Here is a 138761-nt window from a genome sequence, read left to right as displayed (position 1 = left end):
ATGTCCAAATTTTGACAATCTGAATCTAACCGTTCAAATATTCCTACAGCTCATACAATGATTATTATAGAAAGTCTCCGCAGCAAGATGGAGTTTATTTATAGTACAAAATTGGAAACTAGAAAATGGTAAAGAAAAACAGTGAGGTGTGGGGGCTCGGCTTTCAAGCAGTGCACGAAAGCAGTTGGGCAGGAGGAGCCTCAGAGGGAGGCAAGCATGACTCGCGACTCTTACCAGTTTGGTGATCGGACCCTTCCCTTTACTTTTGGGAGGAAAAAAACAAACCCAATGAGAAAAAAATAATATAATAATATATTAAAGCTTTCTTTCTTTGACACTTCTCTCTTTCTCCGCCTAAATCTAATAGTCGACCACCAGCAGAAGCGGAGGAGGCCCAGTCTGTCTGTTTTATTACTCTCTCTCTCTCTCTCTCTCTCTCTCTCTCTCTCTGAAAGAATCAAGCAAGCTTCCCTTTTGCTCCCTCAGTTGCTCTCCCCACAAGCATCAACTGATATGCTGTGAGCTGCGCGCTTTCTACAGCGCCTCTCCTTTTCCGTTGCCAAACCAAAGCCGCCTCCTCCTCCTCCTCCGTTACTCTGATCCTTCAATTCAGGTAATCATTTTTACCCTTCTCTCTCTCTCTCTCTCTCACAGACACACTTTTCCTTTTCCGTTGATGGGCTATGCGTTGTAGACTAGACTTGCTTTCTGCATCTGGGTGTGTCTGTGCTTTTGGATCTATCTTGGTTTTGGCTGAAGGGTTCGGTTTTGTGAGATTATAGATCTGGGCTCTATGTAATTGTCCCCTCATGATTCATCAACTTAATTTACTTGCTGCTTATGCTAATATTTTCCATTTCTAACGAAACGCCTACTACTATTTCTCTATAAAACTAGACACTAGAAAGAAACTGCATTATCTGGTTACCTGAATTTACTTGCTGCTTATGCTAATATCATTCAATTCTTCAGTTTCTTTCTCAATTTCCTTAATTGTAATTTTTGTTCTGCCTCTTCCTTGTATATGTATTGGAGGGTGGGTAAAGCGTAAAAGGGTAAAGGGGGTGGCTAATGCACTCTATCTGATCATTAATATCTGTGTGAATCAACATCATCTGATCCTCCATTGTCAGGGGTGCCTCTGCAATCTGCATGTCCTTCTCTGCTTGATTATATGCTTTACCAATTGTGTGATCTACTTCCTGAGGTCATTTGAAGGAGCTGGTTGTCTAATGATTGCAGTCAATGTCTTTCTTTTCAATTCCGATTTGAAAGGATACACAAGGTATACATGTATCGCATCTGAAGGGACTATGTGGGCTGCTAATGGAGCTTACAATGTTGCCCAGAGTGGGGGAGGGCAATGAAATTTTTCAGTTTGCTTGATAACCCCCATTACCTCTGAAATCCGATGGCCTCAAAATCTGGTACCAGAGCTTCCTCAAGAATGCAACAGAAAGCAGCTGGTGGGCAGACGGTAGAAACTAATGATCTCAGGCAATTGCTCCCGGAGCAATTACCAAAATCTGTACAAAACTCATCAAAGCAGGTTGCAGTAGACGCTTCTGATAATAAAAGGTCAACAAATTCTAATGAACAAGGATCTGCGGATTCCTTGATTAGTAAATTGAATTCAATTTCATTGTCAATGTCATCCAACCTTGAAAAGGCAACAAGGGAAATAGATTCTACTGCAAATGAGACTAGAGGCTCACTTGAAAGTTCTGTTGATCAAGAAAAGAAGACATCAGAGTATGGAAGTGTGAAGGACAGTTCAGTTTCGGCCAAAGTGAGCGATGGAACAAGCAGCCTTGCCAAGACCAGTGGAAGTGCTAAGATTAGTGATCGAGTTGATTTTGTTGAGAGTGGCAAGAGCAGTATGTGTAGAGGAAGCACTGGCAGTGATGTGAGTGATGAGAGCACCTGTAGCAGCTTTAGTAGCAGCATCAGCAAACCTCACAAAGCAAATGACTTGAGATGGGAAGCTATTCAAGCTGTCCGAACTAGAGATGGGGCTCTGGGTCTGGGTCATTTCAGACTGCTGAAGAGGTTAGGCTGTGGGGATATTGGAAGTGTCTATCTGTCAGAGCTGAGTGGAACAAAATGTTATTTTGCAATGAAAGTTATGGACAAAGGGTCTCTAGCAAGTCGTAAAAAGCTTCTTCGGGCTCAGACAGAAAGAGAGATACTGCAATCTCTGGATCACCCCTTCCTTCCAACATTATATACCCACTTTGAGACAGACAAGTTTTCATGCTTGGTAATAGAGTTCTGTCCTGGAGGAGACTTGCACACTCTCAGGCAGAGGCAGCCAGGGAAACATTTTTCTGAGCAGGCAGTAAAGTATGTTCATTTAAATTGCACACATTTATGTGGTTCTCTTCATTTTGCTTCACAAGAATCTTTTGTTTCATCTTCATATCATCCCAGATTATTTTGGTAAACTAGATTGTGTGGTTTTGTTTTGAAAATTGAAATGAGAGTTTTCAGATAATGTCCTATATTTAAGCTTTGTGTCAGGCCTATGTAGATTATATAGAGTCTGTCTGCAGCAAGTCAATCCTCAATGAGGATGTGGTTTTACCTTTTAGCCATAGGTGATTAACCAAACATTGTATACTGAAAATGCTCCAAGTTAAACACTTATAGAAAATGCTCTTGGTTATCATGTAAAGGCATTAAATGAAGCAAGACTATAATTGATATTGAGCTACTGATAGGCTATGGCCTTTGCCATTTGCTTTTCTATCTTAAAAGATATTTCTTTGTACATTCATGTGGCAATTTGGGGGCGGCGGGGGGGGATGACTTATATTATGTTAAAAAATTAAGGGTTTCAGTGCTGATGTGTTTTGATGTAATCAGTCTAAATGTATCTTGGTTTCTGCAAACAATTGCTTCAATCAATTTGAGCAATGATCTTGTGGTCGCCAGGACTAAAATAGTACATGTGCATAGCTTTTGATTGTAACAAGTTGATTTTCATTTGGAGCTTGCAGATTCTATGTTGCTGAGGTCCTGCTATCTCTGGAATACCTCCACATGCTTGGGATTGTCTACCGTGACCTTAAGCCAGAAAATGTGCTAGTGAGGGAAGATGGTCATATAATGCTCTCTGACTTTGATCTTTCCCTCCGTTGTGCTGTTAGTCCAACTCTTGTCAAAACATCATCAATGGAGTTTGAACCCTTGCGCAAGAACCCTGTGTATTGTGTCCAGCCAGCTTGCATTGAGCCACCTTCCTGTATCCAACCATCCTGTGTAGCTCCTACAACATGCTTTGGACCACGTCTGTTTTCTAGCAAGTCCAAGAAGGACAAAAAATCTAAAAACGAAATAGGAAACCAAGTTAGACCATTACCTGAGCTGATTGCTGAGCCAACTGATGCCAGGTCTATGTCATTTGTTGGAACCCATGAATATTTGGCACCTGAGATCATCAAGGGGGAAGGTCATGGAAGTGCTGTTGATTGGTGGACTTTTGGAATCTTTTTATATGAGCTGTTGTTTGGTAAAACTCCATTTAAAGGTTCCGGGAATCGTGCAACATTGTTCAATGTTGTGGGTCAACCTCTCCGGTTTCCAGAATCACCAGTTGTCAGTTTTGCAGCAAGGGATCTCATAAGGGGATTGCTTGTTAAGGAACCGCAGCACAGATTGGCATATAAACGAGGGGCAACTGAGATTAAGCAACATCCCTTCTTTGAAGGTGTAAATTGGGCATTGATACGTTGTGCTACCCCACCGGATATCCCAAAGCCTGTTGAGATTGAGCGGATACCAGCCCCAACAGCATCATCAAGCGAGAAGGAGAAGGCTCCTCCCACCCCCACAATCGCTTCTCCCGTTCAAAAGGGTTCTGATAATTATCTGGAGTTCGATTTCTTTTAGCAATAGTTGTTTATCGACTGCAAATGGTTTCTGTTAGCGAGTTGCAACATTTATCATCAATTCAATGAGTTTTGTAACAGCTTTTGTTATGACAATTATTTGTAGGGCTCGTTGGGAAGTGCTTTTAAAATGGTCGAAAAATTTTTTGGTGAAATTGATTTTGGGTTTCAATAGTATTTGAAGTGTCATTTGAAAGAAGCACCAGATATGTGGTTTTTGCGGGAAGCATTTAAGTACTTTTTCTAGATCCACTTAGATTTTTAGTTTTCATAACGTTTTCACCGAAAGCGTTTTTAGTTATTTTAAAAAGTACCCTCAAATGAGCCCGTAATTTACGCTGTAATTAGTATAGGGCTGTTACCTTTGTAATCCCTGTATAAATATCGTTCTACTGTACATTTTCATAATTAAGGAAAATCCTTTTCTACATGGTATTAGACTTCTTCGGCCTAGGTTGGATCTTAATTAACTAGAATGCTAGGTAAACTAACTTTTTAGACTAGATTTGTAAATCATGTGACGTGTCACCAATAAAAAATAAGGAAAATTAACAAAAAGTTCAATTTTTTTTTTTAGTTTTAATGAAAAATGACAAATAAATGTGTAGTGAATAGTACCAGCAAAAGGTAAAAATGTGATTTTTTTTTGTTAAAAATGAAAAGTACAGAGAGTGTTTTATTAAAACTTCCTAAAAAATAAGCACGTTAATCAATATTTATATAATAATTCAATCATCCATAATCAAGTTATGTTTTACAAAATTTGGTCTGAATAGTTGGTCTTACACCTCTTCTCTTCCGCTTCCTCAATCTGGGCTATTCTACTGCTTGATGTGTTGCACTTCATGTAGTCCTTTCTGTACTCATCATTGTCGTCATCTTCATCATGCTGTGGCTGCAGATCATCGCGGTATCCGCTACTAGTGCTTCCGGCGCCACCAGTACTGGTACTACATTCACGATCGGCTTTGGACGTCTACGACATTTTGATATCACTGCTTTTCAGCCAACTAGGTGTTGCTAATCTTTCAATATAATTTGGTGCTAACTTTATAAGCTGCACAACGACTAGTTAAATGTATTTTGATATGCGCAGGGCTTCATTTGTAATTCTACCTGCTTTCGTTTGGTTCTCTCCCTTTAGTCCTTACATATATAATATATGTATATAATACTTATATAATTACATTGCATATGTAACAGCTCATATCCATCATTTTGTAGTACATATGTACAAAGCATTTAATGTTCCAAGCTGCGTTTCTGATACACTAAAAAAATCTTTCTAACGAAGCAAAAGCCTATAGTTATTTATGGAATAGTCGGACTTTAAATCTTACATATATACCTATTTTGAACATCTCCCAAAACTAAGAGAAGACCTTGCTAATTAATAATAATACATATTAGTTTCCCCACTGTATTAGGGTAGGGTTACAAACAACGACAATCCCAGGCTACTATTTATGATATCACTCCATGAACAAGAGAGAGATGAAGAACTGTGAGCTCTGCCGGCTTTCGGAGAGAATCTTCTGTTAGAAAATATTAGTATTTTGGTTTATTTGAATATTTAGTTTTATGGGCTTAGCCCGTTAGAATTAGGTTTTGTTAGAGATTAGGGTTAGTTTATTATAAATATGGTGCTTTGTTATTCATTAGAGAAAAGTCATTCACAATGTAGTCTTTTAGGGTTTTGTAGCCGTTTCGTCATTCTCGTTTATTTAATAATATTCTATTTGTAATCTTGTTCGTTGCGCACTTTGATATTCAACTTAGTATCAGAGCAGGTTTGATCCTTCGGGATTTAATCTGTGCTTGATTCGTATCAATTTGTTTGTCTGTCTTGTTCGTTGTTTAGATTGTCATTGGTCTACTTTGTTAAAAAAAAAAAAAAAAAGGTTGAATCTGCCATCACCTCCGCTGCGCTTACCCCATCTGGATCTGCAGAACCATGTGCTTGAACCGCACCTGCACTTGAAGTCGATGCCCTGTCACCGCTTGACCATTGCACCCGACCATCACCATCCCGCTGCACCATAGCACCGCTTGAATTCGCACCTGCTCGAACCGCTGCAATCATTGCAGCCAAGTCCAATGAACAGGACCACTGTTGCACCACTACACTTGCAGCTTGACGCGCTTTTGCGACCCCGTTCGAACCCGCAGGCATCCGCATCCACACCCAGATTTGTAGTCACCACCCACTGCACTTTCTCTGCCTCACCCACCCTCTGCACGCCTGCACAGACCCGATCACTCGCACTGCAATCTGCCCAGACAACCGCACCATCTGCACCGTGAACCCAGAAGAAAAGGAAAGAAAAAAAAAGAAAGACTGATGTTGTTGGTTCGCACAGAAGAAAAAAAAAAGGAAGAAGGAAGAAAAAAAAAATTGTTTGGATTTTTTTGTTTTGCTGTTAGTTTAAGGCCCATATGGGCAAAAGAAAAAAAATATTTGGTTGGATTTTTTGTTTGTTTGTTTGGCATCTGCATCTGCATCGGCACTGGAATTTGGAGTTTTACATCCACATCGTCTGTTGGCAAACTCATGTCGTGTACCACCATGAGTTTGACGGGGGGTGTTAGAAAATATTAGTATTTTGGTTTATTTGAATGTTTAGTTTTATGGGCTTAGCCCGTTAGAATTAGGTTTTGCTAGAGATTAGAGTTAGTTTATTATAAATAGGATGCTTTGTTATTCATTAGAGATAAGTCATTCACAATGAAGTTTCTTAGGGTTTTGTAGCCGTTTCGGCATTCTCGTTTATTTAATAATATTCTATTTGTAATCTTGTTCGTTACGCACTCTGATATTCAACTTCTTCTGCGCATAGGAACATGTGATGGTGTGCTGGGACTGCGATGCCAAGGTCCACGACGCCAATTTTCTAGTGGCTCACCACTCCCGGAGCCTCCTCTACCACAGATGCCAATCTCCGACGCCGTGAAATGTCTCCGATGAAAAGCTCGGTTACATTTTTCGGTTTACGAGAGCTGCGTTTTTTTAGATGCCCCCCACCCCACGCGGCTATGTTAGCTTGCATCAACCCCCTCAGACGCTCGGGCAATGGGCTCGTGCTTGAGCTTTCCCACGGGCTCCTCTTTAGCTCAATAGCCCGAATGGGCTGGCGTCATTTTGACAGGCAATTGGATTGCAATTGCAGCCAGTCCACAGGTCAAATGTCCACGCTGGAGTTGCTCTAACAAAAATATACCAAGGTTAAGACCCTCTAACTCCGGACCCACCTATACTAATTACTAATCTTAAGGTGTAGTCAAATTAGGATTTGATAGCATTTTAATGGTTTTAAAATTTGGGTGTATTCAATTAGGATTTTAAAAGATTTTGAAATCAGAGTGTAGTCAAATTAGGATTTTATAGGATTTTAAAGAATACATCGAAATCCAGGGATAGTCAATTAGGATTTTGAATGAGTTTGTAGATGTCTATGTGTAATGAAATTGCCAAGGAATTGCTAGGATTTTGATGAGTGATGGATTTTAATGGATTTAAGGGTGTGTGGTATAAATACCAAATGCTATCAAGAATCTAACCCTTACCCCTCAGATTTATTTTCACGCCAGAGGACCAATCTTCTCCATTTGAGAGGACATGATGTGAACTTAGCCGCCTTGGACTTCCATGGCTGATCGTGAAATCTTTGCAGGCATGAGAAGATGTCACAGCACCACCAACATTTTTTTTCTTTCTTCACCAACTGCCCAAACATCTCATGTAAATTCCCTTGCTAATGCTTCCTTTCCCTTCAACTACTTCCTATCTTTGTTGTACTTTTATTTGCAGAAGACACCTTGTTCAATTCTGCTTTGGTGCCCTTGAAATGTCACCATTCATTATTAAAACCAATCAACGTCACTCTCGAAACACACATTCTTTGGCTTGTGTTGGATCAATTCCTCCAACCTATATACATTCTAAACGTTATTAGTTTGTGCTATTACTATGGTATGAAAATATGCAATTAACTAGTCCTTGGATTGAGGACTGTGATTTCAGACGGTGTAGTAGAATACACATAACAATTAGGGTTTCAATTGCAGAGAGTTGGAGAGGTTAATCTCAGCCACATGATTTTATTAAAAATGATCCCACGGCTTTGTGTGTGATTTCTGAATTGTTTTAAAATCCTAGGGAATTTAAGAAAGAATCCATACAAATCTATAATAGAAATTTGCATAAATTTGTCAAAATCCATATGGAATTGTAAATGAATTGTAGAGTTTATTAAAATCCTTTAAAATATGTTACCTAAAAAAATCCATTAAAATCCAAATTGACTACACCTCCCTCCCTTAAACTTTTCTTTTGGATACAAATTACTATTTTTTAAAAGAAAAATAAAATTTTTAACAAAAAAATGTAATTTATACTAATAGAAGGAGTAAACTTAGCGGACAGCAAAAAGAAAAAAGGAATTAAACACAAGAAAAAACGCAGCCGGATTTTGTTGTGTGGACTGAGACTGGGGGTCGACGTGGAGGAGGGAGGGTTCCAAACTTGCAATCCTATTGGTCGATCGGTTTGGGAGGAATCTTTCGGACCAAACTTGCAATACTATTGGTCGATCGGTTTGGGAGGAATCTTTCGGACCTGGCTTCTATGCCCTCTCACTTCTCATACATTCTTATCCTTTTTTATTTTGTGCAGTTATGGTTAAATCACGTTAATATTTTATATTACTATTATTTTTTGTCTTATTATCTTTATAAAAAAGAATGAAAATGTATATAAAGTAGGAGAATAGAGAAGCCGGTCCTCAGCTGGGATACCTGTGCTTGTCTGTCTCTTGGGCACAAGTATTATTTTGGCACACATTGCTTTGCCTCCCTTTTTTTTATTTTTCTTTTTCCTTTTCTTTTAAGTTGATTTTTGATACCAAAGTAAAGTAGTGCTGGTGCTAGTGCATCGGGATCCTCATTCTCCATGGAATTGACAACAATTCATATCCGACGGCACTAAAGAGATCTAGGAATGTGCGATGCCATGGGACGGGACCAATATTTTATGAACCCGACTTATTTACCCTCCTAATTCTCATACATTCTCATCTTCTTTTATTTGTGTTATCACGATTAAGTCACGTTAATATTTTATATCGTTATTATTTTTTATCTTATTATCTCTATAAAAAAATCAATATAAAATTTTGATGTGGTTTAACTATTACCGCACAAAATAGAAGAAGATGAGAATATATGAGAACTGGATAAGAGATGGATGAGCTTAGTCTCGTAATAAACTAGCATAATGTGGTTTAAATTTACCTTTAACAAGAATCGAATCTAAAATCTCTCATTTATAAGTAAAGAGGAATACCACTAAATTGTAGTACTAAATAACAGAAAAATAGTAATTAACAGAGAAGAAATCAACACTCTCTTTTTTATTTTGTAAATTTAACCCATTAATTTTAGCAATTAAAAGAGAAGAAATCAACACTCAATTTTATTTTGTTAACATTAACCCATTAATTTTATTTTAATTATTTAATCTAACTATTACAAGCCTATTTAAGTCCAAACAGGATTCTCTTCGGATTCTTTTGATGAGAATCTTAAAAATTCGTGAATCATGTCCGTTTATCGTATATTGTGCAGTCAGATTTTATCATGTACTGTTTGTGTTTAATTTTAAATAAAAATATTTAAAATGATTTATGATCGTATAATGTATGATGAACGAATACGATTCACAGATCCTCATGATTCTCACATGAATATGATTCACATATCTTCAAGATTCTCACAAAGAGAATATGGTGAGGATCCGAATTCATTTAAGTCTACTTAGGCTCTGTGTTGTACACTCACTCCATTCCCAATTTTCCCCAGAGAGAGAGACTTGAAGTGAATAGATTGATTGGGTAGGACTAAAAATATTTAAAATGATTTATGATCGTATAATGTATGATGAACGAATACGATTCACAGATCCTCATGATTCTCACACGAATATGATTAACATATCTTCAAGATTCTCACAAAGAGAATATGGTGAGGATCCGAATTCATTTAAGTCTACTTAGGCTCTGTGTTGTACACTCACTCCATTCCCAATTTTCCCTAGAGAGAGAGAGAGAGAGAGAGAGACTTGAAGTGAATAGATTGATTGGGTAGGACAGGTAACGTAACGTTTTTGAATTTGTGAGGAAAGTGTCGCCGTACGGAGAAACAGGGAAGGGAAGAATGATGCATGAATGACTCGATTGTCTCTGCCATTGTTGGAGAGATTTTTCAATATGATATGAATACGAAATAGTATATCACGTGTCATTATATAAATAGTAAAATATATATGTTAAAAAATTAATAATTTAAATATTAAAATTTCTTACTATTTATATAATAATATATGATATACGATTTATATTTCAGTTACAATAAAAAATTTCATCATTTGTTGAATCTCTCTCTCTCTCCTCCCTCTTCTCTTTAACTAGGAATGACTCATGACATTGTTGACCAAAAATGAATGACATGGGGAGGAGTTAGTATTCGTTGTCTCTTCCTAATAAAATAAAATATATATAGTTATCTAACAAAAACAATGGCTTCCCTTTTTCCTTCCCACTCTCACTAAAAAAGACTAAAAAATACATCAATTTAACTAAATTTATTTGAAAGTTGTTGTTGAGGATTTCAAAAAAATATTTTTACACTTTAAATAAATATATATATATATATATATATAAGATTAGATCAATTTTTTTCAATCAAATTTACAAATTAAATTAAATTAGTTAAAAATTTAGTGTTCATAACATTAATCATACATATATATATATAAGAAGATTGTATTTTTTTTTTCACTTGTAAGTGAGAAGTCTTACATTCAATTCTCGTCAAAGACGAATTTGAACCACATTATTGCTAGCCTATTGTAAGACTAAATCCACAATTTTTCTTAGTATAGATAATATTGTTTGTTAAGACCATCTCCAACCCTTGGGCTAAAAGCCAAATTTTTTAGCCCGGAAAATTTGGCTTTTAGCCCAGAAACATCTTTTCTGCTCCAACCCTGCTGCCCTAAAATTTTAGCCCAGAATTATTAAAGAATGAACTTAGGCTAATTTTTTTTTTTAAATCAATTTAAAAAAAAAAATATGTAGATTATTGTAAATGAATTTTATGAACATTTTAATCTAAAAAATTTAAATTCCGATAAACATTTGGCATTTAGCCTAAAATTTTAACATGGGTTGGAGAATGTTTTGGGGGGGTAATTTGGCTTTTAGCCCAGATTTGGAGATGGTCTAAATAGAAATTATATTAAAATAAGATGACGTTATAGGGATCACATTTAGCAAACTACATCTAAATCATTTTTTTAATAAAGTAAAAGGTCAATTTAGCAAACTACAGTCAGATTATTTTTTTAATAAAGTTAAAGTGCACAATATAAGTAGGTACAATAATAAATAATAATAAATACCCTTTTGGTTTCCTTTTCTTTTTGTTTTGTCTTTGCCTTTGGTAATAGTAAGGGAACAACATATGATTTCTTAAAAGATGAGTAAGAGTGTCTATTTAAAATTCTTTGTTATCGATTTGAAGAACTAATGTTTATATTATAAATTTCTATATAAATATTATTTTTACAAAAAAATTAATTAAAATTAAAATCGTTTAGTTGTTGAATTGTATAAAACAAATGAATATAATTAATAATTACGAATTGTTTATGTATTTGATATAATAAATTGGTTAAACAACTTTAATTTAAAATTCATTTTTTGCAAAAATAGTTTTTCTATAACATAAACGATTCTAATTATTAGTACAAATTTCTATAATGCGAACGTAGAAAAAATTTAAGTATGATGGGGCCAACATTATTCATAGTAAGGTGGAGGGGAGGGCTCCCTTGCAAGCAGCAACAGAAGAAAACAAAGACTCACTGTCCTCAGAGAGTTAAAGGACACAGGACACGGGCACGGCAGCAGCAGCAGCACAAGAAGAGAAATGGGGATCGTTTCTCAGGAAGCGATCAAGCAGTTCCAAGCTCTGATGGATCAAGGTCTGCTTCCTCTCTCTCTCTCTCTCCATCCTCTTTCTTCCCTTTGGGTGTTTTATTTATTTTTATTTTCACCGTTTCTGATATTTCTAGTGTTTTTTTATTGGGTGGAATTTGGGGAAATGGCAGTTGATGAGCCTCTCAAGAGAACGTTTCAGGTTGGCATTTTCCCCTCTCCGATCTTTCTTCTGTTCTCTTGTCACTTGTCAGCTTAAACTCAGCTCAACTCACTACTCTTCTTCTGCTGCTGCTGCTGCCGACTTTCTACTTTTCTTTCGTTTTACTTAATTTATTTGTTTTTAATTGACCTTCTTTTTGAACTTTTTGGGTTTGGAGATGCTGCTAATGCTAATCCCATTAGTGGTATACACTTCCATCTTGTGAATCGTGTGATGGTTAATCTACCCAATACCACTAGAATCAATCTCATCTCATCATCCCATTGCTAACGTAATCTTTCATCTTGTTTTTTGTTCTTCTGGATAATTTCTAATTTCCAATTGCCCATTGGCATTTTTTGCCACTCAAATCATGTTACTGGCGTTTAATAAGCATCCCCAAAAAATAAAAATAAAATCTTATTCTTTGATTTTAACATGAACATCAAGTAGGGGACAAGTCAAAGACACTTGAGTATATAAATTTCTTGTCTTGCCATTTAGTGAATCATGACACTTGATGCAGGTAGTCTTTCCCAGCAAATGCTTCATTTGAATTTTGACCTTTACTGGATAATAATCACTCGTGTTTTCCTTCTCCATCTTTTATTTTTTTATTTTTGACTTGTATGGATGATCATTGTAATTGTTTCTTGGTTTATAGAATGTTCATCAAGGCTATCTAGTTGAGACTTTCGGCCGTTTTCTCAAAGCAAGGGATTCCAACGTTGCCAAAGCCCATAAAATGGTAACACTGCATCTTGTCTCTTTCGCCTCCAAATGATTCAAATGAATCATATCCATTGTCGGCTCTCTTCTTTTGTTTTTGTTTCTATTGATGAAATCCAATGGTACGTTCGTGATGTTCCAGTTGGTCGATTGTTTAAACTGGAGGGTACAAAACGATATCGACAATATTTTGGCCGTAAGTTTACCCTATTCTCCTACTTGTCTAGCGTTTTCCTTTGATTGCCAAATTACCAATCTAATGTATAACCATGGTGGCCTACCCGTGCTGACATATCCTGAATCTTATTCCTCTGTGCAGAAGCCCATAGTTCCAACTGAACTATACAGAGGAGTGCGAGATTCACAGCTCATAGGTCTTTCGGGTTACTCAAGAGAGGTGCTCATTCTTTCTTAAAAACTTATCTCTTTTGTGGCGTTTACACTGTCATGTCTCTTCTACGAATGGTTTTTCTCTTGAAATTTGTGTGTGCATCAGCCTGTAACATGTTTATTCATTCTCCTTTGCTCTTCAGGGCTTGCCCATCTTTGCCATTGGTGTTGGACTAAGTACATTTGACAAAGCATCAGTAAGTATTAGATGAAAATGAAAGACCATATTGTCTTACAATTGACAACAATTCTTGAATTTGAATTACCTACATCTGCCACTTTATCTTGGTGCTGGGGGTCCTTGAGAAATATTTTTTCTTCTTGATTGCAGGTTCACTACTATGTTCAGTCACACATTCAAATTAATGAATATCGAGATCGTGTAATTTTGGTGAGTATCAGATCTTGAATCTCTAAGGTTTCTTGAGTCTTTCTTCTGACCTGTGTTTTTGGCTGTAGCCTTCTGCATCGAAGAAGTATGGTAAGCATATTACCACCTGCATCAAGGTTTTAGATATGACTGGTTTGAAGCTCTCAGCACTAAGCCAAATAAAGGTACATAAAACTTGATAACGTAGATTCTTTTTGTTTGTTTGTTTTCATTACAGTTTAAACGTATCTTGTTCTTTCCTATGACAAGTACAAGTCACAATTTTATTTAGGTTTATCCAATGTTCCTTAGTGAGGAATTATTTTTATAAATTTTCGAAAAAAAAAAAAAAAAACTAGGATGATTATATATCTCATGAAATGCATAAGTGTGACAATTCTACTTTTGTATGTATGTACATGAGTTCTACAATTCCCTACCTTATATGTTTCACGTCCGTGCAGTTAATGACAATTATATCAACCATTGATGATTTGAACTACCCGGAGAGGACAAATACATACTACATTGTAAATGCCCCATATATATTCTCAGCTTGTTGGAAGGTTGGTCTTCACATTGTTGATCTTTGTGATATAATGATCTTAAATCTTTTGTTTTATACACAAGTATGATTGAGTTTGTTGCATGAGACACATTCATATATTTTAGATGCCCTTTTGGAATTGGAGTCGTATAATTTGTGGACTGTTAGCAGGTTGTCAAGCCACTTTTGCAGGAGAGGACAAGGAAAAAAGTGCAAGTGTTGTCTGGTTGTGGTAGGGATGAACTGTTGAAGGTAATGTATTCCCCATTATGCTTCATGTGTTGCGAATTTGAATGCTTATGAGTTCTTCTCATATTACTCGAAAGCATCTTTCTTTTTTCGGTCACATTAAAATAACTTTCTAACAGTTGAGTTTTGATATCCTTAGTATTTTCACTGGACACGAACATGTTTCCTCTTTCCAAAGTCAATGTACTTGTTGAAACGGGATGCGAAGGCAAACCCATGTGATGGACACATAGCCCAGTTTTGCTTCTTGTATTCAAATGGACTGATCTTGTAGTTGGATTTGATGTTTGTGTAGATAATGGATTATGCATCTCTTCCACATTTCTGTAAAAGTGAAGGTTCGGGATCATCTCGAAATTCACAGAATGGAGCTGACAATTGCTTCTCCCTGGACCACCACTTTCATCAACAGCTCTACAACCACATCAAGCAGCAATCGATGATGAAGGAATCCGTTCAACCATTCAGACACGGTTCTTTTCATGTGGATGTACCTGAGGCAGCTGCAGAAAGAACACAGATTGCTAAAACGATAGAATCCGAGTTTAACAAATTTGGTAATGGGAATGGGCTATCTGAATCTATAGATGGCCTCAAAATCAATGGTGACTGAAGCCAGAGTTTGGTGCCTTTCCAACTTGCGATGAATCTTATGGCTTTGTGCTCACTTCTAAAGCTGCTAGACAAGGAATCTTTGCATTACTGATCCTAGAGTTGCAATCATCCGATATGATTGGTTGTAATGGTAGTTGCTGACATTATCTACGTGAATTTAACGGTCGCAAAGCTACTACAGTGTATGTAATTTGACGTGTGGGACTGGATTATCAATTCAGACCTCTGAGTAGCCTAATATGCGTTGTAGTAATGCAGCAGGAAAATTGTCGTCTTTAGTTGCACAGTTCTATATCATATAGTAATTGCACAGATTAACCTGTTTTCACCTTGAGGGATTATATTCACACTCTAAATTATTTCTCCCACACCTGTTTAATTTTTTAATATTTTTTACACACTACTAATACTTGATAGAGAAATATTAAAAAATTAAAAGGTGTAGGGAAAGTAATTTGAGGTGTGTCGATATAATCTCACTTCACTGATAGGGATTTTTTTTTTTTCTTAACATGTCAGTTTCTGGTTCTGGTGCTATTTCTGTAGTGACGACGCGCCTAGCGATCGGTTGATTAAGGTCTGCATACTAACTTCTTAAATTTTGCTAGGAAGAGCCAATAAAAGCAGAAATTGTTGTTTTGAGTATTGAGATAATAAAACGATAGATTTACATGTTTCCCTGTTTTTGGACCACTGATACTTACAAATAAGTTATCCTGAATGCAATCAATACACCAAAAATGTGACCTGTTGAAATGGAACTTGTCTGGCATTGCGATCTGATCTCGAATCCTGCTAGAACTGAATGGAGAATGACGCTGATGATTCGCCTACCACCGTTTGTTCTTCTTGGCGCCGCTTACGAAGTTCTCCCTCAACTGCTGATTTTGCCGAATCTGCCATCTCTGCTTTGTTCAATGCCATGTCTGTTGCAGTCTTGATTTCCTCTATGGCTTTTAAATTGGCCTCCAACTTTTTATCTACTTCAGTTTTTCTTACATTGATTGCTTCCACTTGGTTCATGCTTTCTGCCTCTTTCATCTCAGCCAATTTTTCACATTCCTCAACTTTCTTTCTCAAAGATTCAAACCCCTCCTCCGATAGTCTGATCTTGGCACCACCGGTCTCTGAGTTTGAAGACGCACCTTCTTCCTGTGTTCCCCCAGATAAGAGCTTCAGCTCCTCAAGGACTCTTTGTTCTGCTTCTCTTGCATCTTTAGCTTCTTCGAGGGCAATTTTCAGTTTCTTCTCTGTTCCCTCTGCTGCAACTCGGCTATCGTCAGCTTCTCGCTTATGTCGATTAGCATTTTCCTTCATCTTTTCCACTTCCAGCCTTGCACTTTCAGTTTCGGAGTACAGTTTCTGGGCAGTTGAACTGTGATGTGCATCATATTCATGAGGACTAGGAGGTGCATTACGCTGTACCTCTGCCTCTTCCTTGATTTTCTGTATTTGATCAGTAAGTTTAGTAGCTAGAGCTTCCATTTCCATTTCTTTGTCCTTCAGTTCACCCTGTTCCCTCTTCATGTCTTCCAATTCGAGCCTGAGGGAACTCACGAAGCTTCGGAGAAAGCTCTCTTCGTCCGCAACTTCCTGCAGCGTCTTTGTGGCTTCATTGAGCTCCATAGTTACCCCTCTCACGGAGTCCATTTCGCATGCGTGCGCTTTCTTCATCTCTTCTTGTATAACTTCAATCTCCGATGTTGTTTCTTCAAGCTTTGCCTCTAGTTCTTTGGCCAGTTCCGGATCAATTTCATGCTTCAAAGATAGCAATTTGTCTTCTGCTTCTTGCTTCGCACTTCTGTAGGATCGAAGGTGGGCCTCTTTTTCAGACATGGCGTTTACCTGCTCCTGTTGGGCTTGCAGGGCGGCAAGTTTGAGCTGTTCAATGGATCCCTGCATGGCTGAAACTTCCTTTGACAGCTCGTTAACCCTGTCTGAGTTAACGTTTGCTGAACGCTGAGCTTCCGCTGCCTGTTGGAATGCAGCCAGTTTTGCTTCCAAGGCAGCATCAAAGTCCTGTCGGATTTTGGTGAGCTCTTGCTTTGCTGCATCGAGTTCGGTCACAGTGGTTGTGTACTCATTTCTTGCGTGATCCAGTTCCCGTTTCCAAGCATTACCTTCAATGGTTTCTCTGGATTTGACCTCTTCTAGTTTCTTAGCCCGATTCTTGACATATTCGGCGTCTTTAATTGCTGATCGCTTGGAGTCTGTTAGAGTTTTGAGCTTGGTGTTCAGATCCTGCAGTGTTCTCTTGGCCTTATCAAGCTCAGAGAGTGCTCTAGCTTTGGTAGTTTCCGCACTCTGTAATTGTTGCTTAATCTTGTTTAGTTCCTTCTGTGCTAATAGAAGTTGGGTCTCCTTGTCCAGTGCATTAGTCTGACAAACAAGAAATCGCTGGCTACATATCAAATCATTCAGAAGAGATGATATATACAATACAATTTACAAAATAGAAAGGGTATCCTCTTTGCAAGACGTGCGTTCATAAGTCAGCATGACATGAAGGGATATATTGATTGAATATTGTACCTCTGGCGAAAGCTTTTTCTTGACGGCATTGGCGTTGGCGTTGGCGTTGACTCTGGGGCTGGCATTGGAAGATGGTCCTCCTCTAGAAACGACTTTGCCAAACAAACTAACAGCGGCTTTGACAGATTGGAAGGGTGCTCGGGTGTCGACCTCTCCCACCTCCGCCCTCGGGGAACCCGCAGCCTTCTGCTGATCCTTTATACGGACATTCGCCATTTTTGGTTACTTCTGCTCGCAACATGCATGTATGTATGAATGTATCAAATATTTGAACCAAATTATTGTGTCTGAATAGTGCTATAATATTGGAAACGTGAAAGCACGTACCTGCAAGGGAAAAAGATGATTAAGAAGACTTGAAGTCAGAGGTGCTGCAGGTGGTCAAAAGTAAAAAGAGGAAATGGCAGACGGTGGATGGGACTAGATTTGTTGGCGGAATGGAAGCTCTCCGGGTCCGTTGGAAACAAGAACAAACAAGCGCAGAGATGGAGAGAGCCCAGAGAGTAGGGAGGAACGGAAGAGGTTGATTGCCCTTTGTACAAATTTGCTTATTCTGCTATTTTAGCGGGAACCAAACCGAACTACGCGGAGCTTAACGGACAACGCCAACCGCTACATTTTGGGAATTACAGATTTGGCCTTGCCTGCCACCTCATCTCACCTCACCTTAGTCAATAGTCACACAGATGACGTACTTGACCCTTGACCAGAGCGTTGCTTTACCTTCTTTGGATCTCCACATCACTTTTGAGCTATGCCACTATTCTTTTATTACTCATCTGTTTATTAACTCTAAAATGTATATAAACATTTTTATTGAGATTTAAAAATAGTAATACCGCTTTCAAAAGTTTTATTACATTTTCCTTATTACCCATGAATAATACTTTCCATGTATTTTGGTTTTATCTATTCTTAAACTTGATATAAATCATACATGCTTTAAGACTCAAATAACGGTAATACGGATTCCAGAAGTCTTATTTACATCTCATTTTGCATTATGGACAAATGCAAATGCATGTTCTACTCCAATAAAAAATGAGGCAAATTTGAGATCTAATTTAATACTCTCTCTTAGACTAGCTACGTCCCTCACCAAAAGATGTTAAAGATTGTAAATAGAGTGAGACCCATCAACTTTTGCATTTGTATTACAACCATTATAAAACTTATTTTAGTGCTTGTTCCCTTGCTATGTATGCTCTGTAATAATAATGTAGGATATTATAGAGATTTTGGATCACAGACTGTCCTAGTAATTTTCTTATATTGATCCATTCCTTTTGTTTAAAATAGAAATATTGAAGTGGGGTCCAAAACATTACCAAAACGGGACTCCACCTGCAACAACCTCCCCAAAAAGTCGTACATGAATTTCAAAACCTCACATTGCAGTGAAAGCAAAAAGATTTTAAGATTATTTTTTCACAAATTCGCAAAATAGCATAGAAACCGTGACGCCTATAATTTTTTTTGGAAAAAATGCAAATTTTTTTTCTTGCTAAATATTTTTCACCATGATTAAGAATAACTTTATAAGAATTTTGAAAATGGTTTCACCATTTATTGTGCCACAAATGTATTTTTTAATTGATTCTTTGTGCCGTAAACTTAAAATAAATTGACAAAAATTGAAGTGGTGCACAAGACATTCTGAAAAAGGACTCCATCTACAAGAATATTAGCAACAACTCTTACATGAATTTCAAAACCTTACAATGCGGAGAAGGTGAAAGCAAAAATATTATATGACCATTTTTGCCTTATTTTGCAAAATGGCCTGGAAACGTGATGGTTAGCACATGCTTTTTTGGAAACAAAAATGCAAATTTTTTAGCTATACGGAATATTTTTCGTCATGATTAAGAGTAACTTTATAAGGCAATTGGAAGCTGTTTTACTATTTATTTAGCTACAAATGTATTTTAATAGAATATTTATGCCGAAAACTTAAAAGTATATAGACAAATATTGAAGTTGGGTCCAAAACAATATAAGAGTAACTTGTTGGATCCCGAAAACCTATAACAGTAATTGTATAAGGAAATTGAAAATTGTTTAACCATTTATTGAATCACATATGTATTTTTAATAGAATATTTTAGCTCAAAGCTTAAAAGTACATAGACAAATATTAAAGCGGGGTCCTATCTAAAACAACATCCACAAATAGTTGTACATGAATGTCAAAACCTCAAGTTGCGGTCAAAGCAAAAAGATTTTAGGATTATTTTTCTACAGATTTGCAAAATAGCCTAGAAACCGTGACGGTTAGCCTACGTTTTTTTTTTTTGGAAAAATGCAAATTTTTATTTTTGCGAAATATTTTTTGCAATGATTAAGAATAACTTTATAAGACAATTGAAAACGCTTTTACCATTTATTGTGCCACAAATGTATTTTTAATTGACTCATTATGCCGTAAACTTAAAATAAATTGAGAAAAATTGAAGTGGTGCACAAGACATTCCGAAAAGGAAATCCCTCTATAAGAATACAAGCAAAGGCTCTTACATGAATTTCAAAACCTCACAGTGTAGTAAAGGTTAAAGCAAAAAGATTTTCGGGTGATTTTTTTATAAATTTGCAAAATAGCCGGGAAACGTGATGGTTAGACTATGTTTTTTTTAAAAAAAATGCAAACTTGTTAGTTATGCTGAAATTTTTTCATCACGAATAAGAGTAACCTTATAAGGAAATTGAAAGCTGTTTTACCATTCATTGAGTCACAGATGTATTTTTAATAGAATATTTTAGCCCAAAACATAAAAGTATATAGACAAATATTAAAGTGGGGTCCTATCTAAAACAACATCCACAAAAAGTTGTACATGAATTTCAAAACCTCACGTTGCGGTAAAAGCAAAAAGATTTTATGATTATTTTTTACAAGTTTGCAAAATAGCCTAGAAACCGTGACGGTTAGCCTACGATTTTTTTTTTTTTTTGGAAAAATGCAAATTTTTGTTTTTGCGAAATATTTTTCGCAATGATTAAGAATAATTTTATAAGACAATTGAAAACGCTTTTACCATTTATTGTTCCACAAATGTATTTTTAATTGACTCGTTATGCCGTAAACTTAAAATGAATTGACAAAAATTGAAGTGGTGCACAAGACATTCCGGAAAGGATATCCCTCTACAAGAATACAAGCAAAGGCTCTTACATGAATTTCAAAACCCCACAGTGTAGTAAAGGGCAAAGCAAAAAGATTTTAGGGCGATTTTTTTATAAATTTGCAAAAGGGCCGGGAAACGTGATGGTTAGCCTACGTTTTTTTGAAAAAAAATGCAAATTTTTTAGTTATGTAGAATATTTAACGTCACAAATAAGAGTAACTTTATAAGGAAATTGAAAGTTGTTTTACCATTTATTAAGTCACAGATGTATTTTTAATACGATATTTTAGCCCAAAACTTAAAAGTATATAGACAAATATTGAAATGGGGTCTAAAACATTACCGAAACAGGCTCCATCTACAACAACATCCACAAAATGTTGTACATGAATTTCAAAACCTCACATTGCGGTGAAAGCAAAAAGATTTTAGGATTATTTTTATACAAATTCACAAAATAGCCTAGAAACCGTGATGGTTAGCCTACGTTTTTTTTTTTGGAAAAAATGCAAATTTTTTTTGAGAAATATTTTTCGTCGTGATTAAGAATAACTTTATAAGGCAATTGAAAATGGTGTTCCCATTTATTGTGCCACCAATGTATTTTGAATTCACTCTTTATGCCGTAAACTTAAAATAAATTGATAAAAATTGAAGTGATGCACAAGACATTTCGAAAAGGGACTCCATCTACAAGAATATTAGCAACAACTTGCATGAATTTCAAAACCTCACAGTGCAGTAAAGGTGAAAGCAAAAAGATTATATGACCATTTTTTTTATTTTATAAATTTGCAAAATGGCATGGAAATGTGATGGTTAGCCCACATTTTTTTTCAATTTTTTAGTTATGCGGAATATTTTCCGTCATGATTAAGAGTAACTTTATAAGGCAAGTGGAAGCTGTTTTACCATTTATTGAGCTACAAATGTATTTTTAATAGAATATTTAAGCCGAAAACTTGAAAGTATATAGACAAATATTGAAGTGGGGTCCAAAACATTAACGAAACGGAACTCCATCTACAACAACATCCACAAAAGTCGTACATTGAAGTTCAAAACCTCACATTGTGGTGAAAGCAAAAAGATTTTAGGATTATTTTTCTACAAATTCGCAAAATAACCTAGAAACTATGATGATTAGTCTACCTTTTTATTTTTGAAAAAAAGGCAAAATTTTATTTTTGCGAAATATTTTTTGTCATGATTGAGAATAACTTTATAAGGCAATTGAAAAGGGTTTGCCATTTATTGAGCCACAAATGTATTTTTAATTGACTTTTTTTGTCGTAAACATAAAATAAATTGACAAAAATTACAATGGTGCCCAAGACATTCCGAAAAGGCACTCCATCTAAGGAAAACAAAAGCTCTTACATGAATTTCAAAACCTCATAGTGCAGTGAAGGTGAAAGCAAAAAGATTTTAGAACGATTTTGTATAAATTTGCAAAATAGCCTAGAAACAGTGATAGTTACCCCACTTTTTTATTTTTAGAAAACTACAAATTTTTTATCTAGCAAAATATTTTCCGTTATGAGTAAGAGAAACCTTATAAGGCAATTGAAAGTGGTTTTACCACTTATTGAGCCACAAATGTAAATGTAAATGTAAAACTTTCCGTTGATATTCTTGAGAGTGGACAACTGTTTTGACAATATTTTAGGGCTCACAACCATATTTTTCACTTATATTTTACTTTTGGGCTTAAATATTCTATTAAAAATATATTTGTGACTCAATAAAAATTAAAACCGCTCCATATGTCTTATAATGTATTTCTGGATGCACACGCAGAATATTTCGTGAAAATAAAAAATTTGTATTAAAAAAATGCGGGGTTAAAACTTAAAATTCATGATTTTTTTTTAACAATTTTGTGATTTTCTAAAAAACACAATTCTAAACCCTATTTGGTGCTTGTTTCGCTGCACAGCATACTTGGTAATAATAATGTAGTATAAGAGTTGGACAAAAGGTTTTGATTCTCTGTAGTTTTGTATACCATACTCCATATATAGTATGCAAGGATAGAACAAAAAGAATGAGTGAGGAATAGAGCACATCTTTTCTTGCTTCAAGCATCAATTACTGACATACAAATTACAATTACAAACCTTTGTTACTTGTTGCTGCGAAACAAAGTTAAAACACCTTTTACAACATGATGATGATGATGATGATGATGATGATGTCATTCATAACAAAGACGGTCCCAGCCGCCAAGTTATTGGCCTGCAAGTGCAACATCAAAACTACTTCATTAGTGATTTGACTCCTCTACTCGTTAAGGTTGTTGAAAATTCAGAGGTACACATCCAAAGGGGGACAAACATCGGCAATTGTTATAGCACTAGCAGCCGGTGGAATTGGAAAGAACAAGACACTATTCAATTTGAATCGAGCATACGCCTTACCAAATGTAAAAGCCTTACATGAGCTCAAGAACAAGAGCAGATGCCCCCCCTCCCCCGTTGCATATGCCACCAACCCCATACCTCCCATTCTTATGTCTCAGTACCTGCAACAACGTTACTCTTCGATTAAGGGACACTCACGAAAATTAACAATCACATGACAGAAACAAGCAAATCCTTGATTTACCCCTAACAATGTGACCAAGATACGAGCTCCACTGCATCCTAACGGGTGTCCCAAAGATACAGCTCCACCGTGGGCATTAACTCTATCCTGAATTCATAAGAAAGACGAATTGTGAAAATAAATAAATAAATGACCTGTTTTGAGAGTTCAGAGTGCACCATATCAATTTTGATTTCAATAACTTTGCATGAAAGACTCACGGGATTAAGGCCCAGCAGCTTTTGATTGGCAAGAGCAACTACCTGCAGAGTTAAAAAGTATTTGTTTTCAGAAAATGCTAAATAAATCAAAGAAAAGATGTATCAAAGTATCAAAATATAAAAGCATGTGGTCTTACTGAAAATGCTTCATTGATTTCATAGTAATCAATTTGAGAAGCCTCCAAACCAGCATTTGAAATAGCTTTTGGTAGTGCAAGGGCTGGAGCAGTTGTAAATAATTCAGGCGCCTGTCCAGACAATCTTGTTTTAGCATCAAAACAAGTTGGACTCCACCAAACCAAGATAAAGAGAAATGGCATGTCACTACCTGAGCTGCATCAGCATATCCCTTAATCTTAGCAATTACTTGTAACCCAAGTTGAAGTGCCTTCTCCCCACTGACTAGCACTAGTGCAGCTGCACCATCGCTGCCCAAGAAAAACACAACCCATTATGCATCGTTAAAAATGAGAGAGAGAGAGAGAGAGAGAGAGAGAGAGAGACCTTATGCTAGAAGCATTGCCAGCAGTAACAGAACCCCCATTCTCCTTAAAACTTGGTCGAAGCTTCTTTAATTTTGCAGCATCAAACTAGCAAAAGGCAGATAAAACATATGACAATGGAAGTGCATTTGATATTTTGATGCTGAAAAATGAAATCATAATACAGGAATGAAATTTTTGTAGACCTCCAAAACCATGAAATTAAAGTTCAAAAGTTATGTTAATTGTCAAATAAGGGGGAGAACAAAGTGGTTGGAAGAGGTAGAATTTTGACTCACTACAACCAGATATTGAAGTTCAACCAATTTAAAATCCCCACTTTCCTTGTCAAGAAAATCTACAACATTTAGTTGAAATCAAGATATAGGTAATATACTTTGATCACTAAAACTCGAAAAGTTTTGCAATTCTGATCTGCAAAGTAAAATATGGTAGTTATCACTTTAAAAGAAACATAGTCCATGTAAGTTTATCCCATGCCCACCTATTGTACTTACCTTTTGTAAACCATCATCCTTGTCAACAGTTGAGGAAGGCTTTCCTCTTCCCCCAGAAACTTCAACCTGCAGCAGAAGATTGAGAGTTAACATTGGCATTTTCTGCAGCATAAGCTGAAAAGTTAGCACAGTATGAAATCACACCGGAACTATTTCCCATTTAAAGAGACCAGCATCTTGCGCAGATAGTCCACGCTCAAAACTTTGAATAGCATAAGAGTCCTGCAAGGAAACATTAATATAGCCCAATCTTAGAGATAGTGACAAGAGTAAGTTAAACTTAGTATGACAAGGGAATTATATGTCAAAATACATACATTGAACTGTAAGATTTTACAGTTCCAATCTTGATGGATTAAGCAGTCTGTTTTCTAAGCACACTAAGCACAGAAATTTATGAATCTGATGTGGCCACAAATACAAGAAAAGCCATCTCTCAGATAAATTTATTGATTGCAGAACACCTAAAGATGAAATGCATCAATATAATTTAGCAGGTCAATCTCTTGAGAGACCCTACCTGCTCTTCCCTTGATATGGAAAGTTGATCAGCACATATTTCTGCACAAACTCCCATTCCAAAGTCATTATAGACATCCCAAAGACCATCTTTAAGCATGCCATCGACAATGGTATCATGTCCTAATCGAGACCCTTGCCTGTTTGCAAATTAGAGTCACGAACACAAATTAGGTACATTTAGGAGCACACTGAACCGCACCAACATGAGTGCAAGCCCTTCAGGTGGAATATGGATTGCAAGATTTTACTAAGTCCCCTAACCATGAGACTTACAAATATCTTAATTCTTCAGTAGCTGGTAGACACAACAATAAGGAAATGAGAAAAAGGCTAACCTGGCAGCTGGTAGATATTTAGGGGCATTGGACATGCTTTCCATGCCACCAGCGACAACGACATCGTTGAGACCCAGCTGGATGGTTTGTGCTGCTAGCATTGTGGCTGAACAAAGAAATACCCGCGCAGGGATCAGTGACAGTGACGAAGATCACAAGTGACAGAAATAAACAACTTAAGGGAGTGGGGGAGCTAACCTTTCATCCCAGAAGCACAAACTTTGTTAATGGTGGTGCAAATGACAGAGTTGGGGATGCCGGCAGCGAGAGCAGCCTGTCTGGCAGGAGCTTGGCCAAGATTGGCGCTTAGAACATTCCCAAAGAAGACCTCTTGCACAAGGGAAGGATCCACATTTGCTCTCTTAAGAGCACCTAACCATTTATTTTATTACAGTTGATCGAAACAATCATAAATCTAATAGGAGAAAAAGTAGAGAGAGAAAGAGAGAGAGAGGTTAGACAGACATTGAATAGCAAGAGAGCCGAGGTGGGTAGCAGAGAAAGAGGAGAGGGAGCCAAGGAATCCACCCATGGGCGTGCGGGCGACTCCCACTATACACACATCTGAACAAACAAGCAAACACCGTCCCCCCAAATCAGAAGGAAAAAAAAAGAGACAAGAAGAAATGGAAAATTGAAGCAGCGCAGTTAGAGAGGGAGGGAAGGAAAGAGGGGGGTTTTACTTTACCTCGAGGATGAATAGGATCAGAAGAAGATGGAGAAGCCATGAGCGATGGAGGATCGCTGTTGCAATTGCAAACGAACAGAGAGAGAGTACGTGCCTCGTAAGGTTGGGTCGCAGAAGAAGAAGAAGAAGAAGAAGATTATCCCATGAGCATGATTGATGATTGTTCGAGTTTATCGTTTTAAAGTAATTAATTGATTTAATTAAGGACTTGACTGACCTTCCTTTGTCCTTTTCTTCTGACTTGAACCACCCATGCCCATGCCATCATCACTGTCGTTGCCTGTTTTGCTGGATTTTTATCATCAGTTTTTCAGTCCAGAATTTTATCATTCTACGCCGGTAACCGCAAACATCACCCACTTCTGACCCCACTCCCAAGTTGGGCAGTCTTCATTTTTTTTTGGACTTGGATTGTCTGCCTTCTCATTTTGATGCCCTCCCGTGCCCCTTGTTTTGTGTAGTCACGGTTAAACCATGTCAACATTTTATATTATTTTTTATAAAAATAATAAAACAAAAAGAAATAGTAATATAAAATATTGATGTGACTCAACCGTGACCACACAAACAAGAGGACACCGAAATGGAAGGGCAGACAATCCAAGTCCATTTTATTTCCACTTTTTTGTCTCTGTGTTTGGTTATTGGATTTTTTTATCTTTCATTTTTCTATCAATAATCATTAGATTATATTAAGATTGGATTAGAAATTTACACTAAGAGCGAACGAAAAAAAAAAAAAAAACCACAAATTAACAGACAAATTATTGCAGTCGAGATCATGCAGTGATGTTAGGCGTCCCACAACTAAAACTAATAGCATTGCACTGCTTCATCTCAGAAATACTTGGAAACGCATCAATCAAACATGAATATGTCAATCCTTCCGACTCTATTTATTTGGTCGCGCTGATTTTGACATATTCATTTGCACTTAAATTAGAAAAGAGGTCAAATAGGAACTCCAGAGTCAAAACGTGTGACATATAGAACCCAATCGTACCTGCTTCAAGATATTTCAGCAAACTCACAGTACAACAAGACTCTTAACAAGCTTTATCTACCGCACTCTTTCACTCACAAGGGCAAAGGACCTTACCAGCCAAGCAACAAAACTGAGAAAAATAACAGAGCATTGTAAATCCTGTTTTACCCCAAAGAAATATAACATACATACATACTTACATACGAGCACATACCAACTGAACTGGTTCAGACAAGACATCCACAATCTTCATAACTAACCAACATAAAAGGCCCCAAAAGAACAAAAAGGCCAAGAAATCAGCTCTGCATTCTTCCCTTAGGAGAAAGTACAGATGTGGTGAAGTTACTTAGCCGCAGACGCACCAGGTTCTTCAAGAACATTTCTGCATCAAATGCATAAAAATAAACAAAGAGCAAGATGAACAAATACTCTCCTTCTAATCCTATAATAGGCTATAACCTATCCGACAACACACCTGAAGGTGAGGTTAATACGAGTTGCCTCTACTTTTGACCGCTTAGGCACCGAGTGCATCCAATCCCTTTGAGTGTAACCTCTCATCACCAAAAGTGATCCATGCTTAAGCATGAAAGAGTGCTGATCAGCATGATTCCTCTTTATGCGCTTACTTGCAGGTTCTTGCTCATCTCTTCTTTCTGGCATTTACACCGCAAGTTTTATGTTATTTCGTAAAAATTACGGTGACAGTTATTCAAACGGGTCCTAGGCTTCTAGTCGTGCATATGGAAAGCTGCTGCGGATAATACTTTTGTGGCTATATGTGTAGTTAACTGTCAACAGTACGTACGAAATGAACAAACCATAACAAAAACAATGAAAACTAGGTTAAGTAACAAATTGAGAAAACAGTTGATCATACCTTGGACTGTTTTACTGGGGTTCTTCTTCTTCAAGAAGAATTCACGGTCACATCCAAGGGTTAAGGATGCAATTTCAGGAGTAGAACCATAAAGCTTCTCATCATCAGAATGCCAGCCAACATAGTCATTACCACCTTTATACCTATTCAAGAGCAAGCTATTAAAACTGCTTCCAGGAAGAGCTTTATGGACCTAAGCAAGGTAAACGAACACATGATGAGCCATGGTACCATAATGGTAGGATTTATTATGATAATGAATCGTATTACCGCTTCCAAGATTTGTTTAAGTAGAGGATGATCATCCCATGAATAGGCACGAGGCTGGTACCCGCTGTAAACCAATTGGGGAAGTCCTGGGCTTGCTACATAACATGTATCTCGAGGCTGCAAACCAAATTACCAACAAACTAATTGGGTTCAAATTTCAAATTTCGATCAACCCTTACTCAATTAAGGCATGTAGAATTATAAACAGTATTTAACCCAACTTCCAAACAGCATTCCCACCATATTGCAAACCATCATAAATTCCCACATTAATAATCTTGCAACAAGAATTGAACAATCCACAATACCAAGAAAACATAATTGATAGAAGAAAGAAGGCATATTTATACGCAAAACACATGAGAGAGAGAGACCTGGAGGCAGGAGCGGCCGAAGACACGAATGGTGGGTCGGGTCCAAGCGATTTGGGTGTCGAGGTAATCGAACCATTTCCAAGCCTGATCGAAGCTAATCAGTCTTGGTATGAACACAACTTCGCTTCCATTGCCCAGAACCACCGTCTGCCTTTTGGCCTTGATGGTATCGTCACCGTCGACGTTAGGGTTTGGGCTCGCCGGTTCACCCTCCGTCACTTTCAGCCTCCTCAAACTCATCGACTACGATTTACGCGCCAATCCCAAATACGACATCCCTTATTAATATAATAGTGGGCCATATGGAATGGGCCAACCTTTTGGAGTTACTTAACGGGCCAAACGTGTTTCTTCAACTGATTGGGTTTAGGTCTTCAAAACTATTCTACTATTTTTTTTTACTCCGTCACAAAGCAACAATATTTTCACTACAAAGAGTAATAATAATAATAATAATAATAAATTATGAACTCTTCTATGTTATCTTCTTCACAAAACTACTCTATACTATATATTAGAGGAGTGGATTCAAACCCGAACGAAGAGACGAGTATACTATCTTGAGCAACTGGCCTGACCTCATTTGCATTTGCAATAGTTTTTTCAGATCAGTCGAGTAAACAATGAAAAATTGAGTTTCTACATAATTAAAGAAGAATTGGATGACACCATTATCCATAAAACCTACAATACATTCATACATGCACAGGATTCCAAATTAACGAGTCTTCAGAAGTTGAAACAACCTGCTCCCCCTTGGGCTAGTACAAATTCATACCACTACATTGTCAATCTCCTTGGCATTCCTAGAGGAGTTGCAACAGAAAATGACCATGCTATAAAGATTCAATTCTTCTCCCCATTGTTAGGGTCTACACCTAAGCCAACCCTAACTTCTGCACTACGCAACCGGCGCATTAGGGAACTTGATTTTCAGTTCGATTTCCCCTGACTCAACATCACAAAGCCTCAACCAAACACTCTGCACCACCTCACCGTCTACACTTGTGATGGAGCTTTCCTTAACTAGGCAGTTTTCACCGTCTGGGACAACCTTCCTTAATGTTGTCTCACCTGAAGAAACACGCAAAATCTGGCTCAATCTAGCAGCGGAGACTATAGGCTGAAGGCTGAGGTGAGCATGTCCCATCTTATCATCCGTCTTCAGAAAGTCTTTGTCGAACACTTCCTATGGAAAAATCACTTCAGTCATGTGTCGTACAAGCCTAAAAGAGTAGTAATGGCAATAATATTTCCAAAGTTATTTTCACCAATTATATAATCAATCACTAGCAAGTTACTCAGGAATGTTGATTTCAAAACAACAGTGAACATTATAAAACCTGAAAAATAGAAAACAAATTAACTGGACTCAAACCAAAACTGAAACAACGAAATACATACAAATTAAGGAAAATTAATGGTCTAATTTTGGTAAAACACAGGCTTTTACCAAACAACATAACATAATCATTTAAGCTCATCAGAAGAACTGGCTACCACCAAATTCAAATGCCTAACTTACCAAACTTAGATCTGCAATAGGCTCCTTAAGGAAGAAGCTTAGCTCTTCATTCCAAACTGGATTGAGGCAACTGTTGATAACCTTGGTTTTTGCCACCTGGTGCAGATAATATTAATGAGCCGCTTCAAGGTTCCAACTTTTATTGTAAAACAACTTTATTCACATCCAAAGTAATTAATATGTAAGATACTATAAGCCTGTTTACAAACAGGCCCCTAAAAGAAACGCTGAAATGATATTCTAATCTATAGTTATGCCTGAACCATTGAAACCCAATGCATGAAATTTGAAGCATAGACAATAGGATACTCCAATTCTGCAGATCACTGAAGTGTGAGTGATTGAAAAACAAGTATAATCTTAGCATGTGTTTATTTCTGAAGAACAAAGCACAATCTCCTTAATACCATCAATTTCAGTAATTTGATCTCTTGAAAAACTATAAGAAGAAATCATGCATCGAGTTTCAAATATTATTCTGGCTACAGTAAAGACTGGGTGAAATATCAAAGTTTCTCAGTCAGTTTGTAAAACTAACATCTTTCCAGTTGAAGGGCTAAACAATAAAGAAGCGAGGTAGCCCTTTCGTTATCGTAATCATTAAGCATTGAAGATAACTTTGCCTTCATTCAACATCTTTTGTCGGAAATTTGATTCAATGTCAGTTAAAGGGGAAACTGACACTCATCCTTCCTGGAATATAAAGACAGGTCTTTATCAAGGAAGCCTATGAGGACAGCTACACAAATTCCCCTGAAGACAATCCAATGCACTTCAGCTCAGAGTGAAGTTCCTGAAAGTCCCGTGTGTCTGTGAACAAGAATCTGTGTCTCCGCGCGTGCGGGGGCGCATAGTATTAAAGCATAACTACGATCTTCATAAAAACAGTTGAGAAGAAAAAGGACAGCAAATTCGTTACCTGATTGCCCAACTTGACAACAACATAAGGGTCGCTGCTCGTGAAATCCCGGACGACCAGTCTTTTCCCTTGCACGACTGTAACTTTTATCAAACCCAATGAATCTGCCATACTTCCTTTCCACTTTCCAGAAATTTGCCAACTTCTGCACATGACTCGGACATATTTAACCATTTCAAGTTTGAAAAGAAAATGCACGAGAACACCACCACCCAATGAATATTACTTAATTATGCTCTTTTGCACTTCCCAAGTACCCAACCCAACCGTAAAAGAAACCCAGCATTCATCCATCCAGAGGGCATTGAACCAAAACATTTACAAAATGCAAACAATTTCCATGGAACCTCGCAGAATATTTGTGAAAGAAGAAGAACAAAAACTCAGTAAACGAAAAGGCGCAGTTACTAACAATTCCACATAACATTGGCTTGACAATTAATATAATTTAAGGTAATGCAAAAGGGTTTGGACTAGAGAAAAATTGTGTGATTATTCGAGAATATCTTAGATCGATCACATAAAATAAAACCCATAAATAATATACGTATATATCACTTGACTTGTGTGTGAAAATAAAAGACGGAGACTTTGCAGAAAATTAAAAACAGAAGAGGAAAAAAGAAGCTAGATTTAGCAACCAAGACCCAAATTAACTAGATTAACCAGATAATCTATCTCACATTTCATATCAATATATTATTACCAAGAAACTCAAAGGCAGCAAAACCAAAAAATTGCAAGAAAAGAATAGCCATTAGCCACCACTCACTCACTCAACAAACTAAACTAAAAAAAAAAGAAAAAGAAAAGAAAATTAATTAATATGTAGGATCATATCTGGGGAACAAGTGCAGTTGTTTGGAAGCATATCATGAAGAACAAAAACCAAAGACAGAGAGACAGAAAGAAAGAAAGAGAGTCACTTAACATCACTTGACTTACCAGGCACGCAGGCAGGAGAGATTTATTTTCAAGGATTTATGAAGGAGAATTAATATCGAATTCTCCCAATTATTTCTTGGAATTGCTCTCCCTCTGGCTTTATTCACCGCCAAAATTAGGCACTTGGACAGCTACTGGATTAACGCAGGCACGTGCCTTTCAAGATTTGACCAATGGCAGGAAACAACACCTGCTCTAATCCCATTGAACGAGTGGAGACCGTCTGATGAGCTGACTCTTGACGCAGTGTTTATCTTTCGAAATTTCTACTTCTCATATTTTGCATTTTTCTCTGCTTAAGTTTATATCTTTCTTATTGTAGTTTAGATGAATTTAATATAATTATTTTTTAGAAAAATTAATGAAAAGAGTTTGAAAACTTTGAGTTTTAAAGATAAGGACAAAATTAAAGGTAAAGTGAATAGTATCAGAATTGATTTTTTTGTGTAAAAATGTGATTTTTCGTTAAAATGAACAGCACCGGAAAATTTTTGTTAAAATCCTCTTATTCTTTTACATTAATAAATAAAAGACAATAAATTATCGTGTTTTTTGAGAAAAGAAAATAACATTTGGTTGGGAGTAGCGGTGATGGCTGTATCAAATTAGTATTAGGAAACCAAAAATGAAGTCAACAGGTGTGAATGGGTGAGTAGAGTTGGTCAAGAATTTGTGTTATTCAACAGAGAATTTGCATGCCCATGCCCATGCCCATGTGAACCCTCCTCTCCGATTCACAATTGCACGTGCATCACTAGACAAAAAGATATGAAGATTAGATTAGTTTAATCAAGGCTTAGTCTACTATGATTACTGCAACGCTCTTTTAGTCTTTGACTCTTTCTTTGGCCACTACAAAAATACGTTACTTTGACCAAAAATCTGGACTCCAAATAACAACGACAACAAGTAATTAACAAGAGGATCAACTGCTCGAGAAGCAGCAAATGCACAAAATAAAACCCTCCAATTATCACTTCCACGGGTGTTATTAGGATTCAAGCAAGAATAACACAAACAGAACCAACCATTATCCCAGTATAAAACCCTACTGTACATGTCAGGGACATTAAAACACAAATCGTGGCGGTAAACTAGCGTCGACTAGATTAGACTAGACTAGACTACAGTAGAGCCCATTAATCCCATGTCAAAATCTATCAGCTAACCACTACCAAGTCTGGTACGTACAGTCCGTGCTGTCATTTGCTAAATGATGCCCAAAATGTTACAAGCTTTTTAACACTTCTTCACCTACAGTCAGTGGGATGGATATTACATGCCTACGCTGTCATTTTTACATTCTACATGAATGTTGCCGGCCACCCTTCTTCATTCTTCATTCTTCATTTTTCTTCTTTCACCGCCCACGCCAAATGGAAACAGCACAGATTACACACAGCCCCGCAGCCAAGCCAAGGTAAAGCCGTACAAAGTGGCTCAACCACTTATCGCACTGGCTTCGAACCTTTTTTCACTACTCGTTGCGTCCACTTGCTCTGCATCAATGGCACACAAGAAAAAGAAAATTAAAACCTAAAATTTAACTTTAAATCCACTAACACAGCTTAAACATTCTTCATATTAAAAAGCAAGGCTGGAGGCGAGTACAAGAGGCTCATCATCAGAAAGTTCGTCATCCCCAGCATCAGAAAGACTTGAAGCCTCTACATGGGATTTCTCCTGTTTCAAGGGACTGCCAGAAATATCATCTTTTTCTTGAATCCCTTCAGAATCTGACGGATCTTCCTCGTTAACCTCTCTTGACCCTCCACTTAGTTCATCTGCTTCTTTCTCTTCTGAGTGTTGCATCTCCTCATTTCCATTTTCTGCATCTTGTGGGATAGTGTCCATGTCTTCAGCAGGGCTCCCTTCGGAACCAGGATTCTCTTCAGCAGATTCCTCGGTATGATGTGGGCTTTCTTCTGCATCTTTTAACTGTTTTCCTTCAGAAACAGATTTCACTTCCACGTCAGATTCCCCCTCATCTGTCACGTTCTCATCCACTTTTTCAGCATTCTCTTCTGAACTACCTGCAAAAGAAATTGTTTTCAGACAAGCCAAGAAAAATATCTTCCTAGTGGCTGCCTGGCTGGGAAGTTCACATGCATCAGCCATACAAAATACTTACGCAAACAAAACGTGGACTCGTTACGTTTGATTACATGTCAGAATTCTTACAGGTTTACCCACACCTTTGCATCGAATGTCATTGCCATAACAAATTGGTATATCATATGCCAAAAGCACTATGGCATCAAGATGAAAAATGATGAGAAATCTTACCTGAGTCCATTTCATCAACTTTAGATGTAAGGGTGGGCTCATCATTTGAAACTTCAGAACTATCTTTGTCCCTACTTCCCCAATGATTTCTTTTTGATACGCCCTTCTTCCCGCCCGAGTTTTTCTTTGGTGTTCTTTTCCTTTTAACTCTAGAAAATCAGAGACCAATCGCATTTACAATTTTCATTATTAAGAAAAAGAATCAGACAAATAAGCAAGGGATGCAAACTTCACTCACATTTTAATTGGTTTTTTGTTCTCACGCGAACCACCTGCACGCTTAGTCTTTTGACCAGGGGACCTGTAATGATAAAATTGAAGAAAATGAAGATGGCATACCATAGACATCAACACCACTATCCCATTCAACGCTAAAAAAAATTCCCCAGAAACATTTTGCAAATCACTTTGAAGAACAAATAACCTACACGCTTGCATCAGAAAGACCATACTTACACTTCTTTTGAGGGGGATTTCTTTGACGAATTTAACTTCTGCAAATGAGGAAACGTGTAATGTGTCAGAATTATGTCAGGATTTGTTGCTTTACTGGAAATGTAAAGTAGAACTGCAGAACGCTATCAGCTAGAGAGAGAATTTTGATAGAAACTTCACACCTTTGTGGGCTTGCGACCTTTGTCAATGAGCTCCCACCGTTCCTTTTCTAACCGAAGTACTTCTACATCTCCATCTTCATATAGTATCTTCCATATGACATAAACAATTGAAAATTATTTGAAACGCACATTTACAACGGGTAATCCATATATCCAAAAGATGATAGGGGAAAGAAAGAGCAGCTTACCACATGCTTCCTCTTTAACGTATCAAATGACTTCACTGTGCCTTCATAAAATCTGTAGATTTTAAATTGAGCCAAATAAGTATTCTAGTGCTTACTTATGTACTAGTTCTTACTTATAAACTAGTTCATAATCATATAGTTGCAGTTGCTTAAGTAAGACAGAAATTAGAAATGAAAGGGAAAGTTTTAGGATATAATAAACAGCAAAAAGGAAAGCTTCAATCTACATGTCGTGTCTACATATTATCTTTTAGAGCACTAACCGCTTATCCATTGGCCACCAAACTTTTATTCTGCAACCAATCAAGTCCTCAACATCTTTTCCACTTTCCTTGAATTTGCACTGAGGATGAAAATAGAAAACTGCATCAGTTCAGAAACGACATACTAATGATACAATAAAGGGAGATGTGCCAGTTTTAATGACGTCACCACTGTGATGTAGAATTGGAAGGTGTAAATCAACTTACCTTTGCCAAACCGGCAATACTCTTTCTTTTCCGCTTCTTGATGGATCCTGCAGGAGAGTTGAAATCACTATTTGGGTCATCCTTGTCAGCCTTCAGTACATTAGGCTCCTGCAATAAAGGTAGAACATAAGTTTAATGTTGAACAGCTAACAGAACCATGACGTTATGCATTTTGAATAAAAAAAAGTTGAAGCCAACTCACCTCACGGTCACTGGCTTCTCCAACTTCATTTGCCTCATCATTATGACCACGGTCAGAGGCTCTGCCTTTACGTTGTGACGAAGAGGTAGCATTCTTCCGGAAGCATGAAACCAACAAATCTGACTCGGTGCCTTGAAACAGTTTTCTCTGCATAGACATTTTATTTTCAGAGCTGTGGTGAATCTTAGCATTCATGTAGATGGATTGAATGAAAGAATTCTTACATTGTCTACATCGTCTAGTGAAGCACTTAGAGGAGACTTGGAAGTGCTTCTAGGTGATCTGAAAGCACTGTGAGCGGATGACGACCTCCTACGTTTAGGAACGGGGACAGATGTTGCATCAGTACATTTTCTTTTGTTTTCCTTTTCGTGCTTTAGATCCATTCTTGATTTCTTGCTTGGAAGATTTTCATGACCATTGCTTGACTCAAACTTAGAAGGTTTTTCCAAATTATCCAAATTTATGTCCCTGACCATTTTCAATATATCAACACTATTTTCAGCATTCTCTGCATCCGTTGATGATGCTTTGTTCTTTTTCGCCCTTTTAGCCTTTGAATTTTGAGATCTTAAGCGCTTTATAATTTTTCCTAAAGGCACTTCACCTCCATCTCTTTCACCATCTTTCAGAAGCTCATCTTCAGCAATCTCTGAAAGTCCCTGTTGTGATGAAAGAAACAGTGCACCAGTTACTAAAAGGTCAATGTACCAAATATCACAGCATATTTCAAGAAAGTGCAAGTGTTCTTCAGTATTACAACATACCGTTTCACTAGACTCTAACTTAAGAGATTCAAAGTGAGTCAGCACACTGTCATCTGCCAACCATGTTTGCCCTTCGCTGGCCTATCAAAAACAAGCATTAAATTGATATAATAAAAATTGAGCATATGATCAAAAATAGCCAAATATTTCAAGAAAAGTTTAATGTTGGTTTAACTCAAGTAGTTTAACTCAAGAAAAACTTACGTTTTTTTTTTTTTTCTTTTGAAGTCATTTTATTTTGAGTTCTCAACTCTTGTACATAAGCAAGAAATAGTCCACTTTCAAGTCTAAAATGTGGGTTTAATCTCTCATTCCTGAAACTAAAATCTATCACCGCATGCCCAACACATAGGCAAGGCACCAGCTCTTGATCATTACCAGCCTTATCCAGCAAAAGACTTAAAAAGAAAAAGGGATCCCTTACCACAGAGTCATCTCCTTCTTTCTTCTCATATGGTTTGTACAACATTGAAGGCAGAGGAATTGATGCTGGCAATCCTTGTAAATCATTCTCCTTTGGGAATAAGAGTTTGGTAACTGACAGCCCAAGGTCACAAATACCATGTGAATTCTGCAAATTTCAAAGTATCCCATAAGTAAGCTTGAAACAGGGGGAGGGGTCGATGATTGAAGATCAACAAAAAGTTTAACACTCAACCTTTGACTTTGTTGCATCATATATATCTTCAGAGCACTTGATACTTTGAAAGATAGAGATTATAGCAGAAATGTCCTCCTTTTCAACGTTGCTACTAGATTCTGACTTGACATCATCATCTCTATGCACCAACATAGACAGAAATAAGTGCAATTGCCTGTAAAATACAGAAAATGACAACTCGGTGAGAATGAGCATTAACAATAAAATAATGCCAAGATATTATTTAAATACAGATATAGAATAATTCCACCTCATTTTCTCAATCATTTCAGCTCTGGTTTCATATAGAAAGTATCTATAAATTCATCTAAGTCAGGATATAGTACCGGTATATCGGCTCAAATGCTTTCACATCCTTGCATTCATCAATATTAGGACAAGAATGATGTGCAAGGGCATGAACTAAGTATGGGAGGATGTACTCCGGATAAGCAGTCAATGAATTAGCATCAGATTGCTGCACGGAGAGATGCCGTGTCTTTGTTTGGTGATACATTTGAATAATGTCTGCGAGATTCTGTTTCTCCTGCCATTACAAACAAAATACAAACTTCAGCCAATAAACACGCTAAAACAAGGATAATTAATCTGAATGAATCAACCCTAGTATCAATACCTCTTGAAACTCTGCTGACTTTGATCCAGATGTGTTAAAAAAGAATGCACAAGCATATTTTCCATCTAAAAGCCGGTCCTTTATGTATTGATGAACTTTGTCCAGGAAAATTTTCTTAGCTTGAGGGAAACTTATCTACAAGACCAAAAATAATAAACAAATTAATAAAGACAAACAAAAGACATCTAGTTGTATGAATATGACAATCAAGTACTTGTACTACGAAAAACAGAACAAAAACAAAAATACAGCAAGTAATACAGAAAATATTATGAGGAAAAACTCCACCTCCGAAGTCTTCAAGGTTAAGTAGAAGATATCAACAGGTATCTTATGATTCCAGTGCTTGGACAGACGAAGAACCGCCTTTGCAGAAGCAAGCCTCAAATTCGCCTTGTCAACTGAACTGTAAATCACAAAAATTTTACATGAAATTTGATGCCTCATATTACAAACAACAAACTGAAGTAGATTGATCAAACTCATTCAACCAGAACCAGGAAATGTACAATTTTGAACTTACCTTGTTTCTATGTCTTTTGATATTTCTCCACAAGAAAGTGTGTTTCTTAAGATTTCCAGCAGACCATCAATGCCAGAGCGAACATGAGCATCTTTGACAGGCAAATAACTTTTCACTAATGTCTTTATCCCGTATATCTACAACTCAAAAAAAAAAAAAAAAAATGAAAGAGCAAACCCATGTATAAGGAGCATGCAAAAAGGTATTACATCAAAGGGGTCACTGTTTACACTATTATATCCTGGACAAGTTACCTAATTCCTTCTGGAGGATAAAATATGAACAATGAAATTAAACCCACAGTTCTATACGGTAAACAAAAAATAAAAAAAAACTCTCAAAATTGACCAACCTTTAGCAAACAAAGCTCACTTTTGTCATCCCAAGATGCATTTTTATTGTCGCCTGATTTCTGAAAAGTAAAGCATCCATATGCAAAAAAAAAAAATTATCAACATGTCATAAAATTAAAGATATCACAAGTGCAGTGAATTAGAGAGGCATACATTATTGCACTTTAGGATCTTTTCAACTATAAACTCTTCAATTTCCTTCTCTCTAGTTTCAAAAACTGGCATTGCAGTCTGAGCTATACACCCCAAAGATTGTAGTACAGTAGGCAAATGTGTCTTCTCCTCCAGCATATCCACAAGCCTCTGCAAATTGAGAAATATCAACTTCCCAACTGCTCACATTATCTTACTATTATACAACTTAAGAGGATATAATTGTGCACATAAAGTAACACTAATCTTAAACCTTGTATAAAACAGAGAGTGATTTAAGTCCATCGTCCTTTGTTATCGCTGCAAGGGCATGTACAGCATACTTTGCCTGTCTTCGACTGCCCTCCAAGCACAACCTTTCCAATACAAGGTCTATGGAACTGCAAGATAAATATAGGACAACAATGAGCAATACAAGGGGAATAGCCTAATAGTTTAAAATTCCAACAGTTGAACCTTGATGACACTGCAAGATGCTCCCGGATGATACCACCAGCCCTAGCTAAAATATTCAGAACCCCTTCTTTTATTGTTTCATCATCGTCGTTAAGCAAATTTGCTAGTTCTTCTCCTGTCCCACTGAGTAATAATGGACTAAAGCGTGCAAGAATCTGAAAATACATTACAGAAGAATTCGAAATTTAGACTTGAAAATGCTCAAATAACATTAAATTTTCCGAGAATGAAACTGGAAACTCTTGCTAACTATCATATATTAGGCCAAATATAATACCACTGTAAGAACCTCCAATCTCAATGATAAAGAATTTTGACCCTGACAGATAACATAAACATACTAGAAAGCAAAAGTATGCACGAGTATGGGACATAGTTGTCGATCCACAGGTCTGGGGAAAAGTGTGGTTTACTAGCTTGAGCAGATAGTAATCAGAGCAAACATTTTACAGATTTATCTACAAAAGAGATAGTAAGAATTGTATCCTTACCGCCAAAATATTCATGCAAGATTGCACATATTTCATATCTGCAGTAGATTTGTGTACAAGAATCTCCAGAAGAATTTCCTTCACATGCTCTTTGTTGAAAAGTAGATAAGAACACTTCACTGAGAGAGTGCTAAGAAATTCATACAGTTGGTGTTTTTCACCCAGAATCCTAAGCAAATCATCCTGCAAATAAGGAACGTTTGGATAAATATCAATTTAAATACAACATCGACGTGCAGTTTCCATGTCCTACTACAAAATAAGAAAGCTGAGAGAACATTAGGTTCAGAAATCATATCTTATACGAGGCTACTCAGGTTTGGTATTCCAAACCCAACTAATCATAGAATTGTAAAGTTACGAGTTGAGGATAGACATGCGCTGATGAAGGTAGGATATGATAGGAAGTTTAATACATATAGGTAGCAAGCGGAAAATTAGTTGTCTTTGTGTGTGTTTTGGCCCTGCTGGAGATGGGGGTATTGACTAGCTACAGTTGTTGGTGTAACAATTATAGATGTCAAATGTAGTGAGACTGACACCCTTTATGTTGATGCAATGGCAGAATGAGAGTAAAGCATGAGGCATTTGATTTCAGATATGGGTTGCCTTACTAGTGCAAACCCTATTTGCCGGTTTTTATCATTAAAGAACATACCACAATACAATTATATTAGTGAGTTACTCCTTACCCGTAAAGTGCAAGCTTGCTGGGAGCCAGTGTTTGGATCAATAAGATTTGTTAAAATCTTCCAGATGTTAACGTCTTTCAGTTGATCAAGAAATTGAAAACCCTCTTCAGCCTTAACAGGGTCAGCAAACAACCGTGACATTACACGAAAACAGTAGAGAATTTTTTTTTGGACCTCAGGAGCATCACCATCCTGCATTTGAACCACAACCAGTCACTTTGATTGGGACATCATATGACATTTCACAGTTCAAACTCAGAGCATTTGCTAACCTGATGCATCTGCTTAAGTGCCAGATACTTCTGCATCTCTTGTTGTAACCTGAAATTCAAGAAGAAATCCCCTGAAAATCAGTTCACAAATCATCAAATACCAGGATCAAAAAGTTGAGAGGAGTTTTGAAAGTCGTCACTCGGTATCAAATCCAAGCGTTGACAACCTACCTTTGTTTCTGCTCTAGAATCTTCTCAAGAGCCTTCACCTCAACTTTATCAAATCCTGAGAAGACTCTGACCCAATGTTTAACTTTATCTTTGAGGGAAAAATTTGGAGGGAACAGGGACTCACACAGAACATTTTCAATTGTATCCGATCTGCAAAATTGAAGTGCTAAAAAATTAAATGCTCAACATTCAGACTCAAAAAGAGGGTAGCAGGTGGAAAAACCTCAAAATATAAAATACTATGAATGCTACCACTAGACAACAAATCTAATGTGTTGCTCATCAATACAATCATGACCATTCACTGTAAACAATTTGAGTTTCTGCACTTGCAGTTGACAAAACCTGAATCTCAAGAACAAATGTGATAGACAACCCATGCATAGTATCAGTAGATTACAACCTGAGTCAATTTCGATCTAGGAACTTTGGTTAAAAAAAGTAAAATCATCACGTAGAAAAGTAGTTAATAGATCTCTAAATCAACCATTTGACAAAAAAAAGGTCAGAGGGTGAGCCAGAATTTTCTTAATAAATATATAAACAAATAAATAAATAAAAAATCTCACAACAGGGATGAACTAGATATACATCAAGATCTTGAACAACCTATCATTACTTGGTTCCTCCTAACATTTTCCAAATAGCATAAACTGCTAATGCTGTACAATAGAAACAGAAAAATATATATAACAGATGTGAGTACATATATATATGATATATTGGACCACGCAAACTTTCCTATTAAAAACCAAAACCCTGAAGGGCTTACCTGAAATCTTTGTCATAAAAACATCTCAGAATCTTCCCAGGAATCCAATCAAAATCACTGGATAGGAGTGGATCATCAGAGCACTTTGCGCAATAAACCCTGAATATCTCAGCTAGCCTCTCCATGGTATACGTTTTAACAAGTAGCTGGGAAAGGGAAAATGGAGCATTACGGAAAATGGAGAAATAAACTAAATGGGCACAAATGAAGATAAAAGGGACAAGTGTATATACAGATTTATCTCGAAGGCGCTCTGCAACCAATTTTATAGTTTCTAGTGGAATTGAATTCAGGGCATGACATGCCACATCATAAACTACAGCAACAACTTGCTTCCGTACTTTTTCTTCAAAGTCCAATAGCCGGTCACAGAGGGCAGCTAGAAAATGTTAACCCAGCTCAAAATCAGCAGGTGTAAGATATGAAAGGATTTGACAGCATGCAGCTCAAATGCTCCAAAGAACTTACAAATTATTTTGGGAGCTTCAGCTCTGAAAGGATTTGACAGCATACAGCTCTTGACATGTTGGAGGACCAACATGCGAACCTCCACAACTCTATCGGTCAACCTCTTCAAGAACTCCGAAAAGATTGGCTGAAAGGTTTTGGAGATGGTAGAGCCTGGCAGAGAAAATAGGTCTCCAACTAAACTAACCGCTTTTAAACGAGTTTCTAGCTGATCAGTCTGCAGATGTTCAAAATTTTACTTTAAATTTATTCATCAAACTAAAAATATCCATGTAATGTAATATGAAGAGACGAAATGCCAGACATTGGATTAGTATATACCAGTAACTCTCCTGTTAGGTATGGGACAATTCCTGATAAGATTTGGGGAGCACATCGATATACATCATAGATGACTTCATGGTAATCAATCTGATGATTCTCAGACTTGTTGTCTCCTGACATTGATGATATAAGAAACTGTTTAATGCCAGATTCAAGCTTTCCTGCGCACTGTTCTATAACATTCATGGCAAGCCTCCTAGCAGCCACAGTGATATCCTAGTATTTGAATTTCACAAGGTCAGCACACAATGTAACTTGACCCAGAAAAACTACAAAATTAATTCCATAGACCAGAAAATAGAGAAGATTCTTACACTTCTATTACGACCTAATATAGACAATACAATAAACAAAAGATCATCTCGCAATTCCTCGCTCTCTTCTAAGAGCACAATCATAATTGTTTGCATCGATGAGAAAACAGTTTCTTGGTGATCATCTCTGCATATGACAAATTTCGAAATGTTGATTATTAAATTGAAGCGGAAAATATACCTTCGGTAATAAACATTTAGAAAGAAGAAAGAAATTCAGTCAATCAATGAACAGAAACAATCACCCCCCTCCCAGGGCATTTTTAGTAGATAACATATCTTGCTACTAGCTGTATTCCATGTTAACTTTCTATTAGAGGGTTCACATTTTATGCGATAAGGTTCTCTTGTTTCAAGTATTGTATCTTTGTTCCATCTTTTATAGGAAAGCTATTTTTAAAAATAACCAACCAATTGATGCCCATTATCAGACTGATCTATAGACATTATCTTGGAAATGTATAGCAACATAGATTATAGACTTCAAGTAACTTAATCAAAGTAAATTAACTCATGAAATATAGTGGAAAAGAAATGACCACCTTAGAGAGATGATCATATGCTATAGAGGATATGATAACAAGATATTCCTCAAACTCATGTACAAATATTTTAAAGAAACAAAAAAAACGAACCTGGCAACCGCAAAAAATGTACTGAACATTTCATTCACCAGATCATCACATTCAAGATCTAACATTACAACACATGACCTATATTTGGCAAGAGTCTCCAAAATGAGTACTCTTCTACCAAATGATGGACCACTCGTATCTTTCAATCCACTAAAAGTTCCCACGATCAAGTGAAATATGTCCTGCAAAGACATCCGGAACAATCAGTTGAGACTGAGAGTACACATTGACAAAATGAAAACACAGTATATCCTTTAACCAGTTGACTTAATAAAATAAATGCACCTTTAGCACTTCATCACTATAAGGAGCTTCAGGTGCAGTAATTCGAGTTATCTCACAAATACAGGTTGCAACTAGAAGCTTGACGTCTCTATCTTGATGCTTCAACAGCTCTGGCTTGACAATTGCATTAAGTAAAGGCTGCATTGACTCCAACATAGACGCTGGAGGTGATTGATCCAAGTCCGAAAGACATGATGCAGCTTGCTGCAAGTTGGAAGAAAACAATCAATAATAGTAGCATAAATTAAACCTAACTTTACACGTGAGGTACACAAGTCACGCAAGTACGCATCCATATACTGATTATTAGAAGAGTGTTTAGAGTATCGTTTAAAACTGAACAATTCCAACCCATTAATTAGTGAAACAATGGCTTAACATAAAAAATAAAATCATAAAGATCTATTCTTACCATCATGAGAAAATACAAAATAACATAGAAATTTCAATGAGTCTTATAATCATTTTGCAATTCAGAATAAAGAACCTATATTTCTGTTCCACTACTAGCTATATACAAAGTCAAATTTTTAGTAAACTAAAAGAACCGTACACAAACACAGGATAAAATTTCCAATGAGACATAAAAGAACATTTAGTCAAACGTCATTGTAATTGCTAGCTTAACCAAGCACCAGTACGCCACTGCAACCATAATTTTGAGAGCAAACCTTATTGACAAAGCTATCAAGATCCTCTTAAGCGCAACACCATTCTCCAGTTTCCAATATTACCAAGTTCAAACCTCTAACTACATTAGATCACTGAAATATTTATCACATAGATTGAGTACAATTTGCTTTCACATTTGGACTGATAGTTGGCACATTGCAAAACAATTAGCAAAACTGTTTATTTATCAGAAGTGCTTAAATTTAACAAATCATGAGAATAATTTAACTTCATTGCCAGTCATGTACTTTTTCCCAGTTTATCGAGAAACTCTGGAATCTTCCCACTAGTAAATCTAGAGCATTCTCACAAGTAAATATAATACTTGGAATCCCGATTTTGTTTCTTCCACTCACTTCTTGCGCATCTAAACATGTGCCGCTTTCAGACATAACTAGCCACCACTAAAGCCACACAGCACGAAGGCATGAATATTAACCCTAAATCAGGGAAATTGTCCCAAACTTGTTCAAATTTAAGATAACTAAAACTTCTATACAGAGAAATTTCACTCTGAACACTCGGTTGAATCCCTAAAATCCGAAAAAGAAGTATAATTTGAAATCTTAAGGCTAACTATGATTAATCTCCTCATTGGTGATTAAACCCTAACTGAACTAGTTAATTTATATCCTGTAGCCGAGAATTTCAGTGTCGAGGGAGAAATTAGCAGAGAGAAATAGTAAACGGAACTCAAAATTTCTAATACTTGCTTTCGCTTTCTTTTCACCGGTCTCCTAGCAACCAAACAGAAATAACTAAACTTTACAGAGCGTCAATTTCCCGAAATAGGAGAAGTTTTTGAGAAATAACTTGGAAGAGAAGCGAAATTGGGTACACAAAATAAGGAATTAGAGAAATGCAAAACCTTTAAGAGCTTGACGAGAGCGTCTTTGGAAGAATGATGGGTCTCGAGCTTCGATCCCACCTCCTTGAGCTGCTGCTCGAGCTTTTGGGCCATCTTTTCGTGGGGGAGGGCAGGCGCTGTCATTTTAGGGCAGTGAGACCTCCCTCATGGAGTCGATAAGGGTGAGATTCAAGGTTGAGATGGAAGAGGAGCTTCTTGTTTGTCTGTTTTTATTGTTTCTGGGCTCTGACTCACTGAGTGTGCCCGAGTTTGTTTCTCTCTCTCTCTCTCGAGGCTCGAGTCTCGGGGGGTTTTGGGATTTTTCGAACAACGATGCGAAATGAGCTGCAAATGTAAGTGAAATTTGCTGACTTCATAAGTACCTCCCCTAGCTCTTTACATATTACCAACTCTTCCTATAGATCGCGCATTTCCTTTATTACCCCTATCCCCATATTTTAGGCATTTCCCATTCGTGTCTCCCTTTGTTTTTTTTGTTTAACACATTTTTCTCCTCTTTCCTTTTTAAATCAAGGCATGTTATTAGTTGAACTTGTTTCATTATGGAACATTTGATTAATTGAAATTTTATTTAAGAAAAAATTAAATTAAATGGTTTCAAAATTCAAAAGTTTCTCAATTTTCTAATACAACATATATTAATAAGGAATATAAATATAATTCAGTATCTTGCTTACCATTTACGAGATTATAACTTAAAATTTTTACTTATAAATGAACATGAATATCATCAATGATAAAGTTAATAAGGGGCCAGGTTAGTCCTAGGTCACTCTTGCAAGAACAATACTTGTGTACATATTAGAGTGCAATTTCTTTTCTACAAATTTGTGATTAAAAAACATTTATCATGTACTTATCATAGCTGCCTGTTTTCACCCTCTAAATATCATTTATGAAAAAATTGATTCCTAATGATAATATACGATGATCTTCGTTGTTACAAAAAATTGCGGTCATGCTTGTATAATAAGAAATATAAGATATTTTGTGTTTTATACGGGATAAAGTTGTAAAATGCCAAAAGAAAATTAATACGAAAATAGGGGAAAAAATTCCAAATCGAAAGTAACAACAAATGGGTGGAAGGGGGAACCAATGCAATGGTAAGTTGGTAACATGCTTTTGAGTTTTAGCATGGTACTTGGAAGTTGAAAGTTTGATGCCTCGGTTGGTCGAAGAAGAAACATGGACAACTGCCACTGCCACATGAAGGATAAAGCAACTGCTACTAGGTTAGTAGCATGAATACCATACCAGCTGATTGTTTATTTATGGTTCACTTTGCATCTTCCTTTTATCCACAAGTGAAGGAAGACTATTGATGTTATTTTTTGTAATCTAAACTTGGGGTTTTCTTATAGTAACCCCCAACCAATCTCTTAAACAGCCACTCTCCATTTGTTCACTACAAACTATGTTAATGTTCTAATCTTCTTATTGTTCGACTCAATCTTTAATACGCAACCTCTAACTCCTCTACAACTTAAAACAAAATGAAATCAAAATCAAGCTTATCTGATCTGAACTGATAAACCAATCAATCAACTTGCAATTGTTGAACCTAGGTGACCGAAACCTCTAGATCTACAACCTCTTGCTTGGCCACAGTCGTTATCCTTCTCATTATTAGTGTTGTTCCAAGTTCAGATAAATGAAATGGAATTTAGGCCAATCTGAACTATTAAAATCCATTAACTAACTTCTTGTTGTTGAACCTAAGTGTTCCTCTTTAAGTTGGGAAATTGAATAATGAAGAGGTTGATTCAGTAATCAATTTATGCATAATGTCTAGTTAACTGAACTGTGTCCAACTTTAAATCAAATATGAATCAAACATACATATGTGTGAATACTTCAGTTGGCTAAGTTAGTGTGTCGATCGTTCATTGCACTGGATAGAGGAATATAGTGAATTGGCCTACTGGATAGAACTTTTGTTTTTTTTCAACTTATTATGTTTCAACTTTCGAGTACACACCCTTGTATAAATAAATAAAAATAAAAACAAAAAACAGGGTAAGGTGGGGCTAAACGGACCAAAGGCTTTGTAGCAAGCTACGTCGTTTCTCTCTGCGCAAACCGTCGTTATAGTTCCCAAACAAAAAGAAAATCAAAAATCAAAAACCCTAACAAAACATCCAGAGAAGTGAGAGAAAGAAGCCTCCATCTGAAATTACAGAAAGCAGAAGCATTGTAGCAGCAATAGCAATCGAGATATGGAGGGCAAAGAAAATCAGGAAAAAGGTCCTCAAGAGGAGGAATGCACGAATGGCGGCGGATCACTGTCGAAGAGCGCACAGAAGAAGCTGTTGAAGCAGCAGAAATGGGAAGCGAAGAAGGCAGAGAAGAAAGCTCAGGAAAAAGAGCAGAAGAAGAGAGAGGTAGAGAGGAAGCGGAGGGAATGGGAGGAGAAGTTGGCGAGCTTGGGCGAGGAGGAGAGGGAGAAGCTGATAGAGGAGAGGAAGAGTCTGAGGAAGGAGAGGATGGAGCACAAGTCAGAGGAGCGAGCGGTGCAGACACAGAGACTGAGTAAAGCCAAAGAGTGCGGACAGAAGATCGTGATTGACCTCGAATTCTCTCATCTCATGACCCCCGCCGAGATCAACAGCCTCGTTCAACAGGTTGGCATTGCTTTGCTTGACTTCTTAGTCTTTTAGTCCGCCTTTCGTGTCTAGGATTGGATTGAATTGAATTGGATAGTTTATGACATTTAGGGCTCGTCAATGTATGTTGAATGTGGAAGATGGATCAGTCTCGAAAGAAACTTATCAATCCCAAATCCCAATCCGACTATTTTTTGTAGGGATTGTAAAGGCATGAATATTCCGTCTTTGCCTCTAACTTGGATAAAATTTGAAAGATGACATTCGCTGCTTCTTCGTTCATCATACACTGAAGAGTTATTTAGTCCAACTCTAGACACCAGACGAGGCCGTAGTTTTTGAAATCTTGATGCTTGATTACAGCGTTGTTTATGTGTTTGTTTGGATACTGGAATTGTGAATGCAGATTATGTATTGTTACGCGGTGAACAAAAGGTGCAGCGAGCCGGGTCATCTGTGGTTGACAGGATGCAAGGGAGAGATGGGGAATGCATTAAAGAAGCTGCCGGGGTTTGATAATTGGATCATAGAGAAGGAAGATCGATCCTACATTGAAGCTCTGGAAAACGAGAAGCAAAATCTGGTGTATCTGACTGCTGATTCGGAAAATGTGGTTAATGAGCTGGATGCAAGCAAGATATACATTGTCGGGGGATTGGTGGATCGGAATCGGTGGAAAGGGATCACCATGAAGAAAGCAGAGGAGCAGGGTATCCAAACGGCCAAACTCCCCATAGGCAACTACTTGAACATGTCCTCTTCCCAGGTATCATCTGTCTCTCTCTCTCTTTTATAAAGAACAGAAATATGTCGCTGATAATGTGTATATCATCTTTTGCCATTTTCGATCCATTTGGTTGATAGAGGTTTGAGTTAACCAATTTTTGTTTTGGGAGCAGGTGCTAACTGTGAACCAAGTGATAGAGATACTGCTAAAGTATTTGGAAACAAAGGATTGGAAGGAGGCTTTCTTCCAAGTGATTCCTCAAAGAAAAAGGGGATGCCCGGCTGATTCAGATCAGCAATCTAAACAAGTGAATGGTGAAGAAAATGAAGAGAAAGATGATCAATTTGGAAGCAAAAAGCAGTGTGCTCAAGTCAAGGGCCTTCCGATTCCATGATATGTGCCTTTCTGTTTGTGTTTATGTTGGAGTTTAACATTCGCACCAACCTATTCACGGTGTCTTTTTGTAACAGAAGACGATCAATATAACAATGATAAGTGAAATTTCATTACATTTTGTTGTTGAAAGTTGAAGGAAGCCTGCTATTTGGCATGCAATGCAATTATATTTTCTGCATTCAGCAAGCAGATCTTCCACCATCCCGTAGCTACTACCCTTGATGGCCACCCAACCCAAATCCATGGGGTTTAGTTTTTCATAATTATAAATTGCATCAATTAATAAATACTCTTGACTTGACTTTTTATATTTTAATTATACAAAAAACAAGTAGAAGAAAGAAAAGCCGTAAAGGGTGGCAATTAGCCTTCATCAACTCAAGAAACATTAATTTTAAAAATATAAAGTTTTCAAAAATGACCAATTGGCTTCCATAGCATAGTGGTAGTGCGTTCGCTTCGTAAGCGAAAGGTCGCGAGTTCGATCCTCGCTGGGAGCTATTTTCAGTTTTTTTTTGTGTGTTTTATGTTGTGTGCCGACTAATCTTAAAATGAAAGGTTTAAACGTGGAGTCTAGAGACAATGCCGGATGGCGTTCAACTAAGATTTAAGAAAAAACAGCACCAATTAAAGCAGACAACAGAGACTAGAGCGTCTTTACTTTTATTACACTACTTGGCTCAAATTAAAACACTACAACTCGAAGGACGGCGCGACGTAACATTACATTATTCAGTTCACCAGTCAGCACTCTGGTGATTCCATTCCAGTGCATTTCATGCTCCACCGTTTGCACCATTTGCACCATTTGCATGTGGCAGCTGATGGTGTTCACCATTTAGCATTGCGGCAGAACCACCACCCTGGAGCTGGGTGGACGATCCAGATGCTGCGGCAGCAGAAGCAGCATTCACATTATTGTTGGAGACCAACGCATCGGACGGGTTCATGTACCCGAAAAAGCCATGACCATGCTGATGATGAAAAGCAGCAGCAACCGCCGCCATAGAGGTGCCATAGTACCGGTGGTGATCAATTGCCCTGCTGCTGGTACCACTACTAGTACCCGCCCCCTTGGCCAAGGACTCGCTTCTCATTAAGGAGGTCGTGGAGGACCCGCGCTCGCCCTCCATCTCGCGGTAGCGGTGCAGGTAGAGGGTGAGTGGCTCGATGTAGTCATCAAAGCCGAGCTTGCTCATGGCCCACAGCACGTCTTCAGCAGTGATGGTCTTGCGCTGCTCGCGCTGGCAGCGCTCGTTGGCCTCCCCGGTGATGAAGCTGATGTACTCGGAGACGCACTCTTGGATGGTTTCCTTGGCGTCGTCGGAGATCTTGGCATGTGGGGGTAGGATCTTGCGCATGATTCTTATCACATTGGCTATCGGCATGAAACGGTCTTGCTCTCGCACCATGCACTCGTTATCATCGGCAGTGCCATTAGTGGTATTGGCATTGGAGGAGGAGTGGTTAACGTTCCTGTTGTTAACAACATTGTTAACGTTGGTGGTGGTGGTAGTTTGTCTCCCCATCCCCATGCTGTATTCGCTTATCTCAGCAGGCCTAACGTTGATATCTGATAGTTTCAGCCCTGCATGGACTCTCAAATAATATATTAGTACACAATGATCGTGAAAATAGAGTAATACTTGCATTACATTTATGTTTGTTTTTTTTTTCTTTAATTTTATTTTCATTTATACAAAAGGCATGAATACATAGACAGAGATCGAATGTTAAAAATAAACAAAAATACTACTCCTATTAACTATTTGGATCATCTGATTCATCTCTTTAACAGAGATATAAACCACGTGTTGTAGATTCTACCTCTAATAAAAAGAAGGTATAAATAATATTATAATATGTGGTAAGTATACAACCTCCGTTCAAAAGATGGTATAAATACGATTGTGATATCCACACATCCATTTTTACTTCTCACACATTTTTCTAATTTTTTGCCGTTGGATCGGATGAATTAAAGAAGATCAACGAACATAAATTAATAAAAGGTGTGTGAGAAGTAAAAAGAGGTGTGTGGATAGCACACCCCTATAAATAATGATAAAACATGTGTTAAGTGTCATGTGGAGCTGGGGCCAAGGGAGTACGTAGGTACGTCACTTTTTGGAAACCAGATTAAGGGTTTTGCCTTTCGTGCATGCATGGATTAAAAGTTAAGTCATTGCAAAACTAGAATGTCAATGTGCAATTAAAATTACTATTCTTAAATTTTTCATACTACATTTATACTATTTTTCTTATAGAGATAAAATTTACATATGTCGACGAGCCATATCTTTATTATATATATGATATAAATTTAACATAATGTGGTAAGTGCAACATCATAATGCAAGAAAAGAGAAGAAGACAAAAGAAAGCAGACAGATGAGGAGTGAGTGGAGTGGGGCGGGGGGATGCGTGATAGTATATGCATGCATGGAGGCCACTTGTTTAATATGGAGTCATAGATTGCATGTAAGATGGTTGCCACTTGTAAACTATCTTCTCTTCTCTGGCTACGAGATCAGCGGTTACATGTTTTTCAATTTTCATCACCCATATATTTTCTAATTCTTCTGCACATTGACATTGCTAAGCCTACCTGCTGCCTATATATGCCTATTTATGCATCCTCTAATTAAGTTTCAGGCATCAATATATAAATATCTTCTTGGCCCGGACAGTCAGCTCCTCAGACTCAGATATATATTTACCAAAGTTAACAAACGATGAGTACTGCCAGTGGCAGTGATATCGATCAAATGGACATGTTTGCCAATATATAATAAATCCAAGACTTAAGAATGATATATAATAGAGGAAACTGAACAGATTTATATATAGATCGAGAGCGGAAGAGAGGGAGGAGGTAGAATGTCTGTATGTGACCACTGATCAATTAATATTGAAAGAAAAAAATATGGAATGAAATGATAAGGAAGTATTAAACGGAGCTTCAATATATCCAAGGATGAGTACAAAAGAGCTGAAACCTCGCAACTGTATGAAGATAGAATTAGAACTAATTAAAAATTAATTTGTGAAATAAATGATTCTTCAAATTGGTGCAAATGCATTCGTTTCCTTCTAAGAGTACACAACTATCGATAGATCTCAAAGACAGACGGACAGACAGGCTTTGAATTAACCAAGATGCATACATCTAATACATGCAATAGATATATATAAATGGTACCACAAACACACTCACACACACATATATATATCAAGAAGATCGTGTGGGTTTATATATATATATATATATATATATTGTAAGAAATGTGAAATTATACGTAGGGAAGTTAATTATTAAGAAAATCAAGGAAGAATAGTTTTACCAGAAGCAGAGGTTGTGTTTGGGGTAGTCATGGTCTTTTGATAGCCATGGAAGCCTCCTGATCGTTCCATTATATTTTCCTGCCCTGATCTGCCTTTCTCTCTCACTCTCTCTCTCTCTCTCTCTCTCTCAACAGTTTCTGAAAGAGGAGAAGACTCGAGTCAAGTTTGAACAAGCTATTACTTGGCAAGGGTCCACCTTTATACTGCTCTAAACTACGAATCATCTCTAGATTCCTTCCTCCTAATCCATAAAGTCTGAAAATTTGGACTGTTAAAATTTGATCAAACGGTTAAAATTATTATAATTTTAAAGTGAGTCTATGTTTGTAACCGTTGAATTAAATTTCAACAGTTTGAATCTCCGAATTTGGTCGATTAGAAGGAAGGAATTCGGAGATGAGCCATTTCCCTAAACTACAACCGACGTGGCAATCCTAGTTACACGTGGCGCCGCGTATTCATTTTATTTTTATTTGTTTATTTTAGTGTTCGGTAGTATATGGTCCAACACTTGAGACGAATCACTGTGTCATAACCGGATCACGTAATACTTAGTTGGGCCTTTTCTTTTCTTTTCTTTTTTTTTTGACTCAAATGTAAAAAGGTTGTGGGCTTGCTATCATCAGTCCAAGACGTGTTCTTCAAATATATAATGCGATTTTTTCATCAGAAAATAGATTATTATGATATGCAGCAGCGAATTTATTAATTTAATTTCGTGAAAGAGTACGTCTCTAACCGGACCGCCGGCAAGGCAACGATTCCCTTTACACTCTGATCAGGCAGGGACTGAGGGATTTCATTTGCATGGCATCGTTTCCCAATCGTTGTACTTGTATCCCTACACCCCATGCACATTATATATACACCCCACCACCACCACCACCACCACCGCCACCATTCCTCCAACATTCATCGCCATTCAACTGTTGGTATTATAGTTTGAAGAAAATATGGATCAAGTGAGTGTCTCCATTCTGGTATTCCTTTTGGTGGCGGCCATTGTGTTGTTGGGGCCTCTGCTGATGGGTCCGCTGCACCCTCCCGCTCTTGCTCTGATCCTGGTCATCCCCATCATTTTGGGAGCGGTTTGGTTCTTTATGAACCAGGCTTGAATCATGCCAATGGCGCGGCAATCATGTCCTATATCTATATGCATAATAACATGCAATCTATTGTATGATTGTTTACCCTTAAATAAATGACATGATTAATTAATGGATGTCTGCTACTTGCTTGGTTTACTTTTTATTTTATCCGTCTTCGTTTTTCTTTCATGCATTGTATTATGGCCCAGTCACTTTAAGCACGTGTTAATCTGCACTTAAAATTAATGATCCCACATTCATTTCTTCTTCTGTTTCTGAATGTTGTTTGAAGGTTAACTTCGTCTGAATAATGAATAATCCGGCGGCAGTGAAACATAACTAACGAAATCCCTGATCAAAGCGATGGGATCATTTAATTTGTTTATTTGCAATTCCCATCGTCTATTTCTTTCTAACAAACCCTCTTTCGATTAGCAAAGCAAACACCACGCCTCTGCTAAGTGCAATAAAAAGTTCAATCGAGATACAAAGTTAAACGTCAATATGATATAAAAAGTAATCGAGATACAACTTCTTCACCAGATCACCAGAGATATGAGATAACAATACGACCCACAAAACTAAACATCAATTAGCCATCCATCAAAGATCAGAGCAGCATTCATCTCTCTCTCTCTCTCTCTCTCTCTCTCTCTCCGTCCCTCCATCCGTTATCAAAATCACAAGTTAGAAGATGTTTGAATACCGTCATTACTCCTTTTTCACTCTTTTGCTACTGTTTTTCAATATTGGCCTCGTTCTGGTTGATTGTGCGGTTAAAGCCATTCCCGAAAATTACAAGTCCGCTTTTATGGAGCAACTCCACATGAAAATATGGACAAAGCTTGGCATTTGCAGGGCGCTTATTGTCTGATCCCATGCACCTTCTGAAATACTTGTTGATGTTTTCCCATTTCTCCCTGCACTTCCTTCCTATGTTTTCCCATTTCTCCCTGCACTTCCTTCCTGACCTGACGTAGCCCATTTCATGCATCTTAACAGATATCTCCTCCCATATGGGTCCTTTTGGAGTACCTGCAACGCAAAACTTGTGTTCGAAAGCAGCCCGCTGCGTTATGAGGGCTTGTACTTCAGCTTCTGGCCGTCTTCTATTCGTTGCATCACTATGGCTCACCAACATCAGGTCTCTCTGCATGCCATTGTCCGCCTTCCCATTTCCTTCCACGCGTTGGTGATCATATTTAGGTACTACCGATATTGGTATTGGTAGTAAATACCAAAAATATATATAACAATATTTGGGAATTTCTTATATATTCATTAATCTCCAAAGTGGAGTATATATAGGAGTTACAATTAGTATTACATATATACTTCACCAATGTGGGACAATAAACTACTATTTACATTTTAACTAATATATAACTCGCAACACTCCCCCTCAAGTTGGTGCAAAGATGTCACACATGCCCAACTTGTCAAGCGAGTTGGAAAACACACTATTAGACACAGCCTTAGTAAGAACATTTGCAAGTTGATCTTCAGATCCCACAAACGGAAACATAATAATTCCAGCATCCAATTTTTCCTTAATGAAATGTCGATCAATCTCCACATGTTTTGTTCGATCATGTTGCACTGGATTATGAGCAATCTCAATAGCAGCTTTGTTATCACAATGAAGTTTCATAGCACCTTTGGGTTTAAACCCAAGATCTCTCAACAATTTTTTCAACCACAACAACTCACATACACCATGAGACATACCACGAAACTCAGCTTCTGCACTTGACCTAGCCACCACTTTTTATTTCTTGCTTCTCCAAGTAACTAAATTACCACCCACAAACGTAAAGTATCTAGATGTAGATCGCCGATCAGTGATAGAACCTGCCCAATCTGCATCTGTATACCCTTCGACATTCAAATGACCATTCTTTGAGAAAACCAGGCCTCTGCCAGGAGCCATCTTCAAGTGCCTCAAAATACGGGTTACTGCATCCATATGAGCTTCACTAGGTGAGTGCATAAACTGACTTACCACACTAATTGCATAAGCAATGTCAAGGCGAGTGTGAGACAAATAAATTAATCTCCCCACAAGCCTCTGATACCGTTCCTTATGAGTAGGAACTTGATCTGGAAATAAGCCCAGAAGATGATTCTGCTCAATCGGAGTATCAACATGTTTGCAATCTAACATTCCTGTTTCAGCTAACAAATCAAGAACATACTTCCGTTGAGACAGAAAAATACCATGCTTGGATTGTGCAACCTTGATTCCAAGAAAATACTTCAATTTACCCAATTCTTTCATCTCAAATTCAGTAGCTAGGTACTTTTGAAGGTGTTGTATCTCCTTCTAATCATCACCAGTCACTATCATGTCATCAACATAAATAATCAATGCAGTTAGCTTACCATTTTGTCGTTTTAAAAATAAAGTATGATCTAAATGACTCTGGATATACCCAAACTTCCTTATTGAACTTGTAAACCTCCTAAACCACGCTCTAGGAGATTGTTTCAAACCATACAAGGTCTTTCGTAATCTGCATACAACACTTTTTCCAGGAGATGTCAATACAAGGTGGGAGATCCATATAAACTTCCTCATTTAGATCACCATGAAGGAAAGCATTCTTAACATCAAACTACAACAGAGGCCAATCCTGGTTTACTGCTAAGGACAGAAGAACATGCACAACATTAAGTTTGGTAACAGGAGCAAAAGTCTCTTGATAATTCACCCCATAGGTTTGAGTATAACCCTTAACAACTAATCTGACTTTATACCGGTCAATAGAACCATCTGCTCTGTGTTTAATAGTAAACACTCATCTACATCCAACGGCTTTCTTCCCGTTTGGTAAAGGAACCAAATCCCAAGTAGAATTCTTTTCCAAAGCTTCCATCTCAACTTTCATGGCATTAACCCACTTAGGGTCAGACAAAGCATCTTGCAATTTTGTTGGAATTGATACACTAGATAGCTGACATATGTAAGATGCATATGGTTTGGACAAACGATGAGTAGACACATAATTGTTGATATGATATTTGGCTTTGGCATGCATATCAGGCTCATATTGTACTTTAGGTTTTCCACGATTAGCTCGTGGAGGCAACTGATAAGTAGAAGAATCGTCAGAATTTACCTCATGTATGCCACCATCTTGTACCAAACTGTTAGAAGAATCATCACTAGACGAACCATCATCAGGCAACTCGTTAGACATATCATCAGCAGGCAACCGATCATCAGAAGGTAATTTGTACTAACAGGCAACTCGCTGGGCACATATAATCTGTCGTTAGTAGAAATAGTTCCGAGAATGACAGATGACCGATCACTATCTGTAGCCGACTGATCAGTATCACGCAACATAATAGGTTCTGTTCCCAACTCAGCCTGTAACACATCATCCATACCATCTCTTCGAATCTGCACTTCACTCCATCTCTCCCCTGAAGTGGAGAGTCATAATAGGGCTTCACAAAATACGAAACTTCCTTATAGAAAGTGACATCCATGGTAATATAAGTTTTTTGAGTCAGAGGATGATAACACTTATAGCCTTTTTGATTGTTAGCATACCCAATAAAGACACATTGGAGAGCACATGCATCAAGTTTACTCCGCTGATGAGAGTAGACATGCACATACGCAATACACCCAAACACTTTCGGAGGAAACTTTGATACAGAAACAAGATAAACATGTTTTTGTAGCATATCAAACGGTGTCTGAAAATCAAGAACCCTACTTGGAACACGATTGATCAAATACACAGCAGCCAAAACAGCATGACCCCACAAATGATTAAGAACACATTTATCGAACATCAAGGAGCGAGCAACCTCCATTATTTGACGATTCTTCCGTTCGGACACACCATTTTGTTGGGGTGTAAACGGAGTAATCGTCTGGTGAATAATACCATGATCACGAAAAAAGCATGTCAAAGTGTGATTCACATATTCTCCTCCGTTATCAGACATGAAGACTTTAACTTTGGTCTGAAATTGAGTAGACACCATTGTACAAAATTCTTGAAGAAGTAACGGAACATCACTCTTATTCTTCATCAAGAACACCCAAGTTAACTGAGTACAATCATCAATAAAAGTAACAAACCAACGGAATCCATTAGAAATAACTTTCATCTGACCCACATATCATAATGTATCAAATCAAATGGCAAAGTAGCTTTAGAATCACTTACGGGAAAGGAAGCACGATGACTCTTAGCCATGACATATGTGTTCACACTTGAACTCTGAATCACTACAAGTGTGAAACAAAGAATGAAATAGATGCTTCATATAACTGAATGATGGATGTCCCAATCGTCGATGCCACAACCAAATTTGATGTATGTCATCCACTTTAGCACTTAAAACTTGATGATTATTTGAATCGGAAACAACAATATCCTCCATAGTCAAGATGTACAAACCCCCTATTCTTTTACCACGATCAATTATCTTCTGAGTTTGAATGTCTTGAAAATAACAATACGTAAGGTATAAGTGAACAGAACAATATAAGGTATCAAGAAGTTTTCCAACCGACAGAAGATTGCACTTAACATCAGGAACAAGTAAAGCACGGACCAGTGATAAGGTTGGAGTCAGAGAGAGTGCATTCACCCTTCACAGGGGAATGTGCTCCATTTGCACTAGTAATATACGGATCACGAACATAGTCACATAACTCATCAAACACTCTAGGGTCACTAGTCACATGATCAGTGGCCCCAGTATCAATTATTCATTTATTTGTTCCACCAAGATGTATAACAACACTATGATTATATTGAGCGATTGAACAAAATCACGAACAATAAAGGCACAAAAGATACACAACGGAATGAAAACAATTTACCAGAACACTGTTCACCAAACAGACCACTGTTCGCGCACTGTAGCACGACACTATTCACTTTTTTTTATTTTTTATTTTTAACGAAGGAAATCACGAAAAATGTGGGCACAAAATTAAAGCACATAGGTCACCAAGAGCGAACTGCTCTGATGCCATATTAAACTAAACATGGTAAATACAAAAAATATATATAACAATATTTGAGAATTTCTTATATATTCATTAATCTCCAAAGTGGAGTATATATAGGAGTTACAATTGGTATTACATATGTACTTCACCAATGTGGGACAATAAACTACTATGTACACTTTAACTAATATATAACTCGCAACAGTTGTGCTGGTGCACGTTCGGGTGCTGTTGCTGGTGATGGTTGGGGGACTTGAATTTCATAGCCCAAATAATTCTGGATAAAGGAAATGAGCGCAAGGTTGCGAGATGTCTCTTGGGCTCTTATCTCCTTATCCCTTTTCAGTCTGTCTAACTCCTGCTGCTTCCAGGCTTCTTCTCTTGCTAATCTCTCTTTCTCCTTCTTTTCTACCATCTCTATTAACTGCTTATGCATCTGCTCTTGCTGCTCCATCACTTTTTTCACCAGACTTCCCAGAAATAGCTCGACCCTTTCAATTTCAAGCCCGTTTCCGCTCCTCGGACTTGTCTTTCTCTTCTCCGGTTCACGGGTTCTTCACCTTGTGCTTTTAAATACTTGTCACGATCATCATCAACTGGTGAGAACGAAAATAGACAACACTCTGATTAAAACAATATACATTACAACAAACAACACTTTGTTAAACTGGTACTAATAAATACACACTAATAGCATTGCGGCAGAACCACCACCCTGGAGCTGGGTGGACGATCCAGATGCTGCGGCAGCAGAAGCAGCATTCACATTATTGTTGGAGACCAACGCATCGGACGGGTTCATGTACCCGAAAAAGCCATGACCATGCTGATGATGAAAAGCAGCAGCAACCGCCGCCATAGAGATGCCATAGTACTGGTGGTGATCAATTACGCTGCTGCTGGTACCACTACTAGTACCCGCTCCCTTGGCCAAGGACTCGCTTCTCATTAAGGAGGTCGTGGAGGACCCGCGCTCGCCCTCCATCTCGCGGTAGCGGTGCAGGTAGAGGGTGAGTGGCTCGATGTAGTCATCAAAGCCGAGCTTGCTCATGGTCCACAGCACGTCTTCAGCAGTGATGGTCTTGCGCTGCTCGCGCTGGCAGCGCTCGTTGGCCTCCCCGGTGATGAAGCTGATGTACTCGGAGACGCACTCTTGGATGGTTTCCTTGGCGTCGTCGGAGATCTTGGCATGTGGGGGTAGGATCTTGCGCATGATTCTTATCACATTGGCTATCGGATGAAACGGTCTTGCTCTCGCACCATGCACTCGTTGTCATCGGCAGTGCCATTAGTGGTATTGGCATCGGAGGAGGAGTGGTTAACGTTGCTGTTGTTAACAACATTGTTAACGTTGGTGGTGGTGGTAGTTTGTCTCCCTATCCCCATGCTGTATTGGTTCATCTCAGCCGGCCTCACGTTGATATCTGATAGTTTCAGCCCTGCATGGACTCTCAAATAATATATTAGTACACAAATGATCGTGAAAATAGAGTAATACTTGCAGTACATTTATGTTTTTTTTTTTCATTAATTTTATTTTCATTTATACAAAAGGGTATGAATACATAGACAGAGATCGAATGTTAAAAATCAACAAAAATACTACTCATATTAACTATTTGTATCATCTCATTCATCTCTTTAACAGAGAAATAAACCACGTGTTGTAGATTTTACCTTTAATAGAAAGAAGGTATAAATAATAGTATAATATGTGGTGAGTATATAAATAATGTGAAAACATGATTTTACCTTTAATAGAAAGAAGGTATAAATAAGATTTCCAAAAAAAAAAAGAAGGTATAAATAATAGTATAATATGTGGTGAGTATATAAATAATGTTAAAACATGTGGTAAGTGTCATGTGGAGCTGGGGCCACGGGAGTACGTAGTACGTCACTTTTTGGAAGCCAGATTAAGGGGAAGGAATCACATATTGTAGTATAAAGTAATTATTAGGGTTTTGCCTTTCGTGCTTCGATTAAAAGTTAAGTCATTGTAAAACTAGAGTATGAATGTGCAATGAAAATTACCATTCTTAACATTTATCAGCTATTTTTCTTATAGAGTTAAAATTTACATATGTTGACTAGCCATATCTTCATTATAAATATGATATAAATGTAGCATAATATGGTAAGTGCAATAGCATACTGCAAGGAAAGAGAAGAAGACGAAAGCCGACATATGAGAGAAATTTTAAGTTGTGACGATAACACAAATGGTACACCATGTGTTTTAATAAGTATGATGAGAAATTTTATTTTTTAAGTTATTAACTTTTTAACACACACATCCCATAATTTGTATAATAACACGTGGTGTATCATCCAGTGTACTGGTCACACTGAAAAATCTCTTAGAGTGAGTGGAGTGGGGCCGGGGGATGCGTGATAGTAGGGTGGGTTCGGTACGGTTACCGTACCAAAACCCTTGTACCAATTACCGTACCAAACTTTCGGTTTAGTAAAATCTATTACCATTACCATACCAAACTTTCGGTATACCGAAGTTCGGTATTGCCAAATGTTCGGTTGGCATTGTATGGCAATGGTAATTGCCACTTTGTTTTGGAACAAAATTTGTTTTTGCTTTTTTAACCCAATTCAAGGGCAAAACTTTTTTATTGTACCTTTATCTCATACATTGTAGCCTAAATTCATCTATTATTCATCATTTACAATTCACACACACAATAATTCAAATGATGCATCAAAATTCATGATGAAAATTAAGCTTACAATCCAAATAGAAGTTACGAACCAAAACAAATAGAAGTTTCCCCCATGCTAAAGATCTTCTCTATCCTCCATTGGTTCAAACACACTTCTAGAACTTTCCCAATGTCTTCTCCCTTATGACCCGTGATCTTTATGAAGTTTATGATACGTTTGTGCAACTTTCATTCACTATCCATGAAGTGAGCGGTAACTACCATGTAGTTAATGTTTTGTACCGATGTCCAAGTATCGGTTGTGATACTTACCTTTTGATTATGCATTGCTTCAAATAACTTAGACTTCTCCAACACATATAAATCCCACACATTGGCCGCAATCTTCTTCCTATTTGGAATCTTGAACCGAGGTTGAGCCTCTTTCATCATATCAAATTATTAGAATATTATAAATATGTGTTATATAATTATATATTATATAATTTATAATTTATATATTATATTATATGTTCGGTACGGTAAGGTAATACCGTGGTAATGATATCCATTACCAATACCGTACCAAGAAATTTCGGTACGGTACAATACCGTACCATTACCGATTGGCACAAAAAATTTGGCACAAAATCGGTATGGCACGGTTGGTAATTCGGTTGGCACGGCAATTTGGCAAAAAAATCCACCCCTTAGTATATGCATGCATGGAGGCCACTTGTTTAATATGGAGTCATAGATTGCATGTAAGATGGTTGCCACTTGTAAACTCTATTCTCTTCTCTGGCTACGAGATCAGCGGTTACTTCTTTTTCAATTTTCATCACCCATATATTTTATAATTCTTCTGCACATTGATATTGCTAAGCCTACCTGCTGCCTATATATGCCTATTTATGCATCCTCTAATTAAGTTTCAGGCATCTATATATAAATATCTTCTTGGTCCGGACAGTCAGCTCCTCAGACTCAGATATATATTTACCAAAGTTAACAAATGATGAGTACTGCCAGTGGCAGTGATATCGATCAAATGGATATGTTTGCCAATATATAATAAATCCAAGACTTAAGAATGATATATAATAGAGGAAACTGAACAGATTTATATATAGATCGAGAGCGGAAGAGAGGGAGGAGGTAGAATGTCTGTATGTGACCACTGATCAATTAATATTGAAAGAAAAAAATATGGAATGAAATGATAAGGAAGTATTAAACGGAGCTTCAATATATCCAAGGATGAGTACAAAAGAGCTGAAACCTCGCAACTGTATGAAGATAGAATTAGAACTAATTAAAAATTAATTTGTGAAATAATTGATCATCAAATTGGTGCAAATGCATGCGTTTGCTTCTAAGAGTATACAACGATAGATAGATCTTAAAGACAGACGGACAGACAGACTCTGAATTAACCAAGATACATACATCTAATACATGCAATAGATATATAAAAATGGTACCCCACACCCACACACACACACATATATATATAGTAAGAAATATACGTAGGGAAGTTAATTATTAAGAAAAAGGGTTTTTGAACTTTAATCCTTAAAGAAGATTAAAATTTAATAAAATCCTTATGTTGGATTGGATATTGATTTTAGTCCCTTAATATGTACTTAATTCAAATTTATATTATATTTTTATTTAAATATTTAATAGATATTTTATTTAATGTCATTACATTAAATTTTATATTTATTATTATACACATTTCAATTTATTAATTTTATTTAATTTTCTCTAATTAGTGTACCTAAACGTCCGCATCATAATATATTGTACTAATTTAGTATACCTAAATGTCTGTACTTAAATATATTGTAGTAAATTAGTGGCACATAAGAAAATATGCAAAAATATAAGTGTACCGAAAATTCCGTACCTAACTATATGATACTAAACTAGTGTACCAAAAAGTCGATACCTAAATATATTATACTAAACTAGTATACCTAAATGTTCGTACCTAAACATATTATACTAACTCAGTGTACCGAAATGTTCGTATCTAAATATATTGTAATGAATTAGTGGTCCATAAGAAAATATACAAAAACATAAGTGTACCGAAAAATCTCTACGAAAATATTTTCTTATGTTATGTAAGATACTCACCAAAATAAGAATTAAAATTTATATATTTTCATAATATTTAATTTATGAACACCACAAAATTATAAATAAAAAATAGAGACATTGAATACATATGCTGACATTTAATAGAGTCTAGGACTAAAATCAAATTTTAATCTTGTATGAGATATTTTTCTAATCTTCATCTTCTTTAGGGATTAAAATCTAGTTTTCTATTAAGAAAATTAAGGAAGAATAGTTTTACCAGAAGCAGAGGTTGTGTTTGGGGTAGTCGTGGTCTTTTGATAGCCATGGAAACCTCCTGATCGTTCCATTATATTTTCCTGCCCTGATCTGCCTTTCTCTCTCTCTCTCTCTCTCTCTCTCTCTCTCTCTCAACAGTTTTTGAAAGAGGAGAAGACTCGAGTCAAGTTTGAACAAGCTATTACTTGGCAAGGATCTACCTTTATACTGCTCTAAACTACAACCCACGTGGCAATCCGTAGTTGCAGGTAGCGCCGCGTATTCATTTGGGCTTGCGATCATCAGTTTAGGACTTGTTCTTCAAATATATAATGCGATTTTTTCATCAGAAAATAGATTATTATGATATACAGCAGCGAATTTATTAATTTAATTTCGTGAGAGAGTACGTCTCTAACCGGACCGCCGGCAAGGCAACGATTCCCCTTACACGCTGATCAGGCAGGGACTGAGGGGTTTCATTTGCATGGCATCGTTTCCCAATCGTTGTATGCCTGCACAGACAGACACCATGCACATTATATATACACCCCCACCACCACCGCCACCCCGACCACCACCACTCTTCCTCAACATTCATCGCCATTCAACTGTTGGTATTATAATTTGAAGAAAATATGGATCAAGTGAGTGTCTCCATTCTGGTATTCCTTTTGGTGGCGGCCATTGTGTTGTTGGCGCCTCTGCTGATGGGTCCGCTGCACCCTCCTGCTCTTGCTCTGATCCTGGTCATCCCCATCATTTTGGGAGCGGTTTGGTTCTTTATGAACCAGGCTTGAATCATGCCAATGGCGCTGCAATCATGTCCTATATCTATATGCATAATAACATGCAATCTATTGTACGATTGTTTACCCTTAAATAAATGACATGATTAATTAATGGATGTCTACTACTTGCTTGGTTTACTTTTTATTTTATCCGTCTTCTTTTTTCTTTCATCCATTAATTGTATTATGGCCGAGTCACGTTAAGCACATGTTAATCTGCACTTAAAATTAATGATCCCAAATTCATTTCTTCTTCTGTTTCTGAATGTTGTTTGAATGTTAACTTCGTCTGAATAATGAATAACCCGGCGGCAGTGAAATATAACTAACGAAATCCCTGATCGAAGCGACGGGATCATTTAATTTGTTTGTTTGCAATTCCATCGTCTATTTCTTTCTAACCCCTTTCAATTAGCAAAGCAAACACCACGCCTCTGCTAAGTGCAATAAAAAGTTCAATCGAGATACAAAGTTAAATGTCAATATGATATAAAAAGTAATCGAGATACAACTTCTTCACCAGATCACCAGAGATATAAGATAACAATACAACCCACAAAATTAAACATCAATTAGCCATCCATCAAAAGATCAGAGCAGCATTCATCTCTCTCTCTCTCTCCGTTATCAAAATTACAAGTTAGAAGATGTTTTGAATACCGTCATCACTCCTTCACTCTTTTGCTACTGTTTTTCAATATTGGCCTCGTTCTGGTTGATTGTGCGGTTAAAGCCATTCCCGAAACTTACAAGTTCACTTTTTTGGAGCAACTCCAATTCATGAAAATATGGACAAAGCTTGGCATTTGCAGGGCGCTTATTGTCTGATCCCATGCACCTTCTGAAATACTTGTTGATGTTTTTCCATTTCTCCCTGCACTTCCTTCCTGACCGGACGTAGCCCATTCATGCATCTTAACAGATATCTCCTCCCATATGCGTCCCTTTGGAGTACCTGCAACGCGAAACTTGTGTTCGAAAGCAGCCCGCTGCGTTATGAGGGCTTGTACTTCAGCTTCTGGCCATCTTCTATTCGTTGCATCACTATGGCTCACCAACATCAGGTCTCTCTGCATGCCATTGTCTGCCTTCCCATTTCCTTCCACGCGTTGGTGATCATATTTAGGTACTACCGATATTGGTATTGGTACTGCTGTTGGTGCTGGTGTTCGTTCGGGTGCTGTTGCTGGTGATGGTTGGGGGACTTGAATTTCATAGCCCAAATAATTCTGGATAAAGGAATGAGCGCAAGGTTGCGAGATGTCTCTTGGGCTCTTATCTCCTTATCCCTTTTCAGTCTTTCTAACTCCTGCTGCTTCCAGGCTTCTTCTCTTGCTAATCTCTCTTTCTCCTTCTTTTCTACCATCTCTATTAACTGCTTATGCATCTGCTCTTGCTGCTCCATCACTTTTTTTTCACCAGACTTCCCAGAAATAGCTGGCCGGCCCAGGCCCAGTGCAGGTGGGGCAACCGTCCAGGGTCCAAAAAAATTAGGGGCACCAAAATTACTAGGGCGGTATATTTATATATGTTTTTATAAGAGTATAAATTTATAAAATTTGGTTCAAAGACATAGAAATTTAACTAGAAGTGATGGTTTGTTATTTGAAAATAATAAGGAGGTCTTGGGTTCAAAACACCATATGTGCTTATTTATTTTCCTTTTTTTACAAATTTCTTTTTATAAGAGTATAAATTTAGAAAATTTGGTTAAAGGATCAAGAAGTTTAATTAGAAACAATGATTTTTGTTGTTTAAAATTAACAAGAGGTCCTAAGTTCAAAATGCTATGTGCATGTTTATTCTTTTCAATTTTTATAAATTTTTGTTTGGTTGGTAATTTATTTTTAGTTACTATCTAGTAGCTATGTGGGTTGTTATTTTTAAATATTCGTTTTAATTCAAGTCTAATCTTCAACAAAGAATAATACGTAGACAAAATTTGCAAATTGTACGACGTGTCATCAAAATGTTTAATTTAGTGCCCATTCATTAATAATACATATCAATTAAAGACTCGAAAACATCATTATTTTTTAGTCCCATATTGACAAGGTTAGTAAATAAAATAAAAAAACTTCATGATTTATTCAAAAACATATTCAAAATTCAGATGGAAAACAAAACTCATCATCTATCTACTTGTAAGCCCAAAGTTTTTTTGTTTCCTTCTATCAATACAAAATAAATTAGTTTTTCTGTGTTTCTAAATTATTGAGTTTGAAGTGTTTTTCTAAGTATAATTTTTTCGATGTCTTATGTGTGAAAATAAATAATTTTCTTACTTGAAGTTAGGGCACTTTTTTTTATGTCGTCCCGGGCCTCAAAAATCTCTGGACCGGCCCTCCTCGACCCTTTCAATTTCAAGCCCGTTTCCGCTCCTCGGACTTGTCTTTCTCTTCCGGTTCACGGGTTCTTCACCTTGTGCTTTTAAATACTTGTCACGATCATCATCAACTGGTGAGAACGAAAATAGACAACACTCTGATTAAAACAATATACATTACAACAAACAACACTTCGTTAAACTGGTACTAATAAATACACACTAACCAACCTTCAAACGGGCAATAAGACCGACCATAATATGTAGGAACATGCAAACCAACAATTATCTTTTAACTTTATAGGCCAGCAAAGCAAAACAATTATCTAATGCTAAGTAGACAAACTTTTTAAACCAATTTAGATGTTTCACTAATAACAAAACTTTTTAAACCAATTTAGATGTTTCACTAATAACAAATAAGTACGTTACTAATAAAATTATTAATAACCACGTCACACCCGTTATTTATCATTGAAGTTCGATACCACATCATCACGTGCTTATACAAACAGGACATGTCGTATCAAAACCATTTTTGGTTGGAATATAATAAATTAAGCTAAAAAGACCACAATCCCATTAATCCAAACCCTACTGTTCACAAAATTATGAAAAACGTAAACAAAAATCTTGATTTGATTGGTCCGGTGAACAAAAGATTCAATCTTCGGAGTTGAAGACTGACCGGGACTCGTCCTCCACCTCGTCTCCCGACCCAACTTTGGCCGGACCAACATACTCCAGCTTTCTTTCACTGTCCATCGGAGACCTGCCGCCGCTGCCCCTAACAGGACGCAGCTTCTGGGTCGGCGAGGGAACCGCAGGCCACGGATTCTCGAACATAAGCTCGTCTGTGCTCTCAGGGAACGGGGATATCTGCTCTCCAAAGACGTCAGGGTTGGGTACCTGCCGCCCGCCGGTGAACTGTTCCATAAACTTGTCGCCCCCGGGGGACGACCACGGTAAAAATGAGAAATTTAATTTATTTTACATATTTATTTAAAAATAAAAATGGAGGTAAAGCCGGGGAAAGGTGACAGCGGCTCGTGCGAGGGTTTTTGGGTTTAGAACGGAATCAACTTCGGTAAATGGAAAGTAAAACAGAGGTAAAAGGCCCCTTAAAACCTGAATTTACGGAGGTCACCTATTTTGTCAGTGGATCACGTGCCTATTGCGTGATAATCTTACATGCCACGTGCGTGCCCATTCCTCTGTTCCTTTTTAATTTTTGGTCAACAACGGCTACCGACGCCTCTCCTAACTAACATTGGTCAGCCCTGTGCTCCTCGTGGATTGTCATCAATGGCTGCCAAAACTGAAAGTGGTGGTGGTGGTGGAAGGGAGATGAAGAAGGTGCTTAATGCAGTGAATGATCATTACGGAGGTGTGATCGTCCACGTCACTGAGCCCATGGAGCCTGCCACCTTCGTATCCTCTCTTACATCTTCAATTGCGCATTGGAAGCTGCAGGTATTTACTTCAACCCATCATAATGTCATCGCCAATCTTCATAGGATCGATAGGAGAGTGTTTTCGCTGTAAGTAAACACTAAATACTTATCTTTTTCTGCTAAAAGCCTAAAAGTAGTCATAAGCGTTTTTACTTGTTAGAAAAAGGCTTGCATAAGCGGTTCCAAACAGACCCTTAGGTCGGCATAGCCTAGCCCAGCCCAGGTTCATTGGGATTCTTATCGTATATTTTAAGTTTTAACAAAGCATTGATATCTGTGCAGGGAAAGAATGGTATTTGGATCAAAATGCCAATAGAGCGAGTCAATCTTGTTGAAGCTGCGGTCAAGGTCAAGCTCCTATTCTGTTCATGCTTTTCTTCTTCTTGTTAATGTTAATAATTCAAATGTGTTCTGTATATGTATAGATTACTTATGATATATTGGGCAGGAGTGAATTGCAGGAAGGATTCTGGTACCACCATGCAGAGCCTGATTATTTGATGCTTGTGTATTGGATTCCTCAGTCCCCTCATACTCTTCCCACAAATGCAACACACCGTGTAGGAATTGGTGCCTTTCTTATCAATCAAAACAGAGAGGTATATGCAATTTCTAACACCCCAGCCACCATTATCACGTTTATCTCAAATGTCCACATAGTGCTCCTTTCTTTCAATTTGATTTAGTTTACTCAAAGTAAGGGAACTCCTTTATCTTTATGTAGTTATAAATCTACAGTTTCCACATCTTGCACGCTTCATTTGTGTGTGCGTGTGTTTATGTTCTTTCCATCGAACAGTCATCTGAGTAAGTGGCTAATAATCTTTTAAGATTATGCCTAAAGAGGGAATTTTTCATGTCTACATTAATTTTCTGGACTTGCATAGTCCTACAATTGGCTTATCATGTCTAAAGAGTTATGTGAGATCCATTTATTAGTTTTCAGTTAACCATTTTCAGAAGAATGCCTTGTTACTTACAATGCTTGATACCTGTCACCATATTTATTGCTTTTCATGATCCTGCTGTCATGGCTAAAACTTTTGGGTTTGTGAAATTTGAACGATAGGTGCTAGTAGTCCAAGAAAAGGGTGGACAATATCGTGGGACAGGTCTGTGGAAGCTCCCTACTGGAGCCGTTGATGAGGTGTGTCATGTGTGCATTCTAACAAGCATTGTTTCCCATTCTCAGATCTTTTGAGTTTGGTCTAGTCTAAACTGTATATTGAAAAATTTATCATCTCCCAGGGAGAAGATATTTTTGCAGCTGCTGTCCGAGAAGTGAAGGAAGAAACAGGAGTAAGTAGTTTTCCGACTTACCGTGTAGTGAGTGTATATATTAGATTATTAATGTGATTTATCATTTCATGTTTTTTGTTATCCTGTTGTTTCAGATTGACTCGGAGTTTGTGGAAGTTCTTGCATTCAGGTATGAATTTTATGAAGTCCTTGTCTATGAAATTATCAATTGGATGGAGCTATGTATAAGCTTATAAACTTAAATCGGACTACCTTGTACAATGATTTGCAATTTTTACCTGCGACCATGAACCTACATTCCAACTAAGTATTTAGGGGGAAGCATGTCATTCACTCTTATGGACCGCACCGCGATAACAAAAATTTTATGTCTCAGTTCAATATATAGATGAGTTCTATCTTCATTGTATTTGAATGTTTAATCCAACTTTTGTAGGTATTTGTGGATTAACAAGAATTCTTAATTTGCTCCAATAAGAGCTATTTTAGGCCATGATATCTTGACTATTATAGGGATTAAAGATTTCTGAACATTCCTTGGACTGCACAGACAGCAAAAAATGACCGCATTGTGTTAGAAAATTGAGAGACACATCTCATTGCCTTTCTCTAAGTCTATAGTACGATTCACGTTAAGTATTTCTGATGTTGAGTTGTTGATTCTTTTCCTCTTTTATAATGAAAATTATATCCTTCTTACCATTCATGTAATTTGCAGAGAGAGTCACAAGTCATTCTTTGAGAAGTCAGATTTATTCTTTTTGTGCATGCTACGGCCCCTCTCTTTTGACATCCAGAAGCAGGAACAAGAGATAGAAGCAGCCAAGGTACGAACCCTTATGTTGAGCTAACAAACTAGAATGGATATAGCTCGTCAAGTCATCACCAATTGGTCCAATTTCCTTCCTATTTCACCATCCGATGTAATCTTTCTGCATTGAACTCCGTTCGTAGGTATTAAGCTTGTCCGTAATGCATTTTGCAGTGGATGCCATATGAGGAATATGCAGCACAACCATTTGTCCAAAAGTACGAGCTTCTAAAGTACATGCATGACATATGCAAAGCGAAGATAGATGGCAAGTATTCGGGATTCTCTCCTCTACCCAGTAGAAGTTATTCTCTTCACAAGAGCTACTTGTACTTGAATAGCAGTAAGGCACCCAAGAGAAGGAGTAAACTGTGATCATCGAGGCCCCTGAAATTCCACTAAATTAAAGATTTTGTATTTTGTACTTTCCCAAATATATCTTATTGTGTCTTCCATCATTTGTAAAACATACTGATAAAGTCAATGAGAACATTGGAAGAGAGAAAATGGAAAGATGTAGCTCTTGAAGTATAACATAATGTATTGTAAACTTTGTACTATCCCAAATATAGCTTATTGTGCATTGAAACATTAATACGTTCGTGACTCTGCTCAAGTCTGTCTGTATTGTAAACTTAATTGCTGTGCTGTATAAATCTTGACTGAGAATAAGAGAAAATGGAAAGATGTAGCTTTTGAAGTATATTCATACAGTTGTTTGTAATGGCTTAAATGCTTACTTTGCAGTGGATGCCATTTGAGGAGTACGCAGCCCAACCATTTGTCCAGAAAAACGAGTTTCTGAAATACATCAATGATATATGCAAAACAAAGATAGATGGGCAGTGTTCAGGATTTTCTCCAGTACGTGCATCACGTTTTTTCTGATTAAAAGGCGAGCTACTTGCTCTTGGCTAAGGCACCCAGGAGAGATGGTGGAGTTTGACCATTGGCCGGTGCTGGAAATTATCAAGCAAGGGAGTTTACTTTGTAATCCAGAAAATAAAATAATTTTTGCCTTTTGTCTTTCTGAAGTATACTGATGCAGTGTAACAACCGCCATGTAATCAGAACCATGGTTTAATAATTATAAAAAAATTATCTCCGACTCCGAGTCTTTGTCAAGGTTATATTGATAAGGAAACTTGTTCGGTTAAATCTTATTTAAGTTTGGATTGCATTTGAAATATAAGAAACCTGTGAAGTTTCAATTGTGTTAGCCATTGTCCATTGAGGATAAACAAAATTAACCCTACCTTGGTCTCCCATGCCCGGTGGCGGGTCTGTAACCGGATCCGTACAAATGACCTTGATGTTGTTGTTGATGACCCATCATCATCATGGTTGTGGACTGCACCACCCCACCATGCATCCCATTACTATTATCTGCTGCAGCACCATGACCATGCACATGCAACTGCTCTCTCTGATGATCATGATATTCATCAGAGTGCCTTCCGTGGCCTGCAGACATTCCTGTTCCAGTTACAGTTCCAGCAGCACCAGTACTAGTACTACTAGTCATCTTTTCACTCTCCATCTCTCTAAACTTGTGGAGGTAAACCTTGGGAGGCACCACGTACTCCTCGAATCCTCGGCGTCATGGCCCACAGCAGATCGTTGCCGTTGATGGTCTTCCTCTTCTCTCTCTGGCACTTGTCGGAGGCTTATCCGGTGATGAAGCTGACGAACTCCGATATGCACTCCTGCAACGTCTCTTTGGCGTCATCACGTTTATTGGCAAAAACCTGTCCTGCTCTCTCGCTCCTCCTCCCGAGTCGTTATCCAAGTCAGCCATAAATATATGATGTTAACTTTCTTTACGTGACAATATACTAGCTAGCTATACGAGATGGCAGAGATACAAGTGCTCGATCTATTAGGATATTAGCCATCAAAAGTGGATGGTAATACTAATATAATTTGCTAAATTTGCTAGTTGATGCTTTTGGAGAGGGTGGACTGTACTTACAGAGTGGAGGAGTGATGGCTAGCTATAGCTACCTCGAATCTTAGGATGGGGTTGTGTTGTGGGGGATTTACAGTGCTTGGTTTGTGACAAGTGCGATGGTCTTGGGCCGTTTGTTTATCGAGAAGATTTTGACACCTGACTTGTGCTCAAGCTCTCACACGTTTACCCATTTATGGTATACAGATGAAACAAGCTCACACGTCGTGTTTGGATATAATAATATAAAAAAAATTTGCACATGACAATAAATTAGGTAAAGAAGTCATGTGATGGTGAACTTGTTCTATATAAGTAAATTAAGTAAAGACGTTATATGATGATAAATCTGTTATATGTAAGTCTTTCTCCTCATCTACTACACATAAATTTTTTAAATAATACAGTTGTTGTTTTGGAGAAACTAAATGGCCATGTATTTTTGTGTTTTTTATTTTGTATGTGCCAGGAGTGTGACGGTGTCGAGAACTATCTTTTTATGTATTATCTATTAGGTCTAGTTTTGTATTGGAATTAGAGGGAAGAGATGTCTTTTGAGAGAAACAAAAATACACGAGCTATGTATTTTCTTCTTCCTGTAGCATATCTATTTGTGTGCAAATAATTAAAATTGGAGTGTTCTCATTCATCTTTCTAGCTTATTTTTCTTCACGCCATCGTTTGATTGATTTTGAGCTAGTATACTGTATTATACTATGGCTGATTTTTACAATGTTGGATGTAACTAGAATAATCTAAGCCAATAATACATTGTTGACTTGGCTATAATTACTAATTTAGGAAGTTACATAACAATCCAAGGTGTGGGAAAGTTTAGCTCATATAAGAGTTTATAGGTCTTGCCACTAGTACTACAGTCTAGTGGGATTCCTCCTCACTGATTAGTGAGAGGTCTTAGGTTCAATTCTCGCCAAATGCGACTTTTGAACCAATTTATGCTAGCCCATTGTGATGCTAAGCCCACCCTCCTTCCCTTAGTGTAGATAATATCGATTTGTTTAAAAAAAAGAAGAAGAGTTTATAGGTCTTGTGGAAGGGTACTTAAACCCCATTCAACTTGACGAAGTATAATTACAAGCAAATCAAAACCAAAACAATGTAGGGCATTGTACATAAATTGAGGCTGAGACTTTTTTGCGTCAGCCTTACGTTTGAAGGACATTCCAATTCATCATGCAGTTACAAGTAGCAGGACTAGGACCCCAACTCCCCTGTGTAATATGCACATATGATGACCGATGATCATGGATCCACTGTTTACATCCATCCAATCATCAAGATTATTTATTTATCTCAAGTTTTTTCATATTTGTGCTACAATTATCACGATCTATATCAGTATTAAAGGTATGATTTATTTTGTTGAGGTGCCAATATTTAATTTAAAGGTATGATTAAATGATGATTTATTTTTTTGAGAAGACAGTATTAAATTTAAAAGTATGATTAAATAGTAAAATAAATTGGAGCATCATGTCCTAATCACACTTCTTAATTTGGTTAACCATCATAACCATCGCAGCTTAAATTGCACATTAATTTGGTTAACCATCAACAAAATAATGAGATGGCCTGTCACTTTGCAATTTATATGTAGGACTCAACCTACACAATATGGTTTTTGTGACGCTATTTGCAAGTTTAAATATCAAATTATTAAGTAGGAAAAAAAAAAAATATATATATATATATATATATATATATTAAGTAGGGAAAAAAAAATTATATATATATATAGCTGTAATATATATCATAATTTGCAGCGCAAGACCTTGTATTTGTTTAAAACTGGCAGAGGAAAACAAATGATCTTAATTCACGATAAGGACGAAAGTGATGCAACAAAATACAATTCATGATAAAGACATTTTTATTCATAAATTTCGTGTAACTTACAACCATTAAGGAGTCACATTCAAGAATCATTTAAATCCCATAATATTTGTTTTGAAAGAAAAATAATATAAAATTATTGTGGCTGTCAATGTTTTAGGAATATATATTTTGAGTTAGAAACAAATTAAAGGTTTCTAAAATGCATCTAAATATTTTAGAATTTACGCATCTAAATATTTTAGAATTTACGCAATCTTGATGCTGATTACATCAACATCAGCATCAGAGGCAACACATGAATTACAAATAAATTCTTTGCATTCTCAGTCTTTGCTTCATTCTCTAATCTCCAGGTTACTTTCTTTCACTGAATTTAAGAAATCACTTTTCATTTTTGGAAATTTGGTCTATGAGAAATGCTAAGGGGAATCTCTCAAAGTGAAATTTTCTATGGATTCTTTGTCACCTCATGTTTTTTGCACAATGTTTTATAAAATTGACATTAAACTGTAGGATGGCAGAGAGTATGAAGAGTCCCATTTTTTTAAAGAGTCCCCTTAGCATTTCTCTTATGTGTATATGTGCTTGGGAAGGTTGTTCAACGATAAGAAACAACTGACAATTTCAGTTAACAATCTCCCAACAATGTGAGAATATTAATGTTATTTTGAGGCAAATAGAAGGTTTATTCCTATCAACGTGCATGGCTCTACCTGTGAACGTAAGACTAATTCAGCTATAGCCTATACATATATATACTCATATCATAGCGCAGATTTGTTGGGTTGCAAAGTAAGTGTAATGATCTCCCACCCAAACAGAAAAATTGTTTTGATTTATTTAATTTTCTGAGTTTGCTAAAACGAATACAACTATACAAGTTTATGTATTGGATATAAGATTTCTCCTATCGATTAAACTTAGGTTAAAGTTCCCCAACCTTTTGATCATTTTCAGGTTAAATTATCTGTGTTGATGTTTTGGATCAAACCTATCCAATATGTATGTTCCTTAATATATATTTGGAGGGAGGGAAGTGCCCTTGCAAACTGCCTTACTTCCAAGTTGATGACTTCTGAGACGTAAGTGTGTGTTGCTTAATTAATTAATTTAATCTTAGTAAACGGATTTTGTTTTGTGCTTAAAATCTGATTAACAAAAGAATACGTAGAAGATAAGAGTAGGCTACCAACCAACAAATTAACTTCCCGTCCACCTCTCCTACTTCTTCTGCCTTTCTACACCTTAACCTTTCATGTATTATGTGTATAAGGTCGTTAAGACAGATATACCCTCCATTTCGTCTTGCTTTGAATAACCTTTTGTTCTGTTTGGGTGGCAGTATCTTCATTACTCAAATGACCAAAAACCACAACCTTTTTGGCTGTTGGTATGCCCACGAGGTTGCATAGAGATTAGGGGTGGAAAAAATTCCCGAAAATCCAGAACCGAATCGAAAAAATCCTGATCCCAAACCAAAAATTTCCCAAACCGAAATTCCCGAACCAATTTCAAAATTTCAGTACGGATTCGGGATTGGCTTCTCGATATTTCGAGAATCCCATACCGAACCGAAAATATATATTATTAATTATATATATATTTATACATATATATGATATATATTATTCTTTTATAATTGATGCTAGTTGTTTCTAATTCATGCTCTGCAACCAGGAATGCACTACACCTTGCATATTTTTCATGTTCTATTTGATATTCATTTGGATTTTATTATTGCTGCTATCATGGCTGATGATTTTAGAAGGCTTGATTCTTTTGTCTCTCAACATATTGCCAAAAGGGTTTTAATTAATTTGAATTTTGACTTGATAAAAGCAGCAGTCAAGCATGCCAGTGTTCGATTAAATGGTAGTGTGAATGAAATGACATTCCTAGTTCATGAATGTGTTCTTGAATTATATATTTGAAGAATAATTCATAATTTCATATTTTAATTTGGGATTCCCGATTTGTCCCGAAATCCCGAAAATATTTCGGGATTCCCGAAAATTTGGTTTCGAATTGGTCTTCAAATTCCTGTCCCGAAAAATTTCGGTTTGGAATTCGGGATACTAGTTTCAGTTCGGTATCCCATACCGAACCACCCCTAATAGAGATCTGTCTATTTAGAGGGCAAAAGGGTAACTCTATCAGGATGTAGGTAGGAGACAAGGACTGCGAAGGTACGTAATATTAACCTTCTATTGAGGGCATTATGTGGAATTTAAGTGCGACCAATGCGAGGGCATTAGCTTTCTATAAAACCAAAGCCAAGGGAGGAGGACTGATGATCAACTCACGTAAAGGAAACACAAAGAAGATGAGCTACTACAATATTTGCGGCTGCAACAAGCTTGTCAAGATGAGCTACATCATTTTATTCAACTTGTTGATCATCGGCAGCAGCCTCATAACGCGATCAATTTCAACGGCGATGGAGGATATTGGTGATGAAATGAATAACGACCTGTTAGAGCAGCTCATGTCCAGCCAAGAAGATATGATGCAGGTTGCTGGATATGGAGAAGAAAAGCTTTCCACCGTCCTTATTACAGGCTCAGTCCATTGCGAGGAGGCTTGTATTAATCGTAATAATTTGAATAGTTTGCATTCTGATCAAACTGATCGTGATCATCAGCTTCATCGTCATGCATGGCCTCTACCAGGTTTGTATCTTAACAATCCTGATAGCTCTATATATCTACATACGAATCTAAATATATATGTTTGCAGCATATATAGATTAATTTCCTACGTCATGCAGCTAATTGCGTACGTGCTCACGTGCTCTTGATTTTGTCTCTTCCATTCTGTGACAAATATTAACCGTTTATTGTTAAAGTTCATGCATGCATTATATATCACCAGCTATTTACATGGCAACAATTTAGACTAGCCACTCCTACAGTATAATACCACTAGTACAGCTCCCTTTTCGTCCTTTAATTTTTACTAAGATATATCCTTATTAGTTCATAATCTCAGATTAATAACATATTAGCTGAGGAATCCAAGCTCAGCATGTCAATAATTTATAAGTTTGTGAGTTTGAACTTTAGGGTTATGAAATAAGAATGAGTTACAGGAAAAAGTTTAAAGTAAAATCTGGCGGGTTTGAACTGAAATGGATCCGAGTTCAACTTGATATAGGATAGGATTATGAAACTAAAATTTGAATTAAGAGGTCTCCCAAGAGTTCTTGCTATCAAACACAATATTATATATGTAGCCACCACCTTCGTTATGTTTTGATGATTTTCTCAATACACAAACACACACACACACACTCTCTCTCTCTCTCTCTCTGCGAATAACTGCTCTTTAAATTAAAGCAATCACCTGACATTTTGATGTTCACGTTGGACTAGTGAAAATTAACTTCTCCTTCTCCTAATTGATTTGGACATATAACATAGTTAATGGATTTCTCTAGGGACAAATATTCATTCAAGCTTTCCGAAAATATAATATATACTAATACAAATTATACCAGTACTATATACTATCATCCAACAACTATATATGGACCTTACAGAAAGAAATTCACGATCAACTTTGTAACGCTAATTAAGCTAAACTTTATTTGACTTAGATGAAAAGCAAAAACGTTGCTTTACACATTTTGTGGTATATTTTTTAATTCGGGGATATAATTGCACCGAAAGCAACCATTCAGCTGAAAAAAAATAAGTGAAAGCGCTATATACTTGGCTCAATGAGATAGAATCATGTAATTAAGTCAGGTTATGATAATTTAATTTACAATTTCCATTAATTCTAATATTCCTTTTCCAATTAACTACAAAATCTGCAGGAGCTTTGGTGTCTGTCAATTGCCGTGTTAGTGGGAGAAGAAGAAAATCCAGTTTGGCACAAGGCGTCACAGATGAATTCGGGGAGTTCATGATTGATCTTCCTTCCAATCTACATGCAATTCCCAACTTGGACAAAACATGTTGTGTTAGAGTACTTGGGATACCAAAGAACGCACAATGCCGACCAGCTTCTGTCAGGAGGCACAAAGGACTCAAACTATCGTCGGTTGGTAATGGCATCCGAACCTACACCGCCGGAAGGATAAGGTTCCAGCATTTGACCTCTAAACCTTCACAAGCATGCGTGGAGGAAGCAAGCAACAATCAGATGTGATCATACAGATCCATTGCATATTACACCGGGATCCTGGATGGCGCTTCAGTCACAGCATTGAGATGCAAGGGTTTGAACTCATCGTACTGTTATGTATATACGTTTATAGGAAAAGTGCGAAGATAGATTCATCCACTTAAAAATAACAAAAAGAGGAAGTATAGCAACACTGAGATACAGGGGTTTGAACCAATTCTACTCATCGGATGTGAAGTATTAGCATAATGACAGATATCATGTATGTAAATGCTTCGGGAGATGAATATCATATGATATAAGATATGCGAATTGAGAGGTGTGATCTTAATCAGTCTCAAGGTTTTACCTACGTTTTTATAGCTTTAAAATAAGGTTAATTAATGTCATGTGAAAATCCCAAAAAGACATTTTGAACACAGAAATCATATCCTAAATGGAAATTAGGCAGAGGACTAAACACACTTCTGCTCAGCTCCAGAAGTTATGTATCTTGCAACATCAGCACAGCAGGTCAACTTATCGGCTTTCTCTTCAGGGATTTCAATGGAGAATTCTTCCTCAAACGCCATTACGAGCTCGACCCTGTCTAAACTATCCAGGCTTAAGTCCTTTTGGAAATCAGCGGTTTCAGTAACCTGTAGAGGGATCAAATTTAATAACTACTTAACATGATGTCCTCTAATGACAGAGAAACCAATTGAACAAAAACAGTAGGAATGAAATAAGATGACTACCTTAGATGCATCAATTTTGTCAAATTTCTTCACCAATTTAATAACTCGGTCCTTTATTTGATCAGCGCCGGCACCTGCTGCTGCACACATGTGGCGGCTCAGAGATTTGATCACATGTCCTCTCTCGGTGGGCAAACATTTGTCGGCTGAACTCCCTACCCTCACATGCCACAAGATGGAATTCCTAATGCTTTGCATGTTGAAAAGATCTGATATTGAAATGCAGAAAGCATCAAGATTGTGACAATTTGAGACATCAACATGTAAGGATTAAGGAATGCAGCATTGGGGGTGGGACGGAGAATCGAACTCGCGACCTACGCGCAGAATAAATACTCTTAAGCTACAAGCTTCTAGCTTTAGATTCCTGTCTCTGAGAAAGTACATCTGGGCTATGAAACTTTAATTGCAGGATTTTGAACACTAACTCAAATCCCCCTGATTAGTTAAAAGTAGACTGCTTTGTATTATTAATCCTTCCTAGAACTTGATTAGTTAAAAGTAGACTGCTTTTATCAAAGAAAGCGGAAAACTATGGGGACAAAGCCCAACAGCATTTCAATTTAAACACAGCAAATGATTAATGATTTGAACCATAACCAGTAATCAAAATCCAGAAAATAAAACAAGAAAGAGCAAAAACAGTGAATTGAAGTGGACAAGGGACACAACGTACGATGAAACAAAGCAGACTCGCGAGGCTGCCGCTCTAGTTCGCTATCGGTTTGCTCGAATGCCGCACGCCGCTTTTCCCGATTTTCAGGTCGCTTTACGAGGTGGAGGCCTCTTGTCTACAAATTAGGGGACGTTGAGATAGGCTTACCTATGTGACCTTTTGGATCCTAGTTAATCTATGTCAAAAAGCCCAACCCAACCCAGCCCAATACGCTCTCTCTCACTTTTATTCGTTTTTTCTTTTAAGACACGAACTTTATATTTGTTCTTTACCTTATTATTTTGATTTACGATATTCAAACTCAAAGTGAAGGTGAATGATTATGTTATCCTAATCAAGTGATTTTATTCACATTTGCGTCCTTTTTGTTTTGCTTCTGAGCACCAAATTTATTTCTACATGTATGCGTTGGTAATTAATCTAATGGGAAAGAAAAGTCCATTCCCCAAACTCAAAGGAAAGAAACCCACTTTACCCAAAAAAAAAATAATAATAATAAAAAATAATAAAAACCCCAAAATGAAAACCAAAACACAATTATTTGTTGATTTTATAACCCAGTGTGATGATTAAAGAGTGTCGTCAACTCAAAGTGTTGTGGGAAGTGAGTTTTGGGAGGGAGAGAAAGGCTTCGATTAAAGGTAAAATAATGTAAAAGTGACAAAAGAACTCATTGAGTTATTAATGTATAACCGTTAAAATTTGTTTAATTTGATATAAATATAATATAGACAGGAGAATGACAATGATGATGATTGTATAAGAAAAACGATAAACTAAATAGATCTTAATAAACATTAACAACCTAATAAATTGATTTGTCCTTTATTAAAAGGGGTTTGTAAAAATATATATGATGTGAAAAACATTTCCTCCATTAAACCAACAACATGATTGGAGTAGCATTCCATCTTCCAAACTCATCGGAGATTATTACTTCTTCTTTCATTATACCAATTTACCTTTACCATTACCATTACCATTACTCATCAATCAACTAATTTCCATTCCCTTCGTTTTTTCACTTTTCTTCTTTCCATCTGCCCGCCCTGCCCCACCTTCCCCTTTGTGTTGTTGTTGCTAAGTGCCCCCTCTTCTTAATGTAATACTCTCTCTCTCTCTCTCTCTCCTCTTTCTCCTCCCTTCCCTTCCCCTTCCTTCTCTCTCGTTCTCTCTCTATATAATATATAAAAACGGGGTTGTCTTTGTTGGGCTCTATTTTTTGAGTTTTGACGCCCAATCAATCAAATTTTTGAGCTTTGTGGGATTTAAGGTTTCATCATATGAGATTGGATTCCAATTCTGCAGAGTGGGTATTATTATGCATCAGTAATTTCGTTCTCGTCGGTTGGTGCTTGTTGCTAGCAGAGGTCATATCCAAGCAATCGGGATGGGGAATGTGAATGGGAGAGAAGATGGGGATGGAAGCCCCTCAGCGGCCGAGGAAGATAGCGGTGCCGCCGGCAGCTTGCAGGAGGGCCCTGCCCACGGCGCCCGTCTTGTTGATGGGTCCGCTGAGTTGATGGGTCAATCGCCTCCTCATAGCCCTAGGGCCACTCACTCCCCTTTGATGTTCACTCCCCAAGTCAGTTCCTTTTTCTCTCCTCATCTGTTTCCTCATGTCACTTGGTTTCAAGGTTTTTTGCTTTTCTTAAATTTTCCACGGAGATTCAGATTTTACCCAACTGCCATCGAATTGCTTTTTTCGTAGAATTGGGGGCCTCTATGATTCAGCTTAGAATTGCTTGTGTGAATTATGCTGTGCAATTGTTCTTTCCTTTTTATTGATATCTTGCTGAGAGGCGGCCAAATCATACAATTTCTTGTTTCTTTGTGACAAGTCTGTATTTTGGATCATTGTATTACCAAAAACAGAGATTTGACTTGTGGTTTTCCGTGAGGGTATGAATTTCGGATCATTGTAGCAGCAGAAACTGAAAAATGAGTGGTCAATCGGTGGGAGACATTGCGTGAAACCTAGTAATAAACTTTGATTCCAACATCCTTCCTCCTCCTCCTCTAATTCTGAAATTGGGATATCAGTTTGACATGAATCTGTCTCTTCGTGCAATACTAACACTTAAAGTTTTAATGTTAAGATCCTTTAGAAATACCATTGTGCACCAACCCATTGGTAATCTGCTTTCTGCTCAACTATATATGATAAACTCAGTCAACTCCCTGAAAACGTTTTCCTTACTTGTACTCTTGCCAGTTACCCACGCTGATGTATTTTCTTATTTTTTTATCTTCATCGATCCATAAGTTTCTTCCTCTTATTCAATTATTATTATCGTCTTCTTTTTCCAGGTCCCTGTCGTTCCCTTACAAAGACCAGATGAGATACAAATTCCAAACAGCTCGTGGATGCAAACGTCGGGGTTTGAAGACATGTGCTGTGAGCAAGGAATTCCAACTATGATTACATGGAGCTATGGTGGGAAGGATGTAGCTGTGGAGGGATCATGGGATAATTGGAAGACAAGGTTCCTGAAAATAAAAGAAAGAATAATAAGTATTCTAGATAATGAGTATAGTTTGCACTACGTGAACTCTTGCCTAAGTTCTTTATTCTATCTTGTTTTTCAGATTGGCTTTGCAGAGATCAGGGAAGGACTTCACTATTATGAAGGTACTGCCATCTGGTGTTTACCAATATAGGTTTATTGTTGATGGGCAGTGGAGATGTTCTCCTGACTTGCCCTTGACCCAAGATGATGCTGGCAATTCTTACAACCTTTTGGACTTGCAGGTAATGATTGTCATCTCTTCTTAGGTTGATACATGTTTTGAATGAGTGTGACAATCCCATTATAGTAGCTCATAACTGTATTCATCCGAATTTGTTAAAGCATTTGGATATCCTTTTTTAGCTTAATACTGTTTATGCTTTTTGTTCCAGTCTGAACTTAATTCTGTTTATGTAAGTCCTACTTTTCATGATTTTGATTTCTGTTAACTATTCAATGATGATAGTAGACCCCATGGACTAGGGAATAACAGTTATATTGTGTTGATGATATTTCTCGTATTCATGCAACCGATATTTCATATTCAATAGTCCATAGTCCATACATTAAGCTTTCCTTTTATACGTACCATTCAAGTTGTCCGCCATTAGAGTCTAATTTCTTCAGTAACAAAATTGTGTTGTTATATATGTGTTTTGAAAGCGTCGGTATTTAATACCTTCACCATGCTTAGCTGTTAAATTCATGTTTACATTTTAGGTAGATTGCTTTTTCGCCTCCATTGCATATCTAGTTTCTGTTCATAAAGCTCTCTATCCAAATTTCTGTTTTTAAGCCCGTGCAAAGCTGTCTGCAAAAGAGAAATTTGCATTGAGCCCAATTAAGTAGATCAGGTTGGACTTAAGGTCAGCCTCTAACTTGAAACACGTTGATACAAGACAAAAACCAGGGATTCCCTATATCTAGTATGACTCCTACCAAATTGTTAAAACCTCCCGAAACCTATATTCAACCGAGATGGGGAAGACTAGGTCTCTGTTAAAAAACTAAATGATATTTCATAAGGTCCTGTTCAGGTAGCCTTTGTCTTTTCCAGTGAGCTGTAACGATCCCTTTCTTTCATGTGTTGGTTTGGATATTACATAGAGAGTAGGCAGTTAAAGTTATTGTATGTAGTACTAATAAGAGAAGGATCAAATTACAGCTGATTAAAACTTCTTTCTGTGCACCACTCTACTTCTAGTCAAACTTGGGGACGATTAGAAATTTATATGTCGCGATTAAAAAAGAAGTGCTCTAAATGATAATTTTGTTATTGTTTTAATGTTGGAAAAAGCGTGAGTTTATGGATCAGACTAAAATGACATTTCAGTTGATGTAAATTTAGCACTATTTTTCGTATGTGTGTGTATGAGAGATTATTGAAATTGCACATTTGTATGAGGATTTTTAATCAATAGGTTGTGTTAAACTTTTCTTATATATTTTTCTAAATTAGTGCCGTCAGTTGTATGCATAATGGATACATGTAACATGCAACAGAATGCGTAGTATTTTCTGGGTTGCCTGAGTCTTGACCTTTGGTTTTAAGTACGAGTGTATAGAAATTGTTTGAAAACTGGGCTTGGATGCGTGAGTGCTATAAGCTGATTGATATTGTTGGATTCTTCTGCAGGATTACGTCCCAGAAGACATCGGCAGCATTTCTGGTTTTGAACCTCCCCAGTCGCCGGAATCAAGTTATAACAACCTGCAGCTTGGATCTGAAGATTTCGCGAAGGAGCCCCCATTGGTTCCTCCACACCTACAAATGACACTGCTGAATGCACCTTCATCTTACATGGAGATGCCGCCTCCTTTGTCAAGACCTCAACATGTGGTACTCAATCATCTTTACATGCAGAGAGGGAAGAGTGGACCATCTGTGGTGGCACTCGGTACAACAGAGAGGTTTATAGCGAAGTATGTTACAGTGGTTCTCTACAAGTCCTTGCAGAGATAAAAAAACATACACACACAAAGTGTCTGTCTGGACTCCACGGTTCCCATTATGTAGTTAGTTTTATATCAATTTCAAAGTCAAATGCCATTTCCATGGCGTCGGTTTATGTTCAGGAAGAATTTTTCAGGTGAAACTTCAGGATTGTATTTTCACACAATTCCATTGCTTAATGACCATTGATCCATCCGCTTTTGCATTCTTGCACTTGCACTTATTGGCTGTTTGTATCTCTTCAGTTGTTGTACAAGAAAAAAAGGTGAAAGAATGAACTTTCCCTATCTGCATTTTCTCTAATTTGTCTGATCCCCATTTCCCAAACCTGCCAAGGTCGAAGGGATAAGTTTTCCTATTGTCTCTTATGTTTTCCAATTGTCTCTAATTCATGTCAATAATCAATAAGAGATTAAGTAACAAATTCGCAACATAAAGGAACATGATCAGCATGTTTCAAGGTATCTTTCTAATCGAAATTGGTCTAACCACAAGTTTCACCAATAAAAAATTGATCTAAGATCAGTTGCACAAAATATAATAAAAAAAACCATTAAACTATCACATCCAAAATGCTTCCTAAACCAAAAGAAAAAAAAAATCTGAAGCAAATGTGCACAGTTTGCAACAAAAAGTTTCACATTGTTCCTGGAGTAAATTGTACAAATGGTCCCTCAACTTTAATCAAATTGGAGCAATGGTCCCTCAACTAAAAATTCATTACCATTGGTCCCTCAACTTATCAAAATGTGTAGCTATAGTCCTTTTCATCAATTTTGTCAAAATATTGTCAAAATAAGCTATGTTGGAATAACCATTTATATAATTAGGGTCCCTTAACTCATCAAAGTGTATAATTATGGTTCTTTTCGTCAACTATGTCAAAAAATTTGTCAAAACGAGTTATATTGGAAGGACTATTGTTACAATTGGGTTAAAGTTAAAGGACCATTTCTCCACTTGAATTAAAGTTCAGGGACCAATGGTAATAGATTTTTAGTTGAGGGACCATAGCTGCACATTTTGATAAGTTGAGGGACCAAAGGTAATGGATTTTTAGTTGAGGGACCATTGCTCCAATTTGATTAAAGTTGAGGGATCATTTGTACAATTTACTCTTGTTCATGAGAGTTAAAAAATGAAATTGAGATTGACTAAATATAAAATGTCTAAAATACCCTGTAACTTGAAATGAGATCAAAAGAGTTGAAAATGTGGCAAAGTGAGATAAAAGCAGTTTAAAAAAATAAGTTGAGATAAACGGGGGCGGCTTCATGAGACATTCCTTATTATTATATTGAACAACGTAAGAGGTGTGTAGGTGTGATTTGGAGAGGCACATTTATTGCGGATGATACTGAGAGTGGTTGTAGGGAAGCAGGCCCAAAATTGGAGACTGAGAGACTTGTAAAGCCGAGTTCAAAGAAAACGAATCGAGCGTGGAGAGATCGAGAGATAAACATGGCGAGGAATGGTGGGATTTTTATACGACAGACTTTGCTTGGAATTGCAAGTGGTATAGGCAATGGCTCCTATGGCTCCTCCTCCTTCCAAGTACTTCGTCGTCTTCACAATCCTAAGTTTTTTCCAATTTGTATCCAAACCCTAAATGCCCTAACTTCGATCCCAACCACACCATCTTTGTCCATGTCGATTCATGTTACTTCCACACCCAAATCACCCGTCTTGCCCGATTCCCTTCATTTTCTGCAACACCGAAGACGGCTGTCCTCGGCGCCCGCCCCGTCCCCGTCCCCGTCCCCAGCCCCAGGTAACGCTCCTTTCTCTTTCTCTTCCAATTTCTGCGATCTGATGATGATTTTGTTGTTGCCACTGAGACTGCTGTGTATTTTTATAGCAATTAAATTTCCACGCCCCGCGGACATCGTCATCTTGTGGAAACAGGATCAAGTGGAGAGAGCAATACAAAAAGTTCAAGGTAATCATTTCTCTACCGCATCATGGTCATCTGTATGCTCATAACCTTGTATAATGCAAGCTAATATTGAAAACTTCAAAGGGCTTCAGCTCTTCAAAGACCACCCCAAAAATCTCATAAGAGAAATATGCGAAACAACCATTCCACTATCATGCATAAATTTCAGAAGGCCTAGCTACTAACCGATAAGCGTCCTCACAGGTTTAGTCCTCGTTTTTCTCCAAGACATCAAAACCTCCACAACCTTTTCGGTTGGGTGAATAAGTATTATATTTGGCTTCTCGAATATCTTACAACTAAGTAAACAAAAATGCGCTTCCTAGTTTCACATTGCCATTGTTTGACAAAGACCCTGAAAATATTTTCAAAGAAAGGCTTGAGTTGGCCTAATTAAAACCTTTACGATTATAATCCAGTAATGCAAGTTTCTAGCGGATGGAACCTAAATTTCTTACGCCAACAACAACAACAACAACAAAGCCTTTTCCCACTAAGTGGGGTCGGCTATATGAATCCTAGAACGCCATTGCGCTCGGTTTTGTGTCATGCCCTCCGTTAGATCCAAGTACTCTAAGTCTTTTCTTAGAGTCTCTTCCAAAGTTTTCCTAGGTCTTCCTCTACCCCTTCGGCCCTGAACCTCTGTCCCGTAGTCACATCTTCGAACCGGAGCGTCAGTCGGCCTTCTTTGCACATGTCCAACTCACCAGAGCCGATTTTCTCTCATCTTTCCTACAATTTCGGCTACTCCTACTTTACCTCGGATATCCTCATTCCCAATCTTATCCTTTCTCGTGTGCCCACACATCCCACGAAGCATCCTCATCTCCGCTACACCCATTTTGTGTACGTGTTGATGCTTCCCACCCAACATTCTCTGCCATACAACATCGCTGGCCTTATTGCCGTCCTATAAAATTTTTCCTTGAGCTTCAGTGGCCTACGACGGTCACACAACACGCCGGATGCACTCTTTCCATCCAGCTCGTATTCTATGGTTGAGATCTCCATCTAATTCTCCGTTCTCTTGCAAGATAGATCCTAGGTAACGAAAACGGTCGCTTTTTGTGATCTTCGCTAGATTGCTCCGGTCATTAGTGTGGATAAGTATATAAATGGATAGAGATAGGAAAGCAAACACAAGATGTACGTGGTTCACCCAGATTGGCTACGTCCACGGAATAGAAGAGTTCTCATTAATTGTGAAGGGTTTACACAAGTACATAGGTTCAAGCTCTCCTTTAGTGAGTACGAGTGAATGATTTAGTACAAATGACATTAGGAAATATTGTGGGAGAATGATCTCGTAATCACGAAACTTCTAAGTATCGGAGTGTGGTGTCGTCTTGACTTGCCTTATCTGTCTCATAGGTAGATGTGGCATCTTCTCTGGAAGTACTCTTCCTTCATCCAGGGGTGGTATCTTTAACTGGTGGAGATGCACAAGGTAATGTATCAATTTCACTTGAAGCTTACTTGTAGTTTCAGGCTTGGTCAAGCGCGATACAAACCATGTAGTAGGAGTCCCCCAAGTCGCCGAGCTAGGGGGTCTGCTGAAAGAGGTGACAGACAAGGTAAGCAATCAGAGCTCCGACTGATTGTTCACCTTCTCCCCATCTTGCAGCAGCATGAAGGATAAAGAGAAGAAAAATGAGAAGAGATGATATGAGATACTTTTGCTTTTGAAGAAGTAACTTTCCACAGGCTTATTCTTGAACTGAGCTGGAGGGTTTTCTGGTTTCCTCCAGAGTATAAGGCCGACTAAAGAATTTGAGGGTCAAAACAAGTCCATCAAATCTAGAGTACGTTCCACCCTGCTGATATGGGATACTTTTGCTTTTGACAGAGTAATGGATGTATCGGCACGTGTGCTGTTACGCTTGTCTCCACATGCTTCCTTGTATCCTTCGCACTTGCCCTATCTGTTCCTCAAGCAGATGCGGAATCTTCCCTGGAAACATAAGATGATGAAGATGAGTACTCGAGAGCAATGCCAGGTAAGTAATCAGGTAAGGGGTTCCAGGCAGTCAGTTCCTGGCTGGAAGCTTGATTCCAAGTGCTGACTGATTGCTCTCTTTCTCCTTGTCTTGCAGGTAAAAACAAGGCCAAAAGAAAAAACAGGGAAAAAGCATGATATGGGATACTCTTGCTTTTAACCCTGATGATATGAGATATTCTTGCTCTAGTATAGCTTGTTTGCAGAGGTATTATCGGGGGGAAAGAAAGCTGAATATTTCGAAAGGCTTTGTTGGGAGTGCCCTCTCAGATATGATGAAGGGTTGAGCATTTTTGCAGGTCTGCCTGTCCGTTGGGGATGGAGGTCGACATATATAGGAGTCTCCCTAACAACAAGTAGTAATGCTATTCCTTTACCCTGCTTGGTCATAGCACGGTAGTGGGAGCTGCCAGTTTCACATGTTTTAACTCTGTCAGAGCACTTTGAAAAAGTGGTCTGTGGTATCTGGCTCTCGAGATTCGGAGAACGATGCCTCTTCGATTTTTGAGAAAGCAATCATGCTGGGGGTCTGACTCTCGAGATTCGGAGAGCAGTGTCTCTTCGATTTTTTAGGAAGTAATCATGTTGGGAGTCTGGCTCTCGAGATTCGGAAGGCGGTGCCTCTTCGATTTTGGAGCAAGCAATCTTGTTGGGAGTGTTGTCTCGAATGTGAGTAAAGGTTGGACATGTTTGCTAGTCTACCTTGCCACGAAGCACAAAGGTTGACACACAGGGACTTTCCAATTATCCAGCAATGGTACTGTTCCTTTACCCTCTCTTCGATTTTGAGAAAGTAGTCATGTTGGGAGTCTGGCTCTCGAGATTCGGAGGACGGTGCCTCTTCGATTTTGGAGCAAGCAATCTTGTTGGGACTGTTTTCTCGAATGTGAGTAAAGGTTGGGCATGTTTGCTAGTCTACCTTGCCACGAAGCACAGAGGTTGACACACAGGGACTTTCCAATTATCCAGCAGTGGTACTGTTCCTATACCCTTGTGGGTAATAATATGGTAGCTAGACCTTCAAAATTTATGTGTCTAAACTTTGTTAGTGCTGTTTCTTTGCTATTCTTTTACCTTTCTTGGTCAGAGCGATGTAGTGGGAGCTGCAAGCTTCACGTGCTCAACTTTGGCAGAGAACTTTGACAAAGTGATCTGTGGTACCCATGAGTTATTGTTGCGTGTGGGAAGTGGGTGATTGAACAATAAGATTCATGTGCTTTCTACTTCACCAGAAGTCTTCGACAGAATGCCCATAATTTCTGCAAAGCTGAGTGTGCGTGTGACAGGTGCTGACAAGGCTAGAAAAGTAGATGCCTCTTCGATTTCTGAGATCGGCCCTCGTGGTCTCTGAGCAGCCCAGCTTTTGAGAAAGCGAGCGCCTCTTCGATTGATTCGGAGAACGGTGCCTCACCGATTTTTGAGAAAGCAATCATGCTGGGGATCTGGCTCTCGAGATTCGGGGAGCAGTGTCTCTTCGATTTTTGAGAAAGTAATCATGTTGGGAGAGTGGCTTTCGAGATTCGGAGGGCGGTGCCTCTTCGATTTTGGAGCAAGCAATCTTGTTGGGAGTGTTTTCTCGAATGTGAGTAAAGGTTGGGCATGTTTGCTAGTCTACCTTGCCACGAAGCACAGAGGTTGACACACAGGGACTTTCCAATTATCCAGCAATGGTACTGTTCCTTTACCCTCTCTTCGATTTTTAAGAAAGTAGTCATGTTGGGAGTCTGGCTCTTTAGATTCGGAGGACGGTGCCTCTTCGATTTTGGAGCAAGCAATCTTATTGTGAGTGTTTTCTCGAATGTGAGTAAAGGTTGGACATGTTTGCTAGTCTACCTTGCCACGAAGCACAGAGGTTGACATACATGGACTTTCCAATTATCCAGCAGTGGTACTGTTCCTTTACCCTTGTGGGTAATAATATGGTAGCTAGACCTTCAAAATTTATGGGTCTAAACTTTGTTAGTGCTGTTTCTTTGCTATTCTTTTACCCTTCTTGGTCAGAGCGATGTAGTGGGAGCTGCAAGCTTCACGTGCTCAACTTTGGCAGAGCACTTTGGCAAAGTTATCTGTGGTACCCATGAGCTATTGTTGCGTGTGGGAAGTGGGTGATTGAACAGTAAGATTCCTGTGTTTTCTACTTCCCCAGAAGTCTTTGACAGAATGCCCATAATTTCCGCAAAGCTGAGTGTGCGTGTGACAGGTGCTGACAAGGCTGGGAAAGTAGGTGCCTCTTCGATTTCTGAGATCGGCCCTCGTGGTCTCTAGGGAGCCCAGCTTTTGAGAAAGCGAGCGCCTCTTCGATTTCTGAGATCGGCCTTCATGGTCTTTGAGCAGCCCAACTTTTGAGAAAGCAAACGGCTCTTCGATTTCTGAGATCAACCCTCGTGATCTCTAAGCAGCCCAACTTTTGAGAAAGCAAACGCCTCTTCGATTTCTGAGCAGGCGCCTCTTTGATTTCTGAAGCTCCGTCGAGTGCAGATTTTTATAGAGGCTGGCATTAAGTTCCAAAGCACACTTGAATCTCCACCAGTAGAAGCTTCATTCTTGCACTTCTAAGATCTTGATTTGTCCGACCTCTTCTCTCTTCAACACCTTTGAAAATGTCTGGCCCCTCCGACCGTCGTTTTGACTTGAACCTTGTTGAAGAGGCAGCCCCGCCTTCTCCAGACAACATATGGCGCCCATCCTTCGTCTCCCCAACTGGTCCTCTTACCGTTGGGGATTCCGTGATGAAGAATGATATGACTGCTGCGGTGGTGGCCAGGAACCTTCTCACTCCCAAAGATAACAGACTACTTTCCAAACGGTCTGATGAGTTAGCTGTTAAGGATTCGCTGGCTCTTAGTGTTCAGTGTGCAGGTTCTATGTCTAATATGGCCCAACGCCTATTTGCTCGAACCCGCCAAGTTGAATCATTGGCGGCTGAAGTGATGAGTCTCAAACAGGAGATTAGAGGGCTCAAGCATGAGAATAAACAGTTGCACCGGCTCGCACATGACTATGCTACAAACATGAAGAGGAAGCTTGACCAGATGAAGGAAACTGATGGTCAGGTTTTACTTGATCATCAGAGATTTGTGGGTTTGTTCCAAAGGCATTTATTGCCTTCGTCTTCTGGGGCTGTACCGCGTAATGAAGCTCCAAATGATCAACCTCTGATGCCTCCTCCTTCTAGGGTTCTGTCCAGTACTGAGGCTCCAAATGATCCCCCTCCGGTGCCTTCTCTTTCTGGGGCTCTACCGACTGCTGAGACTTCTCCTAAGCAACCTTTGTGAAGGCTCCCTCTTGTGTGTTTATTTTGACTCATGTATATGTACATATTTGTAGCTTATCGGGGATATCAATAAATAAGCTTTCCTTCATTTCAACGTATTGTGTTAAATACACCAAAGCCTTCTTCGCTAAGTTCTTTGAATTTTCTTTTGTTGAAGCTTGTATGTTGAAGCTTTCTGAGTGGAGCATGTAGGTTGGGGTAGTGTTCCCTTAATTTCCCGAGTGAGGAAAACTTCTTGGTTGGAGACTTGGAAAATCCAAGTCACTGAGTGGGATCGGCTATATGAATCTTAGAACGCCATTGTGCTCGATCCTGTGTCATGTCCTTCGTTAGATCCAAGTACTCTAAGTCTTTTCTTAGAGTCTCTTCCAAAGTTTTCCTAGGTCTTCCTCTACCCCTTCGGCCCTGAACCTCTGTCCCATAGTCGCATCTTCTAATCGGAGCGTCAGTAGGCCTTCTTTGCACATGTCCAAACCACCGTAACCGATTTTCTCTCATCTTTCCTTCAATTTCGGCTACTCCTACTTTACCCCGGATATCCTCATTCCTAATCTTATCCTTTCTCGTGTGCCCACACATCCAACGAAGCATCCTCATCTCCGCTACACCCATTTTGTGTACGTGTTGATGTTTCACCGCCCAACATTCTGTGCCATACAGCATCGCCGGCCTTATTGCCGTCCTATAAAATTTTCCCTTGAGCTTCAGTGGCATACGGCGGTCACACAACACGCCGGATGCACTCTTCCACTTCATCCATCCAGCTTGTATTCTATGGTTGAGATCTCCATCTAATTCTCCGTTCTTTTGTAAGATAGATCCTAGGTAACGAAAACGGTCGCTCTTTGGTATTTCTTGATCTCCGATCCTCACCCCTAACTCGTTTTGGCCTCCATTTGCACTGAACTTGCACTCCATATATTCTGTCTTTGATCGGCTTAGGCGAAGACCTTTAGATTCCAACACTTCTCTCCAAAGGTTAAGCTTTGCATTTACCCCTTCCTGAGTTTCATCTATCAACACTATATCGTCTGCGAAAAGCATACACCAAGGAATATCATCTTGAATATGTCCTGTTAACTCATCCATTACCAACGCAAACCTAAATTTCTTACGCCAAACCCAAAAAATAGCAACACCGTAGGATTTCAGAAGTAAATATGCACAAAATACATCCAACTTTTAAGAAAATTGCAGCTGGGTTATATAGAAAACCAAGAAAGATGCAATCTTGATACAAAGAAAGCAAAGGTAGAATACCAAGACCCATATTATGCTATTAAATCAGAGAAAACTGAGATGCATTGGAATATCTACAGATCTAATCCAAGAGTGCAAACCAAAACCCTAACTTTCTCAGAGAAATTGAGGGAGAAAAATTGTAGAGAGAAAACAAGAGGAGAGATATGCCTGACTCTTGCTGCAATTGTTGGCTATGAATGCTTGGGAGAGAAAGGCCTTTGCCTTTCACTTGCTTTTGATTTCTGCAGCTACGGCAGACACATCGGCCAGAATCTTGACCCGAAATCAAAATCTTACAGAAAAGAAGAAACCCAAGTTTGTTCCGGTCAGAATTTGCATTATTCTTCATCATCCATTCATGTTACAAACTAAAACAATGACATGCCAGTTTAACTGCAATAGAAGCTGTAGAAAATTTGAAAATAACAAAAATTACCTGAAGAGGTGCGAGGTGCAAGATGAACACCTTTATCTACGAAAGGAAGTAGAAAATCTCCAAACAACGTATATTTCACAGTGAAGCAAAAGAATTAACAGAGGGTGAAGAAAGGAGAATGAATGACCCGCGTTGAAGCCTTGTGACCCCAAAGTAGGGTTCTAACTTTCTAATAGTAAAGATAATGCTCATAGAGCAAGCTAATATTGTTATTCTCATGAAGTTAGTCCTTTGTTACTATCCCCATCCTGTTTTATGTATTCTGGCTGATGGCACCCTGTGATTATAGCCAAGCCTAGGCTCTTCTTATTTAGGCCTAACTTTGCTTCAGCTTCTCCCTTAGGTAACAAAAGGAAAAAAATCCACCAAAACTGCTGGTCAGAGAAAACTAAAAATCACCATAGTTAGCAGTCATCATGGTTAGCCCGCAATATATGAACTGGAAATACGCAGATTCCAGCTGCACACACAGTCCACTCGACAGGGTTCCAGTTTATACGTAGCCAAGGAAATGAATGCCAAACCCATCCCTGTATTTTTCTTGTATTCATTTTCAAACTGTTTTTCTCTTTTTCTTTCCTCACATGTAATATTATATATGCAGTTCTTAATTGTTATTATTATTTTTTAATTTTGATAGATGGATTATTGCCAGCAGTTTTCTACTTTGCTTCGCAGATATGTGTTGATTGTAAGTTCTAATAAGCAATTTTTATACATGAATCAATTTATTTATTGTAAACTGCTCCTTCACAAGTTATATATGGACTCTTGTTTTGCAGCCAATCTCTTTGGATCTCCAACCGTTCGAAAAATGAGGGAAGAATTCCCACATGTAACAGTATACAAGTATGTGCGTACTTTTGAGGTATGTTATTGTAATCTTGACTTCTGTTAACCTGGATCGTTTGGGAACTATTTTAGTCATATTGTAGATGGTTGGATCGTTTGGGAACATAGTGTGTGTCTTTTTCCGAATCTAGTTATGGGTCTTAAGGTTAATGAATTACTGAATTGTAGTTGTAACATTTTATAGTCTATTTACAGGACGACTTGCTGGGAATGAATGTTATGTTTACGGTAAATGATCGTATCCCCTTCTTTTTTTTTCTTTTTTTAAAGAAACCCCTGTAAATGTGCATACGTATTTCATAGATATAATTGTTCAGTATGTAATGTAACCTTTGTTTTTTAAAAATGCTTTCGTGATTTTGTGTCCATTTTGCTGCAGCCAACATTCCATTTCTATCAAAATGGGAAAAAGGTAGACGAGATTTTTGCCAATCCCTATCAAAATAGGACGGCAGATGAGATTCCTGACCTCGCGATGGAAATTTGTGAAAAACTGTACAGGTAGTTATTTTCTAAATAACTTTGCATTTGCATGAGGTTGCTGCATAATTGTGAATACAGTACTGGTGACTGCCGGTTGAGGTTTCTGTTTTTTATGGTTCAAGTGAATTTTTCTTTGAATGTGATTTCCCTGCGTTGATTTTTTATCTCAATGGAAGGCACGTCATCCAGGTTGAAACCACTCAACCTATGAGCTCATCTGGGAAGGGTAAGGGGAAAAGGAAGAGGAGAACTTATCAACAACTTTTCGTACAAGCTAAGACAGACGAAAACGAAAATGACAAAGTAGTTGCTTGAGGAGGGGGGAAAGTGGGAGGTGCTTTGGCATTTGCAGAACAGAGAGGTGGTGCGCAATTGTCACGGAGGAGAGGTGCTGCGACGTCATCAGAACATAGTGATCGCCCTATTGAAGCGGTTGATAGCAGTGGTAGTGCACCTTCATTTGATGAAGCAATGAAGGCTATTGTATCTATCCCTGAGTGGCGTCACGAAAAGTATCTGCGGTGGTATGCAAAAGGGCTGTTTAAAGCTAACCCTGAGAAGAAAGCAATGTGCCTGAAGGTTGTGACAGATGATAAGATTGCTTGGCTACTAAGTGACGCGGCTGAGGATTAAGTTGGACTTGGATTGTAACGGATGCGATGTACTTAAAAAGTTTGATGACTCATTATATTAGGTTCGCGTTATGGTTCTTGACTTTTGTGCTTGTTTAAATTTGGTTTTGTGTTGTACTCTAATTCATATAATCGTCGTACTATGATTGATTAATGTTGGATATTTATCATATGTTTGTGTTTGCCATTTTGTGTTTCCCAAGTATTGTTATTCACCTAATAAAAATTCAAGTACTCCTAGCATCCGTCAGTGCAAGATTTAATATATTTGATTTTTAATTTCTTTATTATTTAATTTGAGAAAAAATATGCATAAATATTCAAGATTTAATATATTCATTTAAATTAATAAAGTCATTCAATACATAAAACAATTCAAATTCGTATAGTTTTTTAGGACATTCATTCTCATATTTCATATTAATATGTAAATAGTTTAAATGCACCATTGATTCGGCTATATTTATATACACATTAATTTCGCCTCTTTGTGCATTCATCTCCATAATTTCGTACATTAATGTCTTTTGATTTATTATTTTTTTTATTTCTCAAAGTCATTAACTCTCCCATATAATTTGCATGTAATTAATTTTTATAAATCAAACATGCAATAGGGGTATTTTTGGCATTTGAAATATGTAAAATGTGTCAAGTTGAATGTAATTAATGAATTCGCTCATGTGGATCCTAGTCGGATAGACCCCGATCCGGTATGTCCACTAGGACTCCGAATCAAGCTGTGCTGGCTGACACCTAGAAGGTGACGAAGCCATAAAATGTAGTGATGTGGAAAATGTTAATATATTTAAACCTAAAAGTGCCTAAATATAAGAGTGAGCTGGATAGCGGGAATGAACCCATTTCACACGTGACGTCAGATCATAAGTAAAGTACAATATGGTGGATAAGGATTATACCCTCAAGGGTAGCCACCTATACTGAGATTTGCCAAGAATTGTCGTCGATACAAAAGTTCAGCAGCTAAAACCTGGAAGGGCAAAAAACATGGGTGAGTGGGTCTGAAAATAAAGTTTTAATAAAAACCTTTGAAAACATTATAACCCATCGTCGTAAAACATATATAGTTTCCAAAATATACATACTATATAGAGTATGAAAATACTTATCATAACCTGCAAGATCTCAAAAATTCATTACGCCATAATATCTCGTAAATAAGGGCATGACATCCCAAAATCCCAAAATCTCAACAGTAAAATAAGTAAAATCAGGTGCTCAACAATCTATAGGTATCAACAGTGTGGAAGTCGAAACCATTGATTGTGATGGTGGCGGAGAAGCAAGGGATGACCAATAAATAATAGTACCAATTCAAATAACGCGGTCAGAAGAAGAAAAATAGAATAATTCAATCAAGAGAAATGTTAGCCAGACTCGCCTCAAACGCAGTCTGGCAGGACTCTTCAGTCTCCACCCACGTGTAAGTTGGCTTGTATTATTAAATGCAATTTTGGATCCCACAATTATTTCAATTAAGGAAAATAAACGTTGCAATTTAATTTTAGTTTTCTCTTTCTAGCTCAGCCTTTCCTCATCCTTCTCGATAAAGCCGAGAGAACCTGAATTTTTTTGTTTGTTTACAATCGAACGACCTGTTATCATGCTCAAAAACTAACTTATCTTTGACATTTTCCGGAAATAATAGGAAGTTGGTTTGATGGACGTTCTTTACTTATCATAAATGACAGATTTTTCAGTTTCTTTACCTCCTTAAAACCTTTAGCTTATCGTTCTAAAGTCATGTAAAAAACTGTCTATGTTATTTTTTGGGGAACTTTAACGAAAAAATTTCGATACTATTCATTTTAACGAAAAATCATATTTTTACACTACAAAGTCAATCCTAGTAATATTCATTTTATCATTTATTTTGTCTTCATCGTTAAAATTCAAAATTTTCAAACGTTTTTTATTATTTTTCCTTATTTTTTACCATTGAGTGGGATAATATGGATTAATTCTCCACATTGCAATTAGTCAGATTATTTACTTAAGGAAAAAGAATGGCTTCTTCGGTTCACTTTTTGCCCAGAAAGTAGAACTTACATCTGGAAGCAAACCAAGTCAGGTTCGCAGGTAACTGACTAAAGCTAAAAGACCTCCATTGATATATTTGAATTAATTAGATTCAACTAATATCTCTTCGGGCAGTTGAGCTACTTCACAGAAGTTATTGTTATGCATGCATAGATAGGGCCATGACTATGATATTTGTAACTTCAATTGTGCTGCATGCGTGTACTAGGATGCAATTAATTTTTTATTTTTGGAGAAAACAAGGATGCGACTAATTAGGGTTTTAACTAGTGATCAAAATGGAAATTGTGTGTATGACTATGAAGAGCATTGATTCTTCACGAGTGGGTGAAAATTTATGTTGTTCAATTAAAAATGTATCTACATTTATAGGTCTATTTTGAAATAATTGGAGAACTTTTAAGGGGATATATACGAGTATAGTTTTTTTAGTGTAAATAAGCATTTATTTACAAGATATATAATAAATTTACATAAATCTACCTAAGTATCCGTCTAGGCCCTGCCTAGTCGCCTAGCACTTGGCCCCTATCCACCGTCCCACTAACTTCTAACGTTTTTTAGAACCTTGCCGATGACTAAAGGAAGAAGAAGAACAAACAAAAAAACGCATATGAGAAAAGTGTTCCACTTTCCAATAAGTTAAAGTGTGATAATGATATGGATTTTAGAAATCTTGAATGACGTGAAAGAGTTAGGATGGAGATGTAAGAAAAACATAGATAGGATGTAATATTATTTTGTTTTAAATCTTTATTGGAAATCTTTGGTGGCGTGACTGGGGTGGAGGGCATGCGCCACTGCCTCACTTGCTGCCATTTGGTGCAGACTGCAATCTGTGCTGCAGCTATCTTTCTCTTTCTAGGCCACAGCTTTTTGCTTGTTCAACACTTCAAAGAGTGCATGGGGCTTTCTGTCCTTCACATACACGGCCAGACGAATGGGATGAGATGGGATTTTCTTTTTCTTTTTGTTTTTCCGTTTTTTGAAGAATAGATAGAATGTTATTTGGTTTTTAATCTTTAATAATCACCCACTACTTCGACGTGAGGTTTTTATCATTTCAAACAGATTGGAATATACGTACATTATATACATATATACGTGTGCGCTATACATTTATATAAATTATCGGGATAATGTTTTATTATTTTTTTACTTAATAGAATCACATATATATATATATATAATTTTTAATAAATTGTGTGTTTTATTATTGTTTAGTCAGATTCAAACCCACTTTAAAATTTGAGTTGAATTGATGTTGATGGGTCTCTAACTCTCTGTATAGAAATGACTACACATGGAGCAAGCCCGCTTATTTAGCTGCTAGTAATACTAATCAAGGATTGATCTATGCCACACGTTAAGGTGCTGATGACAATGATGCTTGACCTCGCATTGGAAGGCTTTCTATTTGATAATGCATATCTGTGACCCGTTGATTATGTTCCGCGATCCGCCAACTTTGTTCCACGAGCTATTCAATTTGTGATTCCGACTCAATCTTTGAACTGAAGGGTTCCGACATGATTTGGTATGAGAAGTGATTGAATGAGAAAGTGAATATTTGCATCCGATTATGAGAATTTATTAATAATAGTCAAAATTTAACACTTAATTTTATAAATGTTATTTTTTTATAAATTATTTCAAATATAGCAGAAAAATCACTTAAATACCCTTATAATTAAAACCAAATAAACATAAGAGACAACATCCTATTAGATCAAAATAAGAAAAAATGAGAGGCACATTTCGTGATGTCAAACCAACTGTAAATTGAAAACAAAAAGAAGTTGTCGGATGAAATTGAGAAACTCCATCTCACCAAGAAGAGAAGAAAAGAAAGAAGACTAAAGGCTCTAGGCTTTGGAGGAGTTTGAGTTGCTGCAAAGAAAATCAGGCCATAGGGAGGTGGTACAAGATACAAGGATGTTCGGGGCTTCCATCTTTTCATTTCAAAACCTTGAGTTCCTAGCTCCCAAAATTGCCCAACTTAACATCAAAAAGAGGTCGAAATTTGGGAATAATCTGTGAAACACGGACACATATACAGTGATACGATACAACATGGTGATACAAAAAATCTCTAAAAAGTAGAATACGATACACGATAGATGCGACAATTAAAATTATATAATAATAAACAAAGATAAAAATATATATAATTTAGAACATATTTTGATAAAATAAAAATATATAACTTAGAACATATTTTGATAACACAAGATCAATCAAATTCAAGTTCATTTGATTTGTTAGAGAAGAAAAGTTGAAAACCTAATTCTTGGCATACATAAAAGAAGGGTGACAGTTGTATACATAGTTTCAATTAGAGATTGGTTCTTCATAATTCATATTCTCTGATTTCAACTAAAGCTATGTCACTTATTAATTTTTTCTTTTTAATTTCTTATTTGAAAATGTAAAAGTAAAAGCATGATACTTGTATCCCAAATGTGGGATACGTGTATCCGTTAAGTTAAAGTGTGTTCATTAATTATGATATGTGTCCGACAAGTATCTGAGAGTATTTGACAAGTATCATATCTGAAAATGATCGGATACAAAATATGTAACCAAAGTAAAGTATCCGTGCATCATAGGGGATGATAGTTCTTCAAACAACGATGCAGAGGAGATCTATTAAATCATTTCGGTTTTTCTATGTAAATGGGTTTTGGATGTTGAGGGCATTTAGATCTATTCAAGTCAATTTTCTGTTATATTTGATTTTTTTTATAAAAAGTGACATTTATGAAAATGTGTATTAAATTTTGGCTATTATTAATAAATTCTCTCCAATTATATATGTGAAATCCCGTTCCTGGATTTCATTGTTATAATCTAAGTATTTGTATTATTAAGATTTTATATTATTTTTCTAGAATTTATTTTAATTTGTTTGAATTTAGATTTTAATTAAACTAGTTACGAAGTTTGAAGTTTGAAAATTAATTATTTAAAATCCGTAGACCTTTTGAGGTCACAGTTTATATTTTTGAATAGAGCTCGATCTCAAGAATGGGTAGGTGCAGACCGTTCGTTAAATGGAATTATAACGAAAGAGTTATTAACGTTTGAAGTTAGGGACATTTTTGTAATTTTGGCCCCATCTAGAAGGCTTCAGATTTTCTGGAGCAATGGATGTGCCACGTGTGTGGCTGTGATGGAAGGAAGGGAGTGAAAATGAGGGGGTGGACAAATCAGGGAGGTGACGAAAGGAAGGGAGCCAATGAGAAAGGGAAGAAAGGAAGGAAATGAGGGAAGAAAGAAGAATGGGAACCCGGACCCCCTCAACCCGCGCTCTATTTTCGACATAACCCGGCCGTATCTTTCGATTCCGGCCACAATTGACGACAGGACTGGTGTCAAAATGATCCTTACTTCGAACCCATTCGTTTGCTCTCCTATTTCCATTTAAAAAACTGATAAATTAGATTGATTTTAAGAGAAACCGCACGGTGGGTGCGGCGAGTTTGGCTTCGATTCACCAAAACCTGAAGCTAACTTCGTCCATCTTCACCACAATTAAACTCCCATCGAGGTTTGCAACAAAACCAAAACGATTTTAGACGCAGCCAAGCACCAGAGGTGACCGATCGAAGCCACCTATATCTAGGGTTTTCGGCAGGTCTGTGGTGATTTGAGGCTTTTCACGACCAAATTGTTCCTTCTCACATGTATGAAACTTGCTCCACTCATTGAGATCTACATTTCTATAAAATGTGGTAATTTTTTAAAATAGTTGAATTTTCTATCGAGTCAAAGCGAGCGACCACCACCTGCGGCGGCACGTGGTCAGTGGGTCATCGATGCTATTTTATGCTATATTGATATCTTGATTTCAGATTTGATATCTATATGATGTGATTTGATTATTGTGAACCTAGTTTCATTATGGTACATCACTTTATTATTATTTGAATTGACGATCCAACCGTTGAATTGATACCAAACTTTATTACGTGCTAGTATGTAATATTTAAGGACAATAGAAACTTACGGATCGGGAATCCGACGTACTGATCTTCCCGAATTGGATTTCTAAATTTGTAAAATTAAACGTTGACCGTCACTTGAATTTGCAATTGGCGGAGATCCAACCGTTGGATCGTAATGAAGTGTTAGTATATTGTTATAGAAGTATAATGTGGACTTCGAGAAGTTGCGGATTGGAAATTCTATATGCGGATCTTCCAGATTAGATTATTAGGGTTGTGGACCCTACCCTCTATCTTGATCGACGGTTGGCTTTTTAGTCAACTAGCCTGAGTTATTCTAGCGTGTTGGTTGTCTTAAAGTGTTGTTGAGAACTCATGAAGTTTAGTGGGCTCATCGTGTTGACATGTGTCTCGATCCTGATTCTTCCAAAGAGAAAAGATAGTTTCGTTATTGTGATTTGACTATGGATTGGAAACATTTATGAAATGTGCTTTGACGTGCATATTTGAATGTAGTTTGATTTGCATGATTGGTATGATGTGATGAAATGTGAGGGTTAGTAGTGGATCATTAACCCATTTTTTCATGGATTTGTTGCTTTGATATTGTTTCATGTATCAATTATCGAGCCACAAATTAAATTTTTTATTTGCAAAGGGCTTACGTTGTGAGAACACGTATTTTTTTTTAACTCCATCAAACTCCATCATTACCTTCCATTATTTAAAGCTTTCTCAAACCCCACCAACTCTCTTTTTCGGACAAAGATTGTCTGTCCTCCAGGTGCCCTCCTCGTGCCATTCTGTTTGTGTGATCACAGTAAAGTCACGTCAACATTTTATATTACTATTCATTTTTGTCTTATCATATCTATAAAAAAATTATATAAAATTTTGCCATGACTTAACCGTGATCATATAAAACAGAAAGGCACGGAAAAAACACCGAAAATGGAGGGCAGACAATCCTTATCCCTCTTTTTCTCCCCACTTTCTTCCCTCTTGCCGTGTCCTTGTCTCTTCCAAACTCTCGATTTTTGTTAAACTATTAGACTTGTTGCCACCTTACTCCCACTTACCAAGATAAACTATCCTATTATTATTTTAATATTTTTCATTGTATGATTGTTTTGCATGGACGGTGGAATCCACATCTCCTTTGTCCCGTGTCCTCTTCTCCTTTCTTTTTCTGGAACACCCCATTTCTCCCTCGTCTCCCACTTCCCGCCTCATTTGGGGTGCGTTTGGTGCAGTGTCGGACTAAAAATATAGGATAATAAAAATAGTTCCTTTTTTTTTTACCAAAAAAAAAAGTTCCATTTTAATTTCTTTTCCATTAAGATATTAACAAAACTAATGGCCCTAATCAGCAACAACGTCGCACCAAGCAACAATATGGCACCAACATAGCACAAAGAAACTATATATTTTGATTAATTTCCTTAGAATTCCCAATTTTTGATGATGCTAATCAGCAACAACATAGCACCAAGCAAACCCGTGTGCAAAAAAAAATTAAAAAATTGAGGAAAAAAAAAAGCACCAAGCAAACCCATGTTGGAATAAAAATGGATGCGGGAGCGGAGAAGAAGAAGCAGGGGCGAAGCGAAAGGGGCTAAACGGAGATGGTCTTAGCGAGTCCTGTGGTTTGTGGAGGGTCTCACTAAGAACTCCTAGTAAGGCCTCTAATCCACGCAAGTCCCCTTTAGTCCCATTTAACTTAGTCCCAATACAAACCAAACATGGGACTACGTTAGTAAGTAGTCCAGTCCAGTCCAGTCCTAGTTAACGAGGCCAAACAAACGCCTCCTTGGAGTATAAATGGAGTAGGATTCTCTTCCTTTTTTCCCTCCCCTTCTCATTTGTAGTATAAATGGAGTATGTATTAAGACTTTATTTCAATTATGACTTTTAGAGTAATTATACACTTACCACTTATTTGTACTTTCATTTATACAATTTGTCTAATAAAGATATGACTCGTTAACGCATGTGTGTCTTATTTTTGCTAACAAAATGGTACAAATAATTGATAAGAGTAGCATTTTTTAGACTTTTAACTTTGAAATTGACTCTCTTTATTCAAAATTTATCCTTGCGTAGGTGTTTTTAGTTTTGGTATGAGCATGCATCCAGTTGAAAGTAGTTTTATAGGGACCTGGCTTCTCTTCCCTCCCACTTCCCATACACTCTCATCTTTTCCTATTTGTGCGGTCACGATTAAGCCACGTCAATATTTTATATTACTATTGCTTTTTGTCTTATTATTTCTATAAAAAAAAAATCAATAAAAATGTTGACGTGGCTTAACCGTGATCGCACAAAATAAAAGGGGATTAAAGTGTATAGGTAGTGAGAGGGCAGAGAAGCCGGGTCCGTTTTATAGGAAACCTTGCTTTGCCTTCAAATTAATTATTTTCATTCGTGATGAAATTTGTGTCAGACAACATTGAGATAAGGCAAAAGTAGTCATGATAATGCAGACATCAAATTTTCTAGCTTCGCCAACAAATTAAATTTTTTATTCGCAAAGGGCTTATGTTGCATATATCAAGGGTCATGTCAAATTGTACACATGACATGTGACTCTTAAAGTCAGACGATTCATCAAGAATGACACATATTGATATCTGACAAACAAATCAAATCAAGTACAAACGGGACAAAATAACCCTAATTTGATCAAATTAATTCTAGGCGAAGAATAAACCAAACCCAATTTTTTGCCTATAAATACTAGGCACTCATTCATAAGTGAAGGAGGGGAAAGGAAGCAAGTCCACACACCTACATCCTCACACTCAAATGCTGAAAATCCCAAACAGTCAGGAGATTCATAAAGCTTTATGCATTTGTCACCATACTTGCGAAGAACCATCAAGCACAGTTACATGTGCCAATTCTTCCATCGCCATAAGCCAAACTCTAGCAGCGCTCATTGGTTCAGAATACTCATAAAGCTCTCTGCATTCCTTGCCATACCCGTGAAGAAACATTAAGCACCAATACGTGTGTCGGGTCATCCATTGCCACAAGCTAAATCCTTACATCATTCGTTGATTCGAGATCAAGTCACTGCGACCATCGAATCAACAACTCTACCCATACAACCCCATATCAAATTAGAGGATTAAAAATTTGTATCAGATATTGCAACCCTAAACTTTCATTGATACAAAATTTATTTTGTCACGTATTCTTATTTTATTGATTGCATAAATTTGTATTTAAAAATACATGGATGTATAACGATTTCCACATGTTGTGAGCAAAAGTTTGTTATATTGGTAGCAAACATATTCAAGATTTTTGGTATAACGAAGACCAAGTTAAAGATTTTCGGGTGAATGGAAAGGAGACAGAAGCATTCGGAGAAGATTTTCTGCTTAGAGATTTTCCTCAATTCATATCTCATAATTGCCACGTGTTTTCTCTGCACGGGGTAATGGCCCACTTATCCCAAGAGTATGTTGGAGAGGCCACATTATTTTCATGAAAAGAGCTTGGACTAAGTTTTTTATAATAAAAAATCATATTATAACTTTATTTAATTAAAAAGACCTAACTTTTAATGAAAAACCCTTAAATTTAAAAAAATTGACAAAAGTGTTATAAATGGGCAAAATTTATAGAGAGATAACCTTTACTCGGTGAAGGAACGAAGCAGTTGCAGAGTAATATACCGACACAAGCTGTTGCAGAGGAAGTAATGTATATTATTGATATTAGATATATTTCTCTTTTCTTTCTTCTTCTCATTCACTCATCTTTGCACAATTGAAGTGCTCTATTTATAGAGCTACTTCAATGAAAAATTACAAAACATTACTATTTAGCTTATGAGTATATAGTATACACATGTGATACTTTACTATACACATTACTATACACATGTGGGCAAACATACTCATTATTTACAACAAAAAGAACTTAAATTTTAATAAAAATGACATAATGTTAATAAAAATGACAAAAAACTGACATGTGGACTTACGGTACACTGTTTATGAAACTTACTACACTGTTTATGAAATTTAGAACACTGTTTATGAAACTTACTACATTGTTTATGAAAACTTACAGCACTGTTTATGAATACTTATTACAAGGAGTACTTCAAAAATCATGCAGCAGGCATAGGAGGGACTACTACGGAAGTTGCTTGTGAATTCCCACTAGGAAGTTATATTTGTAAGTACTTCAAAAAGATGGGTGACCCACTAGGAAGTTGCTTGTGAATTCCCAAAAACAAAACCATGAGGGCGTGGTCGGGGCTCAAAGAGGACAATATCGTGCTACGGTGGTGGAGCGGACTCGAGAAGTGATCCGCCCCGGGCTGGGATGTGACACTTTATCATGCAACACATGATCAAGTTCAAATTATAGTCTGAATATAGATAGAGAAAAAACCACATACAAATATACAGAATGACCAGTCAATTTGATAAACGAAAAGCAACTCAGTGCAGAAAAATTGTAATCCGAATTTAAACGCAGTAGAGATTTTTTTTACGGTGATGTTAACTTACAGCACTGTTTATGAATACTTATTACAATGAGTACTTCAAAAATCATGCAGCAGGCATAGGAGGGACTACTACGGAAGTTGCTTGTGAATTCCCACTAGGAAGTTATATTTGTAAGTACTTCAAAAAGATGGGTGACCCACTAGGAAGTTGCTTGTGAATTCCCAAAAACAAAACCATGAGGGCGTGGTCGGGGCTCAAAGAGGACAATATCGTGCTACGGTGGTGGAGCGGACTCGAGAAGTGATCCGCCCCGGGCTGGGATGTGACACTTTATCATGCAACACATGATCAAGTTCAAATTATAGTCTGAATATAGATAGAGAAAAAACCACATACAAATATACAGAATGACCAGTCAATTTGATAAACGAAAAGCAACTCAGTGCAGAAAAATTGTAATCCGAATTTAAACGCAGTAGAGATTTTTTTTACGGTGATGTTAACTTACAGCACTGTTTATGAATACTTATTACAATGAGTACTTCAAAAATCATGCAGCAGGCATAGGAGGGACTACTACGGAAGTTGCTTGTGAATTCCCACTAGGAAGTTATATTTGTAAGTACTTCAAAAAGATGGGTGACCCACTAGGAAGTTGCTTGTGAATTCCCAAAAACAAAACCATGAGGGCGTGGTCGGGGCTCAAAGAGGACAATATCGTGCTACGGTGGTGGAGCGGACTCGAGAAGTGATCCGCCCCGGGCTGGGATGTGACACTTTATCATGCAACACATGATCAAGTTCAAATTATAGTCTGAATATAGATAGAGAAAAAACCACATACAAATATACAGAATGACCAGTCAATTTGATAAACGAAAAGCAACTCAGTGCAGAAAAATTGTAATCCGAATTTAAACACAGTAGAGATTTTTTTTACGGTGATGTTAACCTGTAATACGTATGTTTGCCAAAGAGTTCAGAGCCTGCAAAGCGGAATTAAAACCAACAAAAAATAAAAACGCAAACAACTCTGAAATGCACATTTCAAGCATACAGATTTTTAGCAAGAGCTCAAAATGTATAAGCAAAACTGTAAACACTCATCACTATGTACAAACACGTAATTCTTTAAAAAATATAAATTATCAATAAATAATTTCATATGAAAATATTTCCCATACGGCATTTAACAACTCTAAATTCGAAATTTTCAAATTTAGCATACCGTAAATGACCTGGATTTGTCTTTTAGCAGCAAGGACTTTGAAAAAGGGTATTCAAGCCTGAAAACAAAACACCCAAAATCACAAAAACGAAACTTCACAAAAAAAAAAAAACCCTTTCAAAATCCAAATTATAGTTCTAAATACATAATATCATTAATCAATCCCTTGTCAAATAAAAGGGTTGAAGGTGATAAGATATATGTAATATTCATTTAATATGCAGGAGTATTAGAAAAATAAAGCTTCAAGCACACATGGGTTTTATATTTATCAACACATCAACGTAAGCAAAAACTTTTCACACTACGAACTACTGTAGGTCATTTTTAGTTTTTTTATTTTTTCTTTCCGCTAAAAAGAATGAAAATTATTGGCATGTCAAGTATTAATTATGTTGACAGCATAACTCCAAATAATAAATATATATGTTGAGAGCATTCTACATTGAATGATAAAAGTTGTTTAAGCGCAAATAAAATTCATCTGACCAAGCTAGCTTATTAGCACTTTAGTCATCGTTTCGAAAAATATGTATACATATATCTGATGAAAACGCCATAAGTAATTATACCAGTCAACCAACAAAAACATAGGCATTATAATTGAAGGCTTTTATAAAAAGAAAACCAAGAACTAAAGTGCTAATAAGCTAGCTTGGTCAGATGAATTTTATTTGCGCTTAAACAACTTTTAAAAATTATTATGCATTATTTGAGTGAATTTGCTTGTTTGACCTCTAATGAAAATGAATTTAAAAATTATTTGATTCTGTAAAAAAATATTTCATTTTCAAAAACACAAAAAAAAAGACGAAAATTATAGAGAGAGAAAGAAACCAATGTTAATGTCTCTTTGATTTCTTGTGATTTATACAAGAGAATAGCATTCTGAAACACGTATAATGTCTTAATTTTTTTTTGTTGATGTTGAGTTATATAAATCATATGTCACTTGTGAGACATACAATTGTGTGTATCATACATCTGCATCAAATAATTGATTCTTTAGCAGAAGATCGGGTTTTATTAATTGGTTGCATTATCTTCGATGCAATGACTCAAATCTCACATTTGAGTTCAAAATAAGGTAAAACTCTCCAATGCATATAAGACTTAAAATTCATATTTGTGAAAAGTGAGTTAAATTTCGGTTTCAATATGAGATTTGAGTCCTTATTGGAACTCATGCCAATAAGAAAAAGTTCATTCAATATGAGAAAATAGGTTTAACTTTGAGTCATTTGCATCGGAGATGCTCTAACTAGGTTGTCTTCCGTAGACTTGTGGACTTTCTACATATGATAGGGATTTTACTACTCATGTGAATGCGATAAAAACCTCCTATTTTACTTACAAGAATCACAAGGTTGTTGTAGTATAAACGGATCTTGCAAGGTCATTCTCCACAGGGATTAGTAAATAATTCGAAACAAACCAGATTCCAATTAATTATTGTAAAGTAGAAATTTAGATGATTGATTTTATAACCTACTTAAATTAAAAACGAATTTAACTATTAAAGATGAGACAATATGCAATATTAAAACTAGAGAGAAAATAAAACAGTTTTGGGAGAATCAAATTAAGAAAACGGTTCCACCATCACCTAGCAATCCTATGAATTTTTACTCATTACTTATGATCTATACATGCCACTTTGAAGGTTAGATTTTCCTAATTCATATTCTACTTGGAACCTCCAACATAGAACGTATATCTAACATGCAACCCGTCCGGACATTCGGATCAAATATGAACATGAAAGACTCATTATGCTTTATGAAAATCCTTTGAAAAACCATGCAATCCTTAAGACGTGATATTCATCCTAAGCGAAATTACAATTATTAATCACAAGAAGCCAGCGTCAATTTCAGGGAACCTTCCGACCAAAATTGCATCAAATTACTTTTCTAAAGATCCAAATGGTGATCAGGCATTAAGACAATTAGATAGTTTTTATCCCGATGATTAACAATTCAAAGTATGCATGCAATCAATCATAAGCAATTAACTAAAAATCACATATTCATGCTGAGGCTCAAGGCTTCGCCCTAGCACAAGGAATTAGTTACGCATATTCATAATGGAAATCATAGAAAATATTATTAAGAAAAGGATTGAAAACACCTTAGAGTAGAAAATCTCCAAAACTCTAGCAATTCTTTCTGTCTCCCAAAATTGCATAAAAGAAAAACGTCCCCAAGACTGTAGACGGCTAAGCAATATATTTGCCAAGCCTCCCACCAAACCCTAGGAAACTAAAATTAATTCTCCAATAAAATAGGAAACATAACCGTAAATTAAATGGTAAAATTCGCCAAAAATCTGAACAGCCACGTTTTGGACCCATAAGCTGCTCCAAAACTGGCCCAATATAGCTGGATTTAATGTTTGGAATATTCTGAACACTTCTCCAGAAGGCCACGAACCCATCCGAGGTCATCTTGGGCTCCAAAAACGCAATTTAAGCCCAAAAACGTCATTTCCAGCACTGCACATCGCTTCTTTATTTTATCACCAGAAAATAACCGCTTGGTGGAAAAATCCCAAATTTTGATACGATCAAGCTAAGTGACTCACAAACGTCCTCCAACTGGAATTACTCCAAAATTCGTCCATTTGATCCTGTTTTGCTCCAGAGGAAGTCAAAAGTCCTATATTGAAAATACAATTCAAAGTATCAAAATTCTTCCAATATATTAACCAAAATATACTAAGATTAGGGTAAAATATATAATATAAAATCTACTCATCAAATACCCCCAAACTTAGCTTTTTGCTTGTCCTCAAGCAAAACAAAATAAGAAACAATAATGAAACAATAGACCTTCCATAAATTAGCCTCAAAGCAATCTAGAGACAGTCACCAAACTTAAGAGAATTAAACATTTTTCAAAATAAAATTAACCAAACCTTACACAACATTCTCAAACGTAATGAGTGACATAACCAATATCAATACAACTTACTCAACCCGGATAGGTATATGCAAACTAAAGCTTCCACTTCAAATCTTCTACCATGAATATCACTCACACAAAAAATCACACATTAAAGGGCAAAGTGTTTCACTCAATCATGATAAGCAATATAAAACCCCATAAGCTTGCTCTTCATATCAACTCTCCACTAATGTAAATCAATGCAACACCAAAGATCAAAGGTCTTTATAAAGGTTGTAACATTAGGCTAGGGTCTGAGCTATCAAAGAAAGGATAGGGAAAAACTAAAGCTTAAGAAATACCAAGATATCTTCATAATGTAATTCGGTTGGCCCTTTTTTGAAACTTGAATCTTCTATTATTGGCGTCCAGGACTCATGTCATGAGGATGGAACAATTTCGAACTCTTCTTTTCTAATTCTTTTTTTTTTTTTTGAAGAATAAAAATAATACTATACATGGTACCTCGGTACACGCCACTTCTTATTGTAGAACCCAACCTTTATCTTCCTTGATGTCCACTTGGTATCCCTTAAGTTATAAGGTATGGCTAAAATAGGTTAAATGTGTCGGGATGAATGTGGGTGATGAAAGAAAAGGCTAAGTGTTTGGCTTCAAAAAGGGTAACTAGGGAAAATGAAACATAAAAAAGGTGGTTAGAAAGGCTCAAACGATCCAAACATGGCCTTTATCATCTCTCTAATGTTGCATGATTTAGGATTTCGCCTCAAGAGATATTGGAGCAAGTTCTAGTGAATGATAATGCTATCATGAAACTCACAAGAAAGAATATGCAAGAGGCTCAAAATCTCACAAGGGTTCAATAAGTTTTCACTTTAAATCCACATATAATTTTCTAAGTAAGAAATAATCATACTGACATTGGTTATTGGTATAAAATAAACTTGAGAATGATCATGTAAGAATCGGATTAACCATATAAAACAATTGAATTTTCACAAAAGAAGAACCAATTCAAATAAGTTTGTTGACCTAGAAGAAAGCGAATTATTATCATTGACTTATGGAAGGTCTAACTAAACGACTCAAGAAAAAGAAAATCTTTTTGGATGTTTGACATTTTTAATTTTTTTTTTTCTTTCCAGCCATAAAAAGACCATGAAAAACTAAGATTTACTTTCCCACCCCCAAGCCTATTTCACACTTTGTCCTCAAGGTGTGGGAAATAAAAGAAAACTAAAATAAAATAAAAAGATAAAAACACAACACAAAAGCTGTGACATTGAAAAAAAAAAGGACAAGACTATAAAAAAAACCGAAAATGAAAGAAACTAAAACAAAATGTAAAGAAAGGAAGGTATAACACCTGGCGTTTGATTTGGAAGGTGATGGTGTGAGTTGAGCCGTGACAAATTACCCAAGTGGCCAAGTAGACCCACTTAGCAAATGCTAATTTAAACATTGGATGCCCCATGAGAAAGTGGCATGCAGCCGGCATGCAAGTTGAAAATGGCGTCAGCCAACACAGTCTTCACTATATGGCAGTCATTGAACCCAGAGCCCAAACGGCTCTCTCCCCTCTCTTCAAACCGAGTCAATTGAACAGACATGGGAAAACTCCAGCTGTGTACACGTGGCGCGCATCACTGCATTAAGCTCCTTAGGATGCCAAAAGAACGGTCAGATCACTCATTTCTCTCCCTTCTAATTTTTTTTTTTTTCGTTTCAAGAAACTCCAGCCATAAAAAGACCATGAAAAACTAACCTTCAAAGTAGCATGTATAGATCATAAGTAATAGGTAAAAATTCATAGGATTGCTAGGTGATGGTGGAACCCTAGCACAAGGAATTAGTTACCTATATTCATAATTGAAATCATAGAAAATATTATTAAGAAAATGATTGAAAACACCTTAGAGTAGAAAATCTCCAAAACCCTAGCAATTCTTTCTGTCTCCCAAAATTGCATAAAAGAAAAACGTTCCCAAAACTGTAGACGGCTAAGCAATATATTTGCCAAGCCTCCCACCAAACCCTAGGAAACTAAAATTAATTCTCCAATAAAATAGGAAACATAACCATAAATTAAATGGTAAAATTCGCCAAAAATCTGAACAACCACGTTTTGGACCCATAAGCTGATCCAAAACTGGCCCAATATAGCTGGATTTAATGTTTGGAATATTCTGAACACTTCTCCAGAAGGCCACGAACCCATCCGAGGTCATCTTGTGCTCCAAAAACGCAATTTAAGCCCAAAAACGTCATTTTTCAGCACTGTGCATCGCTCCTTTATTTTATCGCCAGAAAATAATCGCTTGGTGGAAAAATCCCAAATTTTGATACGATCAAGCTAAGTGACTCACGAACGTCCTCCAACTGAAATTACTCCAAAATTCGTCCATTTGATCCTGTTTTGCTCCAGAGGAAGTCGAAAGTCCTATATTGAAAATACAATTCAAAGTATCAAAATTCTTCCAATATATTAACAAAAATATACTAAGATTAGGGTAAAATATATAATATAAAATCTACTCATCAACATACATCTTTGGTTTCTTGAATACAGATAGATATATTTTACATATGTTTATTTCGTTGGTAAAGTTGATCTGCTAGGGTCCAAGGTTCCAAGATTTCGCGAAGAGCCCCCATTGGTTCCCCCACACCTACAGATGACACTGCTGAATGCACCTTCATCTTACATGGAGATGCCGCCTCCTTTGTCGAGACCTCAACATGTGGTACTCAATCATCTTTACATGCAGAAAGGGAAGGGTGGACCATCTGTGGTGCCACTCGGGACAACAGAGAGGTTTATAGCGAAGTATGTTACAGTAGTTCTCTACAAGTCCTCGCAGAGATAAACACACACACAAAGTGTCTGTCTGGACGCCACGGTTCCCATTATGTAGTTAGTGTTATATCAATTACAAAGTCAAATGTCATTTCCATGGCGTCGGTTTATGTTCTGGAAGGATTTGTCAGGTGAAACTTCAAGATTGTATTTTCACATAATTTCATTGCTTAATAACCATTTATCCATCCGCTTTTGCATTTTTGCACTTATTGGCTGTTTGTTTCTCTTCAGTTGTTGTACAAGAAAAAAAGGTGAAAGAATGAACTTTGTTGACAACCGTTGTCGCCCTATCTGCATTTTCTCTGATTTGTCTGATCCCCATTTCCCAAACCTGCCATGGTCGAAGGGATAAGTTAACATCCATTTCTTGTTATCCAGTTGGAGAGAGACTTACATGCACCACCTGATATGCTACAAAGATGCCAAAACCTAGAAATTGATAATGTCCCATATTTTAAACACAGGTTTATAACCTTCTAAATAGATTCTGCTAAAAAAACTTTCCAAATAGATGGACAAAAAAAAAAAAAAAAAATTGAAGAATGGGATCCAGCAGAGAAACGTAAAATTATACCCATTCATTCATATTAAATTGATTCCAAGATAATAAACAAGAACACCCATACATTTTATCTGAATGATACATTTTCGGTTATACTGTAAAGCATTAAAAACTAGAACAATTCCCAACCCTGAACAATTCCCAACCATTTGCTAAGAGCACACCATCTTCCCTTCCTCCATAACTACGACGATAGCCCTCCTCCTTAGCTTTTATTCTTCAAAGGGATAATTTGATTGCGGTCCCTAATCCTTAACATTATTTGATTAAAACCTTAATAGTATTCAAAGTTTGATTAAGGTCCCTTGACTTTGTACACCTCATTATATTACTATTAATATTTTTATTTTTATAGTTTTGACATTAATTGTTTGATATTTTATGAGATTTATAATCCTATAAATTTAAAATCCCTCATTATAATACTATTAGAAACGGTTACAATAAAAAAATTCAAACATTTTAATTGAATAAATGGATAAAAACTTTGTAAAAATAAGAAATAATAAATGGCAAAAGAATGTATCCATAGTGTTAAAAAAATTGGTACATTTCACATATAACAAAGTGGTACATTAATAAAGAAGAATGGGTACATTATAAATAAATTAGGGTACAAATAAAAAATTAAAAATTTTGAGTACAATTTTCAATTGATTACTCCATTGATTAAAATCCTATTTATTTTTAATTTTTGATCAAGGTCCTTGGGTATTAATAACATCATTAATTATTTGAATAATAAAATATTTTTATTTTTAAATATATTCCTTTATTGTTAAAAATGTTACAATTAGTATATTTATATTTATGGTTAAATTTTTTATCATATATTTTTATTTTTAGTTACCAATTTTTAATTTGCAAATATTTTTTAATTTGTACCAATTTTCTTTTCATTTTTAATTTGTACCCATATATTAGTTTCTTTTTGTGCCCATATTTTTTAAAGTTTTATTTGTGATTGTACCCATGTGTATACCATTACGTGACATTGTATATTTAATCAATGATAGAAAAATTACATATGGTATATTTATGTTTTATGCCTAAACTTTGTATCATAAATTTATATTTTTAGTTTGTACCCACTTTTAATTTGCAACATTTTTTTTTTAAATTTGTAGTATTTTCTTTTTAGTTTTATTTTGTACCCATTTATTAATTTCTTTTAGCATCTATATTTTTAAAAATTCATTTGTACTCATAATTTTTAATTTTTTATTTGTACCCTAATTTATTTATAATGTACCCATTCTTCTTTATTAATGTACCACTTTGTTATATGTGAAATGTACCAATTTTTTTAACACTATGGATACATTCTTTTGCCATTTATTATTTCTTATTTTTACATAGTTTTTATCCATTTATTCAATTAAAATGTTTGAATTTTTTTATTGTAACCGTTTCTAATAGTATTATAATAAGAGATTTTAAATTTATAGGATTATAAATCTCATAAAATATCAAACAATTAATGTCAAAACTATAAAAATATAAATATTAATAGTAATATAATGAGGTGTACAAAGTCAAGGGACCTTGATCAAACTTTGAATACTATTAAGGTTTTAATCAAATAATGTTAAGGATTAGGGACCGCAATCAAATTATCCCTTCTTCAAATATCTCTTTGTTCCACCATTTCATGGCTATTTAAAAAACTGGACATACTTCAACGTGAATACCTGGCGCAATGGGGCATGTCGCCAGAGGACAATGATCGAGTTCAGTCCCCCACCATTTCAATTCGTGCTTCGGATTCTGCAAGGCGAAGAATAGGAGGACACCCATGAAAGCTGTCCCGGCATCCAAAGCTGCAGACAGGACATAGTTGTATTTCTGCCACCAACGCTTGTGGTATTTGAACACGAAGTAGTTGAAGATACCTCCGGTGATAAGCCAGCTTGCTATGTTGGTGGGAGTTGCAGGCGGCATCCCCGCAAAGCCATAAGTGATGACTGGCATGTTGATCAAGGGAATCCATTTCTTGTCTGGGAAGATTTTGCTCATTGAACAAATTGGAAACGGCAACAAAGCTCCAACAAGGAATAGCCACATCAAGTTCCTATACAATCCTCCGGGTCCAAACAGTCGCCTTGGTCCAATTAGACCCCATATAACAGAAGCATCGAAGGTGACTCTGTATTTAGGACAAGTCCATGGGCTGTTTGGATTGCGGGATTCAACATCGCATATGTTCTCGATGTTTTCCAGCATCCACCATGCAACTGCGAGGTTCACAATACCGGCAACTAGAGTTCCCACCAGCTGGGAACAAACATCGTGAAATGTCAGTTTAAAATAACACAAGTGTCAAACTGGTAATAATCACCTTTAGGAACAAAAACAGAAATGGTAAGCATAGGTTTCTGTGCTGAATCAAATACCTGAACAGTGTACATGCACCGAGGTGGAATCTTCATATAGTGCCCAAGTTTGAGGTCAGACAGAAAAGAAAGAGCGTGGACAGTGCTGATTCGTCCGTACATTTTGAAAAGCAAGTTTGCAATTGGTTTTCCTGGTAGAATATACCCAATCATGAATTGTGCTATGATATCAAATCCAGGTTGCTGCACAGAAGCCACACCAATGGTTAGAGAGGTTAGAATGATATTTCACAGTTTGTTAGTACATGCCAGAACAAAGGTGGGGAACATTCAAGAAATCGAAAAATTACTTGGTTAGTGGTAGCTTGAATGACTCCAACAGGGAGGGTAACGATGAAAGACAAGACAAAGGCAAACAACAAACCCCACCATGGCAGCTGCACAGTTTCTTTCCATACAAAAGACATCACCAGGGACAGGACGACGCTCACAGCTAACAAAACAAGGAACCACCACTCAGGCACTTGTTTGTAATTTTTCATCAATTTCTCATGTATATCCATTTTCGCGTTCTTCATTGCCGATTTGCTTTGCTTCAAAATAGCTCTATGAAAAGGAATAAAGGATCACTTTGTCAGTTTAGTCAAATGTATTTTTATGTAAGTGCTGTGCAGATGCTAACGTTGTGTAGACACTAAGAGAAGCTATGTCATTTAAGAATTGAAAGTACCTTCCGTGAAACAGTGCCACATGAACTAGGGTTGCTGAAAATCTTGCAAATCCCGATCCAATGGACAAAGCGAAAAGGGGGCTAAGATAAAGCTTGCCGTAACTATTATAGGCATCAATATTAAGATCAAACTGGGGTGTTAAGATCTTGGTAGTTTCGTATTTATGTCCAGTAGAAGTGAACAGCTTGTTGGAAAATATAGGGAACTTTTGAGCATCGAAAGTGTTAAACTTCCAATAACAAAGAGGGACAATGATGTAGATGAAGATGACAAATCCAACCCCAACGTTGAGAATGGAAGTCCATGGCGTGACGAGGGGGCTGCCATGATAAGCAGAAATCCCAGCCCAATCGAGGGTGAAGGCACCAACACCAAGTCCATTGTAACCTGATCCGACCTGCTGAGCTGTGATACTGTGTGGCCAAGCCCAGCAGACCCATGAGAAGAACGTCAAGATGGAGAAGAGATAGCCGGGGAGTGCATAGTAGAGAAAGCTTGCTGTCAAGGCAATGAGAAAAAACTGCATCCGGGTAAGGCCTTTCGCTTTATGGTCTTTTTCATGGAGTGCTCTGTGGGTAAGTTACACAACAGCAAAACAGAAACAGCAACAAAGTTATTGATGTGATCAAAATTGTTTTACTAAACCAGTAACGACACTCATTCAAATTCTCTACAAGAAAATTCCCCATCAAAGCAACATTCACAATTTAAGAAAGTCATCCATCTTACACTTGACCTTATTTTTTATAGACTTACAATTGTAGCGTTTTAAGTCGAGACTACTATTATTCCCAATCTGTCAAGAGACAGAGCATGAAGAAACGGTGTTCTCAGGAATCTCAACCATTGAACATGCAACAACACATGGCTTATGATTTCACTGAAATTATTACACTTCATTTGGTTGGCTAAGAATGGAGGAATGAATACTATGTTGTTTTGAGTTTTCACCTAGTTCACCGAGGACCAAAGAATTCAACTTTATCTTGAATTTTTATTCTCAACAACAGCCGAAGGGAACATTGATTAAGGAACGACACATGACAAACACAAAGTCTTTACCTAAACAGAGAAACCTGAGCAACGTTGGAAGGCCACCACATTTCCACCGGGTCGACCAAGTACCTCCTGAGAATCCCAGCCCATCCATACCCAATTATCTGCAACAAATCACCAAAACCCAGAAATTAAACTGTATTCACAACATTAATTCAAAGTAAAATCACATCAAATTGGAGAAAAAGTTCAACAATTTGGCTTCTTGATTTTCTTTTCTAGCCTCTGCCCACAAACATAATTTATTTATCCTTTTTAGATCAAGTAATGAACTTTTTCTGAATTTAAAAGGCTATATATTTGATACATATAGACAACTAAATAATTTTATGTAATTGAGTCTTATAGAGATGATTTTAAAATGATGATTAAAATTTTCATAAGTTGAAAATACGCTAATAGCAAAGATGAATAGGGTGGATGCAAATATTATCCATTCTCTATGAAGAGAAAGTAGTCATTAGATTATAAAATCTAATGAAAATAAATAGCTTTAAAACTTGAAGTTTTAGATAATGACAAAATAAATGGTAAAATAAATAGTATCAAGATTGACTTTTTAGTGTACAAATGTGATTTTTCGTTAAAGTAAATAGTACTGGAAGTTTTCATTAAAGTTCCCTATAATCTATGCTAGGAAAAATCATAATTTTCCAAAATCTCTACCCTACAAATATAAAATTCAGAAAGCGATAATAAAATATAAAGAATAAATATTGAAAAATAGAATAGTGGTCGTGGAACCTGAGTGGTAAGGACGATAACGAGGCTAAGGATAAAACTCAAGCTCTGCTTGTAATAGGCCTTCATAATGGTGATGGCGCCAATCGAGTAGGCATCACCCCCACCGTAAGAAATCCCACAATTCGCAAAAATGGTAATAATAACATGCTCCTTTATGTTGAAGGGCCCGGGGTTGAGGCTGAACCGCCACCCCCGGAGGCTGTGCTCGCGGCGGGGAAGGGCGGAGGCCATGAACTTTCCTATGGGCAGCGTAATAATCTGCATGAGGATGGCGGAGATTGCCAGCGGCTGAGTGCGGAAGCTGAAGAAGGTGTTCAGGAAGATTAGGAGAGTGCACGACGTCAGCCCCAAGAACCACGCCCTGAATGTCATCACCGGCAACGTCGGGTCGTCGGTCTCCGGCACCACCAGCGCCACCTCTTCTATTTTGCATCGCTCGTGACCGTCCGATTCTGGAAAATCGTGATGTGGGTAATCGTCGCCGGCGCCGTTAGTGCCTTTAGTGCCGTTAGGCCCCTTCTCTGGGTCCCTTTGGTTATTGGACGCCATTGAAACAAAGTTGAAAGCTCTCTCTCCCCCTCTGTTCTCTCTTTCAGAGTGGACTAAGTATGTGTCCGTCCGTGGTGGTTGCTTGGAATTTAAAGTGTCGAGACTCGAGAGAAGACCAAAAAGCAGTTAATGCACTCATATTTCATAAGACAGAAGATAGATAATAGATGGTTACAAGATTCTGTCTTTTTTATGACATTTGTGTCCTTAAATATTATTGGCCTCGTTTTAAGATTCTGTCTTCTTTCGTATGGTATTTTGAATAAAATAACCGTAATTATAGTCAATTTTATGTAATTTTATTTATTTTTTTCCAACGTGATCGGAATAATGGGTGATACATCCCGTGTTAATGTACAAATTGTGGAATATATATGTTAAAAAATAAAACTTTTCATCACTTATATAAAAACACGTGATACACCATTCGTGTTCCGATCACAATAATTTTTTTTTTATTTTACAGCGCTTTTGGGCCCACTTAAACGTAACGTTCTTACCACATGGGTTCAAAGGGACCCACAGTCTCCATATCGCCATGCAGGATAAGGAAAAAGGATTGTCGCCAGATCCTTTTTCTGGGGATTTGTGGATCCCATGATCGTATTTGTTCATCGTATATCGCGTGGTTAATTTTCGTTAGATACTATTTATATTTATTTTTTAATTTTTAAATTTAAAATAATTTCTGACCGTATATTGTACGATAAATGAACATGATTACGGAATCTTCCGGATTCTCAAGAAAATGATTCTCGCCGAATCTTCTCCTGGATAAGAACTTGTTTTGTCATCGTGTTTCTTCTAGTTCGAAGACAAATATAATGGCATCCACGTGGCAAATGTTGGACCATCCTCTGGCGTTATAATTTTTTTAGTCAAATAGTGCATTGACGCAGGTGTCCGCCAGCCAATACATTTTGATCAGTTGTCACATTAATCCAACGAGATATTTTTTAATGTGAATGATGTGCTAAAAAGTTAATGACTTAAAAATAAAAAATTTCACCGTTTTTATAAAAACATGTGGTGTACCACCCGTGTTCCCGTCACAATAAAAAATTTCTCTAATCCAACAATACTTCAAACTTGAAATAATTTGTGATTGATCGACAAAACTTTAAATTGCTTACCTTAAACAGTTGGAATTGGAGTTACAAAATTATGGATCAATGTACCGTGCAACCACAGAAGCAAATTTTACTTTGTAGATAAATTTTCAGCAGAAGTATAACTTTTGACTTATCTTATGCACATTGATAGGAAACTGCAAAGATGAAGAATATTTTGAGTTAAACATGTATAATTTAAAATTAAAACTAAGTTCTTGGATAAAAAAGTAACATACACAGCGATGAAAAAAAAAAACTTACACAGTTACACTGCATAGATAACATTGATAAAAGATATTATATTTTTGTAATAATATACTATCTAGTTATAAAACTGTAATGTAAAAGTTGCTCTAGATTATAATTTAGGTAAAGAAATATGTGAAAAGAATGATTCGATATAAAATTTAAAGCCATAGTATTGACAGCAACCAAACACTTGTCAAACAAAAGGAATAAATGTAATCTTTCACACAATTTTAAGAAAGCAAAAAAGACTTGCAAACACACTCAATTGCTTGTAACGTTGATAGCTGAAAGCTACTTCGGCAGCCAAAATTACTATAGCAGCTGAGATGGAGCAGAGATTTTTTCAAATTGCAACCACTATTAAACTTTAAGGCCTGTAGACAAAACCCTCAAAAATCATTATTTCCTCCAAATGAAAGCCAACAAAATTATCTAGTTATACCTAAGATCTAAACACAGAAACAAAAGCCTCTAAAACAAAAATGCTTTCCTTTTTCGCCTATACAAATTTATGAAACCATCCCCTTTTTTTTGGGGGTTTTCAGCAATGTATAAAGTTATAGTCACCAAGCTATCAAATAAAGCTAGAACACCTTCTATCATATTGCCAAACACATTGTAACAACTACCATTCTAGTCATTTTCATCCCTCACTGATGTATGGGATTAAACAAAAAAATTGAAGCAAGGTAAAAACCGAAATAACTCAATTAAACCTAAAAATTAACCATGATCATTCATATGTGTTCCTGAGCAAATAAATAAAAGTCTAATATTCCAACTAATTTCAACATTCATATGTGTTTGCCTAAGAGTTCAGAGCCTGCAAAGCGGAATTAAAACCAACAAAAACTAAAAACGCAAACAACTCTGAAATGCACATTTCAAGCATACAGATTTTTTGCAAGAGCTCAAAATGTATAAGCAAAACTGTAAACACTCATCACTATGTACAAACACGTAATTCTTTAAAAAATATAAATTATCAGTAAGTAATTTCATATGGGCATTTAACAACTCTAAATTCGAAATTTTCAAATTTAGCATACCGTAAATGACCTGGATTTGTCCTTTAGCAGCAAGGACTTTGAAAAAGGGTATTCAAGCCTGAAAACAGAACACCCAAAATCACAAAAACGAAACTTACACAAAAAAACCCCTTTCAATATCCAAATTATAGTTCTAAATACAGAATATCATTAATCAATCCCTTGTCAAATAAAAGGGTTGAAGATGATAAGATATGTGTAATATTCATTTAATATGCAGGAATATTAGAAAAATAAAGCTTCAAGCACATGGGTTTTATATTTATAAACACATCAACGTAAGCAAAAACTTTTCACACTACGTACTACTGTACGTCATTTTTAGTTTTTTTCTTTTTTCTTTCCGCTAAAAAGAATGAAAATTATTGGCAAGTCAAGTATTAATTATGTTGACAGCATAACTCCAAATAATAAATATATATGTTGAGAACATTCTACATTGAATGATAAAAGTTGTTTAAGCGCAAATAAAATTCATCTGACCAAGCTAGCTTATTAGCACTTTAGTCATCATTTCGAAAAATATGTATACATATATCTGATGAAAACGCCATAATTAATTATACCAATCAACCAACAAAAACAAAGGCATTATAATTGAAGGCTTTTATAAAAAAAAAAACCAAGAACTAAAGTGGAATAGATGTTTCTATCCAAAGTTGCTTCCTACCACATTACTTGTTATTAGCACTGTAAAAAAATTGTTATGCATTATTTGAGTGAATTTGCTTGTTTGATCTTTATAAGAAAGCAGTGTAGGATGTTTTGGGACGTCAATAACAATATTTAAAATGTTGAACAGTAATTTCTTAAAAGACAATGGACAGCTCTACTTATAACATTGCTCACGTTAGGTGCAAAAGAAGCTTCTTGAATTAAACCCAAGAGGATAGGACCAAGAATCTTCAAACCTTCTTCCGCGTTGCTTTTCACTGGTTAGGACTATAGTATAGTTTTGACAGAGACAGTATATGAGTCTAATAGAATTTTGGGGCTTGAATTGGTCATGAAGACTTTTCATACAGATTTCTTTTTAAAACTCTACTATTTCGCCATCACTACCCCAACAAATTGATCATAACCAGAAAAATTAGTCTTATTTACTTTAAGGCAAAAGAAAATCAAAGTAATTTAGTTTTCTTCAGTCAAATCTGTTTCTTTTCCTTCTCTTTTCTCATCCCCTTATATTGACCCCATCTTCCTCACACCTTCACTAAGAAATTCACACACAACATTTTCCCTTCTCTCCATAATATCACATCACAGCTCTCTCTCCTCCTCTCTCCTCCTCTCTCCCTCTCTAACTCACATAGACTACGTTTTCTAACTCTCTCTGACTCTTTCTCTCTCCCCAAAAATTAATTATATGATCATCCACATGTGTTTTCTAACTCAAAACTATTACTGTAATTTAAAAAAAAAAAAGTTTTGAACTTGAAAGCATCCGAGACACTATTCGTCAAAATATTGTATCACATATTTAATTTCTTATAAAAATTATTATTATAAAGTGACCTTCTTTAAAACATTGAGTAGCTAAGTATATTTTTAGTAACACAAAAAAATTGGTTGACATTAAAGTACATATTAAATTTATTTATGTATAATTTAACATATTATAATTACAGTATCTGAGTGAGATAGTAACACTAGTGAGTGAAATGCAATTCATTGGGGAATAGTGTAAAAATTGGTTGGTCACAGCAACTTTACCGCGTGTGCTCGGACGTCTTGCACAAGATGGTCTTGTGCCGACCAAAGCCACCTTGGCTTTATACATGATCTGTCAGAATTGAGTTCACATAATACCTTCCATGTGGACACCGGGCCCACAAAGGCATAGTAGTACCTGACGTGTTACGATTGTGTGCTCCACCTCTGCTGACATGAAACTTTTTAGTTGTTTTTTTTCCTTCTAAACGATATTCCAAGCTATTATATATAATAATAAAAAATGACGAGGGTAAATAAGCAAATACATAATAGGGAACTTTAACGAAAAACACCCGGTACTGTTCACTTTAACGAAAAACCACATTTTTACACTAAAAAGTCAATCCTGTTACTATTCACTTTACCCTTTATTTTGTCCTTATCATTAAAACTCAAAGTTTTCAAGCCCTTTTCATTAGTTTTCCTTACATAATATTCGAATTTGTGTGCGAACTAGGTAGTAGACACATTGTCGTGGCTACAAGTATATATTGTGTCTATACAAATATTCACTAATCTCCCTTTGGAAAGAAACTAGTTATACTTGTACAAGAGGCAAAATGGTGTATTCAATCAAATGAGTCGTGTTATTTCTTAGCCTAAAATCATATTACAATTAAGAAGATGACACAACACAAATGCATAGCTCAATACGCTATTACTATTTTGGATCACTTAGGTTGGCTTGAGTAACAACTATATATGTTAGTTCACTAGCTTGTAAATGAATATTAATTAAAAGTAAAAATATGAGGCCTAAGGGGGTTAGATGTGAAGAAGTAGGAGAGGGTGTTCCGTGAGGAAACAAACACATTGAGTTGGACGGGCAACAAGTTAGTAGATGAGACATGATACATATAAAGGCGAAAGAGTTTATTTTGTATGTGTATGAAAAGACTAGACACACACGGTCCAATCGTAGCTGTTTTTGGTTGGGAGTTTCGAGAGATTTTTTAGTATAATCGGCACATAAGGTGATATGCTAAATGATAATATACAACTAATAAGATATATGGTTAAAAAGTTAATAATTTAAAAAAAAATTTATCACCACTTATATAAAAATACATGATATAACACAGATATTCCCATCATAATCAAAAATTTATCGGGAGCTTCACATCAGAAGAAAGAAGAATGAAAGATGATCCATTCCCCATGCATAAAAAAGCCTTCCCTTTCATTCATACGTGGTGAGTGGCGGTCATGGCGGGGCCTGCAGTAGACTTTTGCAAGGACCAAGTCGATCTGGGACGCCCAAGCTTTTTCAGCAGGGATGGCGTGCTACAGACGGAAGACTCCGAACCGTTGATTTACAAAGACGGGAGACTCCAAGAGTGGAAGATCCCACAGTCACAAGTGGACCGCGACTTCGTAAACACGCCATTAGTGCTGACCAAAATCAGCAGCTGAGGTTCATTCGGCACTCATCATTATTGTTATCAGAAAACGAGTGATACATCACGTTTTTTTATATAAATGGTAAAAAAAATTATTTTTTAAATTATTAATTTTTTAACACACATATATCACTATTTATATAATAACACATTATGTACCACCTCATATTTCTTCTATACTGAAAAATCTCTCAACTCTTACCCTTCATCGTGAAAAACATTAAGCAGGCACTTTTAACATTTAGCAAAAGGAGGTCAAACACGGAGACTTATGAACCTACTCTCAAGTCACGAGTTAAAAGTCAAAAGGTGTTACAGGACAGCATTCCATTGCAATTAGTTGCAATGGGTACGGCTTGTGATCTTCTGGACGTGCGTTATATATAAGAAGAGAAGGAATAACAGAGCACTCGGTTCATTTGATTTGAGTCAATTTATGCCTTAATATCAAGATTCTCAATATGTAATGTAGGGTTCATTTGATTGAATCAAAATAACTTGAAACTTAGACGTTTAGCATTTACGGATTAACAAAGTCTCAAAAAGTTTATGTGTATTAGTTATATGGATCATAAAACGCTACTGCATTGGGTTTTTTGCCCCTATTCTTCGCCGGTACAAGCTTCTCGGACTCATTGATGGCACTGAGCCCTATCCGACGCCATTTCTACCAGATCGATCGATCAATCCTGCTTTCGAGAGTTGGTATGAGAAAGATCAGAATCTTCTCATCTGGTTCAATTCAACACTCTCTGAAGAAGTCATTCCCTTCACTGTCGGCGTTTCGTCTTCCAGAGATCTGTGGCTTAAACTTGAGCAGCGCTTCGGTGGTGTTTCTGATGCGCACATTCATCAGCTTCGTTCTCGCCTTCAGTGCATTCAGAAGAACTCTCAATCCATGGCGGATTATCTGCAGCAGATCAAAGAAATTTCAGATTCCCTCACTGCAGCAGGCACTTCGATTTCAGATCGAGATCTAATTGCTGCTACACTGGCTGGTCTTCCTGATGAGTTCGAATCATTCATCGACTCCATCATGTTTCGTCTCTCTTCCACATCTCTTGATGAGTTGCATGGATTATTACTCACCAAAGAGCTTTCCATGAATCGACGGAAGGAACTTGCCTCTTCTGCACCTACTGAACCGTTTCATGCTCTCTCGGTTCACGCTTCACCGCCTCTTCTTCCTACACCACCTCAGGCTTTTGCTGCTCAACAGACTCCTCTCCATAACTCTTCTCGATATAACTCCTATCGTGGCCGGAATAATCGATTTTCTAATAATCGAGGACACAGAGGCAATCATCGGGGCAACTACACTCATGGCTTCACTTCTGGATCCAATCGTGGTCATCATTCCTCCTCTCGTGGTTCATTTTCATCGGGTGCTCGTAATCCCTGCCAGATCTGTGGGAATCCAAGTCATGAGGCAATCGATTGCTTTGATCGCATGAATCCAGATATTTCTGGTAAAATCCCTCCAGCAAAGCTTGCTGCAATGTGTGCGCGCTATCAATCCAAGTCCTCTTCTCCTTCCTGGCTCATTGATTCTGGAGCAACTTCTCACATAACCAATAACATCTCCAATATCTCGTCTCCATCTCCTTATACTGGTGAAGATAAAGTCTACATTGGTGATGGTAAAGGTCTTCCCATCACTCATACTGGTTCCTCTTTGTTACATGCTCCTCATCATTCCTTTAAATTGAACAATGTACTTCATGTTCCTCAAATGAAGCACAACTTATTGTCTGCTTTTCAATTTGTTAATGACAATTCATGTTCATTAACCCTTGATTCTGATGGATCCTCTGTAAAGGATCGTTCTACGGGGAAGATGCTTTTGCGGGGACCAGTTAGAGATGGCTCTTATCCTTTGCAAAGCTTTCATTCCAGAGGTATCTCTTCTGTTTCTTCATCAGCATTCGTCAGTATTAAAGCTCCAATGAAGATTTTCCACAGTCGATTGGGTTATCCTTCCTCTACCATTTTTCGGAAAGTAATCTCTAGTAATCGTCTTGCACTGCATGGTAAATCCTCAGTTGACTTCTTCTGCTCAGATTGTGCCATTGCTAAGAATCATAAACTGTCATTTTCTCCTGCTAAGTCATCAACTCCTCATAGTTTAGCTTTAATTCATTGTGATGTATGGGGACCTGCCCCTGTGACTTCTGTGAGTGGTTTTCAGTATTATCTGTTGTTAGTAGATGATTACACCAGATATAGCTGGTTCTTTCCATTAAGAAGAAAATCTGAGGTGTTTTCTACCTTTGTAAATTTCAAGAACTATGTGGAAAAATTTGTTGGCAATCAAATAAAGATTATACGTTCTGATTCAGGGGGTGAGTTCACTAGTGCTTCTTTTCAGTCTTATCTCCATTTGAATGGCATTTCTCATCAGTACAGCTGCCCACATACACCTGAACATAATGGATGTGTAGAACGCAAGCATCGACATCTTGTAGAAACAGCACGAACACTATTAGTAGCTTCTCAAGTCCCTTCAGTTTATTGGGTTGAAGCCTTCTCCACTGCCATTTACTTGATCAACAGGTTACCCATTTCTGGTCTTCTAAAATCTCCATGGGAGTTACTATTTTACACACTCCCTGACTACACTCGCCTACGGATCTTTGGGTGTAGTTGCTTCCCATGGTTAAAACCTTATGTTCATTTTAAACTTGATGGCAAAAGCAAGCAGTGTGTTTTTCTTGGGTACAGCTTACAACATAAGGGTTATAGGTGCTTAGACACAGCCACTGCCCGAGTTTACATCTCTCGGCATGTTCAATTTGATGAGACCTCATTTCCCTTCACTACCAAGACATCTTCATTCTCTCATTCTACCCTTCCTATCTCTCCTACCTTTGATCTACATTTTCCTATTTCTACCCTAAACTCTGCTCCAACATGCTCTCCTCCTCTCAACCCTATTACCCCTGCTTCCTCTCCTAGTGCTCCTGTCTCCCAAGTCCCGATCCAATCTCCATCACCTTCTCCACATTTGCCAAGTCATAACACACATCCAATGGTCACTCAATCGAAAAATGGTATTTTTAAGCCTCGGGCCTACAATGCTACCAAACATCCCTCTCATCCTCTATTGATTATATCCCCACAACTTACAATCAAGCTTCTAAGTTTGCTGAGTGGAGAACTGCAATGCAGGGCGAATTTAATGCCCTCAAATCCACTGGTACATGGATCTTGGTTCCTTCTTCTTCCAATCAAAATATTGTTGGCTGTAAATGGGTATTTAGAATAAAAAAGAAGCCTGATGGAACAGTTGACAGGTATAAAGCCCGGCTTGTTGCCAAGGGATTTCACCAACAAGAGGGTCTCGCCTATCAAGAGACATTCAGTCCTGTCGCAAAGCCTGTCACCATTCGCATACTGTTAACCTTTGTTGTCCAGTTTAATTGGTTTCTTCATCAACTCGATATTAGCAATGCTTTTCTTCATGGTGATTTAAAGGAAGAAGTCTTCATGCATCAGCCACCTGGTTTCAGTGATCCAAACTATCCAAATCATGTGTGTAAATTGAAAAAGTCCCTGTATGGACTCAAACAGGCCCCACGGGCATGGTTTGATAAGCTGTTTCAGTCTCTTCAGTCTCTCGGCTTTACTCAGTCCTCCTCTGATGCATCTCTCTTTGTTCTCAAGGCTCCAGTTCTTGTGGTTGTACTTGTCTATATAGACGATATATTGGTCAGTGGTCCGGATTCTTCAGCCTGCCATATGTTCATTCAGAAGCTAAGTTCTTTATTTCCTGTCAAAGACTTAGGTACCTTACATTACTTCTTGGGACTTGAAGTCCAACGCACCACAGAAGGATTATTTTTACATCAAGGGAAATATTTGTTGGACCTTTTGCACAAGACAAAAATGGAGTGTGCTAAGCCTTGTTCGACACCTCTTGGTATTGTCAAACTGGATCACAGTGGTACACCTTTGGCAAATCCAACCGAGTATCGATCCATTGTGGGAGGTCTTCAGTATCTCACTTGGACTCGGCCTGATATCTCCTTTGCAGTCAACCAAGTATGTCAATTTATGCATACTCCTACTGACTTACATCTGCAAGCAGCCAAGAGAATTTTGCGCTTTCTCAAAGGTACATCTTCTCATGGCATCTGGTTTCTTAAGGGTCCTCTTACTCTATCAGCATACTCTGATGCAGACTGGGCTGGCTGCCCATTTGATAGACGATCCACGAGTGGATTTTGTGTGTATCTTGGCTCCAATTTAGTCAGCTGGAGTGCTAAAAAAGCAGTCTACAGTAGCTCGTTCTTCTACTAAGGCTGAATATCGGTCTCTTGCTCACACTGCCGCTGAAATTACCTGGATCTGCAAGGTTTTCAGAGATTTTGGTTTCCCCTTCACGCTCCAACCTACCATCTGGTGCGACAACATCTCTGCCATTTCACTTGCATCCAACCCTGTTTTTCATGCCCGAACTAAACACGTGGAAATCGATTACCACTATATCAGGGAGCTGGTCCTTGCCAATCTGGTTAAAATTCAGTATGTCTGTAGTCAGGATCAGATCGCAGATATTCACACCAAATCTCTGTCTAAACATCGGTTTCTCTTCCTTCAATCCAAGCTCTCTCTTGGAACTCCTAGTCTTTCCAAGCTCAGCTTGAGGAGGTGTAAAGATAAAGATGCCAAGTCATAACAATTCATATAATTTTACTTAGAAAATCATTCTTGTTATAACTGTATTATTACATCTGTATAGTTTAGTTAGGTGGTTATGTTTACAGGCTGTCATAGATATTTTGGTACATAGCCTTAACTATATATAGATATCGAAATGTAAGTGTAAAGACAAGTTGTGAAAAGTAAATGAGAAGAGGAATATTAAGATAGAAATCATCTCTCTGTTCTTTAAGTCTCTTTATACGCCATATCTTCCATTAGCCTTAAGTATTCTTTAAGTTAATTTCCAAGTCTTCTTAGGTCTTCTCATATCCCTTTTTTCTGGCTATCCGTTTCTCAAAGTCACATCTAATCGGATTATATGTTGGTCTTCGGTTCATATGTCCAAACCACATTGATCAATTTTCTCTCATCTTATCTTCAATTGCGGTCACTCATACTTTACCTCAAATATCGTTGTTCGTAATACTATACTTTTTTGTGTGCTTACACATCTAACGAAGTATTTGCATTTTAGGATACTCAGTTTTGTAGGTGTTGCTTTTTGACTGCCCCACATTCTGTATCATAAAGAATTGATGGCCTTATTGCCGTCCTATAAAATTGTTCATTTAACTTTAGTGGCATATGACAATCAAACAACATGCGATTCATCCATCCAGCTTGTATTCTATGATTAAGATCACCATCTAATTATTAGTTCTTTTGCAAGACAAATCCAATATAACATAAGCTTTCATTCTTTGGTTCATCCTGATGTCCAATTTTCATCTTGTCTCATTAAACCAGCATGTTTCATGTGAGAATATATTTGTAAATTGTAATGTGTAGTATTGTCTTATTTGAGATAATCCAATCATCTACAACTAAATTTGTAAACCATATGATATGTCATCAACAAGAGTCAAACACGTTAATCGACACTTAGTTAATAATCCAATAATTTATAACCACATCATTTAGTTTGCAAATTTAGTTTAAAAAATTTGGTATCTCTAACATTACCCTATGATTATAATATTCTTACTTTTATTGCAGCGAACACTCTTATTAATTAGTTTTAGGTTTCAGTTTTAATTTACTTTCACAGTTTTACACAATATTTTTACAATATAGTTTCGTCTCTCTAGCATTACCCTATGATTATAATATTTTTACAATATAGCTTCCTTAATGACTTGTATGTCACTTAAGTACACACCCCAAAATTCACAATTAGGTTAAGTAACTCATTATTACATGACTAGATAATCCAAACTTCGATCAACGTAAACTTACATATATAAGATTGATGCCCAAGATGGCATGCATACACTATTAATTAATAGATAAGTTGCAATCATTAATAGTTGTATTAATTACTACATGTACGTAGAAAATTGCTGATTGATATTACACTTATCACATTTTCCATATTATATTGATACTTTCTAATAAAGATAAAGTCACCAAAATATATGGGTCACATCTTTATTAGAACAATGGTACAAATATGATATGAAAAATGTGGTAAGAGTAACATTTCTTAAGTTGCATATATATATATATAGGCATGCATGAAGGCGTCTTGTCGCCTGCACATATAACAGTCACATAACAGAGCATGCATTAGGGTTTTCATCGCTGAAAATTTGAGGGTGGGGATACGATGAATATTCCGAGTAGTACTTTGTTGGCCAATAATCGCTTCGCTTTATATCGACCTTGTTGTCCTCTCCCTGTTTGTCTTCCTCCCCTTCTTTCTTCTCTCCTTCCTTCTTGTTCTCGTCTTCTTTCTTTTCGTCTTTCTTCTCATCCTCCTTCACAACAGAAACCTGCTTCCTGGTTTTTTTATACACATCCTCCGAAAGCTTCGCCGGGTCCATCACGCCTTTTACTACAACCTTGTTGTTGCCTACGTCTGTTTCCACTGACTCCACACCTACAATGTTTAAAAAGCACCCTAAAAAATCTTTCATGTTGATCTGGGCACAAATAGAAAATACGATTGAACAATTTAGACGGCCCCTTAAAATCCATGCATACCCCAGATTAAATCCTTAACATGTAAGGAACACAATGAGTGATCCATTTTTTCATTTGAATACAACTATTTGTTATGTATGAAGAAAGTTGAGGTTCCACCATAAAACCAATTGGAAATATGGGGAGTAGCCCATCCTCTTATAAGTCCATACAAGGTCCCTCCTCTCATCAATATGGATTTCAATCTCAACATATGTATCCTATCCGTAATGCCTGTGGTAAAGAAGACTTATATATTGAACTAAAACAAATATCATGAGCTTGGAAAATGAAAGATTATAATGAGTGATGTATGATGATACAAGTACCTTGGATCTTTCGAATTCGCTTCTGTAGAACTTGGGCGCACGCATCGCAGTGCATTCGAACTTGCAATACCACTGAAACAACAGCAGGAGGCTGACAAAAGATCGTTGAATTGTATAAATAATATGTCACTTGTCAGAGATACAATTGTGAATAATATGAATATATATCTGCACCAAATAATTGATTCTTTAGCAGAAGATCGGGTTATACTAAATGGTTAAGCATTATCTCCGATGCAAGAACTCAAATCTCATATTTGAGATCTAAGGCAAAAACGTCTCCAACGAACATGAACTCATATTTAGGTTTTGATTTCAATATGAGATTTGGGTCCTTGGTGGAGCCTATTTTAACAAGGAAAAATTGCATTCAACTAAGAAAATAAGATTTGAGTTTTGACTCCAAGCATCTCTAATGCTGTAATGCACATATTCCATTGAAGTAGAAAATCAAAATACGTATATCCCTCACTTTTAAGGGGCCCAAATATATAGATAAATATAGATTTAAAATTTGAATCCATGCATCGTAGATGCCCTAACTACGTTTTTTTCTGTAGCCGTACGTAGACTTGTGGCCGTAGATTTGTTTATTTCATTGGTAAAGTTGATCTACTAGAGTCCAAGGTCCAAGGTTCCAATGTCAATCAGGGAAAAGGTGGACGTGTGATGCCAACAAACGTAACTCCTAATGTGAAAAAGTGGGGTTCATTACATACGCAACACAGTATAAACACAGGACAACCAGCCTCGACCATGGCAATGGCATGCTGCATATTGCATATGCAGTATGAAGATGTGTATTGATTCTGTGTGGCCCTTTTGGGAGTGGAGAAGCACATATTTCTTTTATTTCAAGGAAAACTAATGAAAATGGTTTGAAAACTTTGAGTTTTAACGATAAGGATAAAATAAAGGGTAAAGTAAATAGTATCATGATTGATTTTGTAGTGTAAAAATATGATTTTTCGTTAAAATAAACAGTACCAAAAGCTTTTCATTAAAGCTCATTTATTTTATTTGTTATATCATACATAGCTTGAAGACTTAATAGCAGGGCATATGTAATGGGCCTCCAAATATAATAATTATGTGCATGTATTTAACAATACATTTCATTAAAGTGGGGTTGCAGCATGTTCCGTACCAATTGCACTGTATCCTATGTTTGTAAGTATACAACATACAGCTTGCAGAGTCTGGTAGGGTTAGTGTCCTTTTTTATTAGTCTGGTAGGGTTTGTATCCCATTTTTTCTTTGGTAAAATAGGGTAGTTTCCAAAAAAATACCTATTTAGTGACGTGAAAGTACATGCGTATAGAATTTGGTTAAATACATAAACAGCACGCTCCAATTCAAGGATATAAGCATATAGTTTTTTTGGTTTTAATTTCCCCAACCTTCAACAGCTCTGGAAAAAACAACTTTCATATTACGTGCATGACCGTGAAATGTCGTGCTAAATACTATAAAAGCCATTTCAAAAAGACTTGAAAAACATAATCGTAAATCTCGTCACAGCGTCACATGCATTGTAAATCTTTCTCCTAACTGTGAGTAGTGGTCTTTGTCTCAAAAAAAAAAAAAAAAAACTAATAAAAATAGTTTGAAAACTTTGAGTTTAAAAGATAAAGACAAAATAAAGGATAAAATGAATAATACCAGGATTAACATTTAAGTGTAAAAATATGATTTTTCGTTAAATTAACAGTATCGAATTTTTTTTATTAAAATTCAAAATAAAAATAAAAACAAGAGTAATGGTCTCGTGATATGTGCATGTGGATTGTAGAGTGGAGTTGGGGGTGTCATTTTCCTGACTTTGAATAGTAACTTTCATGTCAGTACTCAAACACGATATTCACTATTTTAGCTTAGCTAGGGAACTGTGATTGGCCGACCCCATCCCTCCATGCATAGGACCATACCTTACCGTTAAATAATGAATTTGAATTCCATCCGGATCCTCACAAACATTATATCCGTTTATAAAGGATTTTAAATTATTTTATTTAAAATTAAACGTAAATAATAATTAATTAAAGTCTACTGTACACTGTACAGTGCATGTATGATAAATTAATAAGATGTTAGAATTCCTAAGATCCTCAATAAATGATTCGGAGAGGATTCTTATCCTAAAATAATGAAGAGAAATGCAACTCTTTAAAAGTTGGACTATTCACTACTTTATGTTCTTAGCATAATTTTCGTGCCAACAATATGAAACATTGTACAAAAAACATGAAGTGACAGAAAATTTATAAAAAGTTCCAATTTGAGAACGGTCTCCTTAACATTCTCAATAATTAATTAGTTGATCTTAAACTTAAGTTGCTTTGTAATCAGTATCAGGAGAAAACACAAGTAGTAGAGAGACTGGCAGGGGAGACCTTCCTGGTGTCGTGGTGTGGCGTGAGTAAAGCCGCGGAGGGTAGTTTAAAATATATATGATTATGTTAATGTCTCATTAGTAATTATATTAATGATAATCTTATGGTGAGTGGAGAACCGGTGCGTGAAAAAAAAAAAAAGAATTTTAACGAAAAATTCATGGTACTGTTTATTTTAACGAAAAATCATATTTTTATACTAAAAAATCAAACATATTACTATTCATTTTATCATTTATTTTGTGCTTATCGTTAAAACTCAAAGTTTTCAAATACTCTTCATTAATTTTCTTAAAAAAAAAGTGAGTGAAACTGTGAAAGCAGGTTTTGAAATAATTACCTCCTCTTTTTTCTCTTCCTTGTCGGCTTCCTTAACTTGTTCTTCCTCCTTCTCCACGGGAGGTTTAGGCAAAGGTGAAATGAGCTCTACTTTTTTGCCGCTTTTCCTTTGTAATCTTTCGCAGACCTTTATGGGGTCTGCCGCCTTCCCTTTCACCACCACCTTACTCGCCTTGCTGTCTGTCGTTACATCCTCCACTCCTGCAGTGCACCCACCGTCCACCACAGATTAATTACATTCAAATACTCAAAATTCAAACTAAATACTCCAAATTCAAACTACTTACACTAATTAAACCCTCCTCCTACCCTTTTAATTGCTTTGTGATTAAATATGAACGAAAAGAAATACACTATAAAAGTATTTTCTTCAAGAAAAACGTGCTAAATAACATGAACTACTCTAAATAAAAAGCACTTTTAAACTCAATTATATGTATTTGCCTAGCTCAATTTGTTTTATTCTTATACAATTCAAAAAACTGATGAGGGAGAGGTGGTCAGAATTCAAAAATTAAGGACGGAAGTAATAAAATTAATAATAAGGAAAATACCAAGTTTACCTTCAAAACCCTTCAAGGCTCGAGCAACTTTCCTTGCGCAAGCTTCACAATGCATATCGACCTTGAGTACAATCTCCGGAGGCTCTTCTTTCTTTTCTTCCTTTTTCTCTTCTTCTTTCTTTTCATCTTTGCTTTCTTCCTTCTTCTCTTCCTCTTTCTCTTTCTTCTCCTTTAATATGTTTCCACACAAAATATATCAATACAAAAATCAATCAGGAAAACTTATAAAATGCCAGTTAATATATACATGAAACTAATCCTTGTTCTACCCAAACAAATTAAGGTATAAATACACAAGAAACCAACAAGAAGAATATTGAACATGGTTTGAAATACTAGACCAAGATCTGAAAAAACACAGCACTGTTCAAACAACATAAACATATACAGAAAGCTAGTAAATAAAACTAAGTGTCGCCCAAATGCTTACTTCGCCCATTTTTCTTGCTAATTCTGAAAGCACTTTTCTTCAGAAGTTTGAATGAAGATGGATTTAAGTACGTCGTGCAATCTGGAAACAAATAGTGATGAAAGAGTAGACAGAGTATATATATTCACTCTCTTTTATTTTTTTTTATCTCACTCCTTTTCCTCTGGCTTTTGGTCACTCTTTTCTCTCTCTCCTTTCAGGGGTGTGGGGAAGGAAGCAGAAAAACATTTAAGTTACAGTAATTTATTCGTACCATCTTTTAATACCATCTTAGGTGGTATCCGATATGAACAGCTACATAATTTGAAAAATTTGCAAAATTCAAAGAAATGAAGGAGAAAAACTCATCGTATACCACAATCTTCATTTAATTAACTAGTTTTTCTTAATTATTAATTTATTAAATAATAAACTAAATTTAAAAATCTAATTAATTCAAATGATGTGGTTGTCCACATCAAATACCACATCAGGTGGTATGAAAATGTGGTACAAAAACATGATATGAATAATGTGGATGCAAATTTCTTCCTCCTTGATCTTGGACAAAATTGCACCTACAAAATAAATAACACCTTTGGTTATGGCCACAAGTCTCAGGGGCCCACGATGAATTGGGGGGGCTTTGGCCGAAGAACCTCCGATGTCAAAGTTAGAATTTAGAGAGAAATAGTGTTTAGATAATTTTGGGATTTTTGAAAGAGTATTGGAATTAGTGTTTGGTGAAAATGGGAACCAATTTATAGGAGAGGAAAGGGTGGCCGGCCTTTAAGCCTAGGGTGATTTATTTTGGGGGGTGATGGAGATAATGGGCTAGTTATTTTGGGGAGTTATGAAAATAATTGACTAGTTAATTAGCAAATAATCATAATCTAATTAACTAGCTATTTGAATGTCATAAAAGGGGAAGAAAATGGTAGCAAAAAACAGAAAATAAAAGGCATGGGCGGCTCTAGTGGGGAACCGGCCTTTGGTAAGTTTTTTTGTTATAATTTGGTGGTTTAATTGATAATTAAGGGATTGGTTAGGTAATTAATCCCTTAATTAGTCAATTTTAGGAAATATGAAAGGAATATATTATTTAACTAATTTATTAGCTAAATAATGAAATATAGAACATATAGAATAAATTAGATTTTGGGAATTACCTTATAGAAAGGATTTGGTGAAATAGGTTTTAAATTGTTACATATTTTGAGCACTTTTGACTTGGTTGAAAGATGATTGCTCACTGCTCGCGCATAGGAATCCCGATATGCGTCAAGAGTATTTTTGTCCTCTTCTGTCTAAAAGTCCACGTGTCGCCTAATGAATATTTTTTGCTCCACAAATAACATTATTGTTTAAGTTACAATAATGTAATTTTTGTACCACAATTGTATACCGCCCTAGGTGACATATAATATGGACAGTCAGATCATCTAAATTAATTAGCATTTAATTTCAAAATGTTAATCAATAATTAATAAAATGATTGTTAATTAAATAATGATTGTGGTATACGAGGAGTTTTCTTTTGCCACCTAAGATTATTTAAATGTTTTAATTAATAAAAAGATTGAAATTAAATGATGTAGCTTATTCAACTCATCTGCCGCTTAAGATGGTAAAGAAATGTGGTATAAAATTGTAGTAAAAATAGCATTATCCTTTAAGTTAAGTGAGAATTCTACGTGTCTGATGTGAATTTGTTTAATGCTAACTCAGCTTCTCACAAATTGCCCTCATTTTCCTTCGAAATGACCTGCATGATCCTTCATAGGCCTGGTTTGGTACTGAGGTGATTCTAAAAAAAATGGGTATAAAAAAAAGTTGTCAGCTTTTTTGTGTTGGGTAAACATTCAGCTTCAGTTTTTTTTCACAGTTTTGGATGAAAAAAAGCCAAAAACACAAAGCTGCAAAACCCAGCTTTGAAAAACTGGCTTTTTTTCACATCTGTTTTACATAAAAGTTTACCAAACACTATAATACTTTTTTTTTTCAAAAGCACTTTTATAAAAAAGTTTACCAAACACTCTGCTGCTTATTCTCACAATATAGCGAAAACAACTTTTTTTTCAAAACACAGCAATATCAAACCCGCCTATAGTGCTGTTGGTATTAAAGGCAAGGTAGGGACAAAAATCATTTTACCCAGAGAAAAGGTGAAAAGATGGTAACGAGACAAGGGTGGAAGGATTATCTTTTCGTTAAATGTTTACGTTGTACGTAAAATACCTCTGTTTATTCATTCGATTGGTAAAAAATCAAAGGAAAATTAATGAAAATGATCTGAAAATTTTGAGTTTTAACGATAAGGACAAAATAAATGATAAAGTGAATAGTATTAAGTTTGACTTTTTAGTATAAAAATATAATTTTTTGTTAAAGTGAATAGTATCACAGGCTTTTTCGTTAAAACATCGTAAATTCAGTCATTCAATTGCCCTCTTTAGCAGACATGGACGATAAAGCATTGGGTTATGATACGATCTGATTTTTCTAAGGAAAGTTTTGAGGTACTTAATAAAAGGACAAGACCCTAGACTAAGGGGTCAAGGCAGTGTGATTAATGATTATATGTATAAATATATGTTGTCTTGCGTCACTAAGGCCTGGTTTGGTACTGAGGTAATTCTGAAAAAAACTGATATCAAAAAAAGCTTTTGTGTTTGGTAAACATTTAGCTTCAGTTTTTTTTCACAGTTTTTGGTGAAAAAAAGCCAAAAACAAGAAGCTGCAAAATCCAGCTTTGAAAACCCGGCTTTCTTTCACATCTGTTTTACATAAAAGTTTACCAAACACTATAATACGACTTTTTTTTTTCAAAAGCATTTTTACAAAAAAAGTTTACCAAACACTCTACAGCTTTATTTCACAGCCGCTTATTCTCACAGCACAGCAAAAACAGTTTTTTTTTTTTTCAAAGCACAACAATACCAAACCAGCCCTAAAGGCAAAGGATTAGCCAACCTAGACCAAGATTCTCTTCGGATCTTTTTTGTAGGGATTTGTAAATCAATTAATCGTGTCTGTTTATCATACATTAGTTTTCGTTAAGTGCTATTTATATTCTATTTTAAATTCAAAATGATTTCTAACTGCATGATATACGATGAACGTACTCGATTGATTGATCCTTCAGATCCCCACAAAAAGAATCTGGAGAGGATCCTATTCCAGCCAACCTAGGACCATCTTTAACCTTTAGTGTAAATTATAGGTTCTAAATTTATCCCAACTTGCTTCAACTCTTGGGGCAAATATGATTTTTAACCAAAAATTCATTTCTAGGGCAAATATAGCCCAGGATTCCCTCCGGGTAAGTGAGATTGGCCCACCATATATATGTATTTTTTTTTACCTTTTTAATTATAAATTCATTGAAATCAACAGTTAAGATCTAATATGATCAAATTTAACAGTAAAAAAAAAATATAATGATCCAAATTTAAATCTAATAGCTAAAGTAATAAAAAAATTTATGTGTTTCATGTTCCTTCAGAGTGTTTCACTAGTTTCATGGTGTCGGTTACAAATTAAGTTAGGATAGTCTACTTTTTTTTTTTTGGAAAAGTTACTTTAAGTAAAAGTTATCCTAAATTTATTTTTCAATATTTTCGGGCTAAAAATTTAATCCAGAAAGGTTGGAGGAAAAAATTCTTTTCTGGGTTAAAACCTAAATTTTCTAAATTAAAAATTAAAAATTTTAACCTAAAATCTAAGTCTAGAAAATGAAGTGTGAGGAAAAATAAACAAAGTGCAAAATCACTTACCAATGATATACATACACATTTATTGGAGTTTAACGCACACTATATGAAATGTATTATTTAGGAATCAATTTAATTTTTGTCTGCTTTCACGAGTAAATAATAGTTTTAGATGAATAATTGAGATTGATTATTATGTTTCGAAAGATGACTAGATTATAATGAACAAAGACAAAAGAAAAAAGCATTATGTTCTCTCGATCGATCAGCACAAGAAAAAGATAAAGAATAAGAAAAACGATTATGTGGAGGAGGAAAATGAGGCTGTCACAGCTGACAGCTCTTCCCTTTCTCACTCGCTTGGTAGGTTTCCGTATATTTGTGTGCATTGCTAGCCAGAAATATAAGATGGAGCCCAAGCGGTCCCCAGGGTTTTGGATTCCAAGCACCCAAGTGATTATTATGTGGACTAAAAGCCCAGATGAACATCAGGGTCGGGCTGGGAAGTGGGAACCCGGAAAGGCCATCACCATCTGGAAAGAGGAGGTGGAATCCAGCGGGACCCATCTCATGGAAGGCCATCAGCATCTGTGACTCTTTGTAAGTCTTTCCGCGTCCTCTGTGAATTGTGATGATAAACATTATCGTCATGTATTTATCCATGAAATGATCATGAAATTAGGAGCATTCGATCAAAAAATATGCAAGTAGTAATAAATTAACCAGAAGAAAAGAAAGAAAGAAAAGGTGATTGGTATTTGGAGAGGGAAGGCCTTTCTTCA

The 138761-nt window shown here is 36.8% G+C and overlaps 17 protein-coding genes, 1 long non-coding RNA gene, 1 other non-coding gene and 2 pseudogenes across 31 annotated transcripts; 8 read left to right on the top strand and 13 right to left on the bottom strand.

Annotated features, from left to right (window-relative positions):
* Positions 1-144: 144 nt before the first annotated feature.
* Positions 145-4045, top strand: LOC126586443 (serine/threonine-protein kinase D6PKL2). Of its 4 annotated transcripts, none has more exons than XM_050251287.1 (3): positions 145-613; positions 1276-2343; positions 3000-4045. In XM_050251287.1, the coding sequence occupies exons 2-3, from the start codon at positions 1412-1414 to the stop codon at positions 3889-3891; spliced, it is 1824 nt and encodes a 607-aa protein (XP_050107244.1). In that variant the 5' UTR covers positions 145-613; positions 1276-1411; the 3' UTR covers positions 3892-4045. The 4 variants fall into 4 exon arrangements, with proteins under 4 accessions (XP_050107244.1, XP_050107243.1, XP_050107241.1 ...); XM_050251286.1 differs by having other exon boundaries at positions 1243-2343; XM_050251284.1 differs by having other exon boundaries at positions 1134-2343.
* A 599-nt stretch (positions 4046-4644) lies between these two features.
* Positions 4645-6242, bottom strand: LOC126584600 (uncharacterized). Its single transcript, XM_050248930.1, has 2 exons — positions 5824-6242; positions 4645-4866 (listed from the first exon to the last, which is right to left on the bottom strand). Exons 1-2 carry the CDS (start codon positions 6067-6069, stop codon positions 4645-4647), a joined length of 468 nt encoding a protein of 155 aa, XP_050104887.1. The 5' UTR covers positions 6070-6242.
* A 5517-nt stretch (positions 6243-11759) lies between these two features.
* LOC126587436 (phosphatidylinositol/phosphatidylcholine transfer protein SFH1) lies at positions 11760-15264 on the top strand. 2 transcript variants are annotated; one of them, XM_050252505.1, is made up of 11 exons: positions 11760-11931; positions 12058-12086; positions 12751-12834; positions 12958-13011; positions 13135-13212; positions 13349-13402; positions 13537-13596; positions 13665-13760; positions 14040-14141; positions 14294-14374; positions 14667-15264. In XM_050252505.1, exons 1-11 carry the CDS (start codon positions 11877-11879, stop codon positions 14982-14984), a joined length of 1011 nt encoding a protein of 336 aa, XP_050108462.1. In that variant the 5' UTR covers positions 11760-11876; the 3' UTR covers positions 14985-15264. The 2 variants fall into 2 exon arrangements, with proteins under 2 accessions (XP_050108462.1, XP_050108463.1); XM_050252506.1 differs by lacking the exon at positions 12058-12086 and having other exon boundaries at positions 11782-11931.
* Positions 15265-15604: 340 nt separating this feature from the next.
* Positions 15605-18062, bottom strand: LOC126587435 (WEB family protein At1g12150-like). The gene is made up of 3 exons (XM_050252504.1): positions 17846-18062; positions 17519-17746; positions 15605-17365 (listed from the first exon to the last, which is right to left on the bottom strand). The coding sequence occupies exons 2-3, from the start codon at positions 17732-17734 to the stop codon at positions 15782-15784; spliced, it is 1800 nt and encodes a 599-aa protein (XP_050108461.1). The 5' UTR covers positions 17735-17746; positions 17846-18062; the 3' UTR covers positions 15605-15781.
* Positions 18063-22691: 4629 nt separating this feature from the next.
* On the bottom strand, positions 22692-27106 carry LOC126586120 (probable acetyl-CoA acetyltransferase, cytosolic 2). Of its 3 annotated transcripts, XM_050250819.1 has the most exons (16): positions 26999-27106; positions 26213-26442; positions 25996-26051; positions 25773-25871; positions 25506-25679; positions 25308-25413; positions 24971-25109; positions 24595-24672; positions 24451-24516; positions 23955-24040; positions 23779-23878; positions 23588-23698; positions 23451-23492; positions 23251-23337; positions 23082-23167; positions 22692-22881 (listed from the first exon to the last, which is right to left on the bottom strand). In XM_050250819.1, exons 3-16 carry the CDS (start codon positions 26033-26035, stop codon positions 22845-22847), a joined length of 1251 nt encoding a protein of 416 aa, XP_050106776.1. In that variant the 5' UTR covers positions 26036-26051; positions 26213-26442; positions 26999-27106; the 3' UTR covers positions 22692-22844. The 3 variants fall into 3 exon arrangements, with proteins under 3 accessions (XP_050106776.1, XP_050106777.1, XP_050106775.1); XM_050250820.1 differs by having other exon boundaries at positions 23064-23167; positions 25996-26442; XM_050250818.1 differs by having other exon boundaries at positions 25996-26283.
* Positions 26976-28778, bottom strand: LOC126586121 (DNA oxidative demethylase ALKBH2). 2 transcript variants are annotated; one of them, XR_007610751.1, is made up of 6 exons: positions 28508-28778; positions 28134-28250; positions 27864-28056; positions 27459-27639; positions 27195-27365; positions 26976-27110 (listed from the first exon to the last, which is right to left on the bottom strand). XR_007610751.1 is itself a non-coding variant. In XM_050250821.1 (5 exons), the coding sequence occupies exons 1-5, from the start codon at positions 28745-28747 to the stop codon at positions 27326-27328; spliced, it is 771 nt and encodes a 256-aa protein (XP_050106778.1). In that variant the 5' UTR covers positions 28748-28778; the 3' UTR covers positions 26976-27325. The 2 variants fall into 2 exon arrangements, 1 of the variants encoding a protein (XP_050106778.1); XM_050250821.1 differs by having other exon boundaries at positions 26976-27365.
* Positions 28779-29124: 346 nt separating this feature from the next.
* LOC126586122 (protein C2-DOMAIN ABA-RELATED 11) lies at positions 29125-32060 on the bottom strand. Of its 2 annotated transcripts, XM_050250823.1 has the most exons (4): positions 31897-32060; positions 30952-31096; positions 30033-30128; positions 29125-29696 (listed from the first exon to the last, which is right to left on the bottom strand). In XM_050250823.1, the coding sequence occupies exons 2-4, from the start codon at positions 31060-31062 to the stop codon at positions 29409-29411; spliced, it is 495 nt and encodes a 164-aa protein (XP_050106780.1). In that variant the 5' UTR covers positions 31063-31096; positions 31897-32060; the 3' UTR covers positions 29125-29408. The 2 variants fall into 2 exon arrangements, with proteins under 2 accessions (XP_050106780.1, XP_050106779.1); XM_050250822.1 differs by lacking the exon at positions 31897-32060 and having other exon boundaries at positions 30952-31866.
* Positions 32061-32844: 784 nt separating this feature from the next.
* Positions 32845-45487, bottom strand: LOC126586052 (sister chromatid cohesion protein PDS5 homolog A). Its single transcript, XM_050250752.1, has 34 exons — positions 45153-45487; positions 43613-43816; positions 43328-43509; positions 42693-42819; positions 42376-42594; positions 42055-42271; positions 41820-41965; positions 41587-41732; positions 40815-40964; positions 40644-40692; positions 40372-40563; positions 39680-39862; positions 39189-39343; positions 38986-39112; positions 38733-38882; positions 38579-38638; positions 38227-38363; positions 37992-38109; positions 37704-37838; positions 37414-37613; positions 37085-37241; positions 36851-36997; positions 36427-36507; positions 35884-36321; positions 35660-35806; positions 35458-35565; positions 35251-35330; positions 34988-35039; positions 34800-34886; positions 34639-34676; positions 34421-34483; positions 34183-34331; positions 33508-33929; positions 32845-33395 (listed from the first exon to the last, which is right to left on the bottom strand). The coding sequence occupies exons 1-34, from the start codon at positions 45273-45275 to the stop codon at positions 33345-33347; spliced, it is 5040 nt and encodes a 1679-aa protein (XP_050106709.1). The 5' UTR covers positions 45276-45487; the 3' UTR covers positions 32845-33344.
* Positions 45488-47239: 1752 nt separating this feature from the next.
* LOC126587986 (tRNA (guanine(9)-N1)-methyltransferase) lies at positions 47240-48994 on the top strand. Its single transcript, XM_050253100.1, has 3 exons — positions 47240-47776; positions 48165-48524; positions 48658-48994. Exons 1-3 carry the CDS (start codon positions 47372-47374, stop codon positions 48877-48879), a joined length of 987 nt encoding a protein of 328 aa, XP_050109057.1. The 5' UTR covers positions 47240-47371; the 3' UTR covers positions 48880-48994.
* Positions 48995-49309: 315 nt separating this feature from the next.
* TRNAT-CGU (transfer RNA threonine (anticodon CGU)) lies at positions 49310-49381 on the top strand. The gene has a single exon. It is a non-coding gene; the product is annotated as a tRNA-Thr (tRNA).
* Positions 49382-49481: 100 nt separating this feature from the next.
* On the bottom strand, positions 49482-63441 carry LOC126584145 (nuclear transcription factor Y subunit B-3-like). 2 transcript variants are annotated; one of them, XM_050248616.1, is made up of 3 exons: positions 63372-63441; positions 52226-52279; positions 49482-50469 (listed from the first exon to the last, which is right to left on the bottom strand). In XM_050248616.1, exons 1-3 carry the CDS (start codon positions 63385-63387, stop codon positions 49658-49660), a joined length of 882 nt encoding a protein of 293 aa, XP_050104573.1. In that variant the 5' UTR covers positions 63388-63441; the 3' UTR covers positions 49482-49657. The 2 variants fall into 2 exon arrangements, with proteins under 2 accessions (XP_050104573.1, XP_050104572.1); XM_050248615.1 differs by lacking the exon at positions 63372-63441 and having other exon boundaries at positions 52226-52376.
* On the bottom strand, positions 58217-63398 carry LOC126584146 (nuclear transcription factor Y subunit B-3-like; annotated as a pseudogene).
* A 1329-nt stretch (positions 63442-64770) lies between the features above and the next one.
* LOC126584599 (trihelix transcription factor GTL1) lies at positions 64771-65572 on the bottom strand (the record flags this gene model as incomplete). Its single annotated transcript, XM_050248929.1, is given in 4 exon segments — positions 64771-64994; positions 64997-65156; positions 65220-65329; positions 65332-65572. Coding segments are annotated over 4 exon segments (735 nt in total), but the record flags the coding sequence as incomplete, so codon positions are not given.
* Positions 65573-67657: 2085 nt separating this feature from the next.
* On the top strand, positions 67658-71045 carry LOC126584144 (nudix hydrolase 2). 2 transcript variants are annotated; one of them, XM_050248614.1, is made up of 8 exons: positions 67658-67885; positions 68149-68214; positions 68328-68465; positions 68936-69013; positions 69115-69165; positions 69261-69295; positions 69845-69953; positions 70685-71045. In XM_050248614.1, the coding sequence occupies exons 1-8, from the start codon at positions 67718-67720 to the stop codon at positions 70823-70825; spliced, it is 786 nt and encodes a 261-aa protein (XP_050104571.1). In that variant the 5' UTR covers positions 67658-67717; the 3' UTR covers positions 70826-71045. The 2 variants fall into 2 exon arrangements, with proteins under 2 accessions (XP_050104571.1, XP_050104570.1); XM_050248613.1 differs by lacking the exon at positions 70685-71045 and adding an exon at positions 70112-70532 and having other exon boundaries at positions 67660-67885.
* A 4957-nt stretch (positions 71046-76002) lies between these two features.
* Positions 76003-78204, top strand: LOC126588028 (uncharacterized). The gene is made up of 2 exons (XM_050253160.1): positions 76003-76411; positions 77560-78204. Exons 1-2 carry the CDS (start codon positions 76033-76035, stop codon positions 77892-77894), a joined length of 714 nt encoding a protein of 237 aa, XP_050109117.1. The 5' UTR covers positions 76003-76032; the 3' UTR covers positions 77895-78204.
* On the bottom strand, positions 78198-79445 carry LOC126588029 (acyl carrier protein 3, mitochondrial). Of its 2 annotated transcripts, none has more exons than XM_050253161.1 (3): positions 79284-79445; positions 78608-78816; positions 78198-78508 (listed from the first exon to the last, which is right to left on the bottom strand). In XM_050253161.1, exons 2-3 carry the CDS (start codon positions 78803-78805, stop codon positions 78326-78328), a joined length of 381 nt encoding a protein of 126 aa, XP_050109118.1. In that variant the 5' UTR covers positions 78806-78816; positions 79284-79445; the 3' UTR covers positions 78198-78325. The 2 variants fall into 2 exon arrangements, with proteins under 2 accessions (XP_050109118.1, XP_050109119.1); XM_050253162.1 differs by having other exon boundaries at positions 78608-78924; positions 79284-79413.
* A 949-nt stretch (positions 79446-80394) lies between these two features.
* LOC126587355 (SNF1-related protein kinase regulatory subunit beta-2-like) lies at positions 80395-112345 on the top strand. Of its 2 annotated transcripts, XM_050252388.1 has the most exons (5): positions 80395-80868; positions 81594-81769; positions 81873-82035; positions 83430-83583; positions 111904-112345. In XM_050252388.1, exons 1-5 carry the CDS (start codon positions 80674-80676, stop codon positions 112074-112076), a joined length of 861 nt encoding a protein of 286 aa, XP_050108345.1. In that variant the 5' UTR covers positions 80395-80673; the 3' UTR covers positions 112077-112345. The 2 variants fall into 2 exon arrangements, with proteins under 2 accessions (XP_050108345.1, XP_050108344.1); XM_050252387.1 differs by lacking the exon at positions 111904-112345 and having other exon boundaries at positions 80398-80868; positions 83430-83952.
* On the top strand, positions 84983-94785 carry LOC126587352 (uncharacterized; annotated as a pseudogene).
* LOC126587360 (uncharacterized) lies at positions 85752-92742 on the bottom strand. The gene is made up of 3 exons (XR_007611041.1): positions 92632-92742; positions 92056-92487; positions 85752-86128 (listed from the first exon to the last, which is right to left on the bottom strand). It is a non-coding gene; the product is annotated as an uncharacterized LOC126587360 (long non-coding RNA).
* Positions 112346-114254: 1909 nt separating the features above from the next.
* Positions 114255-118185, bottom strand: LOC126587349 (oligopeptide transporter 3-like). Its single transcript, XM_050252385.1, has 6 exons — positions 117496-118185; positions 116758-116855; positions 115695-116264; positions 115315-115570; positions 115025-115207; positions 114255-114905 (listed from the first exon to the last, which is right to left on the bottom strand). The coding sequence occupies exons 1-6, from the start codon at positions 118042-118044 to the stop codon at positions 114291-114293; spliced, it is 2271 nt and encodes a 756-aa protein (XP_050108342.1). The 5' UTR covers positions 118045-118185; the 3' UTR covers positions 114255-114290.
* An 11259-nt stretch (positions 118186-129444) lies between these two features.
* Positions 129445-134501, bottom strand: LOC126587356 (heavy metal-associated isoprenylated plant protein 7-like). The gene is made up of 5 exons (XM_050252389.1): positions 134288-134501; positions 133858-134026; positions 133296-133495; positions 130563-130653; positions 129445-130150 (listed from the first exon to the last, which is right to left on the bottom strand). Exons 1-5 carry the CDS (start codon positions 134294-134296, stop codon positions 129819-129821), a joined length of 801 nt encoding a protein of 266 aa, XP_050108346.1. The 5' UTR covers positions 134297-134501; the 3' UTR covers positions 129445-129818.
* Between the last annotated feature and the right edge of the window lie 4260 nt (positions 134502-138761).

The sequence above is a fragment of the Malus sylvestris genome, chromosome 10 (genome assembly GCF_916048215.2).
Source record: "Malus sylvestris chromosome 10, drMalSylv7.2, whole genome shotgun sequence".
NCBI lineage: Eukaryota > Viridiplantae > Streptophyta > Magnoliopsida > Rosales > Rosaceae > Malus > Malus sylvestris.
Note: the sequence above shows the minus strand (reverse complement) of the source record. Positions and strands in the feature narration are given on the sequence as shown.

What these genes read in the sequence shown, in the direction of transcription:
- LOC126586121 (XM_050250821.1), bottom strand. Translation starts at nt 28,747, where the DNA reads ATGAGTTTGAGGAGGCTGAAAGTGACGGAGGGTGAACCGGCGAGCCCA. An exon ending in TCGGCCGCTCCTGCCTCCAG is followed by an intron (nt 28,251 to 28,507) that starts GTCTCTCTCTCT and finishes TTTGGTTTGCAG; the next exon opens with CCTCGAGATACATGTTATGT. An exon ending in TTAAACAAATCTTGGAAGCG is followed by an intron (nt 28,057 to 28,133) that starts GTAATACGATTC and finishes TACCTTGCTTAG; the next exon opens with GTCCATAAAGCTCTTCCTGG.
- LOC126587436 (XM_050252505.1), top strand. Translation starts at nt 11,877, where the DNA reads ATGGGGATCGTTTCTCAGGAAGCGATCAAGCAGTTCCAAGCTCTGATG. An exon ending in CTCTCAAGAGAACGTTTCAG is followed by an intron (nt 12,087 to 12,750) that starts GTTGGCATTTTC and finishes CTTGGTTTATAG; the next exon opens with AATGTTCATCAAGGCTATCT. An exon ending in TTTCGGGTTACTCAAGAGAG is followed by an intron (nt 13,213 to 13,348) that starts GTGCTCATTCTT and finishes TTTGCTCTTCAG; the next exon opens with GGCTTGCCCATCTTTGCCAT.
- LOC126587349 (XM_050252385.1), bottom strand. Translation starts at nt 118,044, where the DNA reads ATGGCGTCCAATAACCAAAGGGACCCAGAGAAGGGGCCTAACGGCACT. An exon ending in TTATCGTCCTTACCACTCAG is followed by an intron (nt 116,856 to 117,495) that starts GTTCCACGACCA and finishes GATTTGTTGCAG; the next exon opens with ATAATTGGGTATGGATGGGC. An exon ending in GGTGCATGTACACTGTTCAG is followed by an intron (nt 114,906 to 115,024) that starts GTATTTGATTCA and finishes GTTTGTTCCCAG; the next exon opens with CTGGTGGGAACTCTAGTTGC.
- LOC126587435 (XM_050252504.1), bottom strand. Translation starts at nt 17,734, where the DNA reads ATGGCGAATGTCCGTATAAAGGATCAGCAGAAGGCTGCGGGTTCCCCG. An exon ending in AGAAAAAGCTTTCGCCAGAG is followed by an intron (nt 17,366 to 17,518) that starts GTACAATATTCA and finishes CTTGTTTGTCAG; the next exon opens with ACTAATGCACTGGACAAGGA.
- LOC126587356 (XM_050252389.1), bottom strand. An exon ending in AGCCTTGAAGGGTTTTGAAG is followed by an intron (nt 133,496 to 133,857) that starts GTAAACTTGGTA and finishes GGTGCACTGCAG; the next exon opens with GAGTGGAGGATGTAACGACA. An exon ending in GCGAATTCGAAAGATCCAAG is followed by an intron (nt 130,151 to 130,562) that starts GTACTTGTATCA and finishes TAAACATTGTAG; the next exon opens with GTGTGGAGTCAGTGGAAACA.
- LOC126584144 (XM_050248613.1), top strand. Translation starts at nt 67,718, where the DNA reads ATGGCTGCCAAAACTGAAAGTGGTGGTGGTGGTGGAAGGGAGATGAAG. An exon ending in TTGCGCATTGGAAGCTGCAG is followed by an intron (nt 67,886 to 68,148) that starts GTATTTACTTCA and finishes ATATCTGTGCAG; the next exon opens with GGAAAGAATGGTATTTGGAT. An exon ending in TTATCAATCAAAACAGAGAG is followed by an intron (nt 68,466 to 68,935) that starts GTATATGCAATT and finishes TTTGAACGATAG; the next exon opens with GTGCTAGTAGTCCAAGAAAA.
- LOC126584600 (XM_050248930.1), bottom strand. Translation starts at nt 6,069, where the DNA reads ATGCGGATGCCTGCGGGTTCGAACGGGGTCGCAAAAGCGCGTCAAGCT. An exon ending in GTTCTGCAGATCCAGATGGG is followed by an intron (nt 4,867 to 5,823) that starts GTAAGCGCAGCG and finishes AAAATGTCGTAG; the next exon opens with ACGTCCAAAGCCGATCGTGA.
- LOC126584145 (XM_050248616.1), bottom strand. An exon ending in AAACACAACCTCTGCTTCTG is followed by an intron (nt 50,470 to 52,225) that starts GTAAAACTATTC and finishes GAGTCCATGCAG; the next exon opens with GGCTGAAACTATCAGATATC.
- LOC126586443 (XM_050251287.1), top strand. Translation starts at nt 1,412, where the DNA reads ATGGCCTCAAAATCTGGTACCAGAGCTTCCTCAAGAATGCAACAGAAA. An exon ending in TTTTCTGAGCAGGCAGTAAA is followed by an intron (nt 2,344 to 2,999) that starts GTATGTTCATTT and finishes TGGAGCTTGCAG; the next exon opens with ATTCTATGTTGCTGAGGTCC.
- LOC126586120 (XM_050250819.1), bottom strand. Translation starts at nt 26,035, where the DNA reads ATGGCTTCTCCATCTTCTTCTGATCCTATTCATCCTCGAG. An exon ending in CGGCTCTCTTGCTATTCAAT is followed by an intron (nt 25,680 to 25,772) that starts GTCTGTCTAACC and finishes ATAAATGGTTAG; the next exon opens with GTGCTCTTAAGAGAGCAAAT. An exon ending in TCTTGGTCACATTGTTAGGG is followed by an intron (nt 23,168 to 23,250) that starts GTAAATCAAGGA and finishes ACGTTGTTGCAG; the next exon opens with GTACTGAGACATAAGAATGG.
- LOC126588029 (XM_050253161.1), bottom strand. Translation starts at nt 78,805, where the DNA reads ATGCAAAGCATTAGGAATTCCATCTTGTGGCATGTGAGGGTAGGGAGT. An exon ending in ACAAAATTGATGCATCTAAG is followed by an intron (nt 78,509 to 78,607) that starts GTAGTCATCTTA and finishes ATCCCTCTACAG; the next exon opens with GTTACTGAAACCGCTGATTT.
- LOC126587355 (XM_050252388.1), top strand. Translation starts at nt 80,674, where the DNA reads ATGGGGAATGTGAATGGGAGAGAAGATGGGGATGGAAGCCCCTCAGCG. An exon ending in ACAACCTTTTGGACTTGCAG is followed by an intron (nt 82,036 to 83,429) that starts GTAATGATTGTC and finishes ATTCTTCTGCAG; the next exon opens with GATTACGTCCCAGAAGACAT. An exon ending in AATGACACTGCTGAATGCAC is followed by an intron (nt 83,584 to 111,903) that starts CTTCATCTTACA and finishes TGCTGAATGCAC; the next exon opens with CTTCATCTTACATGGAGATG.
- LOC126586052 (XM_050250752.1), bottom strand. Translation starts at nt 45,275, where the DNA reads ATGACAGCGCCTGCCCTCCCCCACGAAAAGATGGCCCAAAAGCTCGAG. An exon ending in TGAAGCTCCCAAAATAATTT is followed by an intron (nt 41,966 to 42,054) that starts GTAAGTTCTTTG and finishes AACATTTTCTAG; the next exon opens with CTGCCCTCTGTGACCGGCTA. An exon ending in AAATCCCCCTCAAAAGAAGT is followed by an intron (nt 34,484 to 34,638) that starts GTAAGTATGGTC and finishes TTATCATTACAG; the next exon opens with GTCCCCTGGTCAAAAGACTA.
- LOC126588028 (XM_050253160.1), top strand. Translation starts at nt 76,033, where the DNA reads ATGATCAACTCACGTAAAGGAAACACAAAGAAGATGAGCTACTACAAT. An exon ending in TCATGCATGGCCTCTACCAG is followed by an intron (nt 76,412 to 77,559) that starts GTTTGTATCTTA and finishes CAAAATCTGCAG; the next exon opens with GAGCTTTGGTGTCTGTCAAT.
- LOC126587986 (XM_050253100.1), top strand. Translation starts at nt 47,372, where the DNA reads ATGGAGGGCAAAGAAAATCAGGAAAAAGGTCCTCAAGAGGAGGAATGC. An exon ending in TCAACAGCCTCGTTCAACAG is followed by an intron (nt 47,777 to 48,164) that starts GTTGGCATTGCT and finishes TTGTGAATGCAG; the next exon opens with ATTATGTATTGTTACGCGGT. An exon ending in TGAACATGTCCTCTTCCCAG is followed by an intron (nt 48,525 to 48,657) that starts GTATCATCTGTC and finishes TTTTGGGAGCAG; the next exon opens with GTGCTAACTGTGAACCAAGT.
- LOC126586122 (XM_050250822.1), bottom strand. Translation starts at nt 31,125, where the DNA reads ATGGTTAAATATGTCCGAGTCATGTGCAGAAGTTGGCAAATTTCTGGA. An exon ending in TTGTCAAGTTGGGCAATCAG is followed by an intron (nt 30,129 to 30,951) that starts GTAACGAATTTG and finishes TATCTGCACCAG; the next exon opens with GTGGCAAAAACCAAGGTTAT. An exon ending in CTATTGCAGATCTAAGTTTG is followed by an intron (nt 29,697 to 30,032) that starts GTAAGTTAGGCA and finishes ATTTTTCCATAG; the next exon opens with GAAGTGTTCGACAAAGACTT.